Source organism: Mastigoproctus giganteus, chromosome 1 (assembly GCF_048544385.1).
Source record: "Mastigoproctus giganteus isolate SK-2022 chromosome 1, ASM4854438v1, whole genome shotgun sequence".
Taxonomy (NCBI): domain Eukaryota; kingdom Metazoa; phylum Arthropoda; class Arachnida; order Uropygi; family Thelyphonidae; genus Mastigoproctus; species Mastigoproctus giganteus.
This window is the reverse complement of record NC_143575.1, coordinates 253,393,169-253,537,347: the sequence shown is the minus strand read 5'-3', so window position 1 is coordinate 253,537,347 and position 144,179 is coordinate 253,393,169. Positions and strand designations below refer to the sequence as shown.

General features: G+C 38.5%; 7 protein-coding genes and 1 non-coding gene across 9 annotated transcripts; 3 read left to right on the top strand and 5 right to left on the bottom strand.

Moving 5' to 3' along the window:
* Positions 1–17,883: 17,883 nt before the first annotated feature.
* LOC150091787 (cuticle protein 10.9-like) lies at positions 17,884–18,911 on the bottom strand. The gene is made up of 3 exons (XM_090385711.1): positions 18,846–18,911; positions 18,396–18,512; positions 17,884–18,265 (listed from the first exon to the last, which is right to left on the bottom strand). Exons 1-3 carry the CDS (start codon positions 18,855–18,857, stop codon positions 17,933–17,935), a joined length of 462 nt encoding a protein of 153 aa, XP_090241837.1. The 5' UTR covers positions 18,858–18,911; the 3' UTR covers positions 17,884–17,932.
* Positions 18,912–45,623: 26,712 nt separating this feature from the next.
* Positions 45,624–68,162, top strand: LOC150091786 (uncharacterized). The gene is made up of 4 exons (XM_090369714.1): positions 45,624–45,637; positions 49,006–49,213; positions 56,538–56,726; positions 65,167–68,162. The coding sequence occupies exons 1-4, from the start codon at positions 45,624–45,626 to the stop codon at positions 68,155–68,157; spliced, it is 3,402 nt and encodes a 1,133-aa protein (XP_090225840.1). The 3' UTR covers positions 68,158–68,162.
* Positions 68,163–70,509: 2,347 nt separating this feature from the next.
* On the bottom strand, positions 70,510–88,703 carry LOC150091785 (uncharacterized). Its single transcript, XM_090369702.1, has 7 exons — positions 88,686–88,703; positions 88,339–88,590; positions 85,519–85,815; positions 82,920–82,929; positions 78,765–78,892; positions 76,590–77,192; positions 70,510–71,899 (listed from the first exon to the last, which is right to left on the bottom strand). The coding sequence occupies exons 1-7, from the start codon at positions 88,701–88,703 to the stop codon at positions 71,540–71,542; spliced, it is 1,668 nt and encodes a 555-aa protein (XP_090225828.1). The 3' UTR covers positions 70,510–71,539.
* Positions 88,704–96,963: 8,260 nt separating this feature from the next.
* Positions 96,964–107,939, top strand: LOC150091784 (uncharacterized). The gene is made up of 2 exons (XM_090385703.1): positions 96,964–97,146; positions 106,615–107,939. The coding sequence occupies exon 2, from the start codon at positions 106,658–106,660 to the stop codon at positions 107,795–107,797; it is 1,140 nt and encodes a 379-aa protein (XP_090241829.1). The 5' UTR covers positions 96,964–97,146; positions 106,615–106,657; the 3' UTR covers positions 107,798–107,939.
* A 1,790-nt stretch (positions 107,940–109,729) lies between these two features.
* Positions 109,730–109,800, bottom strand: TRNAG-GCC (transfer RNA glycine (anticodon GCC)). Its single transcript has one exon. It is a non-coding gene; the product is annotated as a tRNA-Gly (tRNA).
* Positions 109,801–110,461: 661 nt separating this feature from the next.
* On the bottom strand, positions 110,462–113,199 carry LOC150091782 (cuticle protein 16.8-like). The gene is made up of 3 exons (XM_090369689.1): positions 113,191–113,199; positions 112,930–113,097; positions 110,462–110,806 (listed from the first exon to the last, which is right to left on the bottom strand). Exons 1-3 carry the CDS (start codon positions 113,197–113,199, stop codon positions 110,462–110,464), a joined length of 522 nt encoding a protein of 173 aa, XP_090225815.1.
* Positions 113,200–126,765: 13,566 nt separating this feature from the next.
* On the top strand, positions 126,766–128,430 carry LOC150091781 (uncharacterized). Its single transcript, XM_090369675.1, has one exon. It carries the CDS (start codon positions 126,961–126,963, stop codon positions 128,428–128,430), a length of 1,470 nt encoding a protein of 489 aa, XP_090225801.1. The 5' UTR covers positions 126,766–126,960.
* Positions 128,431–128,642: 212 nt separating this feature from the next.
* LOC150091780 (proclotting enzyme-like) lies at positions 128,643–135,521 on the bottom strand. Of its 2 annotated transcripts, none has more exons than XM_090376906.1 (8): positions 135,388–135,521; positions 133,536–133,632; positions 132,856–133,440; positions 131,513–131,583; positions 131,021–131,109; positions 129,432–129,697; positions 129,114–129,253; positions 128,643–129,028 (listed from the first exon to the last, which is right to left on the bottom strand). In XM_090376906.1, exons 2-8 carry the CDS (start codon positions 133,618–133,620, stop codon positions 128,870–128,872), a joined length of 1,395 nt encoding a protein of 464 aa, XP_090233032.1. In that variant the 5' UTR covers positions 133,621–133,632; positions 135,388–135,521; the 3' UTR covers positions 128,643–128,869. The 2 variants fall into 2 exon arrangements, with proteins under 2 accessions (XP_090233032.1, XP_090233040.1); XM_090376914.1 differs by having other exon boundaries at positions 133,536–133,636; positions 135,391–135,519.
* Positions 135,522–144,179: the final 8,658 nt, after the last annotated feature.

Here is a 144,179-nt window from a genome sequence, read left to right as displayed (position 1 = left end):
TGTAGAAAAATAATTTTCCTGTTGTTTAGCTAAAAGTTAGATAGATAGATAGCGAGAAATATTAAAACTAGAAATATTTCTCGACATATTAAACGAGAAATATTTCAGATATTCCCTATTGGAAAATATTTTTATTATGAGTGTATACGAAACAGAATAATTTCTTCCCACGAAATCGAAACTGAATTTAAATAAAAAAATATTAAAACTCAAAAAATGAGTGGTATTAATAAATGATTTTTTATTTATATATATATTATAGTGTCGCCATCTATTGTCATAAATGTCAATCAATATAAAAAAATATGAAAAATATTTATATTTTTTGATGGAATTGTATGTTAGATATATATTTATATCGATGAAAAAAGATTTTAATCCTTTTTCATCATTCTATATGTATTTTTCCATGTCAAAATTAAAATTGTATGATACATTTACGTAATGCATAATCGATTACTTTTTTTTAATTTTTAATCGCTGAATTATAAATTATTGCCACTAGGTGGCTTTCCTAAACACGCATAAAAGCTTTCTTCTGCGCATATTTTCATAAAGATGAGTGTATGCTTTATCCGGTAGATGGAGGCACTTATAAGTATGCTATAAAATTATCTGCATCCACAGATAGAACGAGATATTTTTTTCTTTTCTTTTCCATTCTGCTGGAACATGAATTTTTAAATACCAAAAACAATAATAATTAAATAAACTGATTAGAATTTTATTTTATTTATTTTTTATCGAATTGAGAAATTCATGTTTTCTTTATCATCGATATTTTATGTTGAATATTCATTGACGACCCCTAAATGGGTGACCCCTTTAAAGTAAAGCTGTAATGTCGATAATTATTCTGGCTTAAATGAAGCGCCACACCCTTCACGCTCATTGATCTGATTCATTTTATAAATTAAGAAGTTTCCTCAAGAAATTTGTGCATATTGGGTTGTCACGTGTATTTTTAGTAGCTGAAGGAGGGTTGGTGCCCTAATTTTGCAGCTCCCTTAATCCCAGAGATCCTATTTCTCTAGATAATTGCTGTATTAAGACAGGTTAAGCCAGCTGACGAAAGTAAACTTAAATTTATATCTATTATCGAAGCTTAATGACAGGCAAAGAAATAGGCTGTTAGGCCTAACATATTAGGCCTAACTAATAGCTAAAAAAGAGACCTCGTAACGTCTTAACCATAAAATTTCAATTTTATACTTAAGTTACATAGACTTAATTTAGCTCTAATGATTGTAGAATGTCTGTTTGAATAATGAAACAAAAATAATGTATAAACATTTAATAAGCAACAAATCTAAATTTTAACAAATGGTCAGTCGGTTGGTCGTGGTATCAATATTTGGGATGAACAGGAGCTTGATGTTGGATGGGTTTCTTGACAGTGTAGGCATGTGCTGGTGGTTGTTCGGCAGCAATCAAGGTATCAGCTGGGTTGGCATTGTAAGTTCCAGGTTCGTTGGTTTTGATGTTGGCTCGAAATCCTTTGTCGTCAGCTTCGTATTGTACAAGTCGATAGATACCATCTGGACCATTGTATCCATAAGAACCTTTCACATGTCCAGCTTTGTCTCCTTGCTCTTCCCGTGAGAATTTCGCTCCATCATCCGTATTTCCACCATAGCCAAAGCTGTAGGGGTGAGGCGGGAATTCCTTGAAAGAAAGAAAACATGAAATTGATCCTTAGATGGCAATGAAAGTACAATTTATTGTCAGAGCTACTAGTTAGAAATTTCCAATTTCAAAAATTTGTTACTAGATTTAATGATGGAGGTATTTAACCAGATGCTATTTGGCATCGTTTTGCTCCGAAATTTTTGTATTTATTTTATTATTTAAACTAAGAGACGCCAAAGAGTCTCTAATTAAGAAAGTGATCTCAATCGATTCTTTCTTGCTACTGGAATACGCTTATTTTCTTTAATTTAATACCAGAAGTAGTGTTACCTGAATGGCATGTTTTGCTGACCCTCCAGAAACCAGAACGGGGTTGCTACTCCTGGGTGGCAGATATTGAGCAGGCCTAGGTTCATAGTGCACTTGGGCACTGGTGAGACTCACCATTAGAAGAAATCCTACGAACTGTAATTAACAAAGAAAACAGATTAAGTGTGTAATGAGACTGACATTATCGGAATAAATTTCTAATGAAAATAACCTTTCACCTCTAGAACAAGATTTCATTCTCACAGCCTGTAAATTATTTGTGGATTATCCTCCGTTTTGGGTCGATAATCAAACAAATGGGTCGATCTACAGTCTGCTAACGAATCCAACTATAACACTACACATTCTACATGTTATTTGTAAATAAAGTAAGTTACTGGGCTAAAAACATGACCGATGTTTTTCATTCTGTCCTAACTTGGTCCAGACCTGACAAGGAAGACATATGTAAACTTCTGGATTTTTGACCCCTATCTGACTGATGTCAGATTAGTGTTTTAGAATAGCTGGTTAGTTTTCCTTTTTGATGTTTTCCTGTCTGTAATCGGTTTTTCTTATTTCTTTTCAAGATGAAAATAATAATAATAATAAATAAATAAAATAAAAAAATATATATGGAGCCTTCGTCTGAGACCGATTAACTTGGCCATAGCTGAAAAATCTAATAAAAATTGTTTCGTACTCGTTGTATATTCCTGGAGTAGTGAGTTTGTCAGTTGTCAAACGTTCTACAGAGTTTGGGTTTAAATCCAATAGATGGCAGAAACAATTCTTAAAGACTCGTTCGATGGAGGATGTAGTTCATTTCTGGACGAGGGAGGCTGTTTTTCAGCCCACACACAGTCAAAATGCACTTTAAGAACAGTCACTCACTGGAAGACAGTATAAGTTGACCACGGTAGGATGGAAAGGACAGAAAAAGTATTTCTCTGCTCGATACCTCGGTCATGGGTAAATTAATCGCCTATTTTATTGTTATTAATGAAATATTTGGTCAGTTTGCTGTTTACTGGATGAAAACTCCACGCCTAATACACGCTACTCACTACATTATAAAGAAGGCCACAAAAATGACTCGCGCCATTGATGTGCTTCGAACTCATGCTTTTTCCACCTTGTATGAGAGAAGGTCATAATAACCACACTGATACCAGTAAGGTAATTGTTTGAGGAGTTTTACCCCAGGGGCTCACATCTGGTGAGTATGGGCTTGGCAACCCGAGGGTCCTAAGCTGGACATTATCATTCTTCTCTTTCTTGGTGATTCCTCGCTCTCTTTTAATCAAAAGCAAATTTTGAATTTGCTAAGGGTAATTTTTATAATTTAAAGCGTACATTTTTTATAATTTAGTTTAAATATGAAATATAATATTATTAACGAACGAATATTATAATATTATTAACTTAGGTATGAGTATAAGGTGTACACGAAATAAAAAAAAGACCAGAAACTAGCTCATCCAAACCACGAAGAGTATAAATATCTATCAGTTTAAATAAAGCAAAGCTAACGTTAATGGGAAGAAGTCTAGGGATGCAGCACTCACCTTGGAGAACATGGTTCCTTGCTGTGTCTACAGTGGCGACCAAATGATGCGAAGCAGCTGTCAATGCACTCATTATATACCACTCTCTGACCTGATTTTTTGATGGACAGCTCGGCTTCGCTAATTGTTACGTAATTTTTTTCTACCCGAACCGCTCTTTTGACATTGGCAATGGGTCCACGTGAAGGATGTTACACATTCCTGTTAATTGCCTTGGCGCCTCAAGCAGGCTGCCTACGGACAAGGTAGAGATTGTGTTTCCACATCACATGACACACCCGCTGCGTGCTGATGCGAAATCTTTAATTTCCCGATTGTACAAGTAGTTGGGAGGTTTTTACAGAACAGTATCAACTCTCTGATGTTAGAGACCATACAGGTTTTCTGCAGAAGGAAAACAGATTCAGTAAAATGGGTAGACTTGTGTGAAGAATTGATTTCAACTCAGGAAACTTTTAAAAAATGGAGTATCGATCAACTATGAGTAGTGTACTTTGATTATATTTAGATTTCGATGATCACAATTTAATTAATTTTTCAAGTGAAGGAATGAATCTTCTACAGGTATTTAGGCGACCATTTGTCTTATTTTTATGAGTTATATCTGATTAAGTTTACGTTTTTTGATTTGCTTTTCATGTAGTTGCAGGCCTGACCTTTGGCCATTCAAATTGTTTGGCCCAATAAGGCCCCCTTGCAAGGAAAGTTTTAGAAAATAAATCTTTTTATATAGACTGCATGGAAAACTGTCCCATAATCGTTTTGCCCATCTGTACTCCATGGGATCTATAGAGTAGTACGTTGCAACGGATTTTTAATAAAGGTCTTTATTTCAAATTTATTATTGAAGAATCTCCTTGGAGCCATAGGCTAGGAGTTTTAATGAGTATGTTATTGACGTAACAAGCCATATAAAAGTAAAAATAAAAATAAAATAAATGAGAAATTAAGGTAGAGAAGATAAGATAAAAAAAGATATAGAATGAAAGGGAAAGAACGCGAATGTTAACCTATATTATTAATTTAAATTATTTTTAAATATTATTGTAGATCAACGTTTCCTCCTGCAAAAAAATTCCATCTTCAATTTCTTTCTTCAGCGTGGGAATCGTTCTTAGATTCTTCTTTCTTTGAGATAACTCCAGAAATAAAAATCACATGGGTTTAAATCAGATGATTGGAGGCCACATCAACATCCAGAAACTCCAGAGCAACTCCTGCAGTATGAAGCCTTGCACCATCCATCAATGCCACTGACAGAAATTTGGCACCAAAGTGTTCCTAATGATACTGAAGCAGACGTCACTTGTGATGTTTCCATCCACAAACGTTGGTCCAAAAATGTCAAATGCAGAGAATGTGTACGTGTAGTGTATTGTGCATGAGTGGATCGTCAACAATAACAAGTTGATTCTCCAGAGCCCAAACTCTCGCATTTTACTTATACACATACCCTAAATAAATGAAACTGCGCTTCGTCAGAAAACTAAACTTTGTTTAGAATGTCAGGTTCTTACTTTAAAAGTGAACTGAATTCCGTGACAAATTGACATTGCTATTCTTATAAGGATATGCAGACAAATCACTTTTATATACCTTCCTTACTCTGCTGTAAGAATCCTCATCTGTTTTGAAAGTTTACGCAAACCTGAGCTCTGCAGCAGGGATTTTCCGAGCTTCATCAACCCTCAACTCTATGGCATTCTTAATAAAGGTCGGTCGGTCTGTATGAGTTTTCCTTTCATCTAAAACAATGCCTGCTGTCTCAGACTGATCTACTAACCCCAACACTGTTTGGTTCCTAGGTCCCTCATGCACGCCAGAGTGTTGCATAATGGACCAAGTGGTATTTCTTAACAATAAACACTTTTTGTTCAATGAGATATGCCGCCATTTTCTTCACGTCATCTGGAGTGTATTCCGTGTTGCCAATCAATACTCCAAACTACGTTGGTACGAAAAATTTGAAGCTTGTGAGACTGCAAAGGCATAATATGATGAATCAATCTTCACTAATATTCTTTGGCAAGTTAACAACACCACGAAATGTGTGTTATTTGCCAAAAGTCAAAGGTGAGGATTTGAATTGGAAGGCGAGGAATCCTTCATTGAGATTGGTGCCATAGGATGTTCTGCCAGTTCTAGTACCATCCTTTAACTCTTTTTTCTCCAAATTTTTTGGACAACTGCGCAATTAAAACTGAGCCTTTTGGCTACATCTGCTTGGGACTAAGTTCAAGCCTTCCAGTGGCTCTTTAGTGCAAGCCATAGGAATTAACTGTCTTCAGGCTAGTAACTCCTTTTCGACATTCTTAACATCTTGACAACCATGATGCATAGTCTTCTTCTATGATTTCGTTGTATGGATGGACTGGTAAGAGTCATTTTATATTCATATTCCTGCATCAACAAGGAAGACAGGTAGCATTTTTATCTTTCCAGATCTAGTCCTTGAACAATGCTCGAACAATCGTAAACTTTCAACCATGGTTAAAAATCATTGGATGCATATAGAATTTGTGATGTTTTATTATGCAGAAGGTAGTTGTTGCAGTTATATTTTCAATAACTGACTACGCAGAATAATTATAATTCACCAGCGTGATACGTTGGCTAATGCTGATTCCTTTGGTATTGTTGCGAATTGAACGGTTGTGGATCTCTATTCTGAAGAGCTTGTTCCACCTCATCGCAGAGATGGAATGAGAACTCGTAACTGCAGGGCACTGCAGTAGGCCGAATTCACTCTTATGTTTTTGGAACCAGTTCTGTACAATTCTGTCCATGTAAAATAGTATTAGTTTGTTAGAAGAACCCATTCGCAGTTGGATACCTGTCATCTATGAAGGGATGCGTTTAACTCCGACTACTGTCAAAGTCACTTAAATCTTTCATCTTGTCTCCTCTAGCGTTGAATTGTGTAAGTAAATGAAAGAAGTATGTCCTTTTTTATATATTTGGCAGTTTCCTTCAATTCTGACGAAGTCACCCACTCCAGAAAAACAGAAGCAGCTCCAGATCATGATGGAACCACACTGTGCTGGACTGCAGGCAGAGAAAAACAGCGAAGACTTCTTTACGTATGTAAACACTAGAAGGAAGGGGATGAATCAAATTGGTCCACTCGATATCGATGGTTTGACTTTTGATGACCCTGCTCAGATTGTTGACAAACTGAATGAGTATTTTGCATCTACATTCATACATGAGCAATTCTTTAGGGAAGGGGATGCTAGAAGTGTATCAAGTTCTAGCAGAGAGCTAAATTATTTTGTAATAATTGACAGGAAAGTGGAAGAGAACTTATTGAAGTTAAACATAAGAAAGGCACTTGGAGTGGATGGGATCTATCCAATTATATTAAGGGAGACAGCGAAGTAAGCTAACCCTTAGCCATAACAAATTGAAGTTTAACATTGATAAATGCAAAGTACTGCATATGAACAGCGGTAACCCCAGGGTAACGTACCAACTGTGTAGTATTACACTCAGGGTAGTGGAAAATAAGAAAGACCTGGGGGTAATTGTGTAGATATGAAGTTCTCTGTGCAATGCAGACAGGCTGCCAGGACAGCTCATGGGCTTTTGTCAACGATATACAGGAATTTTGCTAGCAGGGATAAAGGGGGTGCTCTTACCAAGAAAGGCTTCAGTTCCCCAAATTGCAGCGTCTGGAAACTTGGCACTTGCAAGATGATCTGTTTGAAGTGTTTAATGAGATCAACTAATTGAAGTGTTAAGGCTTTGAATGGATTGAGCAAGCCTAGTGCTGATGGCATTCTTCCTGTTGCTCAGACCACATGATGGAGCACAAATTAAAACTGAGGAAGGACCTTGGCAGAATAGATGTGCCCGGAAGTTTGCCTTTAGCCAACGGGTGGCTGATTGCTGGAACAAACTTCCATCTGTTGTTATGGAAGTTGATATATAAATAAATTCAAGGAAGAACTAGAGAAACTATTGGAAGAATGAATAGGTGAAATGAGGGGTGTTTGTCCTGTTTTTTTTTTTGGTTAACGCTGTATAAGCTTGCTTCTTATATCATTTGCACTGCTAATGCTAATATTAATGCTAAACAATGTGGCGCCATTTCTTCTTCAGTTGATCGTCTCATATAAATTCTACTCCAGGATAACAAAAATTCATCCTTAGTACTTTTTTTCCACAGTACGTTTTGTCATTTCTCAGTTGGCAATGTTGATGACTCTTAGCCCAAGCCAACCGTTTCTTTAGAGTTTCCGGTTTTAATGAGTTTTCGGACCCCTAGACGACCATGAAGTCTGTTTATGACGAAGTTTTACAATGGATGTAGATACGGGAATTTCTCTGTTCTTATTGAACTCAGCTCGGATTTCGCGTGCAATAAGTCATCGATTACTTTAGAAATCAGTGTTATGGTTTTATCTTTGCTTTCGTTGTTACACGCGATCGTCGTGATCGCGGTTTGTCCTTTAAACTTCCAGTCTCCTTAAATCGTCGATTGGTAGTCTTTACCGCTTTAAATCCAGAGTCCGTAGCCGAGTGGTCAGGACCAGGAGTGCAGTAGCACACGCTCTTTGAGTAGACTGGGGTCCAAGCCCTGAACTGCTAAATACGGGCGATCTGCCAACCCACACTGGACCAGCTGGCAGATTATGATCCATTTCCCTCAACATGAATCGTTGAGGAGGCTTCCATCCTGCAGTGGATTGATAATTGCTGCAGTTTGTCTTTTTCTTTTACTCCTTTAAATGAAACACCTACCTTAAAAGATCGACGTAGTCGAGTGGTCAGCCACGAGGGTATATAAGTACACGTGCCTTGAGTGACCTTAGAAAAATTAAGAAAAATACCCGTGAGTGCTAAATACGGTGCTGTTTGTTGTAATCTCTGTCTTGTAAACTCCTCTGACCATGTGATCGTGCCGGAGTATAAACAGAAAATTTAAATTTATTTTGATTTTGCATTTTTGCCAGTACTTTTCATGGAATAACTTTCTTTATACAGAGTTGTAATAGCACTTCTCTTTTGAGTTCCTTTTTTCTTGTCATGTTTATCACGAGCACACAAAACTTACACCAAACACTCTTTCTGAATGAAGGGTGTTCGATTTTATCTTTTTCTTTAATTTTGGTTCATTGAATATATTGTTGAGGGTAGCCAAATGAATTTTGATAAGTTGTTCATGTTGACTTGATCCTTAACAAGTTCTTTCTGCGCATGCTCATTCTTGTGCGCAGAAAGTGTTGCAATAAATAAAGTTATTATCAACACATTAGATAAATAAAATTTCTTAATATTTATAATTTTTAAAAAATAATAAAAAATAGGAGAGCTGTTAATCAATTCCATTGGGAGGATAGACAAATTTCTTCTAAGATTATGAGTTTCCTTTTAATTTTGATCTTGTATAATGTGATCACATTTACATTTTTTTAGAACCATTGCTTGTGATTGTATCTTATTCATTCAATCATTGAAATTGTTTCTTTTCATTTTTATCTATAAAAAAAATTGCATACTTATTGTTTTTTAATTAATCATACTCATCTGTAATTAACGATAAGTTGGTAATATTTATTAATAATAATAATGAAATTATTATTACCAATTAATAATAATAAATTCACTATTTCCATAAGTTGAAATTGCTATTTTCAGTCTTGGCACTGTTCCAGGAAAAAATTGAAAATGAACCATAAACTTGGCACAACGCCAACACTGAAAAATAAATGAAATTTACAGATTTCTGGCACTATGCCAAAACTGAAAACTTAAATGAAATTTATGGTTTTTTGGCACTACGCCAAGATATAAATAAAAAAGTTAATTTTCAGTATTTCCCATTTAAAATTTAATAAATTGAATTTTTAAATTATTATTGAATTGAATTATTATTGAAATGAATAATAAATTGAATTTTTTATTATATTATTGTATTGTTAAGAGTGAAATATTAGAAGCCATTTTCTATACTGTTAATTATTAAAATACTCTTAGACATTTAGCAGATTTACTGATTTTATTCTCTAAACATCACTCGACTAAAAATAATCTTTTTTTTTTTTTTCTTTTTTGTACAAATTGCTCATATTTACAACAGCTCGCTATATCACATGCAGATTAACGTTGGCGCAGTCTGGGATGCTTTCTCTTCTGATCGATGGGAACAAGGCACAGTATTAGTATCCGGGAGCTTTCTGGGGGACTCTGTATGCATTGGGTGGTGGTTCTTCGGCAACAATTAGAACGCTGGCGGGGTTGGCGTTTTTCGTACCCGGCTCGTTTGTTCTGATTGAGGCTCGGTAACCTTGGTCGTCTGCTTCGTACTGAACGTAGCGATATATTCCTTGGGGGTCGGTGTAACCATAGGAGCCTTTTTTGGCTCCGGATGTGTCTCCTGTCTCTTGTCTTGATACAGTTCCTCCATCTTCTAACTGGCCTTCATATAGGAACTCATAAGGGTAGGGTGCAGGCTGGAAAGAAATATTTTAGATCTAAGAAACAGTGACTGATAAACAAGCAAGTGATAACAGTTTATAGAAATACTAGAGGAGAGAAAGAGAGATTTAAATTATTGTTAAAAATTATTTCTATTTCAAAAGAGGCAAATAATGTTCAATGATATCAATTATCGATTCAGAAAATGTTTGCTACATTACATTTATAATTTTCGTCCCCTTTGGCTGGAGGAAAAAAGAAACACCCAAAATATACCAAGACTTTCCTTAAACTTAAATACTTATTGTAAAAAGCATTTAGTGTAAATAATAATTAAGATTAAGATACTCACCAATTCTGCCTCATATGGAGCCTGTCCAGCCACATACACAACCACAAGAAGAAAAATGGCGACCTGTAAAGGTTGTTAGCGTCAGAAACGAAGACATATTATCCAAAAAATATATTCCTAATTAAAATTAAAGGCTGGGATCATTGGAATTAATATATACTGTTTCATTTTTAAGCCCTGATGAATATCGCCAACTCAATAATCAGCTTAGGTAGATTTAATTTTTAATCTAAACAAAATGAGTTTTCTTGATAATTTAATAATAATATTATTGTTTTTCATCCATATATGGGGGGGATGATATCCATGGATTATACACGTTAAAACTATCACTGTAGTAGAAACATTTCAATAAACACTTACAAACTTCAGTTACCGTTTTATTTAGTCAACTACTGTATACAGCAATATACTAGGCAAGATTCAATACCAATAAATAAGAGTACAAGGTTTTTATCATAGGATATTACAATAAGACTTAGAAATTTCAAAAATTCGCGCTAAAGTAAAAAGTTCTAAAGTTTTAGGCTCACCAAACATTACACTCATTGCATTTCCTATTTTAACACTGACTTCGCAATACGAAGTCCCTTACTGAAGCTCTTTCCCCCCTTTGGCAACCTCTCTAGGTCTACTCACCTTAGACAACATGTTGATAGCAGGCAGATTGTCTCTCGAAGATGATCAGTGAAGATGAGGGGCAGACCTCTCTGTTTTTATAGTCAACTGTGACCTCTTTATTCGCTACACCCAAGGTGAGTTTACTTCCAGGGTCACAGGTTGACCCGGAGGTGGGGGGGGGGAGAACAAAGAATGTCAAGGAAAGTGGAACACGTGTTTTTTCAGTTTCACTGAAATTTCCGTTAGAAAGATTCCTGAGATACATGAATCTAGCTAATCTTGTGTTTAAATGTCTTTAACCAACAAGTTACACAAGCTAACTTGTTGATAATTATTATTAATAACAGTAAATAGGTTTGTTTTTAGTAATCGAATGCAAAAGAGTACAGATTCGAGTTCAAGCTGTGGATAATTTTCTCCTAACTCCATTATGACAACATTTTTTATTCTCTTTAAGATTTAATCTCTTTAAGATTCTCTTAAATATCTTTAAGATATTTAAGTAATGCAAATTAAACATAAATTTGATGCTTTTAGAGGAAGGTAGAAATCACAGTTTTGTTGAATTGAATAATAATGCTGATTTTAAATTTAGTATGCACGACAAGACTAGTTTAATCTTGTCGATAGAGGATATTGTTAAGCCTTCATGGAGCAGTGAAAATTATTATCACCAACCCGTTAGCAATCGGCCAATCCACCCCGCCTGGTGGCAATATGTATCGTAGTGAGAACCGGTAAATGTGATACTGCAAGTTCATAGCATGCGGTCCATATGAAGTGCTTGATCGACGTGGCAAGGGACTTGATTTGACGGACTTGGAAAAAGGGATGATTGTCGGGTACCGGTTCAAGAGTGATACTATTATGAAAACTACGAATCTTGTGGATGTTCGACGAGTGCTCGTTAAGATGTGCCAAGAGTTTTTTTTTTTATTTTTTTTATTATGTAAACCCCAAACACGAGAGGTATTAGAACCTATAGTACTTAGTACCGTGCTTGGGTTGGAGGTTGAGAAGACGAAAGAAGATATTTCTTGACATTGGACTTGAACTTCTGTAGATTGTAATTTTCAGGAAATACATATGAAGGAAGATTGTTCCAGAAAACGGCAGTTGAATGAATAAATGAGGAAGATGAAAAGTTGGTTCTGTAAGTTTAAAGTTGGACAGTAAATGGATGTTGGCTGGTGGTGGCACGTGTTCGAACTGTTTTGAAAGAGAGAGCGAGAATTATAGAAGCCAATTCAGAAGAACAGTGCCCATGGAAGTATCTGTAGAAAAGGCATGCAGCAGAAACACTACGTCTATGAGACAGAGAGAGGAGTCATTAATTAATTAACCTAACTGCCCTCTTCTGAATGGGATCTAGAAGCCTGAGAGGTTTTGGGGGCACCACCCCAGATGTGGGAACAATATTCCATGGTAGGGCGGATTTGCGATTTATACAGAGTGAGCAGCTGTTTGGAAGAAAAGTAACGCAGAGAGCGAAAGAGAGAATCAAGTTTTTTAGATGCAGAGGAAGCAATATTAGTAATGTGCTTGTGCCAAGAGAGATTAGAAGTCAGGGTAATCCCCAAAGAGATATATCATTTTGCCTAGAAATCGGAGTGTCACCAAAGATAAGCATAGGAGCAGAAGAATCCTTTTTGCGAGATATAAGACAAGACTGAGTTTTAGAAGGGTTGAAATCAACTAAGTTGTCTTTGCCCCACTGGACAATTACCTGGAGACCGCCATGTAAGGAATTCGTAGCGGATATTCGAGAAGTTGAAGCTGATTGGGCAAGGCAAGGTTTCTCAAACTGAAAAGTGTAATGCAATGTGCTATCACCAGCAAAAATTATTATTTTGCCAGTCAATGGAAGAAGGTGATTAATATACAAGAGGAAAAGAGTGGGGGAAAGAACTGAACCTTGGGGGGACACCAGCATTAGTGGAGAAGTTAGAAGATAGAGAGCCATCTACCATCACCCTCAGTGAGCGATCGGAGAGGAAACTGGATAACCAATTACTAAAAACAGTTGGCGAACCATAAGATGGAAGCTTGTTTAGAAGACCTTTATGCCAAACACGATCAAAAGCCTTTGAGATGTCAAGAGCAACTGTTTGTGTTTCACCGAACGTTTCCATTGAATTAGTCCATAAATGGGTAACATAAGCCAGAATATCACCAGTGGATCGACACTGACGGAATCCATACTGGCGATCGTTGATTAGACGAAAAGTTTCTAGATAGTTTAAGAGTTGGCAGTTAATTTATTTCTCCATTACTTTTAAAAGAGTAGAAGTAATTGAAAAGGGACGATAACTGAATGGGAGGGACTTGTCATCCTTTTTAGGAACTGGCTGGATATGAGCAAATTTCCAAGCCGAAGGAAAAACAGCTTTGGAATAAGAAAGTGAAAAAAGGCATCAAAGAACAGGAGTAAGTTCAGGAGGACAGGTTTTGAGAACAAGTAGAGAAAGAAATACAATCAGGACCTGGAGCTTTCTTAGCATCGAGATTCGTCAAAATCCTTCTGACATCCTTTTGACGGAAGCCCACAGGAGGCATTTAATGGAGCGTGTTGGGAATGGTGGGAGGTGATTTACCAAGATTATTAATACATGAGCTGGACGAAAAATGGGATGCTAGCAGGTCCGCTTTATCCTTGGCTGAAGTGAGAACAGAACCATCTGGTTTGGACAGAGGTGGGAGCAGAGATGGGCAAAAGTTGCGGTCAATAGCTTTCGTAAGACCAGAATGCTCGGCTACCATTAGGGAAAGAAGCAAGTTTTCTACTCTTAGCCTGTTCAAACTCTTAGTTTGGAGTGATTAATAACTGCTTTACAATTGTTGCAAGCTTTGGTGTAGGCAGAAAATGACACTGAAGAATTGGAAACAAGCCAATTACGATATGCAACGTTCTTCTCTTGAACAGCCTTAGCACATTTATTGAAAAACCAAGGCTTAGATAAAGGACGAGATTTTAAAGTGGAGTGTGGAATAAAGGATTCCATTCCTACAAGAATATTTTATTTATTATTTATTATTTTTTAGGGTTCCCCGTAATTAAATACATTAACCCGTATTTGTGTCTGTAAATTGCGTATGTTCTATGGTCGATTTGCCTGTTTTGCTGGACGAAAAAACCCCAGTTACTGGGGAGAAAAAAATTGCTATCTACGCCTGAAACCGACTAACTCAGCCACGGAGTGAAAAAAGCCCATTAAAGTTCCTCGCGTCATCGACGGGATTCGAACCCAGGCCTTTTCCACCCGGTGTGAGGGAGGACGGTGACGATACCACTGTGCTACCGCGTAGACTCCTACAAGAATAATTTCACTGACAAGATCTGAGCAAATGTTGCCATCACAAGTTTTGAAAGAGTAACCCGACTAAGGAAAAGAAGAAAAGAAATCTCGCAGGTCATCCCATTTTACATTCCTGTAATGCCAAACAATTAGCCATTAGATAAAGGCTCCATTGAAGAAGAGACAATCAACAAGTTGTGATCTGAGGTGCCTAAAGGACCATTCACTTCGACCGTGTACTTAGAAGGGTTATTTGTGAGAAAAGGATGAAGTGTGTTGGCTGTATGGTTGGGATCGTCCGGTATTCTTGTAGGTAAATGAACAATCTGTGCAAGGTCATTAGAAATTGCAAAAGCCTCAGCATCTCGACCAGCTGGGTCGGTGTGACTAGAAAACGGAAGCCAGCTGGAGTTGTGAACATTAAAATCACCAAGGAAAATTACCTTACTGTTAAGAAAGTTGGACTGGAGAAAGTCAAGTTGCAAAGAGAGGAAGTTAAAGAGCTCAAAGTGATTAGTGGAGTTGGGAGAACGGTGGAGACAACAGATGAATTTGACAGAATGAGGTAGAGAGATTTTAAGCCAGAGAAGATCGAAAAGAGGAGATTCCAAATTACCAAGTCTCTGATAGGGAATATCGGAACGGACATATGCACAAGTACCACCTTTGAGGCGAAAGGAATCATACAGCGAATAATTTGGGCATCTGAGATGAGCAGTAGTTGAATCAGCCGATAACTGAGATTCTGTCAGAAAAAGTACATGGGGTTTGGAAGACTGCAAGTGGAAATGGACATCATTCAGATTAAAATTGTGACCACGTATATTTGTGAAATGAACTAGGAAGCGTTTGGGAGGGTTAGATCTCTTCGCAGATAAGGTTGCGTTTGACAATTCATGGTGTATTCGATACACCATGTTGGCGGATAGTGGACAGAACAGCAGTTGTCGGGCCAATGGTGGACGCCAACGCCTCATGGATGGTCGCGGTGAATGAACATAGGCTGTTCCTCCTTGTGCGAGCCGATGGATGGAAACTGATAGAACGACTGACCACGGATCATGGGCAAACACTCTTCAATGCTAACACATTATCAAGCGAGACGTAGTTTTCAGCGACATAGACGGTCTCAGGCGAGGTAGTGCAGTTTTTTCTCCCGGAAACTCGTGTTTTTCGTTCAGCAAACAGAAAATGGACCTTAGAACATACGCAATATAAAGACAGTACACACGGAGCAATATGGCCTTAGTCGCTGATGTTCCTAAACCCAACAACAACAACAACAACAACAACAACATAGAAATTGGCTTCCAGCTGAAGTCGAATATTAAAAATGGAATATCGAAGATAAAGATGAAGGCTTCCAAATGCTCAGGTTGTATTAACGTTGCCAGAATTTTTTGTGAGCAGGTACATTCACAAATAAAAAGACACCAATTGCATAATGCTAAAAATCGCCACATTTTTGCCTCAGGGGATATACCTGCTGACCCTATCCTGTCTATGCCACTGCTAGGTTATGGTCTTATTGGAAACGTCTTCTCCTTGAGAGTAATTAAATTATTTCTAAACATTATATTATTATATTATATTATCATTATATTATTAATTATCTTTTCCATCTAATGTACCTTTTTATTATTTTTTTCTAGAACATTCGGGAGCTTTCTGCAACGTTCGAGAATATTTCGGAACGATCCAGAATATTTTACATGCGAAAGAACAGTCAGGATATTTCTGGAAGGTTCCAGAATTCTCGATTTTCGCATTTCAAAAAGTAAGAAAAGCCTATCAACTCTATTTTGGATGTAAGGTAGATGATTCAATGACCAGTGCCAAAGCCACCAGAACTTACTATGATTCAGGATCGGAAAAGAAGTTTACAGAAGATGCAGAAGTCAGAACGAGTACAGATCAAGATTTTTCAACTCTTGATACTGCAAAACTGCATCTAATCACTCAGACAGAATTGAACGATTTGGTTAGAGATTTGGACCTCTCCAAAATCGATGTTCAATTACTAGGATCGTGGCTTCAGCAGTGGAATCTTCTGGAAAAGGCGTCAAGGTCTCTTTTTATAGGAAGAGGCAATCTAACATAACGATCTATTACTCCATTGGGTAGTGCTTTGGTTTATTGTAACAATGTCCAGGAATTAACGAAAGAGTTACATCTGGACCATCCCCAAGCACTACTGGGTAAAAATAATTTGGCCAGACCGTTCTGAAACTCCACCAGACTAGAAAAATGTAGCACGTCCTCCTTTGATGGATAAGTCAAAAATCTATTTACCTCCATTGCACATCAAGCTAGGTTTGATGAAAATATTTGTGAAAGCGATGGACAAAAAGGAGAAGGATTTTCCTGTTTGAGGCAAGTGACTTGGAATCACTGAGGCCAAGATAAAAGAGGAAATTTTTGTGTGTTCTCAAATCAAACTGCTCTTCCAAGATGAGGAATTCGCTAAACAATTCCTGCCAGAACGTTTTAGGCAATGAGCAATCACAAAATTATAGTGAAGTTGGCAGACTACTGTTGGAATCTCGAACGGGAGACACCAATGGACGATTATAAAAGGCAAATAAAATGTTTTGTTATCAGATAAACATTTCTGTAAATAGAATAAGGTTAACAGACCCATTGTTCAATATTTACTAATTTATGTAACACTTTCTTAAAATATATGAAATATTGTTTACTGGAACCTTACTTTTTGACCTTAATCCCTTCTCCCTCAAAATTGGTAGGTTTTACAGCAATATGGTTGCCATATTTGAATTTAGAAACGTCAAATCTACAAGAATCACCCTGAATTTTAACAAGGAGCAAAAAAAATATATCCTTTTGTCCATCTACAGGATTCAATCCTGAAGACATGGTACATCATACCTCCTGCAACCGTTTTTTATAGAGTCTATAGTTTATGAAGTTCATTTCATTACAATTTCATTGCAGTTTATAATTAGAAATTTTAACCAAAAAAAAAAACTCCAAATTTCTATTAGCTCAATTTTAAGATATGGTCAGATTTTGATGAATCTAAGCTAGAGTACAAATTCTCTCTAGCTTAGGTCCTTTTTTTTTGTATTTTCATTTTAGAGTTTTGGAAATGTAGTTTAAAGGGACTCATTAATGGTCCCTGTTAAGTTGTATAATGCCAATGCAGGCCAAGGACACTTTTAATCGTCTTTGTTATAGAGCTAAAAATATCCCTCAAGTCCTTTATTAATTGATGAAAGTATTTTCAAGGTCCTCTTTGCTTTGTTAATAATATGATAGCTTTGTTGTACTTGGGAAGATATCTGTTGTGAAAGAGAGTAGATTTTACCCAAAGCCTATACTGATTTGCTATTGGTGGAGGAAGTCCACTTCTGAATTTGCAGGCGTGACCCCATATTTGGGCTCCCTGGACGTGATATGAATAAATATTTCTTTTGGCGTTGGAGTTCCCTATTACAGCATTTTCTTTCCTTTTTGCAGTGTCGTTGACAAATGTCTCTAACTATTTGTTCAATACTTCCTTACATCAATGAAATGAGACCCGCCTTACACCAATTATCCTCCCCTTTTTACCTCATACAAGGTGAAGACTGATCATTTTTCTATACATCACAAATATTTATTACACACCATTTGATCAATAAAATACAGAAAGACAGTCAAAAAAGAAATATAAGCTCTGTTATACACTTCATTATTTTACAGCCAACGATATTGGGGGCGTGGGGGACTAAACGTTAATATGATCCATAGTGTTTAGATGATTGTGAGCTGTACTGACCACTTAGCCTTCCAGTAGAAGCATAGGCACCTGCTGGAGGTTCTTGGGCAGAGATGACTACATCGGCAGGATTGGCATTGTATGTGCCTGGTTCATTGGTATTAACAGATGCTCTGAATCCAGCTGCATCGGCTTCGTATTGGACCTCACGGAACACCCCTAATGCGTCTCTGTATCCATAGGAACCTTTCTTATTACCGGACTGATCTCCTTGTTCTTGCTGGAAAAAGGTGGCACCATCGTCAGTGTTTCCCTGGTAATTGAAATTGTATGGTTGTGGGATGTCTTCCTAAAAGATAAAAATCAAAACATACATCAGAACGCGTGAATTTCAAGGTATTATGGGTAATAAAGTTGTTAATAATTGAACAGTTATAAGGATTTTAGATGAGCTTAAAAATTGGCCAGAGAATAATTACCGCGTAGGACTGTCTTGGAGCAACAGGCACAGCGGCTATACCCTGGGAAGGAGCATAAGGACCTTTGGGATAGTACTGCCCTCTGGCGCAGGCTGCCAACACAAAGACAATAAGAACCTGTGAAGAGATTATTTCAAAGAACTGAGAAATGAGAATTATTTCAAAGAACATAAACTGAAAATAAATTATTATTAATAGTTTTAAGAATAAAGGTAATACGTTGCATACATCAATCAAAACATCTTTTACCATTACCACGTTACACCAACTATCAAACCAAATTCAAAACCAAAATCAAACCAGGAATTTCAAAATCCCGCATGAGAAGTCAAGAAAGACTTCTTTCTTCACATCTAAGATGGTCAAAGGTTACTAGCGCTTACTGTGAAAACTTCAGAAAGTAAAGCAGAGGAAACTTGAATGGATTTCTTATCGATATTCGTGACTTACCTCATACAACATATCGACTGTTAGGCTAAGCGGTGGAAAGTTGAACTCTATCTTGCCTGTCTTCTCTGATGTGAAGATGAGCAGAGCGCTGGACATTTTATACCTCTGTTTGACCTGATTCTTCTCGATGCTCCAAAGAAGATACCGATTTTTCTGTCACGTGATTAAAAGTGCCTAAAGGGATAAGGTGGACACCGGAGCATCTCTCTAAAAGTGGAACATTGAGAGCAAAAGTTCTTTAGATGAACTCTGACCCTTAATGAAAGCACTCCCCCTCGCAATTGACAGACGGACCCACATTAGGTCCGGTTTGGAGCAAGTTTTTTTGGTCTCTCTATAAGGTGCTACATATTAAGGGTCAAAAAAGTTGTCAAGAAGGCGTATCTGAATGACTTCCAAGAAAATATTCTTCAAGGCGAGCAGTGCAGCACCCACTCTAGGAAGTACAAGCAGTTTGTCTCCAAGGTAGGGGTACGCTATTTGAAACACACCCACTGTTATTCACCCATAGTGGGTGCTGTTGAGAGTGGTGATCAAATTCTGTGAAATCCCTTTTATAAAATTTATTTTAGGATTATAAATTCAAGTTCTTTCGGTTACCTTCATGAAAATTCCGTGTATAGGAAGTAGACAAAGTATTAGAAACACTAATTCGGATAATTAAGTTCTTAAATTTGCATTGAGATAATTGGTATTTCTTTTCTTCAAAACATGCACGATGATAAGATTGGATAGTTTTTAATTTCTGATTGTTTATTTATTTTTTATTGTGAATTCTTTAGGTACAGTTGCAGGAAGTGGTTAAGGCGTAGGTGTAACATCAAGACGATGTATGATCACTTTTTTCTTTTAAATTCTGTTTCTGGGTGTGAAACAGGGAAGCACTGATATCTTTGTCGCACAACTGACCTCTAATGTCAATCGTGAAAAAGCCTCCCATCAGCACGTCTGCCATCTCCAGCTGTGTCACGTATACGCATGTGCTATTTTCCGTTGTTAGTGTGTCCTGATTTTTCTTTGTTCGCTGGCCACAGGTGGAAATGCTCGCAATACATCCCCCAGACGCTGACACTCCTGTCTGGGAATTTAATGGGGAATTCCGTTCCTTTTAGAACTCGGGAATAAAGCCAAAAGAAACTTGCTCCAACCTTCTTAGAATGAATTTTCAACGCAGGTCACTAAATATAGAAACACTAACTTTCCCACATGAGGGATGTAGGGTGGCCACCGCTGTGGTGAGGGAAAACAGGTGAGTTATTGCCATACCAAATCAGAATGTTGCAGCTTTGGTTTCATCCCGTATACATTGGATTGATCCCATATAGAAAATGTTTGTTCACTAAATCAACAATCAATTGGTACTTAGTGATCTAATGTGATATACAAAGAAGGAACTAGTGCAACCAACTTTTCATCCATTCAATTTTAATCCAGGTGGAAACTCTTTCCTTCTTTCCAGGATTGGAAACTCTCTCCTTCTCCCATAGTAATGTAATTTTAGGCAGCGAATCAATATTCCTCATTCTTCATCGAATATACTTTTCACAACAATAAAAATCTTTTGCAAAAAGTTTTTTAATTCTAAAATACACTGAAGAACAAAAACTAAGGAACAAAGAGAGAAATGCATTTTTGAAAAAAATCAAAATAGGATCAAATATCAGCCGTTTGTGAAACCAAACAAAATCCGAATTTCCGGGAGTAAAAATCTTGCTAACCTCACATGAGACTAATAAAGGTGTGAAAACAGCCAATATAAGTTTCTTTGAGGCATTGACCAGATTCGACCTAGACCTTTTTTCACAACATGTGGAAGGACAGCGTGCGCTATCTCTTACATGTAAATGGAGAAACCAGATATAAACACGGTGTCAAAGAAACTTCATAGCACTGCAACTTGCTCAAGAGTTTGCTGGATGTACAAGGAGGTTTTCTATCTATCCATATCTATAGAGGCCCTCGTGGGTAATACAGTAGAATCCCTGTTCTCCACACACCGGGTGGAAAAGACCTGAGTTTGAGTCCCGTCGAGTTCGTCGACGGGACTCAAACTCAGGTCTTTTCCACCCGTTTAGAGTTCGTCGCTCTCAGGTGAGGGTAGCATGGTTTTTCCTCCCGAAAACTCGGGTTTTTCGTTCTAAAGAGGCCTTCGTAAGAGATGTTTAATATGACAACCAACTGTGTGTTCCCTAAATCGCTATACACAAAACATCCCTTTTTTAATTGGTCTAAAGCATGTGATTGGACTTCGAGCTGAGGACTGAGCTGTTCTGACTGCCCATGAACTCGTTTGCATAATTGTATTATTGGATCGAAATTTGCCCAATCTTCATGATTATTACATTAATTTTTCTATGCAGTAATGCTAGAAGTATCGTAAATAAATTATATGAATTTGAGCTTTTGATCAGGTCAACTAATGCTGGTGTAGTTGGGATTATAGAGACATGGTGTCACTTAAAGATAGGAGATGTAGAATTTCCTTTCGGTGACTATTACATGTTCCGGAGAGATAGAGAAGAACAGAGTGGGTAGAGGAGTGATGCTTCTCATCAAAAACTTCTTGAAGGTGCCGAGAAAGTGTCAAGAGTTAGATCAAGTCAACGCGGACGTTGTCATTGCGGTGTAAAGTGACTTGCGGTAAAGGGAGAATGATAGTTGGACAGCTGTCTAATGAGAGTAGATCATTTCAAACATCACTGAAAGGGATCGATATGGCGGTCGAGGGGTTCTCGCCTGGGGAGGCGTTATCTTGGATGGACGTACACAACTCCAGATACTGGAAGGCTGTACTGTAACCGGTGCACACTACTGTACTGAGGTAATCCTTCCTCATGTGCGTCTGTTCCGAGGTGCCATTGGCCCCGAGTTCGTGTTTATGGACGATAACGCCACACCCCATCGCACTGCAGCTGTTGATATGCTTTTGGAAAGTGAGGACACTGTTAGTATGGATTGGCCTGCCCGTTCTACCGATCTAAATCCCATCGAACACATATGGGACGCTCTGGGAAGACGCCTAGCGGTACGTCCACACCCACCAGAAAATGTTCACCAGCTGAAGATGGCGCTGACAGAGGAATGGACGATGTTACCGCAAGAACTTATCAACAACATTGTTCTAAGTATGGACAGGCGGTGCAAAGCCTGCATCGGCATTAGGGGTGGCCATATCTCCTACCAAAGACCACCTCTTCCTTTTGTTCCATCTTTGGCAGTGATGCATCTGTACCATGGCAGCCAGTGCTATGTTGCCATTTTTGAATAAAGTTCCTCTGTACCGTTTTGTTTTTGTTTCCGTTGTTGGGTCGATGTTTCCTTCATCATTTCTGTACCTCACGAGGTTCCTTTGGTATGCTTTTCTCATATCCAGGCGACTCCTATGAGAAACTACAGGTGAAAACCTGACTGGTCTTTAAATTTTGCACACAAGTGTATTAGGTAGTCATTAAACAGTTGGAAGCAGGTAACAATTTTTGATATTATATATCCAGACTTTAGTAAAACATTTGTTACCGATACTCATGGAAGGATGCTATCTAAACTGTAAGAAGTTGGTTGTTGTTGCTATTGGGTTTTTTTAAGGTCGTTAGAGATTAAGGCAATATTGCTTCTTATATAATGTCTGTAAATTGCGTCGCGTGTCCTGTGGTCGATTTTCTGTTTGCTGGACGAAAAAAACCCGACTTTCTGGAGAAAAAACCATGCTACCAGAGCCTGAGACCGACTAACTCAGCCACGTTGTGAAAAAATGCCCGTAAAGATTCCTCTCACCATCGACGGGACTCGAACCCACGTCTTTTCCAATCCGGTGTCAGGGAGGACAGCCATTCTACAACTGTGCTACCCACTAGGGCAATAAGAAGTTGGAATTACTAGTGAGAGCCCACGTTGCATCGCAGGTTGGTTAAAAGAGAGGAGGCAGAGGGTTGTCGTAAATGGTCAGCCTTCTTGGTGAACCAGTGTAACAAGTGGGGGTACTTCAGGGTTCAGTTTTGTTTACTCCTATTTCTAACTTTCATTAAATGATACTGACGTGGGTGTCCAGGGGAAGCTGTCAAAGTCAGCAGATGATTTGAAGATGGGAAAAGTAGTTAACAGTTCGTTCCATGCTATGATGCTTTAAAAAGCCTTTGATCGGTTACATACATGGTCCGAAAACAGAACCTGGTAAAGACTCGCGTTCGAATCTCATTAATGACTGGAGGAATTTTTAGGGGCTTTTTTTAGTGCATGGCTGAGTTGTCGATCTCGGGCATGAATGGCAACCTTTTTTTCGTCCAGAAAAACATGCAAATCGACCTAGAACACAGGAAATATATGGACATAAAAATATGAGTTGGTTTTCTTGTGGCCTAAGATGACAGTTTTATATAAAGCTATCACAATATGCATATAAATATTTTCATGTGTTTGTATCAACAATAAATTTCCCATTTTAATATTTGAAAGCCTTTTTTGCCCCACGTAAACTGTTTCATTGATCACATCATCTTAGCGAGGGACCAATTAACATAGCATGAAAACAATCGAGTTTTTCAAGTACTTTCAAGAGCCACTGATTTCTAGAGAGAAGCCTGTTGATCAGAAGAATGCTGTCTGGAGAAAGAAGATTAAAACGCTACCAGCTCGACCTCATTCTGACAACTACAGGCAGCATTGCGTCTACTGCCCAAATGTATGTCGAAGACACCACTGCTACACTTTCCCCTGTTTATCGGACGGACATGAGCTGCAGGCTGACATCTGACGGGGGGGCGGGGGAGAATTTCATTCGAGAGATAACGTGACAAGAATGCGAGAAGGAAAATTTGTGGATAGATCTGGGTTCCCTGGGTTGTGCAGACCTAACATATCAAAGAGAAACATCAGCATCAGACACCAAAGCGTGGTAGTTGCAGCAGTTCAGGAACTTGAAAAGCAAATAGAATACAGGTTTGAATAGGAGTGTTATTAATTCCTTCAGAAATTTATTGACTTAGTGGAAAGGAGTGTGAAAAAACTCCTATAGCCGATGTTAGATGAATCTCACTTCACTTTCGGTGGATACATGAACAGCTGGACATTTCATCATGATGTTTTGTTAAAATAAATTTCACTAACAAATGTATCGTTGCGACCTTTTAAGAAGTAACAAAGAATATCTTGAAATATTCACCTGCTCTAAAATGGACAACGTCCTTCAATAACTTAAGAATTACACACTCTTAGAATTACAGACTACGGACGCCACAGATCAATTCAAAATTAACTTGATCAGTAATCAATGAATTCGATTAAATTTCTTATACACAACCTACATTTCAGATTGTAACTGACGCACTATACACCGAGTAGACACTTTATTGGGCCCATCTACCTTTCTCATGAAATTGCACACTCCATCAGTTCCTGCTGTTTACCACTGATAGGCGAACAAGAACAAGAAAGAACAAGTCAATGGAACCATTCTACCAGGTATCCATAATTCGGGCTGGTGGTGGGGGTGAATGTATGGGGAGTATTTTCGTGGTGTGTACTTGACCCCTTAATACCAGTTGAGCAATATTTCGACCCCTTAATACCAGTTGAGCAATATTTCGATGCCACAGTTATCTGGAAATTGTTTCCGACCAAGCACGTTCCTTGACTGCAGCGTATCCATCTGCGAATGGATTCTTCCAACAGGATAATGCGCCATGTCACAAGACCTTAAATGTATAGAACTAGTTCCACGAGTATGAAAGTGAATTTTGTCTACTGCAGTGGACTTTCTAGTCACCAGAACTTAATGTAATTAAGCACTTCTTGGACAAGGCGGAGTGGAGATTCACTTTCATCCATTTTGCAATAACTATGGGAAGCAACTGAGCCAATTTAGACGAGCATCTTTGTGGAATATTTTCGATATCTACTTGAGTCCTAACAAATCCAGGCTCTTCTTAGGGCTAAACTGGGATAGGTGTACCTAATGAAGTGGCCACTTAATGCATTTTTGAATTGTTAAGCTTCTGACTCTGTTGTGCAGGGGTGAGTGTCTCTTCTATCCAGCCCTAGTTTCAGCTATGTTGATTCATTATCTTTAATAAAAGTTAAATTACATAAATTCATTGTAGAAACTTGATACTTTTATTAATATTAATTACTATTTAAATTAACGTTCAGAACAGATGAAAACAGATTCATGTATTGTAATTTTTATCTTCTTCTTTCAATATTAATTGCATTTTCTGCGTTCTGTATGTTATTAAAAATAATAAATGTCAAATAAAATAATAAATAACCCAACTGAGTGTTAGCACACCTTTCTCTGCAGAATTAGGGAGCGGGAAGATTTCCAAAGGACCATTGAATTAATTTTATTCGACATTTCCCCAGAAGAGAAATTACCTATAATTTAATAATGTGAAATAGCTCTCAAGGCCAAAGATTTTTTTCCCGCTCCTTGAAAATCTTTATTTGCAACATATAAAAACACACACGGTACATTTTTATTGCGTTCAAGACAATAAATATTAGCTTAAATGACACGAAAACAGTAACACCATCTTGCATTATTCCTCAATTTAATCGAAGAACACCCAATTCTTTGAGTAGTTCTGCGAACAGACTTTATGGAGTGGACAGTAAGTTCGCTTTCCGTATATCTACATTCAACCTAGAAACGTGAAGGAAAAAAAATTACTCAAGACGTGCTCACCCTTAGGGGTGTGTGTGTGTGTGTTCCACTTTCGCTATGGACCTGGGGATATTCGATTTATCTTCTTCGCCCTCTATCTCGTGGCTCACCCCACAGGAAATAACTTCACGTTTACGATTAAGGAATGGGCCACCGTTCCTAGAAGTTTATAAAGCTAGCAACAAGTTCTTTCTTTCCGTGCTTTAAAAAGTCAACATCTGTTTCCTTTTGTTTCATTCCATCTTGGGTTTGCCGATATGAATCTTCTGAGCATCGATTAATAAAGTTAATCTCTGAATGAAGCGTCAGGTTAATTTATTTGAATCTGTTTAATAGGTTTCTCCATATTTCCTTCGCGATAGGATGTTTTCAATGTCCAATAAGTAAGACATTTAGTTAGGAATCTTCTATTATTAGATGACCCATGTGTCATTGGACGACCTCTTTCCTTGTGCTTAGGTGTATTATGTGTAGAGTCACTGCTTATAATTCAAATAGCATCTGGTTTTTATCTCGAAGAATGTTTCTTTCTCTGGATTGAGAATCAATAACTCAAATTCCAGATTATGTTAATTTATTTCTACATGTTATAAAGAAGACAGTGAGCATATCTGTCTGTTTGTTATTTTTTTCGTCCTCATAACAGCCATTGAAGCCAACCTTTTCATGGCCTCCTATTTCATTCAAAGGAAATATCAATAAATATTTGGGTCCAAGAATTCTGATCAAAGATAGTAAGGAGATTTTAACTCCAAAATAATTTTAAAATTATTCAAAGTCAAGATATTATACTTTTGTACAAAATTATATTACCACCTTTCTAATAAGTATATCAATATTGAATTACTTTGAAAATTAGGTTTTGTTTAGAACTTACGCCAAGGAAACTTAGGTCATCAGAGATCAGTATATCCTGTCTCTGAATTACACATGGAAAGATATGCTAATTTCTCCTTTTTGTTTGGGATTAAAAATCGAATTACCACAGTGGGAAAAGATCCATAAAAGTTTCCTCCATCCTGATGGGAAGTAATTCTCAATTTCACTTGACAATGGGGAACAAATATAATGGTTTCCACACTCAGCGGCACTGTCCACCGTACTTCCCTCGAGGGCATCAAGTCGTGTACTTCAACTAGTGGTATAATATTTTGGCTAATGATACTGTCCTTGATAGATTAATTTATTGGTGATAGGTGGTATATTGTCTGACCCAGCAGCCTATTTGACTTTGGACAGCACCATATTGGAATCAGTGAAGAGTAAAAACAAGGGACTCTCGTAGTAGCATAAGAGGTCCTAAGCGCTTGTAAGAAATGGATTGATTCGAATGCGCTCAAACGGGAGGAATTTTTAGAGGAGCTTTTAAGCTGTAATCAAGTTAGTTGGCTCAGGATACGGTAGCACTGTTTTTATCCCCAAAAAATTGGTTCTTCATTCCGAAAAGTAGGCAAAGCGACCACAAAAAAAATTACAGACATAATACAGTAACCCTTAATTTCTTTTTACAAAAAAGAAATATTTTATTTCGCCTGGTTGAAAGGTCTAGATTCGATACCATTGAACCTATTGAAGTCAAAACCAAATGTGCAATATTTGAACTCATCCAATCGACACATATTACCCACTCATTTATAAAATTCAATTACTTCATACTGAGTTAGTATTTAACAACAGTCTTTAATCACTTGATGATCCAATCTTTGATTACTTGAAGCAAAAAGAGAGTTTAGATGGTGTTCTCAGTTTGTCACCTGCGGGACTCTTCATTTCCTCTGCTTCCCCTCTACACAATCAAGGCTCAGGCACCAGATTACAGAATATTGTTGTAAGGAAGTAATGTAAATAGCACACTTCTTTTAAGTCTGTCCTCTTCTGGTCCACTTATTCTTCCTCGGACCTCGAACACATGCTTCTGATTAGATTAAAAACAAGTTCTTCCAAGAGCTTTAAGGGGACAAGTACAGTTTCCCTACCATTTCTTTTTCCCTTTCCCTATTATCCGAATCAGCGTAGCTAATTTATCTTTCGGTGATTCCAATATCATTTCCGGTGATTGGCAACTATTACAAGACTTCCGGTTAGATTGCTCCACATCTCGACCCGGTTAGAAATGATGCTACATCTGCTGTTTCCTGATTCCAGTACATATCTGTCTAGTACAAGAAGCCGGCTACCTCCAGGGTCGTCATGACTGAAGGTGGGAGAGGGGACAGCATATGGCGGGTGGAAGAATATTTTATTTTGCTGGAAGAGAGGAGAAGATAAGAGATAAAGAGGCCAACGGATCTGGATTTAACACTTTTAATCAATCATAGCTAAACTGGCAGCTATTTCAATTTGTAATGAAATGCATTGTAATTAGTACATGACAAGCTCTGACATCTGCTCGAACAGCCTACTGTGATGTTGTACCTTTAGGACTTTTTCATCAGCTACTTCATAGATAAAATTTAAACATTTTTATTTTTAAACTGCCCATTGCCTACTGCCTGACCAGCCTCTTCACTTTGGTCATTATCAGATAATTAACTCGACATACATTACTATATGTGGGTCAATTATCGCCACTCATTTATGGCCTCTGATCTTTGAACTATAATTTCTTATATGTCACGTAAGAAGCCATTGCTAGACCTTGTATGGAAGTGACATACATTATATTGTCAAAAGTATCCGGTCATTCCTGAAATTTGGAAAAATTAACCACACCCGTCATCCAGGTGTCAGGAGTAGGTATAAAAGCTACTGCTCACGCTAGAACATGAACGAAATCTCGTGGGTAGCACAGTTGGTATAATCGCCGTCCTCTCCAAACCGGGTGGAAAAGACCTGAGTTCGAGTCTTGTCGATGATGTGAGGAATTTTATGGGCCTTCTTCACAACGTAGCTGAGTTAGTCGGTCTCAGGAGAGGGTAAAATGGCATTTTCTCACGGAAACAAGTTTTTCGTTCAGCAATCAGGACGTCGACCACAGAACACACAATTTGCAGACACTATACAGGAGCAATATGGCCTTAGTTGGTGATGCTCCTAAAATCCTACAACAACAACATTTAGCTTAGAACTTCCAACTTGGCCCCATCACAGGATGCTATATTAGCAATTAATCTGTTAGTGCCATAGCGGAAAATTGCAACCATCTAGACCAACGGTGGCTGACGCAATCACCAATGGAAACGTCATGGTGCTACTACATCCAGTAAACGTAAATTGACAGTCCTTATCGAATATGACAATATTCGATAAGACGTCCGGTTACTTTTTGGCAGTATGAGGAATTTCGTATTTTTTGAACTACATAAACAACTTAAGAACTTCGTGTTGCTCCATATCTTTATTTATTTTTTATCCACAAAAAAGGTGGCGTAACTGAGACCAAAGAGGATATCAAGCAAGACAATGAAAGATGTGCAAACATATCCATGGAAGAATCAACACAGAAATTGCTACCATGTTGGAGCGTAGATTATCCATTGTTTATCCTGTAATTTGGACAAGCAATACCATGTTGTAAGGCTTTAGGAGCATTAGCGACTAAGACCATATTACTCTGTGTATATTGTCTGCAAATTGCATGTGTTCTGAGTTCATTTTTTGTTTGCTGAACGAAAAACACGAGTTTCTGCGAGAAAAAATCATACTGCCTGAGACCCACTAACACAGCCACGTTGTGAAAAAGATCCATAGAAATTCCTCTCGTCTTCAATGGGACTCGAACTCAAGTCTTTTACACCCGGTGTGGGGAGGACAGCGATTCTACCAACTGTGCTACTCAGGAGGGCTAAAAAAAATTCTTTAAGACGTTCGCATAGTCCTGGATATCAACGTGTGGTGATCTTTCACCAAGACAGCTAAATTTATATCTGTAGATGCAGTTAACGTTGTCATTTCTAAAAATAATGGGTGCTAATCCGTACTCCGTGCTTAACTGTCCTGTGTTATCGGTTAGTGACACAAAATTTCTCTTATGTTTGACACTTCTTCCAGATGTCAAGCAGGATAAAAATGAGTCTTGCGAACTCTTCTGTAAACGTGACACCTGTTGGTAAAATGAGGCCAACTCGAGGCCAGATAATTACCACAAAAAACACAGCTCTTCTGAGGAGTGCTGGCTGTTGGACGCTGTTTTGTTCGCAGAGCGGCTGACAGGAAAATGGAAAGGTTTCATATGATGGAGAAGATCAATCATGATCGTTACTTCCCTTTAACCTTCAGACAGGCGTGTTTGTCTGCACATGCGCTGTTAAGAGCTGAAAGTCTCATACAAACGACTTTGTTTTTCGATGTATTGACATGGGAGTTGAGTTCGGCACTTTAAATATTCCAGTTTTTGTTACAAGATGGAGCTAGGACACAATTCTTGTTACAAGATGGCGTTCGCACAGTTTACGAATTGAGTAAACCCTAATATGTCCTTAACTATTTCATTTTTCTTACTATCAGTTATAATATTGCGCTTATAACATAAATAGTAGACTTAAGTACACAGCCACCTTACTAATTTTAATACAAATATATGTATTAAAAATCCAATTTCAGCTGAACTATGAGGCGAGAATTAAAGAATCTGATATTTAGTAGTCGGGCATATATACAAAAGCCACTTTCTGTAAAAATTCGAAAGATTCGACTGGAGTGGTGCTGCCAACACTAAGGGTGGACGGTGGAACAGTGGAAAAAGATTATATGGGCTTGAGACTCTCTATTTGCACTGATGGTAGGGTGAAAGTGCCCGCTCATACCGTTAGAAGATCATGTTACCTTAAATGTATATCGTTCTTTCTTGTCAGTTCAACTTTACTTGCAATGTTTCATTTTTTACAGGGATTGCGATGGATTCTTTCAATAAGACAACGCAATTATCCACCTTGCAAAAATTGCATCTGAATGGTTTGAGGAACATCCCAAAGATTTCGAACATATACCCTGGCCGCCTAATTTTCCAGATCTGAATCCGATTGAGAATGTCTGGGATTGACTGGAAAGGGCAGTTCGACATCCCAAAGATTTCCAACATATAGCCCGGCCGCCTAATTTTCCAGATCTGAGTCCGATTGAGAATGTCTGGGATTGATTTGAAAGGGCAGTTCGCTACTTACGACAATACAGTAGGTGACAAATATCCTGTTGGAAGAATGGTCAAATCTGGAGCTATTCTCTTTCAGACACACAGTGGAATCCCTGCCACGACTTGTATTTCGGGGAACATTTGGCCCTACTGGATACTGAATAATGGTCTCTCATTTTTGTTTGGTCATTTAATGCATGTGAATGACAATATATCTGCTGCTTGGTTCTGATATGGGATATTCGATACCCACTACATTTATTTATTTTTGGATAGTTGGAAGCATGATTATTTAACTTGCATGTGTTCTGTCTGTTTGTCCCTTTTCTTAGAAGACAAAAACCGAATTTCCTGGAGAAAAATCTTGGGGATTTTTCTGGGACAAATTATCTCGACCACGGATTTAAAAAATGGGATTCGAGCCAAACCGATTTCCACGTGGTGTGGATGAATGATGATTATAACCACTTCGTTAGTTCTGACAAACAATCCTTCTCAAAATGCGTTCTACTCATGAGCTTTTCGAGGAGTATTTTTATGGCGCACATTATGAATGAAGCAAAGAAGAGAAAATTCCATTCAGTCACTTCCATATAATACCAACCATACTGCATGAAATTTAACTGTAAATAAAAAACTACGAATTCACCATTACACGAATAATTGCAATAAAAATAAATATACGTATGTAGCAACCAGTTCATACACTGCTTGACAAAATTAACAAAACAAAATGTTTTTCATCAATATTTTATTGAGGATAGTGTCACTGACTGCGAATAATTGACATAATAGGCAGTCTGGCATTCAAATCTCGACCATCCAATAGAAATCGATGTATCACCTTACAGAGCTGCACATTATGCAATTTATTCATGCCTATAAAAACACGGGTTGCGACCACATCATTCCAGTTTTTTGGCTTGCTCAATGGAACAGTCACATTTCTAGTACTCAGGATGGCAAATCATCGTCGTTTAGATGATTTTTTGAAATGGAGGGCCGTGGACAACTTGAAGCCGAGCAGTCGCAAGCAGAGGTGGTAGGGTAGCTTATGGAGAAATATCTTGAAATTGATGAAGCTAAAAACTGCCGTGGGCAGCACGATCATCACATTTAAATCCTATTAAACATGTGTGGGATGCCCTTGGGTGTCGTATTGCACGCCGATAGCCAACTCCTCGGTCACTTGATGAGCTAAGGTCTGCGCTGGTGGAATAATGGGATTTGTTGCGACTGAATCTTATAGACACCCTTATACTGTTGTTCACCGTTGACAGGCCCGTTTAGCCGTTGGAAGGGATCATACACTGTACTGATGTCATGTGACCATATTTTCGAGCATCTTGTATCAACTTCTGTAATGTGACCTTTTCGTAATTCTTAGACCTCTACAAATGTCCCTTATACCTGTCTTCTAGCTGCCATCTCAATTCATGATTCTATGGTACATCACCATACCAAATTTTGTCTCTGTAGCTGCACGAGTTACACCACATATTCTACATGTTCTGCTAATTTTGTCAGGCAGTGTAGTATAACGGGGTTGGCATTTTATAATATAATTTACCCAGCCTGCTTAGCTTTTTTCGCCATCACACATTTTAGTTTATTGAAATGCCTTATTATTTAACTTTTTAATTGTATATTCCTCGATTTATCTTTTCATAAAGAGGAATATTTCACTGTTCAGCTCGATATATGTACGTTAGCTCCACCAGATGGCAGCACCACAGGTATTACATAATAGTGAAAGGTTTATAATTTTTTTTAATTATTCAGACTAATTAATAAAATAAAACTTGAAATGGTTATATATAAATTCAAAGTTAAAGTATTTATTAATAAAAACAGCCATTTATTTTTTTTTTATCCCAAAACGACAGGCAACTTTTGAAATACTATTAATATGAAAATGTCGAAAACAACAGCTGATAGTTATTAGTTAGAAAACTAGATGGCAGCACCGGATATATGAAACAAAGTGGTAATAAATTTTGTATTTCTAAAAAGGAAAACTTCCACTGACAACAATCCAAACAGGTTTTTCAGTACGTGGCCAATAAATCAAATATACGAGCAACCCAACCTTTATCAAATGGGTGGTTTTTACTTCTGTACTGGCTTGAAACACTTAGGCTTTTGGGCTTAGGGCTATACTTGCCCCAAACTGCAATTTCTTATCAATCAATGAGTGGGATTTTGTCACTGGGACACCCGTAGTGGAAGGGTGTCGTTAATCACACTATAAACACGCACTACTAAACTACATCGGGATGCAAACGTCACACCAGGTGTGCAACAGCACCTGCACGTACCGGAAATAATATTTATCATCCTGACTGTCTGTGGTGATTGATATATGGTGTTAGAGGTATTGTGAAGCCTAAAATACGACAAAGAAAGGTAAGTACTCGCATCTAACGTCTTAAACGTGTAATCGAGGAATATGTATAATTTTGAAATTCCCGCAATAGTAGCGTGTCTAATTCCCTCTTAAAGTGTGTGGAGTATTTGAAATAAATACAGGATCTGCTCTCAACATCAAGTTGATAGCGCACATCATGATCACTTTGAGCATGCTCACTACATGTCCAATGAGAAGTTTCATTAAACCTGCAGGCAATCGAGGTTGTTAATTGTCCCATCGAAATCGAGCGATACTGTCTTTGAAGTAGTATTGGCTGAGCTTAAATTTGGCCAATCCTTCGGCACGTATTATTGAGTTGGTGAAGTAAACCAAACGTGTAATCGAGGAATTTGTATAATTTTGAAATTCCTGCAATAGTACTGCGTCTAATTCTCGCTTAAATGGTTTTCTTGACCTTGCACTTTGTAGCCTTTGTAATTTGTCAATGTCATCTGTAGAGGAAGGGAGTAAGACACTATGAGGTCTGTTGCTCACCCTTGCCGACTCTTTCATGCGTTGCAACACTTTACCAGTCCTCCCCCCCCCCCTAACTGAGCTGTTATTGGCTCATCAAGACTGTTTTTTGCAGAATAATAGACTGTTTCCTTTTGGAGCATGTAGCAAACAGGTTTTACCATTTCTTGATCTGTCAGTTATTTTGTATACGTTTGAAATTCAAATTTAAAATTTCCTTCAAATAATCTTAATATCATTGGGCATCATGCAATGGAGAATTTATTTGGTACTGATATGAAGCATCCAATAAGTCTATTTAAAATAAAATGATATTAAAATGCCCATGATTAATTCAAGATGTACTGGAGAACAGTTTATATTTTTTGTATGTAAATTTGGACAAGGACACACATCCCAAGCTATTCTGGATAAACAATGGTCAAATATCCATCCCCAGAACATGTCCTTCTTCAATCTTGTTTATACAATTATCAATCCCTTTGGAAAATTATCACTGATATCATTTCGCTTATGAGTAAGAATCAATTTCCCCCTTTTAAATTGATGGCCCACTGTGAGAAATCCTCAACCATGTACCACTGTTCTGGAATGAAAGTCCTTTTATCCAGTTTTGTTTTGATGGATGACAAATTTAGGTAACTTGCATATTACGGGATGCCTACAAAGAAGAAGGATTGTAATTAATGTTTATTCTTCAGAGTGGGCTAGGGTTGGAGGTGGAGGCCCTCGGGGATCTGTGCTTGTACCACTACTGTTTCTGATTTTCTTAAATGATATTGAAGAAGGGATAAGCTTCAGAGATGGCTAGTTAAGCGGTAGTTATGTTTAAACAGTGTAAAAGTTTTATATCTGGAAAAGAACAACTCCAAATTAACTTTCACACTTTGAGAGGTTCAGTTAAAATAGTAGAAGGAGAGAATTTTGAATAACAATCCAGGCAGAAATGAATTTATTTGTACAATGCAGACAAGCTGCAAGGAAGTTCCAACTTGACCAAAAAATGATTTATTGAAGAATTGCTTGTAGAGTATAATTCCATTATGTAAAGCAATTGTGAAAAAGCACTTGGAATTCTGAGTCCAGCTATGGAAGTCAAACACGAAAGAAAAACGTCCACGTTCTTGGAAAGGTCGAAAGATAGCAATATAGATAGAAAGACAGGCCAAGCAGTAGGTGAGATTGGAAAAAGGGCATCTATAAGAGTATGAGGGGAGGGGTTACAAAGCTTGCCAACTTCGAAGGAGATCTGCTTGGGATTTATAAGGCTATGACAGTGGAACAGTAAAACGAATGAAGAATAATTTTTAACGATGGGTGGTAAACTGTCATATTAGGGCTACCGAGAATTACCTCATCTACCCGTTTGTGTTATGTCTGTAAATGGCATGTTTTCCCTAGTCAGTTTGACTGTTTTGGGGGACTCAATAATTAAGAAAATTATTTTCTTAATTATAGAGTTCCCCTGGGAGGGAAACCTTGCCACCTTCGCCAAAGACCGAATAACTCGGCCACGGAGTTAAAAACCCCCAAATTATCATCCGCCCCCACAGTACTACGAAAGGGAAAAATTATAGATTGGACAAGGAAATTTTCCATTGCTCATCGTCGAGGACCAGAGAGGTAGCTTAATCTCAATCCCACTAACGATGTATGCGATGAGATGTTTAGAATAAACGCTTAGAGAGCCAAGGCATGGAAACGTTAGCACAGCACGCTGTGCTGCAAACTGCAAATTTGTGGGATGAAAAGCCTTCACCAGAGCTTTAAACCATCCATGATGTATGGATGAAATCGTAAACTATTACGAATAGTTTACGATTTCTAAGCAGTGAATCAAGAAAATCTAGTAAAAGAATCATAGACCATAAGATGAAAGCTTGAAGAGCAGAAGATTGACGTGGATAGAGTGAAATGCATGTGAAATATCAAGGCAAAGCGAATTAATTTGACTTCCTTTGTCCAAATTAGTTTGTAGGAAATGAGAGGACAAGGCCAGATTTGAAACAGTTGATTTCTGGGAAGAAAAGAGTACTGATGATTATTAATAAAATGGTGAAGGCAAAAATATGACAGGTTTTTCAATCGATTGAGAAACCTATCATATTTTTGCCTATTTGTTTTTACCAGTATTTTGTAATTGCGAGTGGAATCTTGTGTCTTGGCTGAAAGAATAAGATAATTTTAAATTATTCAAAGAATTTAAATAGGCAGTAAAGATTGGTGTAATTCTAAACTGCCATTTGTTTGTTTAAAAGCGACTTGTCGTTGTTGTCGTTGGCGTTAAGTCTAAATTGCTAATTTACTGAATTTTCATGGTCGGGGAAAAGCGAATAAGGAATCCTTGTCCGCTTTGTTCCCAGTATCTCACGAGATAGTGTCAGTGTCTTCTAAAGGAGTACTTGGGATGGCTAAAAAAATATTTTTTCTCATAGATTTCAGAGCCAAAGTTTTAATTGAAGATGCTCAGGAGGTTTCTATCGGTTTGGATTCGGTTTTCCAGAAAGGATATCAGCTGATGATGGAAAGAAGAACTGTTAATTTATTTAGCAGTTTTCTTTATCCACTTTGCCCAATAGGATGCAAGCGTGTATCTCTGTATGATCAAATAAGGTCCTGATGTGAATTAGATGGTGCTAATTGCATGATAGAGGCGTCTGTAGCCGAGTAGTCAGGAGTGGGAGTGCAGTAGCACGCGCTCTTTGAGTACAACGGGATTCAAGCCCCTGACTGCTAAATACGGTCGATCTGGCAACCAGCACTGGACCAGCGTGGCAGATTATGCTCCTTTTCCATCAACATGAATTGTTGAGGAGGCTTCCATCCTGCGGTGGATTGATAATGGCTGCTGCTTACCTTACCTTACTTTAATTTCATCATCGTGAATAATATCCTGCTAGAAGGCAGGCGTGTATGTGTGTGCAGGTGTGCATGTGTTCAAGACTAGATTACGTGTTTGCAGAAAGGAAAAAAAAATCCAGAATTACTTAGAAACAAAAACAAACATCTCCATTTGTGCTTGACTAACTCACCACAACGAAAAGGTGAGCAAAAATTCCTACCATCTGTGGCGAGATTCAAAATAGATAAAGTTTCTCTGAGATTTTGGAGAAGGCATGTCTTCAACAAAGTGAAGAAAACTCCTCGGTTTCCTTCCCAAGCTAGTCAGATAGATATCAACAGCCAGAGTAATATCTTCCGGGTGAGATTGGGGAAGCTGGTGAGTTATTATTCGAGCAATAAAACACACATCGCCCATAAAGCACGCCAAAGGGCAACCAAGTGGTATTTCTTTCAGGAAGACTAGATAGATGATGGCAATGGCTTCTCCCTGCTGGGACTTGTACAACGCTACAGAAGCAGTCTAGGAGCTTATAGAAATCCTTTTCATTTCATGCGATCGTATAGTCAGAGGGATCACTTGTACGATAGCGAGAGGTCACCGAATGACAACTTAGCTGTTCGCCAGGTGTCACTAGAGGCTGATACGTGGGTGACGTGCACAAACCTCTCCTTCCCATAAAGTTGTCATGCACTGTCGCATCTCTGTCTGCCGTGATGGCGATAAACATATTTATCACCTTAACGACCCGGCTGGATGCCACCAGGTGGATGCTCCTTCGCACTGCTAAAGTCAAGGACGTTTTAAAGGAAGGTCCCTCCCAGGAATGGGGTCACATGTCATTCCGTGTTCATTGTCAATAAGAGCTTCGTTCGCTGAGCGCACAGACTGGAGATTTGGGTCAGCCTGCAGGGAATTCGGTGCATTAGAGAGGAGAAGTGACTGCATGGGATAGAATAATATAATCTTCAGGCATCACCAGAGAAATATGACACAGATTTACAGCTTAAGTTTAATTTACTACAATTTATTTCACTTTTCGTAGTTCTAGGCTATTTCTCAGTTTCCTCAATGAAAGCGCAGCATGTACGTCACCATCCTAAATAATATTTGAATGAAGATTCAAAATTTTCCTTTGGCAATGTCAAATTTGACAACTTACTTAACCCATTTGAATACTTTTGTTCGATTACATTTCCTGGTAGTTGCTGGTGAATTTGTTGATTATTTCGTCTCAAACAAAATATGGTTTTGTTTGGGATATCTCCAAAAGCAATCTCGCTGTATGATTTCAATGTAGTGTGCGTAACGTGGGATCCCATTGAGGGCCCTGAGGCCAAATGCCAGGACATAAAATGACAAATTCAACACAACACTTAGATAAACAACAGACAACACTTCTCCTGGCATTATCATGGTACTGTTTGTCTTCGCAGTGTACATATGGCGCAGATGTGGACAACCACCGGAGGCGCCTTACCCCCTAATATGGTATTATCACAGATCCTTTTTATAAGATAAATACTGTATATTTCCCTTTGGGCCTCTTACTCGATCCAGTCATTGGAAAGACAGGTGATCTTTCCGATTTTCAGAAAGGTGCTATTGTTGGACCACGATTATCAGGAGCCATAGCTGAGAAAACAGAGGAAGTCACTAGTGAGTTCCTCTGTTTGCAAAGCAATCATCTCAAAAATATAAGAGCGGAAGACGAAAGGAATTCGCAGCTCTGAGAGGAAGAAATGTGGCAGAAAGTCGGTACTCTAAGAATGTGACCGCAGGAACTTAAAGCGAATTGTGTGAGAGAGAATAGAAGGTCCATTGCGCAGCACAAGAGTGAAAAATTCAATTTAGGCAAAGAAAGATCCATTTCCAAAAGAACCACGCAGCGGAATTGAAGAATCTGAGATTTGGCGATCTTTCTGTAAATAAACGAAAGATGCGACTGGAGTGGTATTGCCAACACCAAAACTGGACTGTGGAACGGTGGATAAAAGTGTCGATTTACACTTTTTTTGCACCAGGGTGAAAGGGTGGGTGAACCTTATGAAGCCATGAATCTAGAGTGTCTCGTGACGAAAATTCAAGCGGCTGAAGAGGTTATCAGTACATGGGATGTTTTGTTGGTACGAACTGGAGCAGCTCATACCGTTGGAAGATCGCGTTACCTCCAACGAATAACTTTCGGTCGTATCGGACCAATTTCGTGCTGCAGTGCTTCATTTTTACCCGAATTGAGATGGATTATTTCAAGACGACAACTCAATTATCTACGGTGCGAAAATTGTATCTGAATGGTTCGAGGAACATTTCCAAGATTTCCAACATATACCCTGGCCGCCTAATTCCTCAGATCTGAGTCCGATTGAGAATGCCCGGGATATGTTGGGAAGGGAAGTTGTCTACCTGCCACAATATAACAACTGACAAATATCCAGATGGAAGAATGTTCATATCCGGAGGTATACTCCTCAGGGACCTAGTGGAGTCCATGCTGTGGCATGAATGGGCTGTAATTTGAGCAAAAAATGGCCCTATTAGATACTAAATAAAGAATTATAATTTTTTGGCCAGAATGAGTGTAGTAGAAGCGAATGTCATCCTGCTCGACTTCTCCATTCTTGTTATGCTAGCGATCCTCTCTACCATTTGTTCATTATGCTCTAGTTCACTGGTTTTTTGCCAGAGGACTAGCACTAAGATCTAAGAATGGAGATAAGACGTTTTTCTCATAAATTAATATAAGAAAGAAAGCAGTAAATCATATTGGTCTCTTCCAGTTCCGAGATGATGAAATCCTAGACAATCAAGCCGAAAAAGCTATTGAGGCTGAAAGAGAGTAAGGCTCCTGTGGTAGATAGGGTGCATCCACTTATATAAAAGAAAGCAGAAAGAGAGTGCATCATACCATTCCAACTGAGATCGTTGTCAGACTCTGGTGTGATTCCTTTGGACTGGAGAAGTGCAAATATTTCATCGGTTCATAAGAGAGCGGTTAAGTTGGAAATGAGTAACTACAGACCGGTGAGGCTGATTTGTTTTCCGTAAAATATCAAACCAAATACACTGTTGGGTTTTCATTAGAAAAATCCCCTTGTGCAAGAATGGACTGGTCCCTGACACTGCTGAAGGCACAAATTCAGGAACGGTTGATATAAATTGTAATTCGCATATGTGGCGAATTACAATCATATATTCCTACGTTGTACATCCATTACAACGGAGGAATGGCAAGACCAATATCCATATGGACTAAGCACTGGACATCAGCTCGTATCGGCTATGGCAGTCGACGGCCATTACCGTTATTCATGCTCACTGCAAAATACAAAAAACTGCGACTTGACTAGGCACGTCAGCACCGATGCTGGACAACCAACATGCGGAAATCTGTCGACTCGTCCGATGAATCGCATTTCCAACCTCTACCATGTTGATGGATGTATCTGCATTTGGAGAAAGCAACAGGAGGCCATGGCAACTGGATGCGCTGTTGTTCGGCAAGCTGTGGGCGGTGTTGTTATAGTTTGGGGACTGTTTGCGTGACATGCCCTGGATCCTCTGATCACCGTTAATCAATGGCTGGATGGAAATGCCTATCGTCGCTAACCAAGTACATCCGGTGGATGGCATAACACGCGCATCAAGTGAATGGTTGTAGCATCGAATGTTCTTTTCCGGTATATCCAAAACATGCTAAATTCGGTTGAGGTCGGATCCTTTTGTGCAACCATAGGTAGCATTACCAGAGGATACCCTACACCTTATGGAACCCATACCAAGATGTGTATGACCTGTGTTACAGGCAAAAGGCAGCCCTACTAGGTATTAGCAAGGCGTTGTTGGTTATTTGGTTGTTGGTGCATCAACAAATTAGGCCATATCGCGCCGTATATCATAAGTCTGTAAATTGTGTTCTATGGTCGATTTTCTGCGTTAGACGAAAAACCCAAGTTTCCTGGAAAAAAAGCCATGCTACCCTCGCCTCAGACTGAATAACTTAGCCACGTTGTCAAAAGGCCCATAAAAATTCCTCGTGTCATTGATGGGACTCGAACTCAAATCTTGGGGAGAACGGCGATTCTACCAACTGTATTACTCACGAGGTTCTAAGTGTTGCTAATACAAAGACACAAAAAAAATAAAATAATTTGACCTTGGTTCAAGTTACGTTACTGCTAAATACGGAACATTTTTATTTTGTATCTTGTGAATAAGGCAGAGAATGAAATCTCATATGGCAGTCTTGATGCATAAACAGAAGATTTTACCCTTTTTTTTATTTAATTATAATTGCATAATATACATCAAAAATGGCATAAATATAAAAAAATATGAAAGGTCGAAATTACGATGCCTTTTAATATATTTTTAGTTCTGGAGGACTTCTGGAGAGGGTCCAAAAAAAGAGGATAATTACATTGGTAGAATCTTAGCCCTAATATTTTTTTTATGTAAACCCCCAACACGAGAGGTATTAGAACCTATAGTATTTAGTACCGTGATGAGTTGGAGGTTGAGCAGACGAAAGAATATATTTGTTGATATTGGACTTGAACTTCTGTAGACTGTAATTTTCAGGAAATACGTATGAAGGAAGGTTGTTCCAGAAAACGGCAGTTGAATGAATAAATGAGGAAGATGAAAAGTTGGTTCTGTGAGTTTGAAGTTGGACAGTAAATAGATGTTGGCTGGTGGTTGCACGTCTTTGGACCGTTTTGAAAGAGAGAGCGGGAATTATAGAAGCCAATTCAGAAGAACAGTGCCCATGGAAGTATCTGTAGAAGAGGCATGCAGCAGAAACAGTACGTCTATGAGACAGCGAGTGGAGAGACTCTGTTAGAGATGAATCATTAATTAACCTAACTGCCCTCTTCTGAATGGAATCAAGAAGCCTGAGAGAGGTTTTGGGGGCACCACACCAGATGTCGGAACAATATTCCATGGTAGGGCGGATTTGCGATTTATACAGAGTGAGCAGCTGTTTGGAAGAAAAGTAACGCCGAGAGCGAAAGAGAAAACCAAGTTTTTTAGATTCAGAGGAAACAATACTTGTAATGTGCTTGTGCCAAGAGAGATTAGAAGTAAGGGTAATCCCCAAAAGAGATATATCATTTTGCCTAAAAATCGGAGTGTCACTAAAGATAAGCATAGCAGCAGAAGAATAATTTTTGCGAGATGTAAGACAAGACTGAGTTTTAGAAGGGTTGAAATCAACTAAGTTTTCTTTGCCCCACTGGAGAATTACCTGAAGATCGGCATTTAAGGAATTGGTAGCAGATTTTCGAGAAGTTGAAGCTGATTAAGCAGGGCAAGGTTTCTCAAAATGGAAAGTGGAATGCAATGTGCTATCATCGGCAAAACTATGGATAGGATTTCCAGTCAATGGAAGAAGGTCATTAATATACAAGAGGAAAAGAGTGGGGGAAAGAACGGAACCTTGGGGGACATCGGCATTAGTGGAGATGTTAGAAGACAGAAAGCCATCTACCATCACCCTCAGTGAGCGATCAGAGAGAAAACTGGATAACCAATTACAAAAAACAGTTGGCAAACCATAAGATGGAAGCTTGTTTAGAAGACCTTTATGACAAACACGATCAAAAGCCTTTGAGATGTTAAGAGCAACTACTTGTGTTTCACCGAACCTTTCCATTGAATTAGTCCATAAATGGGTAACATAAGCCAGAATATCACCAGTGGATCGACACTGACGGAATCCATACTGGCGATCGTTGATCAGACGGAAGGTTTCTAGGTAGTTTAAAAGTTGGCGGTTAATTGATTTCTCCATTACTTTAGAAAGAGTAGAAGTAATTGCAATGGGACGATAATTGGATGGGAGGGATTTGTCACCGTTTTTAGGAACTGGCTGGATATGAGGATATTTCCAAGCAGAAGGAAAAACACCTTTGGAACAAGAAAATGAAAAAAGGCGACATAGAATAGGAGTAAGTTGGGGAGCACAGGTTTTGAGAACAAGTGGAGAAATACCATTGGGACCTGGAGCTTTCTTACCATCAAGATTCGTAAAAATCCTTCTGACATCCTTTTGACGGAAGACCACAGGAGGCATTGAATGGAGCGTGTTGGGAATGGTGGGAGGTGTTTTACCAAGATCATTAATACATGAGTTGGAAGAAAAATGGGATGCTAGCAGGTCAGCTTTATCCTTGGCTGAAGTGACAACAGAACCATCTGGTTTGGACAGAGGTGGGAGCAGAGATGGGCAAAAGTTGCGGCCAATAGCTTTGGCAAGAGACCAGAATGCTCGGCTACCATTAGGGCAAGAAGCAAGTTTTCTACTCTTAGCCTGTTCAAACTCTAGTTAGGACTGATTAATAACTGCTTTACAATTGTTGCGAGCTTTGGTGTAGGCAGAAAATGAAACTGAAGAATTAGAAACAAGCCAATTACGATATGCAACATTCTTCTCTTGGACAGCCTTAGCACATTTATTGGAAAACCAAGGTTTGGATAAAGGACGAGATTTTAAAGTTTAGTGTAGGATAAAGGATGCCATTCCTGCAAGAATAATTTCACTGGCACGTTCTGAGCAGACGTTGACATCAGACGTTTTGAAACAGTAATCCGACCGAGGAAAAGAAGAAAAGAAATCTAGCAGGTCATCCCATTTTGCATTCTTGTAATGCCAAACAACACGAGGTTTAGAACAGCCATGAGATAAAGGCTCCATTGGAAAAGAGATAATCACCAAGTTGTGATCTGAAGTGCCTAAAGGACCTCTCACTTTGACAGTGTACTTAGAAGGGTTGTTTGTAAGAAAAAGATCAAGCGTGTTGGCTCAATCGCTGGATCAATCGTGATCAAGCGATTAGGATTGTCCGGTATTCTTGTAGGTAAATGAACAATCTGTGCAAGGTCATTAGTAATTGCAAAAGCCTCAGCATCTAGACCAGCTGGATCCGTGTGACTAGAAAACGGAAGCCAGCTGGAGTTATGAACATTAAAATCACCAAGGAAAATTACCTCACTGTTAGGAAAGTTGGACTAGAGAAAGTCAAGTTGCAAAGAGAGGAAGTCAAAGAGCTCCAAGTGATTAGTGGGGTTGGGAGAAAGGTAGAGCCAACAGATGAATTTGACACAATGAGGTAGAGAGATTTTAAGCCAGAGAAGATCAAAGAGAGGAGATTCCAATTTGCCAAGTCTCTGACAGGGAATATCAGAACGGACATATGCACAAGTACACCCACCTTTGAGGCGAAAGGAATCATACAGCGAATAATTTGGGCATCTGAGATGAGCAGTAGATGAATCGACCGATAACTGAGATTCTGTCAGAAAAAGTACATGGGGTTTGGCAGACGGCAAGTGGAAATGGACATCGTTGAGATTAGAATTGAGACCACGTATATTTGTGAAATTAATTAGGAAGTGTTTGGGAGATTTAGATCTTTTCCCAGATAAGCTTACTCTATTAGTTTGACAATTCAAGGTGTATTCAATGGTAAGAAAAAGTGGTTGGGACATGCTGTATGAAGTAATAAAATTTTTGGATATGGCGTACACATGGTAAGAATATACCCAGATCCTTGACATAACGTGGCCTCGACAATGCTCCCCCACATACACACTACTCGGAGAGTAGAGGTAGCAAAATTATACACTAGCTGATCCGGAAGCCTCCTAGACAGTTACCAATAGGTTTTATCTGGTGTACTAACTAGCGGCCGACCTGCGAACACCGTTTTAGAGCTGTACCGTCGAAATGTAAGGAATATTGGATCTCGCCACGATGTTCATCATAAGCTCAAAAGTCATCAATCATACTGCATGATGGAATACCATGATGGAGTATAAGCAAAGTTTTGCAATACCACCACTTTGCTTATACTCCAATAAGCAAAGAAGTGTTATTGCACCGGTTAATGAGAGTCATCTACCATCTAGTACTGCCTGGTAACATTGAGGGGCGGCATTCCTTCATGTGGTGTGGGCGCCACACCTCGACCCCTGCTTACGTTTATTCACACCTGGGTGGTCACCCACCATGTACTTGTGCATGGAAGTTATACCCAGGTTTACTAACAGTCCCACCATCGTGAAGGTGCAAGCTGTCACAGACCGTCCGGACTTTGCCGAAATTGGGTCCACTTGACTTGAGTGTAACCCGAATATCAGTTCCATCAACGTTTTAGACTCCCAGGTAGCAAGTACAGCTTGTCTGGCCTATCTGAGAGAATGTCTGTGACAACGTTAAGGACCAATGTTAACCAATGTTAAGTCGTACCAATGTTAAAAGTTGTCCCTGTCAGGGACGTCTAAGATGTGGACCATAGAGTCTGGAGACTAGACCTAGACAACTTATTTAATGAAAAGTCATACCTCTAATAACAACAAACCTCTCAACTGATTCCTACCTAAGAGCCATAAACTGACGTGTCAGTCTCCTACCATAAGGAACCACATGCTCAACCGCGTAATTTGCCAACTTCCCAACTGATGCTACCAAATCCTCACAAATTTGACTGTGATCACACTGTTGTCCTATGATGCCCCACCAACTGAACCTTCTCCAATCAGACAATTCAATGTCTGCATTTTGTTTTCCGTGCAGGGCAGTACACAAAATAAAATCATCACTCCAACATGAGAAAACCCGGACTGCATTGGACGGATCAAGATTTTCTTTGAAGATTGGTTCTACTGTTGCCGACCATACATAGTTATAGCTGATAATAATAAGAAAAAAAACTGGAGTAATTGTGCAGTCAAACGTGACGTTCTCTGAGCAGTGCAGACAGGCTGCTGTAACAGTTCATGGGATTCTCTCAATGGTATGGAGGAATTTAACCAGCAAAGACAAGGTGATTGTCCAACCCGTTATATAAGGCAGTAGTTAGACTGCATCTTGAGTACAACTACTGCCTACAGATTTGGGGCCTCATTTTAGTTTCTAGATCGGTTGTTGAAAAGCGTGTGTGTGTGTGTTAAGCAGCAAGGAAACTAAGACAATGGGGCATCAGTATATTTCTGTTAATCGCGTGTATTTATGGGTCAATTTGCTCGTTGCTGGACGAAAAATCCAGGCATCCCTTATCTAAGATCGACTAACTTAGCCACGTTGTGAAGAAGGCCCATGAAAATTCGGCGCGTCATTGGTAGGATTCGAACACAGGCGTTTTCCACCCAGTGTGGAGGACAGTCACTGTACCCACTGGGTTAACCCGAGTGATGCGCAAAGAAGAACAAAGTAATCGGGGTACGAAAGGGTAGTTTTATCAAGAAAGACTCGGGTTCTGTAAATTGTGGCATCTGGAAACAAATCATCTGCTAGAACTCGCTGAAGCGTTTAAGACTAAATGGATTGTGTAAAGTAAGTGCTGATGGTAGCCTAAATCCTTACTCGTTTTCGGATAACACAGACAAGGGGACATAACAGATTGGGATGGTTATGGGATGCTGATGTAGTGTTTTTGGCATATCGGCCACCTAGATCATATTACGTCGTATATATTGTCTGTAAATTGCGTGTGGTCGATTTGTCTGTTTTCTGGATGGAAAACCATGCACGTAACTCAGCCACATTCTGAAAAAGAGCTCATAAAAATTTCTCGTGTTATTTATTGGATTCAAGCCCGGGTCTTTTCTAACTGGTATGGGGAGGAGGTTCTTATATGCAATGTGTTACTCGGGAAGGAAGGCTTGAAGGGGATGCAAAAAGTTTATTTCAGCTAGAGAGTAATTGATTGTTGGAACACAGTACTGGTGTTGTTGTGGTGGTCGCTAATTTGCATAAATTTAAAGGATTGGTAAATGAGGATGAGCAAATGAGGTGGAACTACCAATTTCAAAACATTCAGGATAATATTACTGAGGAATTTCGACCTAGAGTTTCATGGTTGTTTGTTCCCAAAAGCTATGGTTTTTCTCTCCTGAAACAGGCAAACAACCAGTACCTACATTACATTGGTTTGGATTTTAATGGGAACTTTGAGATATAAATGATTCTGGTGAAATTTAAAAGAAAGGGTTTCGCTACACAGCAAAATGTTTGAAAACTATTGCATAAATTATTACAGAGAAATGAACACGGCAGTGATGTCCTTGCGTTGCAACTGTGACCATTTTCAACCAACAGGGATGTTCCAAACAGCCAAATTATGCAGAGGGAAATGCTGTTGTGAATCGGTACCATACATTTTATTTGCAGTACTTTATATTTTATTTTCTTACTATTTGTTTCAGTGAGGCTGTTACCAAGGATGCACTTTTTTGTGTGACCTACTTCACTTTCCTCCTTTAGGGGAGATGAGTTCGTTTTTTTTTTTTTTTTTCCCCTCCCCTCTGGGTTTCTACGCTGGTCATGACATGCGAAAATTTTCCCGTCAAGGTCAAAAAGCCCATTTATTGCAGCCAGTACCCTCTTCTTTTCCCTGCATTCTTTAATATTTCATTCTGTCACTCCCCACCCAAGGCAGCCTAAATATTTTGTCCTATTTCTTTCTTCTCACAATTTTCAACTCAAAATTCAAATTCAAATAAGAAAGTGAAAGTTGGAGGCAATATTTTTAAATCAAATAATTTTCATCACCTATGTTAAAGAAAACAATTTGCTATTGTGGTTTTTTGCATTGCCTTTGGAAGTAATTAACCTGGCTGTGATATCGCCTAACCTGAGAGGCCTTGCAGGAAAATATTGCTTCTTTGTTGAAATATTGAAAAATAAAGAAATAATTCATAAAATGATTTCTTGGAGAACTGACTAGTGTACAAGAAATCTGGAAATATAATAAATTATCACAAACATCGCTTGGAATTTTAAAGTTACTTAGTGTGAGAGAATATTCAGCCAGGTGAAAAAAAAAAAAAAAAAAAAAACATAGTGCACATCTTCTCTTTCTAGAGGTTTAAAATTCCCTTGATAGACTGAGGACACTAACAGTGCCATTGTTATGAATAAAAAAGGGTCTTTGCCCTTTTTCGTTCATAACAATGGCACTGCTAGTCAGATAATCTAAACAAATTTACAGAGAGAAAAATCAGTAAACTGAGCCACGGAGTGAAAAGAAACCATAAAAGTCCTCACGTCATCGACGGGATTCGAACCAGGGCCTTTTCAACCCATGTGGGGAGAATGGTGACGATACCACTGCGCTACACGCGCAGACAAGGCTGTTCATAAGAAAAATAAAAGCGATCACTCAACACAGGACCAGCAAAATTATGGCACTCAAGGGGTTCTTGGCAAGAACCCCTTGCGTGCCATAAAAAGATTCGCCGGCCCTGCTCTAACAGATGGACAAATTTTGTATTTTTATTTTCTATTACGAACATTTTTCTGAAACTAAGTTGCAATCTACTGATAAAAGATCAAGCATTAATATTTGAAGCACATTTCATAAAGTCCAATACTTTTTTTTTCTAAATATTAAAGGCCAGAGCCTACCAGGTTAGGCGACATTACTAGTATCACAAAAAAAGGGCAATACTCCTCTCGGATTATAAGATTCCTGTGTGTTATGTAGGCGAAGAGTTCACATTGAAGAATCAAAAGAGAAATATTACTCGCCTCAAAGGACAAAAAATATGCACTTTGTATTCTGGTTGTTAAACTGGACACACCAAAGCAAAAAAACGGGGCCTCATATTTATTGTGTCATTCGTGCAATAAATCTTAGAAAATGGTTGAAAGCAACTCGCCCATCCATGCCTTAATATATGTATTCCAAGACATCACGTAGTTCACCAGGACTTGGTGAAATAAAAGGTGGTCACTAAGCTAATAAATAACAGTAGACACCACGATGATAAAAGAAAACCCTAATTTATGTGACGTCAGTGTCATTTCCAAAGACCATCTATTCCATTTCAAGCCTGTATGGTTTGTTGTTGTTGTAGGAGGTTTCAGGAACATCAGCGACTAAGGCCATATTGCTCCGTGTTTATTGTTTGTATATTGCGTGTGTTCTATGATCGATTTTCTGTTTGCTGGATGAAAAACCTGGGTTTCAGGGAGAAAAAACCACGCTACTCTCGACTGAGACCGGCTAATTAAGCCACATTGTGAAAAAGGCCCATAAAAATTGCTGACATCATCGACGGGACTCGAACTCAGATCTTTACACCGGTGTGGGGAGGACGGCGATCCTACCAACTGTGCTACCCACGAGAGCCATAAATGAGTAAAATGGTTACTTCATTTCTCAAGAAGTCAACTAAATCACTGGAGATTTTAGTTTATGTGTTATGCAAGATGAGCAAGGATCTAGTACTCAAAGATGGAATACACCAAAAAAAAAAAAAATATATATATATATATATATTCATTTGACTGCATTCTGTAGCCTCCAAACATCTTTGACATTGGAAATTTTTCTTATTTTACCAGTTTGCAAGGACTCATGGATTGCCTTCGTCGTGAACACTAATCACAGAAATGGTCAACTGTTTACTAATTGAAATTAAAATTAAAGCTCTGCTTACAAACAGAAATACAGTACACTACCATACCAAAAATATTGGGAAAGCATCGTTTGGAAAATCAAGAGTTTTAATAAACAAATGAATAAGGAGTAGGGCCTAGGGACCAGATTTTAAAAGAAATGAAAAACGTACCGAACCTGCAATGACATTGTTTTATGTTTATTTTGTAAGTCATTTATCTTAATTTACTTTTGTTGTTTTATTTTTGTTTACTCAAAATTTTTGTATACTAAACTTTGCATTTTATTATTGTCATAGATTACCTTTCGAATTTCACAACTTCATAATTGCAATTCTCTTTCCATGCCATCAATTGCCACAGAAGTATTATCCGTGTCCTGATCAGGTGCTTCAGTTCATTCTAAAGGAGTCTGAACATGGAGTACCCATTCTCATAGAAGTACCAGACTGTGGTACCAGAGAATTGTCCAAGATGTCAGTTTACGAATCGGCGTTGATGGTTTTGGTTTGGGTTCAAACCTTGAGAACCAGTCCCACACCATGATCCTGTCCCTTCTGGCTCATCTGAATACTGTATACCACTCCTTAAGACTTCTTTTCACTGTGATATGGTCGAAAATGCATGCTCGTGAAATTTCTTGCGGACTAGGGACACAGGTACAGATTGTCTTGTGGATGGACATGTAGTTTATTCAATTTATATCCGTGGTAGTTTATTCAATACGATACATCCCCATCTGCCACTCGTCTGGAGAGGTCTGGACTTGATTCCCATCGACGACTAGGGAATTTATAAAATCCTCTACAATCATGGCAGTAGTGGCCTACGATTTCTGGGGAAGGGAATAGGGTTTATTCCTTCAACGTCCGTTTTCTACAACAAGCTCATTTCATACGTGTTTTCCGAAAATTACAATCTACAGAAATACAAGTCTAATGTCATCAAGTATCTTCTTTAATCTTCTCAATCCTCATCCCACGCCATGGAACTAAGCTATATTCTACTACCTCTCTTTGGGGGTTTCATAACAAAAAAAAAAATTATACTTTCTGAGCTCTCCGAGGATGAATTAACAACTTTACAATGTTTCGGATCATCCGTGAAGTTTCCAAGAGATGAAAAATCATATACATTTAGAATAAATAGTTGAGGTCCTAAAGAAGAACCTTGTGGGTTCTTCTTTAGGACCGCAATTTCAATATATTTATGCTCTGGTTCACAAGTAAAAGGTCACCAATGGAAGGTTACATCTCGATTTCAACCAAAGATTACCTCTTACCTTCTTTCCATTCTCTTCAGCATCATTTTTATTTTTGTCTTTCTCACGTGTCACATCAAATCAATTTTGATATTCATTAATTCTTAAAACCTGCCTTTCACTATTAACACTACCTCCGACTTTCTTTTCTTTACCTGAGTCAAGGACAAAGGGGCCTGTCCTAGGCACCATTAGCATATCATAAACCCTCCTTAGCAAAATACCATCCATATACCGTATATTGTAGCTGAAGCATTAGATATTACGTTTGTTACCGTGCGCTCATAGGAGGAATTATTGGACAATATGGCGGATGTGCAGAAACGAGAAATGTTCTCGGTTAGCGCATAAAAGTCGTTGCTTTTCGCTCGTTTTTTTGTTATCAGGTTACTAAATATATTATTATATTTAGTAACTAATAAATTACTAAATATAATAATATATTTAGTATATAAATAAATTACTATTATTTGCTGATTATATTAGTCACAAAAGAAACATAAGTGTTAATCCTGGAAGAAATAAGTAAAATGCATTACGAAAGCGTTAACAGTCTATTACGATAGTTAAAGTTTATTAAATAATAGAAAATGAAACAAGTGTATCATTTAGACATCAATTACTTTTATATATTTTAATTGAGCTAGTAATTAATTGGTAATAAGATAATTAGTTAAATTAATTTAAGAAATAAAAATCTAACGCGCCTGAAATGTAACAGTAAATATAATATCTGGTTTTTTTCCCCTTTTTTGATTACTTTTTGTTTTCATGTTATAGAGAGAGAGAGAGAGAGAGAGAGAGAGAGAGAGAAACACGTGTTCCCATTTCCTGTGCTTTCATCAAGGCGCGTTCAATTGATGAGGTGGGTGGAAATGCAACAGAATGCTTACCGTGGAGGGTGAGAGATGGTTAGGTATCGGGGCCCCTAATGAATGGCCGCATGAGCTCACGGTTAGCGGAGGATTACTTTAATTCGATTTCGCCATTCGCCGACAGGTCAGGTTTGCTGTTGCTACGAGTACGTTGTGTAATTTAGTGCGCCCGGATGAAACGATGAGTGGTGTCTGTTGGTAGAATCCCTGTGGTTAGCACACATCAATTTTAGGGGCGAGCAACAGGGCCACACAAATCCCAATGTAAGGGACGGAGACTGGAGTTGTGACCTTATTCATTGGGTCGAAGTAACATCGTGTACACTTGTGCGCGGGTATTTTCATAAATATCTAACATTGATGTATAATGCTGCTAGTAATTAGACCAATAATAAAGCGAGATGTAAATCATGATGGTTTAGCTGATTTTATGATGTCATGATTTTTTTCGTTTAGTTTATTAAACATGAAATGAGGATTATTTCTCTGCCTTCATATAACATTCCTTCTCTGTCTTTCTCATTCTCTATCATTCACACACAAACATTCTCTCACATTTTATCATTCTTTCGTTCTCTTTACTGTTTCTGTCATTCTCTCTCTCTCTCTCTCTTATATCATCTCTCTTTATTTCATTTACTCTTCTATTCGTCTCAGCTCTTTCCTTTTTCTCTTTCTAATCTCTCGCTCGCTCTGTTTCTCTGCTGTCATCTCTCTCTATCCTTCGCCCTCTTTCTTTTCCTTCTCCTTTGTTATCTCTTCCTATTCCTCTTTAAAAAAGAATGTTCTGTTCTTAATTTGGCACGGACACATAAGTCGGAGAAATTTTAAGTAATAATTTTGAGAACGATGCACTTATTACCGTATTTAGCAGTCACGTGAGTTCGAACCACAGCCAACTAAAACGGTTGTCTTGTTCCACTCGCACCTTGATTAATCGGCTATGCCACATCACTCTCCCTTTCTCTTTTCGCTATTATTCCCTCTCTTCTCTATTATTCGCCCTCTCTCTCTGTTTATTCCTTAGAAATTACCTAAAACAACTGAAATTAGCTGTTATTTTTTAACTCACCATTTAAGAAATTAGTGCTACCTTTTTTTTTTTTCAATTTCTACAAATTTCAGCCTTTTCTAACATTGTAAGTTATTTAATTGATTATTTATTTAATTGGTCACATAGTTACCAAAATAAAATGAGGGGGCGCTGCAATCTTTCTTTATTATACACCAGACAGCAATCCAAGTTATAAATCCTTTTAGCCATGTTTCTTACAGTATGAAGCTATTGTTCATTTTTTCAATTTATTATTTAATATTATTATTATTACAGTAAACTAAATTTGATTTTCTATTCTTCTACTATTTCAGTAAGGCTGGTTTATTCTTATTATTTCTAAAAGCTAAATTTGGTAGAATTTTATACTTACTATTTTATTTATTCTAAAATTTTCTATTTAATACCCGGATCCCCTACTAAAGGAACGGGCAGTTACGCTCCCGGTAAATCCGAAGTATCTCTATAAAATTATTTTTCTTTGCTTTATGCTGCTAATCCTAATTTTTATGCCTCAAAATCTATTAGAGAAATTCGAAGGAAATTGAGGTACTATAGCTATCCTTACTCCTCTTCGCCTTAAATCGGCAAAAGCCTTTCCTTTTCACTATATAATTATTTTTCACTAGTAAATAAACCTATAAGAAAGTTATTAGTTGGTACTCACTTTCATTATTTTTAAATGGCTGCTATCTGTCAGACTAGCTGTTATTCTGTCAGTTTGCTGCTAAATTTAACATAAATTGCATCTATAATTTTAGAGTATTTGAATCTATAATTTCAACAATTTGAACCTAGACATACTGGAAAATCGCAAAGAGAAACAGATAGCCTTAGCCAAATTATTCATAGGATGTATTGAGTGGTGTTAGCCCTAGAAAACGTACCATTCAATGTATCCTTTTATCAGTAATTAACTTCGTTATTATTTTATATTATTCTCTCTTTACTTCTCTCACTATCTTTTCTCTTTACATCCCTCTCTCCCTTTCTGTCCTCTCATTTTCTCTTTATATTATTCTCCCTTCTCTCTATATCATGCTCTCTTCTCTCTCGTTCGTCTTTGTTTATTGAAGTTTTCTGCCAGAAAACTTCAATAAACTTTAAAAATTTCAACGCAACGCAATATGTAAAATCCATATATTGATTTTCTGATGATCTACCAATTAACCGTCTGTAATAATTGAGTGGTTTAAAAATTGAGGGATTCGTTGTTCATCTCTTTCCCCTCTGCCCTCCCTCCCCCTTCTTCAGCGCATAGCTGGCCAGGGCATGTATAAACTTGACCTTAAGGTGAGGGTTCCCACTAATTAACGCCCCCTCCGATAAACGTTTCAACTTATCTGGATTTCCCACAGAAGCAACTCCCACCAGGTACACTATCTCCATATCACAGACGCTGGTACGTTTCAGCTTTCGTGCAATCCGCATCCATCTTCCATAAAGCCCGAGGCACAATCGTAAAACATCGGTTGCATCTTCCTTTCTATGGATTCGCTCGTCCCACTTCACCTTCAGACGAAAGCGAAAAGTGGGACACCCTCCCGTATAAAACGCACGTCACACGACACGGGGGATTGTTACTTTCAGTGGCTCTTCTCGACATTTCTGATCAATTCTCATCCGCATCATGTTGAAGGTGAGTTCGACTTGTTTCAGGATTTTAATAGTTTTGATGGGGTCGGATTACGGAACTTTTTTAGGAGTAACGCCATTTACAGCGAATAGCATCGTAATGTTACTGGTTACTCACCTTCCACTTTTTTTTTTCATAGTTTTCCCCCCTTTTTCTTTCCATGCACAAATTCAAGTGAGAGGGACCAAGTTATTTAAATCAGTTGTGATTTTTATAAATCATATTATCATTTACTATTGTTTAACATTATATAATCAATATTTATTTACCACGAAAAAAAAAATTATCTTCATTATGTCCGTTCGTCCGTCCGCATGCAACAACTTGACTCTCAGTGGGTAGTGTTTCATTAACTTTTATGTTCAAATCTTTTAGAAAGATTTATTGTGCCATCCTAAAGTTCAATTAAAATTTGACCAACAAAAATCGTTTAAAACATATTCCGAGTTATCTATGTGCAAGCATATAACTGAAAGTAAGTTTCGTATGTTCAGGTATTACTCATTAAGGAAACGTTGGATTGACACCAGACTTTCTGGGGGTAGGTTCTCTCAGTCTATAAAAAGGTTTTAGTCAGAATTCTGATTCAACAGAGGTCGACACCAAACTGGGAGTTATTTCGGGAGAAAAAAATAAAAATAATTGCCGGATTTCTATTTGTCAGATTTTAATCAAGTTTGCAATGGCTAACAAATATTTTTAAATGGCCCAAACATAAAATTTCATGAAAATACGTGGGGGTTCGTTCCTCTGTTACATGCGGACGGACAGACACACAGATGTATATGATGAAGATAGGTGCAGATGCATATATATGCCTATTATCTTCACCATATTATTTTTATGTACTGATTTTTAAGTGCATAAACGCGCCAAAAAACTGACATCGGTACATAAAAATAACAAACTGCACAAAACAAGATATAAAGATGGCACCAAGAGATAAAAACTGACAACAGGGGGAGATAAAATAACAAGGTACCGCACAAAAAAACAAAGTCATGAGAATTTAGAGATAAAATGAATCCACTAGCTTCTAGAACTGTTTGCACCATATCCCTAGTTAGAGATTAAAAATGTAAAAAGCATATACATGTATTAAAATTATGGTTTTGAGGCACGTTAGTACGCATAATGCGTCTGTTGTCTTAACCGTGTCCGTCCGTCGGTCCACATGTAATAATTTCACTTATTAGGAACGGATTTTCGTTAAATATCATATTTGGACCTTTTAAAAAGATTGGTCAAGCCACTGAATTAACAGAAATCCGACATTGTTTCTTTGTCTGTCCGTCCGCATGTAATAACTCTACTCCGAGTGGATGGAGTTTCATGAAATTTTATTAAATTAAATTTGAATCTTTGCGATTTGTGCCTAGTATCATCGATTATAATGATAATGATTTTGAAGATTCAAAAATTGAGGACAAAATTTAGTGTGCGCAAAATAAAAATCAAATCTTTCCGATTAAAACTGATGATACCTAAAATTTATAAAGAAATATCAATAATATGGCGGAAATACATTTGGGTATAATTAACCGATGCATCATTTTACGTTGTAGCCTCAGAAAACAAAAATATCTGGGCCATGGTTCTGTAAAGTCATTATGAATGTCAACATAAAACTCCTAAACATGTTTTTAACCTGCGCTGTAAAACGTAGGGCGGGGATCATAAATAAGACAGATTTAAGTATCGAAGATTCGAAATTTCCAATAAGCATTTTACAACTAATTTTAAAATCTTTCCTCATTGGGCGTTTGTTTGTTAACAACTAGAGGATATTTTTCTGCTAAGAACAAAGGATATTTATACTTTGGTAAATGGCCTCATTGGGCAATCTTGTTCCAAGAACTTTTTTTTTAGTGGTCTTTTCATCAAACAAAAGCAATTTGGTGTCATGGCAATGACTTTTAACCATGAAAACCATCCCTACTCGCTTTGGTTCTCCAATGTCCCTAACTCGGTACCAGTTCTCTGGACTAGTTAACTCTATAATTATTAAGAGTTTTAATGGCATGTTCTTGAGGCTTATCCGGGGTTGAAGAGTGCCCTCAGGAGGAACAAGACTTCAAAAGAAATTGTCCGTGATTACCATTTAAAAATCTGAACATTAAAATTCAGACTTATAATTGTCCTTTTATTTGATTTTATAGAAAACGATCCTTTGGGACTTTATGTAAAACCTTTGGGAGTTTTTCAAATGGAGTGTCTTCGGACCTCAGAGGTCCGGAAGGGAGATTTCAAGTGATTTTTTTTTTTTTTTTTTTTTACAGCTGCCTTTCATCCTTACGTGTTTCAATTTCGAATTACTTAGATACTCCAAGGCAACAAATATTGTTTAGGCTGTTATAGGTGTTGCACAACACCAAAGGCTAATCGTGTTTGGAATAAATGTTATGCAATAAATAATTTATTTCAGTTATCTGATGGCTGGTTTAAAACAAGCATCACGCACTTTGTTTCATAATTATGGGAACGCTGACGTTTGTAAATTGGCAGTTATAATTATTTATTAGGTAGAAGCATTACTCCCCCCCACAGTGTTTACGTGGGTTATCTGTATGAACTTTGTAAACATTTCGGCCACGCCTAAAAGAATTGATGTTATTCCTACGTGTCGAATTCCTTACTGCTAGAAGATACTTCTGGACAACACTAATTTATAAAATTAATTGCAGACTAATTTATTAATTAAGCTGTTGTTAAGGTTTACAATTAGTAACAAGGAAACTAAGAACATGAGGCGTCGAAACGTAATGTATGTCAATTGCATACATTACATACCAACGCCATATCAATCCAGAAGTCCTCTTTACAATAGATATCCTGAATTCGTTTTAAACTGGTTGTCTCTACATCTTTTTTTTTGGTCTTTACATTTTTTCTTGATATGGGACATTCTTCTATTAAAAACTAAACGGACATGCGCGAAAGAGCAAACATAACAAGTGCGTGTTTATCTATGGAAGCGTGACTTTATAAATGGTTTTATTTTTCAGATTCTTGCATGCTGTTTTTTGGTTACAACTGTCACTGCTGGTGGTGTGAGCCAATCATCAATTGTGTACGTGAAACCAGAAAAGCCAGCCAGCTATTACCCACAACCACAGATTTCATCCCCCAAATACGATCAGCAACAGGCCTACGGCGCAGCAACTCCGCAGAAAGCAACAGTACAAGCTGCTCTGGTAAATATTTTTAAGATTTAAAAAGAAAAAAAAGAAATTAAAAGACACGCAACGCACTAAGGTAAAGTCAGCCATTACTACTTTAAGTCATGTTAGTATAAAGAAATACGTATGGCCATGCTCTTAACTTATGCGTATCCTTATTTTTTGGTTATAATAATTAGAGGTTAATAGAAATGGTCCTTAACTTGGAAGAAATATTGAGCTGGTGTTAAATTAACTGAGCAGACGACCTTTTTCATTCGTCTGCTTTTGCGCAAAATGCTTATTCATTTCAATCATATCAGTGATTGAAATGAGCATTTTGTATCATCATACGATTTTTCTGTATTTTTGTAAACTAGCATTTTGTATTATCAGAAGACATTTTTTGTATCCTAACTTGGCAGAAATATAAAGACCTGGTGTAAAATTAACTGAGCAGACGACTTTTCTCCTTCGTCTGCTTTTGCGTAAAATGCTAGTTCATTTCAATCACTGATGTGATGTGATTGAAATGAATTAGTATTTTGTATTATCAGACGACATTTTCTGGGTTTTTACATTTTTGTATACTAGTATTTGGTATTATCAGACGAAAATTTTAGTAAGTCATGGTACATGTATATTGAGTAACGATTAAGATATTGCTATATTTTATGAACATGTTAAAATATTAATATGGAATGTAATAGAACCGATGGCTGGACATATCAACTGCTTCTCCACATAATTGCCACATACATTTCGGCACCTGCCAATAAAATTTTCTCTACTCTTACAGTAAAAAGTTGTCTCGCTGCTGCCTAAGGCATGTTTACCCTGCCTTCTAAAGTACTCATCAAATTGAAAGCGATGGCCTCGATGTTTCTTCAACCTGAATGGGAAGAAGACCTGTACTGTACACTGGAAAGTCAAGAACCTTCCAATTCCAGATTTACAAGAGATTAGGTGTTTGGTGCGCCATATGAGACGGTGAATTGTTGTGGAGCAGTATAACAGCCATTGAAAGCAAGATGAACCAGAAACGATCGTAAAGCTTGTCTGACCTCTGCTAAATAGCGATATAAGTTTCGACAAAGGGATAAACATGCAGCTGTGTATCGCTTGCATTCTGGGTTTATATGTGTCTGTTGTGTGGGAAGAAAGTTTCTGAATAACTCCTGCGGAATTCCAGACCTCAATCCTAAGGCCGGTTAACCGAAAACAACGAAGATAACTAACTTCGCCCTTCATCAAGTTGTTCACAGAAATAAAGAAATATTCTACGGTTTCTTTATTGGGGGTTCGAGAACCCCTAGAGATCAGCATTCAATGGCTGACCATAGAAAGAAAGAAAGAACTAATTCAGATGCGATTCAACTTTTATCCATGGGCTGCACACTAAAGTGATCTAAGATTTACATATTTCATGCAACGTTCCCTCGTCTTTTCTAGATATTTTACAGATTTACTCTTCTGAAGGTAATCAATGAATATCATCTTCTCTTTGTCCCAAGAAACTGATGCCATTGCTTTGACAGCTGATGATTATTCCTTTTAAAAATTCTTGTGAAGAGATCCTTTATAATGCCATTCCATTATTGTTTGGTCCCTGGATAATAACAACGAATTCAAGTTTCGTTCATGGTCACCAACTGAATGGCTAACTTTTTTAAATTCTGGGAAAATTTCGTAAGAATGGTCTACGCACAATTCTCCCTCTGTAGGTCTTCATTGAAAGCTTCTTTTGGTAAACTTATTTCGCTGAAAATTTTTTCCATGCTCAATTATTTATGGTTAATATGATGAACTTGTTCACAGGATATGTCCAGTGTCCTCAAAGATAAACACAGGTACACATCTGAGGGCTCTACGGTCCCTTTTGATTAAGGGACCGTAGAGCCCTCATTGTATAATTCTCCATCGTCTCCTTATCCTTCTGGATTTGTTTCCCAGACAGCCCATTAAAAAGGGGTATTTCATAGTTGCACTGCTTGTCTCTCTTGTAAAATTATTAGTTTCGGAAGGTATGACGTTTTAATTAAAAACCCAATAATAATTAAGATGTTACTAAATGCATGAAACGAATTTAATATATCCATGTTTTTTATATGACTCAAAATCTTTTCAAATACCACTCGTAGATCATTACTTCAGTATTAAAGATATCTACACAAAAGTACAAACTTTTCATAGTCAGGAGGAACTAAAGAGACCATGAATACCACTGTTTCGTAGGTATTTGGTCTTTGGATACCACTGTATCCAATGGTCCTAATGACTTGCTTCTTGCCTAAGTTTCCTCAAAGTGGTGATGGATAGGTCACTAACTGAATAGCAGCCACATCTAATTAAAGTTGTAATTCTGTTTCTAATATTTTGGCAAACAGTGTAGTTCATAATTTACATTTCGAAAGCTTTTTTTTTTTTTTTTGAACCACTGAATTACATTAAATTACATTCAGTAACTTAATGTCTGTTAGAAAGTAATAAAAAATATTTCATTAAATTTAACTAGAGGCTATCGATTATGGCAGATTGTGGTACAGGTAACAATCTGGGTCAGATCAAACACGCAAGTGCAAAACCGATTGGAAGTAAAACACGTATCACTTCTCGAGAACACAGCAATAATAGCACTTGAAAAACAAGATAATAATTTAAGTAGTGCCTTAAGAAATTATTGTCTTAAGGCATTCAGTGTGAAGCTGACTTTTGCATTATTAAAAAAAAAAAAAAAAATCACGTTGAACGTCAGTAGGAGACTTTTACCCATGAATCCTTGCGAAAGAAAATGGCCATATTATCCTATTACATTATATTCTATCCATTATCCACATTATCCTATTGTATTATATTATTATTATTACTACAAACGATATTTATATGACCAGATATGACCACATTTTTAACTGACTGCATTTATGACAAAATATAAAGTACGTGCCATTTCTTGCTAATATTGATTTCCTTGCATTAGGATAATTTAAAAGTACGTACAGTATATGCTTTTATTTCAAGGCAAATATATGGTGCCGTTTATGCTAAACAATTATCTACTCAAAAAACAAGTAATATTTTAGATAAATAACCATTAAATATAATTTATTTTATTTTTAAACAAAAAATATTATTGGAACTATTTTTTTTAAATACATGGAGAATATCAAAACAATGCGCGCATCTACAATAAGCTATATTTATATGTACACCGAACAAATTTCAGTTGTAGTAATTATTAAATACTCATATACACATAAGTAAAACAGTAGAATATTTAGGAATAAACTAGAATAAAATAAATTTACCAAACATACAGGCTAACTTCTAACTTCGTAGTAACTTATGATGAAGTCACCAAGTAGAAACTCCATATTTGTAAATGCGCAACAGACGATTTTACTTTTAATATTAGACTTTTGGTTTTGACCGCTAGGGAAATTTTTTTAATATCAAGCAGGAAATAGCCCAAGTTTAGCCCATTATTTTTTAATAAAGCTTAAAAAATAAACTACACAAATGCATGCAGCAAGTCAAAATAAATAACAACCTAATAAATAATAATTTATTATTATTATTAGGTTATTATTTTATTAATAAATAATAGAATAATAACCTAATAATAATAATATTTTTGTGCTACCTGAACGTGGTTTTTCATGCTGCACAGAATTTTCTGATATTGCCTGAACATTTAGTTCTATAAGAGTGAGAGATTAATTTTGGATAAACAGATAATGCATAAATAATTGAATAAAACGTTATCTTGAGAAAATTAAACCCTAAAGGGATTTCACTGACTACAAATCCTATTTACAGGTAGGATACGTCTGCAGTAGGCTGCTTGGGCACAGGAATAACCCATAATATATTTTCTGTTTATATTTCCTTATTGGATTTATTTTTGCAGTAATTTTCCTGCGCAGGTGTATTTTAACTCTCATTGTCGCTTTCGATGAATATATTATTTGGTTACTTGTCTCATATTTTTTCCCAAATGTTCGTGGATAATAAGTCCAATGACCTCTAACTAATATAATGTCTGAAGGCAATGTAAATTTGTAACACTGCTCTATATTTAAACACTGTTCTGTTTTAGTAAAATATACATCGAATTACACTACGTTACCACAAATACCAGGATACTAACGAATAAGACAATTTTATTTAAATTTAGGATTATGTAAATTTTGTAAGGAACACTGCAATATTGCAGAGGTATGTTATTTACAATCAACTTGACATGCAAATAGAAGCGCAGCAAATTTAAATGCGAATACACGTGCCTTCTTAAACGTCTGAAAACCTTGGGACGGAACATTGTACATAAGCGCAACCCCATGCCAATGAACAAGGAACATATTTTTAGAAAAAGAGAAATATAGATGGTTGTGCTGTTCAGAATATAGGTCCCAAAGTTGTCTCTAATAATCAAAGGTCCTCAATGGGTAGCACAGTTGATAGAATCGCTGTGCTACCCACACTGGGCGGAAAAGACCTGAGTTCGAGTCCTGTCGATGACCTGAGGAATTTTTATGGGGCTTTTTCACAACGTGGCTGAATTAGTCGGTCTCAGGCCAGGATAGCATGGTTTTATTCCCAGAAACTCAGGTTTTTCGTCCAGCAAACAAAATCTACCACAGAACACACACACACACAGTAAACACAGAGCAATATGACCTTAGTTGCTGATGCTCCTAAAACGCTATAACAACAAAAACAACAATAATTGCCAGGGTGTTTCATTATACTCAGTTACTAAACTTTTTCAACCTATGTTTCAGATCCGCTGTCGGAATTTGCTTTCGGTAAGAATTAGGGGGGGGGGATCTGTTGTTGTTGTTATTTGGTTTTTAGGAGCATTAGCAACTAAGGCCATATTGCTCCGGGATATGCGGTGGTCATTCCCTGAATGACTTTTCCGCATCCTCCGTGTTTGGTGGTGACGGGCTCGAACCCCGGTCTAATCAAGAAGCGTGTGCTACGCACTGCTGCTCCTTCCCACCTGGCTACGGAGGCGCCGGGGGGGATCTACTTTACAGTTAGAAGAAACTGAAAAATTACTAATTTATAATAATAATGAAATTACTGTTACAGAGTCTCTAAGAAATTTTGAATATGAAATTACTGTATGTCGTAGAACAAGTGGGGAAAAAATCTGATATAATTATAAGGATGAATGAAGAAATTAATCCTTATTAAGTTGAAAAATTCTGAACTAACTCTTGAGGTTTACCCGGAAACTTTTAAGCGGTCTTGAGGTATTTTTAAGGGAACATTTCGGTTTGTATTTAACAAACCGAAATGTCCGCCCCCTGCACACATGAAAAAGCATAAACTAACTTACAGCGGACTAGTAAGTAATCAAATAAACTTGAATGAACCACAGTAGAGCTAAAGGAGATTAATGGTAGCAAACTAAATAGACTAAGGTAATGAAGTATCTTAGTGTGCTTAGAGCAAATTGTGCGATTACGCTTGTGAGGACGAGATTACAACTTAAAGTTCTCTAGGAACAGAGGGCATTCCGGTCATATTAATTTCAATGCGCGTACTACATATCAGTGCATTACAAACTGTGTAAACTTGAGGCTGCAACAACAACTGCACTTGGTACCACCCTCCCTATCTTCTATATATATAAGTTCTTCTGTACCACCCTCCCTATCTTCTGAGGAGGGGCAATTTCCTACCATAACATACGCTGTCAAGTTAGACACTCAGATTGGCTCCATGGCTACAGATAAAATGTATGTAGAGGAAAAATTTATGTATCTATATAGACTCAGTGATCTATTTAGAGTATAGTGCACAAACTATTCTGTGACCCCATCCTCATACGATGTTCCCCTCTATTGTATATATTTACACGTACGACTGTGTATTTACTTAGTCTTGTATATATGTTCTATGTGATATGCACGTGTTTTGTTCAATAAATGTTTTCATAGTACGTCCTCCAAAATCCTGAGGACTTTTATAAGATATAACCTTGTGGGACATGTTTTGTTCCACGGGTACAAGGTCAATATTTATGTATCTGTATAGATTTAGCTGTCTATTAAGAGTTTAGTGTATAAACTACACCGAGGCCAATTAATCTTATAATGCCCTTGTGAGATGATACTGAATCTTGTTAATATTTATGATAGTTGGCCCTTTTGCTGTCTGTTATATTGCATTGGTGTATGTACACATGATTTGGGTATGTGAACTGTAAATTTATATAGTCCTCGAATTTTGGGGGCTTTAGCATTGTCTAGACAAAATAGCTTATTGATTATAAGTTTGTTTACACTAATTAGTCAAATGTTCTTGCTTAGTTACGCTTTCCGGCCGGCTTTTCTCTGATCCTCGGCTCGAACTTTTTGCCTGGCCTTTGACAAAGCTCTGTATCTGCACAATGAAACGAGGCGGAGATGAACTACCGTTCCAGGTGCGGCTGAAACAATGCATACATACATACATACACATATGTATGAGGTTGTAGTGACTCGATTATAAAGGGTTTCACAATATTTCACTGCTCCTTCTGCTTACGAGACTGGTCGTGTAGCTTTTCAAATGAGTGCCAAGTTCTCTTTATCCTTTTTCGTAGGTTATACCTGTAGGGTTCTTTGGGCTGTTCGTAGAAAGCTGTTCTTTCAGTCGGGCAGCTGGACTTCGTTGTCCCTTTTCTTCTCCATACTGTCCTGAAGATCTTCTGAAGCTCTTTGAAGATTGTTACATCTTAAGCAGAAGGATAACCTGACCTGATAGAATTTAATTGTTGAGGGAGGAATAAACTCTAAGGTGGTGTTGAGAGTACAAAATTTTCAGTGACTTTAGGGAGAGAGACTTTACGAATTGATTGTGTTGTTATCAGAGAAGAAGGCTGTTCTTACCTTAGGTAAAACTAAGGCAAGAACAACCTACTAGTACGCTTAAAGTAATTTTAGTTAAATCCTACCTTTTGCTTCTTGTTGATGGCTATTGGTCCAAAGTATGTGTTAAAAATGCTGGTCTGTGGAACGAATGGAAAGTAAAAACTATCATATTAGGATTGCCAGAGAACGAACTCACCAGCCATGTGTACTATATCCATAAACTGACACACTTTTTCTTGTCGGTTTGCTTGTTTTGCTAGTCGAAACGTTCGAATTTCTAGAAGAAAAAAAAATGCTATATCTCCTGAGGCTGACTAGCTCAGCCACGGAGTGAAAAAGTCCAAAACGTTCCTCGCATCATTGATAGGATTCAAACACCAGCCTTTTATAATGAATGGTAGTTGATAGAACTGACATTCCTGATATGCCTCTTTTGGAACTGCTAATAGTTACTCTGTCGCATTCCGACTAATTTCCTCAGTCGTAATAAATCTGTGACCCTATTAATGGGGGTTTAATCTGATCTGATTTTGCAGATAATTAAATTTTCACTCCTGATCAGATCACGAACACTAGCGACTGAATCAAGACCCCCATTCAACTTTTAAAAAGTTGAATTGGGTTCTTGGTTCGTTGTTGTACGGTTTTAGGTTTACAGTTCGTTGTTGTACGGTTTTAGGTTTACAGTTCGTTGTTGTACGGTTTTAGGTGTGTCAATAACTAGGCCATATTGTGGCTTATATAATATATCTGTAGATTTCGTGATTGTTTCTGGTCGATTTTCTTTTTCTGAATGAAAACCCGAAGTATTCTGGAGAAAAACACCCATGGTACCCTCGCATGAGACCGACTAACTCAGCCACGTTGTGAAAAAGACCCATAAAAATTCCTTCCGTCATTCACGGGATTCAAACTCAGGTCTTTCCCATCCGGTGTGGGGAGGACAGTGATTATACTAGCTGTGCTACATATGAGTGCTCAAATGGCAACCAGAACAAGGATCACGTTAAATGGACAAGTGGCCCTCTTTAAAATTTGTAAAGTACCAAAAACGTTTTCAAACGACACTTGGCGTGTTCTCCAAAAGCTATTTTTAATGTTTATTCGTTTATTTAATTAATTAAATCTATTACAGTTGATACACCTGATTACAATATATCGTTTGAAACATTTTTAATCTCAGAAACACGGAATTATTAATAGTCAATGTTAAAAGGAAGCATGACAAAAACAATTCCAAGTAAGATTTAAAATCTATACTTAAAATTACAACTACAATTACAATTAAATAACAGTGAACATCCTTGAGGAACTCCTGTTAGGGATGCGAAATCTGTTGAATAATGTCCGGCGAACTTAACCTGGCAAATTCTCCAAGTCTGTTATGCCATTTGGTGAGTTCTGTTGCACTTTTCCCTAATTCTTCAAATTAGGAGGGGAAGTACCACACTACTCCCATCACGTGGTCATAGACATATCATTAAGACATTTCCTTAACTTGAAATGTCTTACTCATTCCTCCATGTGGAGGAACTGTAAGCTTAATTATAATATCTTAACCTATTTTATAGCCTTTATTCATTCATTCTGATCTAACTAATGTTTCTTTCTAGGTGGAAGAGGAAAGTTTCCCTGCTCAGCCGTACGAATTCAATTACGAAGTACAGACTGATGACAATGCAAGATTCTATCAGAAAGAAGAAGGTGACGATTCTGGTGGAAAGAAGGGATCTTATGGTTACCAAGACGCTTTAGGTCTTTATCGTCAAGTGGATTACATTGCAGATGGCGAAGGATTTCGTGCTTGGATAAAGACTAATGAACCAGGTACTTCTGACGCCGATCCAGCTGATGTCGAAATTACTCATGAGGCATCAGGAGTTGCTTCCTCCATATCTTCTACTGGTGCTCAAAGTCAAATTTCATCTGCAAAAAGTTATGAGCATGGTAGTTCGGATGCTCACCAGAGACAAGGACAGGCTAGTAAATCTTACAGTTCCAGTCAAACTAAAAGCGGATCACTTAGTTCTGGTTTTTTGTCTAAATCATCAGATCAGAGTCAGGCAGACAACTGGTCCCATGGCACTTCCTCTTCTTCTGCTACTGGCCAACTTTCCAGTACTAGTCATACTGACAGCGGGTCTTTTTTAGTTCCCTCTCAGAAACAACATCTTACTAATACAGAGGGCACTAAAACACATTTTTTAATTTTTCCTTCTAAAGGGGTGGCACACAGTTCTGGCCAGACCGGAACAGTGCATAAAACAGGGCAAGGCTCCAGTCATTCCCAAGTTGATATAGGATCTCATGGTATTGCCTCAGGACTTCAGGGTTTTGAAGTACCCATCAAGAAGTACGAGCATAGAGATACCCAAAGTAGCGTCCATTTAGATAGTGGTATCTCTAAGACTTTTGGCAGTCATAGTTTTCCTGCTCAGCCCCTTCCTTTCAATCCAAGCCAAATAACCGTTGTTCACAGTTTGGTCCCTTCAAAGGGTTATGAACACAAAGATACACATAGTAGTTTCCTGGCTGATACAGGTGCTAAAGAATATAAGCAGAAGGACACGCATAGCAGTATTCATGTTGATTCGGGCGCTGCAAAAACCGGAGGATTTCAGAGCTTTGTGCAATCTCAAGGAGCCAGTCATACTCCTAGCCACACTGGCGGATCGGGACTGGCAGTTGACCATAGCTTTGACCAACGCGGATCAAGCCATAGCGATGGAGTCTCCGGATTTGATGTTGCCAAGGATGCTCACAGCTTTGTACACGCTGCTGGAGCTGCTGCACTTGATGTGACTAAGGGTGCTCATGCGTTTGGCCAATCTCATGGATCAATCCATAGCGGTGGAATCTCTGGACTTGATGTGAATAAAGGTGCACATAGCTTTGGACAATCTCATGGATCAACTCACAGTGTTGGAACTACTGGTCTTGATTTTGTCAAGGATGCTCATAGCTTTGGGCAATCTCATGGATCAGCTCACAGTGTTGGAACCACTGGTCTCGATATTGCCAAGGATGTTCATAGCTTTGGCCAATCTCATGGATCAACTCACAGTGTTGGAACTACTGGTCTTGATTTTGTCAAGGATGCTCATAGTTTTGGCCAATCTCATGGGTCAGCTCACAGTGCTGGAACCACTGGTCTTGATATTGCCAAGGATGCTCATAGTTTTGTGCATTCTCAGGGATCGGGCCATAGCACCGGAACCTCTGGACTTGATGTGACTAAGAGTACTCATAGCTTTGGTCAATCTCACGGATCAAGCCATAGCGCTGAAGTCTCTGCACTTGATGCAACTAAAGACGCACATAGCTTTGGCCAATCACATGGATCAACTCACAGTGTTGGAACCGCTGGTCTTGATGTTGCCAAGGATGCTCATAGCTTTGTCCACTCTCAGGGGTCAGGCCATAGCGCTGGAACTTTTGGTCTTGATGTGTCTAAAGGTACTCATGATTTTATCCAAACTCCAGGATCGACCCATCATCCTAGCCACACAACTGGAACAGTGGGAGTTGTCGCTGCTAAGGATTTTCATAGCTCTGCACATTCTCAGGGATCAAGTCATAATGTAAAGTCTCAAATAGAATCTCAGGTGCCTAGTTTTAAACCTAGCCATCACGGTTCTACTGCCTCTACTAAGGGAACTCATAGTGTAGTCATCCTTTCTCAAGGACCTAGCCACGTTGTTGGAGCAGCTGCTCTTGCTGCCACAAAGGATACAGCTGATAGTTTCGTACAGTCTGGAGGTCAAATTCATAGTGGTGGAACATCTGGCCTTTCTGCCATTAAGAACACTCATAGTTTTGTTCAGTCACATGGAGCCAGTCAGAAACCTAATCAGCTTGACACTAGATCCCATGCCCAAGTTGAATCTGTTAAAGGAACCCATAGCTTTTCTGTACATTCCCAAGGTCCCAGTCATACTCCTAGCAATATCGGCAATGTCCATACTCTTGCTGTTCCTTTTAAAGAAACGCATAGCTTTTTTGTTCATTCTCACACTGGCACTAAATCTAATGAGGGCAAGGCACAAAGTACCCAAAGGTTCGTTCAGTCACAAGGACAAACCAATAAACCTAGCCACATTGCTACTGCAGTCCATGGTTTTGTCACTCCTTCTAAGAGCTGGAGCGCTCAGAGTGACGTCCATTCTGCTAAAGTCGGTGTTTCAAATCCTTTAGTATCTTTAGCTGTTCCATCAAGTGGACCAGTCCATAATCCAGCTGTAATAACCACATCTATAGTTCATGGTGTTCCACAACAGACGTTTTCCACTTTCGGTTCCAACAGTCAACTTTCTGGGGCACTTCAAGGTCACTCCTCTTCGTCTTCTTCCTCAAAAAGTGGACATTATGAAGTGTCACAAGGAGCCGCTCACTCTGACTTTTCCAAAGCTTACGGCATTGGATCACAATACGCAAGTAGCTTTCTAACCTCCGACCTACAAAGCTATGGCAATCCTTCCGTAAGTCAAAAGTACACATTTCCTGCTCCATCTGGGGGAATAAAATCGTATATTTCCTTCCCACAAGCTGGTGATGAGCAATTGAGTAAAAGTATATATGATCGGCATGCTAAACATATATTTTAATAAAACTTCATGAACCATTGTTTACTAAGTTGTGTGTGCGAGCACATTTTATTTATGTTAAGGAAGACAGAACAGACTTGTGTCCTAGTGGAACTCATTAGGGATGGTTTGGGACCTCGTAATTGTCCTGTACTTTGTTTAAATGAATAAAGAAATGTCGAAAGTAATTTCCAGTATTTTCGTGTTTTATTTTCTTCTTCCTTGATTATTTGATGTTCAAATAGCATGCTGAATGCATTATGATGCACTAGTAACCTTTGCGTATCTTAAGCAGAAACTAGTCAGGACTCATTTCATTATAGAATATTTTTAAATATGGAGCTATCTATTTGTAAAATAATGTAGGATAACAAATGCATATGATCAAAGAAGAGTTAGCTTAATGAAATATAGCTGATTTTTCTAAAAATTATTTTGTTTGCAGGGTCCAGAACATTTTTAAAAATTCAGGAAAGGAGTTCTTGAGTAGAATGTTAAGAAAAGTGAATAACCTGTCACTTTAATTGGTGATATTTCTGAGAAGAATTAATAGAAATATTCAGAATTATAACTTTAAAAACCCTTGAAATTTATTTTGGTCAGATACACACGGAATAAAAATTGCATACTCTTAATGTTACCAAGAAAGCCATTCACTACAAGGCGAAAGGACTGCCAGGAATTTCGCTGGGCATCAGTCATTTTTTCTTTCAGTCCTCGTGAAGCAATATTTGCTTAGTTTGTGGATTAATAAATATGTTACCTTTTCATTTTGCTTAAAAATATTACTTAAAAATAACACTTCATATCAAAGCCATACTTAGCTACTTGGAAGGGACTGTTTACTGCATTGTATGCTCCAGGTTGCAAACCAATTGTGGTAGATCATTCTGTTCTCTTGTCATGATCTACTTCCCTGCTGTCCCAGAAATAGAGAAAACAAGGGAATTGGTGAAACCATCTTACAAATCCAGAAGGCACTACAGCATCTCGAAGCCTCATAGATATCACATTTATACTGGGCGTATATGACCTTTTCTGATTCACACTTTTCGCATTTTCTCTTCTTTAATATGAACAGAGTGCAAAACAGAAAATAATAGGTGTATATTCCAATTATCAGTTTTTAAACTTTTACTTAAGTTGTCTAAGCAAAGACGCCACTCTTCAGGTTCGTGAAATACCTCTGATAAAACCAATAGTAAAAACTGATAATTGGAATATACACCTATTATTTTCTGTCATGAAGTCATGTATCTGAGATCCAGTAAATATCACTCTTTTAAACAAGTTTTCAGAAACTCTACACTGGATTTGGTTAGGTTAAGACCTGCTTGATCATCCACAGGTGTTCCAAAATGGGCTTCATACGTGCACTACAAAATTTGGTGCCACCAAATATACTATCCACAAACATAGCAGATTGAGTGTGGAGATAACTTGTTATAGCATGTTGGGGATAATTTATTATACAAATACTACATACTCTGTATGACAGTATTGGTACTCATGTCGCAAGTTCACAAAAGTCCCAATTTCCGCCAAAATATTGACTATAAATTAGTGGCACCGTTGGATTCAGCACACAAAATACATATAAAAAGAAGCATAAACTGTTTTTGATAAATAGTGTAATTCATTTTTTATCTTGGATTAGTATTCGTGATTTATTTATAAATACTCAGGTTTTTTTTTTTTATTAAGAGAAATTATTTAGCAATTTGTTTAAAAAACTCTTCAAATAAGTCAGTTAAAGAAACAAAAATACTTTTATTTTTCTTATTTAAGACAGATTTATTTTTTTTATTTCTTCACTTTTAAGTATAATTTATCCTAAACAGATCATTCCTGTATGCATTTCTTAACTTAATTAATGGTTAGCACATGCTTCAAGCAAGGCACTACAAAGAACTGCATTAAATACACTGCATGGTTTATCCAGAAACCACAGAGAGCTATGGAAAAAGAAAAGAAAAGAAAAGGTACTTCCTTGATAGCATTCTTAGATTTGGGACATTTAATACTAACCTTCATTCTGGAGCTTGCGGTAACAGGTGGGGCTAGTTATGCAATGACGCTTCGACATTACAAAGGAGTCTATTTAAAAAAAAAATAGTTATTTTTTTTTAAAGGTTGATGGTAAAGCTTAAAAGCAAACCTTTGTATGTTGGTTTTATTTATGTATACATGATTTATCTTTTAAACACAACACGAATAAATAACAACATACTTTCTTCGAGTATATATAAAAATACAACATTTATTCCCAGAATAAATATTCTGTTATATACGTTAAATAATATATATTTATATATTATTTAAAATATATATTTATATATTTTATATGGTGCACAAAATATTTATTTCAGAATAGTGTATTTAGAAAGTAATTCCATATTTTGGATATAAATCAACCAGTAACTGGCCACCAGAGGGATTAAAACGCGTGCTCACTTTACGTGCTGTTACTATGGAAACCTTTGTAGCCTGGATAATTTACATTGCTTTTTTAAGGTCATTTAAATGATGTCAAAAAATTAACGAAAATAGAACCAATATTACTTAAAAAAATATCTTTCCTTAAACTAAACACTTAGTAATGGGGAGCGGTTAGCAAATAACAGAGAAAAAATAAAACATTAAAAACTAAACGACTATTAACCATAATTTTCATTGGATAGTAACGAGTTTTCTCTTCAAGTGCACATGAAAATTGGCGCGACCTCTGTTGTCTGATTTACTCTGTTTCCTGACGCGTATCACTATTACTGGAACACCGGCCCGTAAGTTACGAGTGGGAGCACGTGCACTTGGGCGAGACTGCTCCTGACATTTTAGTGTTATAATGTCATAATCAGATCGTGGAATTACTTTCCAAATCGGTGCTATGGTCAAGAATGTAAAGCAATACGGGGAAGGGCACCGGTTGTTGTGACAGCCACAGCAATAATGTGAGCCAATATAAGGGAAGGGCAGTGGTTGTTGTAACAGCTTCAGTTAAAGAGGTCGAGGGATAAAATTGCAGGTCACAGTTTTTCTTATTATTGTTCACTTAAATACATGTAATTATTCAGCTGGCTGCCTGAAAAAGGGGAAAAATAAAAGCGAGGAAAAAGCAAGGGAAAATATGCAAGAAAGCTGAATGTGCAATGAATTAACTGCAGACTACATTGCACATTAGGAGGAATGAAAAACTGAGAAATACATTAGGGTGGTAGTGGGGCATTTAGCTATGTACATCCTATGTGCGGAAGCGACACAGCAGCTATTTTGCCGTCATTGGCAAGCGTCTTAATGGCGAGGATGATGACAATGATGCGGCAAGTGTTACCATAGCAACCCCGGAATGACAGGAAAGTCAAGTGACATTATGAAAATGGACTCACTGTCTCAAGAATGATCTTTAGTAACGCCCAAAGGGTACTTTTGAGACTTGTGACGATGTGGGAGCATAACCGAGACCTCCGATCTGTCCTAACCCTGCCGAACCATAAGCCGGAGAATCATATTTACCGAAGGAGGCCTCGGACAAGAAATGAACGTTAGCGGGACTCTGGTTGCCAGTTCCGGGTTCGTTAGTCTTAACAGTGGCTCGGAAACCACCTCCATCCGCTACGTAATCGACTTGTCTGTATAATCCCTGAGCATCCTTGTATCCGTAAGAGCCTGCTTTGTGTCCGGATTCATCTCCCTTTTCATGACGCCACTGGTTGCCTCCATAGTCTTTACTATCGTATCCAAAGCTATAGGGGAAAGGCTTTCCCTAAAAATAAACAAAAGTTCATATTGTTATTATTTGTTGAATATTGAGAGGAGCATGTGTATGTATGTGTGTTAAGCGGAAACGCAACTAAGGCTATGAGGGATCACTATATTGTGTTTGTAAATTGCGTGTATTCTGTGGTAAATGTTTGCTTGCTGGATGAAAAACAGAAATTTACAGTGGGGAAACTATTAGTAACCATGAGTATTAATATGGGCTTTTTACAAAAGGTGGCCAAGTTATGGAGTCTCAGGTGTGGGTTATATGTCTTTTACCTACAGCAAACTGGAGTTTTTCGTCCAGCCAACAGACAACACACAAATTACAGAGACATTATACTGTCGGTTCATAGCCTTGGTTTTGATCCTTAACACACAATTATTCAAGATACTTTTGGGCATGTAGAAAAACATATATAGCAAAGATTGACTAATCCAACTTAAATTCTTAATGCACAAAATATTTATAAAGTTAGAAATAAACAGAACGAATCACGTTTATCTCAAAAATTATATAAGTAGCACAAAAATAAACTTCTGGAATTCATAATTCTGACCGTAATTCTATAGGTTAATAACTACTACGTGAGGTAGGCGCATAAACACAACTGTTAAGAGGTAAAAATGAACAAAAAACATAAAATACCTGAATTAATCATAGCATTTTCAATAAACTCATACCTATGGGAGTTAAAGGTGTCCTAGAATCGAATCGGTTGTATGGTGACAATACATACCTGCAATTACTCCCAGACACGCGTATACATTTCAATGATTCCCCCCCACCTCTATATAACCATTAGGTACAGCCGCATACGGCTGACCTATATGTCACTTGCCGGAGACTAGTAAACAAAATTATCATTTCCGGAAACTAGAGAATGTAATGCAGTCTGGATTGACTTGTTTTCGTGACCAAAAAGCTCCACCCTTGTGCTATTAGAAAGACGTAGCCTTCAATTTCTACAGGAAATCAGATTTGAGAAAGCATTTACAGGCGTACTATTGTTAAAGTGAATTTGTTTCATTATTTTCAAAGATGTCCTTCACCGCCAGGAGGCGTCTAGGTTATGCATTTTTATTTATTTTGCTTTTTAAAGTCGAGTAATTCGTAACTTTCTATCTTAAAGAAGTTCTGAGGTTGTTCTGATAGGCGCAGAAATAAAGAATAAGCTTGTATTTTAAATTTATTCGTTTATTTATTTTTTGAAGAGATAAAATTATCCACTTTTTTTTTAAATAAAGGAATATGAAGTGAGTCAGTAATTTAAATTTCGAGGGGAGGCGTTGAATTCACCTCCGTTTTGTAAGGAACTTTATTATACTAGTGCATATAAGTATACAGTAATTATCCGAATTGCAGCTAACCTAGTTTCTATGCGAAGTCTCAGTGTCGAATGTACATCTAATCTTATCATTACTCACAATTAAGACAATTTTCAAATCATTAAATGCTCTCACGCTTCAATTTTATATATACAAGCGAAGATGCATCTTAAGGTTACGACTCGACAAAATGGTGTTTTCTTATTTCTACATTCAGACAACGACTCGTTTTATGCTATCCACCCGGAAGCACATGCAACACTTACATTAAGATGTATCTCTCTCAAGCCTGAGTTTCCTTTAGACTAATTTTAACAATCCCTTCGTAGCAGATTTAGCCATATGGAGGCCCTAAATAAAAGCTTTCGTGGGTAGCATAGTTGGTAGAATCATTGTCCTCCCCCCACTGGATGGGAAAGACCTCAGTTCAAGTCGCGTCGATGAAGTGAGGAATTTTTATGGGCTTTTTTTACAGCATGGCCGAGTTAGTCGGTCTCAGATGAGTGTAGCCTAGTTTACACTGAACAATATGGCCTTAGTCGCCGATGCTCCTGAAACCCTACAACAACAACAACCTAAACAAAAATACACTTTGTGGCCCATACGGTATGAAAACATAATTATATTCTATTTAGTATCTTCCAGAAAAAATTGATACGTTCAACATTTAGTGTACCTTCTATTTTTATATAACTGCTTTGAACAGATATAAGTTTATAAAAAAATTCCACTATCTCTATTACTCCAACCATTTACCTATTAGTTTCAAGTAGGCTTACTACATATTTCTTTTCAAGTTTTCTTTGTCTTAAAACGCACGTAATCTACAAATTCTACAACAGTAGGTGGGAGTTTATTCTAAGATTCGATTACTTTCGCCCATCTGTTATTGTAGGTGCATCAGCGAGTTAGGCCACATTGAGCAGTATACATTATATTTTGTAAATTGCGTGTGTTCTGTGGTCGATTTGTCTTCGATTTAATGAAAAACAGAATATCCGGGAGGAAAAACCACGCAACCCTCTCCTGAAATCGATTAACAAAACAACTTTGTGAAAAAGACCCATAAAAATTTCGTCAAATGACAAAATTATTTTTGGTGGAACCAAAATTCTAAGACACAAAAGGATTACTGATACCCAGATGCAAGACCAGCATTTTACAATGTTACACTTCAGCTCATTCAAATAATTTACCTAATTCTTGTAGAAGTTGCATACCGTGATCATTGCCAATAACCACATCTCCTACTTATGTATCATCATTAAACTTGGAATACCTGCATTACTGTCATTAATAAGCATTCAAAAAGTAACTGGTACAGTATCATTCGCCCCTCACCCATCCCTTAATCCATAATGCACTGGTGCGCAAAACTTAAGGACCAACACTATTTCTAAAGGTTACAACCACAAAATCTTTACTTAAGGTACTCTTTACTGATCAGAGTAGATTCAGTCTCAGCAGCGACTGAACGTCAGTTAATCTGCCGAGAGTTGGCACACGGTGTCACCCCGCAAACATCACTGAAAGGGATTGATATGGCGGTCGAGGTGTTCTCGTCTGGGGAGGCGTTATCTTAGATGGACGTACACAACTCCAGATACTGGAAGGCGGTACTGTAACCGGTGCACGCTACTGTACTGAGGTAACCCTTCCCCTGTGCGTCTGTTCCGAGGCGCCATTGACCCCGAGTTCGTGTTTATGGATGATAACGCCACACCCCATCGCACTGCTGCTGCTGCTGATATGCTTTTGGAAAGTGAGGACATTGTTCGTATGGATTGGCCTGCCCGTTCCATCGATCTAATTCCCATCGAACACATATGGGACGCTCTGGGGAGGCGCCTAGCGACACGTCCACACCCACCAGAAAATGTTCACGTGCTGTAGATGGCGCTGACAGAGGAACGGACGATGTTACCGCAAGAACTTATCAACAACATTGTTCTAAGTATGGACAGGCGGTGCAAAGCCTGCATCGACATTAGGGGGTGGCCATATCTCCTACTGATTCATTTTTGACTTTGATGTATCTATATCATAGCAGCCAGTGCTATGTTGCCATTTTTGAATAAAGTCCCTCTGTACTGTTTTGTTTTTGTTTCCGTTGTTGTGTCGGTGTTGTTTCCTTCATCATTTCTGCACCTCACGAGGTTCCTTTTGTACGTTTTTCCCATATCCAGGCAACTCCTATGAGAAGTTACAGTGAAAACCTGACTGGTCCTTAAATTTTGCATACCAATGTAGTAATCTATCCCTTATGGTTTTATGAATTGGAGCAGCGTGCCTAATAACTCACGGCTCCAATTTATAAAGCAATCCCTCATGTGGAACTGTATTAAATTCTTTACTGAAACCTATTGCAATTCTTTTGTGACAACTTTAAAATAGCCAATTATATCAGCCAGACATTATTTTCGCCTTAAAAAAAAACAAAAAAAAAAACATATCTTGATTCCCTTGTAATATTCACATCCAGATGATCATTATGTATTACTTCCTTAACATTACTGTTTCCTTCTGCATACATGGATTGGTTCTGTCAGCTCCTGGTGCCTTATTTATTTTGAAGTGTAAAACTTCAGCTCCCAGTCAACCATTTTACAGTCACTGGTATTCAATCTTAAAAACTTCCTCTCAAATGAATGTGGATGCAAATTATTTATTCATCTAAATAGCAGCCAATTAAAGATCATCGATGCTTTCACTACGGATGTAAAGTGGATCAATATGGTTGATTCCTTACCTTTTGCTACTAATATAAGCAAAGAATTCTTGGCAACTGTTTTTCACGCCTCATAATCTGATTTAGAATGCTTGACCGACCTTGAGTGCCCTCGTAGGTAGCCCAGTCGCTGTGATCACCGTCCTCCCCACACCGGTTGGAAAAGACCTTGGTTGGTTGGTTCCAATGGGTTTTTTTGGCACAAGGGCAACTAAGACCAAATTGTGCGTGAAAAGATCACGTTGATGACATTAGGAATTTTTATGGGCCTTTTTTACAACGTGGCTGAGTTAGTCGGTCTCAGGCTAGGACAGCAAGGTTTTTCCCTCCCGGAAACTCCGGTTTTTTTTGTTCAGCACAGCAATTTACAGATAATATACACGGAGCAATATGGCCTTAGTCGCTGATTCTCCTAAAATCCTGCTACAGCAACATTTGATCCCTGAGTTACTTTATTACAGACTAATTCATGTTTATTGTAGGATTCAGGGTCAACTGATCATTTATAATCATTCTATATATTAAAATCCATTTTCCCATTAAGTTTTTATATTATCTGAAATAAAATTTCAAAAAAAATGTAACAAATATATCGGATTCAAATATGAAGAACAGATACTATAATCTAATTCCTTACGTAGTCTTGGCCATAGCTTGGTCCAGAGAGTGCGGTGAGATAAGTTTTTTCCGGATAGAGTGGTCTTGAAGAAAGATAGTTTGATTGGGTATATGAAGGCTTTGGAACAGGCTGAGATGGTCCGGAATAGGCTGATCTTAGAGGAGCACGGGGTACTCCAATATATGCTGGTTGAAGAGGGACACGTGGAAATCCACCATATATTGATCCAAGAGGAACACGGGAAGGTCCAGAATAGCTTGATCCAAGAGGAACACGGGAAGGTCCAGAATAAGTTGATCTTAATGGAACAGTAGAAGGTCCAGAATACTCTGGTCCAGGGACAGCAGAAGACCTTGAATATGTTGATCTCAGAGGTCGAGATGATGTTCCAGAATACTTTGATATAGAAGGAAACTTTGATCTAGAGTAACCAGCATTGGTAAACAAACTTGGAATGTCATTCGATTGAGCATCTTCATATAGAGAATTGTAAGAATTTATAGGACCTTGTCCCTGTCCAGAAGAACTTGCTGGTAGTCTTGCAACTGGCTTCGATCCATAGCCATAATGGAAGGGAGGCACACTAGCTGTACACGCTACAATCAAACACAGACTAATTACCTGTAAGAAAAGAAATGGCATATTTCAGTAATCTTAAGAAAATTCTTAGAAATTCTTAGAACATTCTATACTGTGAACGTTCTTCTACTTTTAAAAAAGCAGTTTCCTCTTTTAAAAAAAAAGCCACCTAACCGAGTGAACTAATTGTAAAAATAAGTTTCCATTCGTCTTTGCTATTTAAAATTCTGATACACGTGTTTCCTTGTTCTATGTTGTTTCTATAGCAACATTAACTGAACTTTAAAATGGAATGGGATTTATGTTTTACTACTCATGCGCGATTTGCAACTGCGCATGAGTAAATGTCGTTTCGGTCTTTTGGGAAGCACACCCACTTTTGTTTTAAATTGGAGCGTGCCACCATGTGGTCTATTTTTGCATTGTTTTCTAGAACAACTTCCTAGCGAATCATTTGAAGAATAATGCAAATTTGAAGTATTTAAGGGCTGCGAAAGTTGATACAAAAATAAAAAAGAAGGTATTTATATAACTGTGGTTGTCGTGCGACAGAAATTTAGGTCTAAGGAACTGCACGGTACATTTAATGAATAAATAATTAATTCACTTCCATTCATTCCAAATATCTTCTGCTTCGTGAATGATTGGGAGATTTTTAAAAACTAAAAATTGAATTATTGAGATTTTTATTCTATCAAAATATAGTCGTTGAGCATTTATTTCAATTCATTTCAAATGTCGTCTGCTTTTAATCATTCATTTCAAATGTTGTCGGCTTTTAACAATTAATTTCAAATGTCGTCTGCTTTTAATCATTCATTTCAAATGTTGTCTGCTTTTAATCGTTCATTTCAAATCATCTACCTTAATTATTAATTTCAGATATCGTCTGCTTTAATCATTCATTTAAAGTGTTGTCTGCTTTTAATCGTTCATTTTAAATCATCTACCTTAGCCTAAAAATATTTCTTGACAAAATGTCAATGAATATGAAAAATGTTTAGGCATGGGTAATGCACTTCCATCATTTCTACTACCCAGGTAGTATGCATGCGTCGTTTAATTATATCTCATACTGTGAATACCTTCACAACGAGTTGCCGAGGTATTGCATTGCTTTGAATAAGCAACGCTTCACCAGTGGAGAAGACTAATGTTACTTATTCAAAGCAGTGCAATACCCCGACAACTCATTGTGAAGGTTGTAGAAATGATGGAAGTTCTCTCTGTTCTCTCCATGCATAAACAACTTTTTTCATTTTCAACCTTAGTAATTAATTTCAAATGTCGTCTGCCTTAATCATTCATTTAAAATTTCGTCTGCTTTAATCATTAATTTCAAATGTCGTCTGCTTAAATCATTCATTTCAAATTTCGTCTGCTTAAAACATTCCTTTCAAATTTCGTCTGCTTAAGGTGAAATTTGTAAAAATTCCATTCGAGCGCTAAATATTCTATTCAAAATACTTATTTTAAATTATATTTTCTTTATTTTAATTAAAATAGTTTAAAAATTATTAAAATTGCTCTAATAGTTCGTATTTTCTCATTTTAAATCATTATTAGACTTCGCGTCTGTATATTATTAAATTTATGTCGTAATTTATGGCTTACCTTGACAAGCATACTCGTTGGTGGAGTGAAGGAAATGTTACAGTTGGACAGGTGGCTTAGCCCTTTATAGCCACAGCGCTGTCCCAGTTCTGAAGGGGTGGTTGCTTTCAAAATTAGAGCACCTGTCGCTGGTCAGAAAGTGAAAGTTGTGCCCCAAGGACTGGGCTGGGCTGGGCTGTACCAGGATGTCGAAGTAAATGAGAGACTCTTCCAAGACGATATGTGCCCACTTATTCTTCTCATCCACGTGAGAGTGCGCCGTTTAAGGGATAAAAAGCGTCGATAAATTTTCTCGGAAGTTACGGGACGGTGTGAAACGCGCCGATGGTGATCTCAGCGCATTTCACAAGCGCAATTTGATACGGACACGACCCGAGTTCCATGTGAAGTAATTTGCTGGTGTCGTAACGAATTAAGTGAGGGAAAGTGGATCATGTCTCGCTTATTACAGAAGTGATTTGGCGTACACAAGTAGCTCCACACCAGCATCGTTTTCTCTCTGTCACTTTTTCATTCTCTCTTTATCTGGCTATCTTTGCCCCTCGTTCTCTTTCTTTCTTGCTTTTCCCCCTCTCATCTCTTGCTTTCTTATTATGTTTAGTTTCTTTTCCTCTTCCCATAGTGTCTTTCTTTCGATCCCTTTATTTTCATTCTTTTCATGTTATTTCTCTCTGTTCTCTCCATTTTATTTTGTTTCTCTGTTTGTTTTTTCCTTTTTCTCTCTTACTTAACAGAGAGCAGGACACACTCGCCATTCATATCATACAGAGCTATCTCTCTACGATAGATCTAGAACACATCATATTGGCTGGTAATTTCAACTGTACCCTTGACCCCCAAATGGACAGAACATGATTTGTTGAACACCCTATAACACTAATCAAAAATCTTCAAGCCATGGTAGACAACAATGACTTGGTCGACACAAGTTGAGTTGGTCCACCATTTAGTTGGTCCCTTCTCTTGACGCATTAATATAACATCTCATGTGGAGCCTACGGAGGAAGTTGCAGAGCAGAATTCTGATCGAATTTCACCAAATGTTTCCTTCATCTCAACACAGAACTGAACAGTGTGGGTCACCTCTTCACCATCACTAAAGAGTCCAACTTGTTCAACTAAAGACCAACTAAAGTCCAAATTGTTCAATTAAAGTAAAACTAAAGACCAACTAAAGTCCAAATTGTTCAATTAAAGTCAAACTAAAGACCAACTAAAGTCCAAATTGCGTTCAATTAAAGTCAAACTAAAGACAAACTTAAGTCCAAATTGTTCAATTAAAGTCAAACTAAAGACCAACTAAAGTCCAAATTGTGTTCAATTAAAATCAAACTAAAGTCCAAATTGTTCAATTAAAGGCAAACTAAAGACCAACTAAAGTCCAAATTGTTCAATTAAAATCAAACCAAAGACAAACTAAAGTCCAAATTGTGTTCAATTAAAGTCAAACTAAAGACCAACTAAAGTCCAAATTGTTCAATTAAAGTCAAACTAAAGACCAACTAAAGTCCAAATTGTGTTCAATTAAAGTCAAACTAAAGTCCAAATTGTTCAATTAAAGACAAACTAAAGACCAACTAAAGTCCAAATTGTGTTCAATTAAAGTCAAACTAAAGACCAACTAAAGTTCAAATTGTTCAATTAAAGTCAAACTAAAGACCAACTAAAGTCCAAATTGTTCAACTTGTTTACTGATAAAATGCCAAGAAAACTGTTCATGTTTAATAATAATAAAAAAATAAACATCTCTCTCTCTCTCTCTCTCTCTCTTGTTGTTATTCTTCTTTCCGTCTTTGTTCTTTGATCATCTCTTTCTTTACGAGTCTTTCTTCTTTATAATCTCTCTCTCTCTCGCTCTATCTCCCCCTCCAGCTTTCTTTATATTTCAACGTCTGTATTCGATTGCTTTGTCTGCAGTTGTTCCATGACATGACCTCCTATTCGATTTAATATCAGTGTACATAAGATTGATTTCGATACCGCGCTGATAAAAACATATTAAGAAACATCTAGTTAAGTGTAGGCCAGAAGGGTGTCTTGCATGAGTAATGCATAAGATTAGTCAACGTTTCAATCACCTACTTTTTAACTAAAGCTTAACCGCGTTGTTCAAAACAGAAATTGTTGTGCATTAGAAGAACATGTTTAGACTTCTACTGCGCAGAAAAAGAACGCATACACGTAATAGAAGAAACCCATTCGAGTATAGCTCATTAAAATCCAAACCAAAATATTGATCATGACCGTGACATTACGCCATTTTTATTATCCACTTGAGTTTTAGTAAACATCCGAAGACGGATGTAGTCCTGGTAGAATACCATTGTTACCTACAAGGGCAAAATTAGTTTCGAAGGCCATAAGTTCTACAGACTTCTATAAACACAGATTGTAATCGCGTAGGTACACAGTAAGGAGGTGGTGTGTCTTGGAAAAGGAACTCATTTGTCGTGAGAAAGTAGAACAAATGGGTGGGTTTAATAGGTGCGGCTTTTGGTTTATGAGTACAGCACGAGTATCCTTTAGGACCTTGCCATTGTGTTTACAAGATTACATCATTGCCTTACGTATAGGACATCCGGAAATTAATAATATTCTTCTGGAAAGTTCTCTTGGTTCATTCAGACTCCGGCCTCGTTGAGTAGTACATGAGGGAAAACGGCTTTCACAGGGGGATGGAAAAGGATGTTGACCCATCGAACTTCTTCTCCTACAAGGTCTAAAGAAATGTAAAAACAACTTTGGTTTACCCCATGCTGGGAGAGTTTGATGATCAGTGGTGAGCCTAGTTTCAGAAAAATTTCATGTCCTGATTCCCTATCAGTCAACAAAAATTTCATGCAGATTCAGCAACAAGATGAACCCCTGATGGCGTGGCCCAGTTTCTCAGCAGTTGCCTGTATTGTTAAATCAGCACATCGGAAAGCAAATGTGGTAAAGAAACGTATTTTCCCAGTATGACAGTACCATTGGGAGGCGCTCGCTGACATAATGGAATAGGTATTTATAACCAATCCCTACACATAATCAGTACCATTGATTGCCATCTCTAAACAGTTTACGTTCCCATATTAAAGTCTCCAAGAGTGAATAAAGATTCTTTTGTTGTTGACAGACATTAGAAATGAGGACAAGAAAGAATTTTGTAGCTCTTCTAGCAATGGTCGAATTATATTTATAGGTATATAAATTGTCGTTCAGTGTTAGGAATTTCCAACGTTTCTCTCCTGGAGGCAACTCAGACCATGAGACATCGATGCATGGGGTTTTTAAATGGTAGAAGGCTCATTGTCGGATGAAAAATCAGCAAAGAAAGAATGAGGATTTTGTGCCATTCTGTAATTTAAAACGTGCCTAATATTTTATTAACTAACTTTTGCTAAATAACAAATATGGACTTTTGTAGTTTTTTAAACATTGAGTATTCTATTATTTTTATTTTTCACTACGAACTGGTTAATTACTAGATCTGGTTCCTTTAAATGCCCTATTTTAAGGAACCCACGTGTTCGCTGATTTCTCGATAATAATTCTTTATATTTTACTTAGCCTTGTACCAGTTCTTCGACTTCCTTCTTGTTTAGAACTATAAATTGTTGACTAAAAATCATAGTGTCACCAACTACCTCCAAGGGCTGCAAAATTACTTTACACCAGGTGTAGCCAATCCCAGGCCCACCACAGGCCACGTCCTATCAACAAGATCTTTCATTACAGTAGGAAAAATAATTAAAAATGAGGAGGGGGATGGAGTCTTCTGTGAATTACTGGATAAAGGACATAATGACCTTTAGGTCACATGACCATCAGCGTTACCATAGGCTATCATTAAAGTTCTAATGGTCTATTGTTGATATTAAGTATTTATTAATTAATAACTGAGTTTTTATTGCGATTCAAACCAATAATTACTCCATTCTTGTTTTAATATAATTCACTAATAAACTTTATATAAAATATTACTAGATTAGGATAATCTTCGAATTTAAAATTGCCTGAAATAATTCAGAAAATTCAGGAGATTTTTCGGTATTTTTTCTAACAATTCAGGAGACTTTAAATGAGGCTGAGAAATTTACAATTAAATATCTACCACCGTATTTATTTCATTCACAAGTGTTGCTACCTATTGGTAAAAATGCTTAAATAATTCACCTTCAAAAAGCTATAAAAAATACATTTTTAAGCCGATATTGAGAACAATAACAAGCTATTGTTATATCAGAATCCTTTGCTGTCCTATTTCCATCAATGCCACTTTCATAATCATGATTTCAATAAACATGACAACATGGGGGGGGCGATTTAATGAGGAAATTAAAGAATATGTGTCACTCTGGTATTAGCATTAGCATTAGCATTAGCATTAGCAGAGGCATATGATGCAAGAAAGCAAGCTTATTCAGCATCAGCCAAAAAAAACAAAAAAAAAAAAAAAAAAAAAACCCACTCCCATTTCACCCCTCCGTTCGTTCGAAATACCTGTCCAGTTGAGCTTTAAATTTGTTTAGGCTATCAACTTCAGCAATCAGTGATGGAAGTCGGTTCCACCAACCAACCACCCGCTGGCCAAAGGCAAATTTCCGCACATCTATCCGACATCCGTCCTTCCTCAATTTGAATTTATGCCCTCTGAGGTGATTATTCTGAGAAAGATGAAGAATCCCATTGGCATTGAGCATGCTCAAACCATTCAAAGCCTTATACACCTCTATCAGATCACCTCGCCGGTGCCTAGTCTCCAGACTCTGTAATTTGCAAAACTTAAGCCTTTCTTCGTAAGAGCACCCCTTTGTTCCATTCACTAATCTTGTTGCCCTTCTCTGTACCCGTTCCAGCAGCTCTACATCCTTCTTGAAATGAGGCCTCCAGACCTGTATACAGTACTCAAGATGTGGCCTTACCATTGCCTTATACAAGGGAATAATCACCTCCTTATCCCTGCTAGAAAAATTCCTGTATATCATTGACAAGACACCATGAGCTACTCTTGCAGCTCGTCTGCACTGCTCAGAGAATTTCATATCTGCCTGCACAATTACCCCCAGGTCCTTTTCATTCTCCACCACTGTCAGTGTAGTACCGCAGAGTTCATACGTTGCTCTGGGGTTACTGTTTCCCATATGCAGCACTTTACATTTGTCGATGTTAAACCTCATTTGCCACCTCTCAGCCCATCTGTTCAACCTGTCCAGATCCTGTTGCAGCAGCATAGCGTCAGTATTGTCCTTAACGACCCTGCCAACCTTTGTATCATCTGCAAACTTGGACATTAAACTTGATATCCCATCATCAATATCATTCATAAACACCGAAAACAACAACGGACCCAACACTGAACCTTGAGGAACTCCACTAATAACATTAGTCCACGTTGAGCAGTGTCCATTGATTACCACTCTCTGTCTTCTGCCACTCAACCATCCCCTTATCCATAGCAGCAATTTGCCTCCAATGCCACACTGCTCCAATTTGTGCAGCAGTCTTCCATGTGCAACAGTATCAAAAGCCTTTCTAAGATCCAAATATATAATATCAAAGTTATTCCCTGCATCCAGTTCTTTTGTGACTACATCATAGTATCCAATCAAATTGGTCAGGCAAGACCTGCCCTTAACAAAACCATGCTGCGTCTGAGCTATAACTGAATTCTTGTCTAGATGATCCTGCAGTGCTTCTTTAACCAGTGCCTCCATTAATTTACCTGGAACAGAAGTTAAACTAACAGGTCTATAATTACTTGTGTCAGCCTTTGAACCTCCTTTGTGAATTGGGGTCACATTTGCACATCTCCAGTCCATAGGTACCTCCCCTGAGTCCAAGGAAGCTCTCATAATTATGGCTAAGGGTTTGCTTACTTCCTTTGCTGCCTCCTTTAATATAACTGGATAGATCCCATCCACCCCAGGTGCCTTTTTTATGTTTATCCTCAACAATCTCTCCTCCACTTTCCTCTCAGTTATTACAAAATCATCCAGCTCACTGCCAATGTTTACTTTACCTACATCATTCTCCTTCCTGAATAACTCCTCATGCGTGAATGTAGATGCAAAATACTCGTTTAGATTGTTAGCCACCTGAGCAGGATCCTCAACTGTTGAACCATCAATATCCAGTGGACCAATCTGATTCATCCCTTTCCTTTTCGAGTTCAAGTATGTAAAGAACTCTTTTCTGTTTTTCTTTGCATCCTTTGCCAAGGATTTTTCATAGTCTGCCTTTGCCTGCCTAATCTCCTTTGTGACTTGGTTACAGACCAACTTATATCTATCATAGGCTTCCATGTCACCCATTAATTTGTATGTATCCCATGCATTTTTCTTCTCTGCCACATGTCTCATTAGTTCATCTGACAACCATTTAGGCCTAAACCTTGAACAATATTTCTTAGTTGGTATGTAAAGCCTGGTAGCCTCCAAGATTAGTTCCTTGAATGCTTCCCATTTTGAGTTTGCTGTTGGTAACATCATCAGTTGGTCCCACTGTATAGAATTTAAATACTGTCTCAGACCATCATAGTCGCCTTTACGAAAAATTATTGTAATTTTAAGTCAATGTTTAGAATAAACAACTTCAATCTTTTTTCTCTGCGTTTAATTGCTAATAAATTATAAAACAGACTTTACAGAGCTTTGATTTCTTCTAGAGAAGACATAAAATGTTTGGAGTGAAAGAAAAATTAAATTTTTCAATAGGAATAGTTATTTACAGTTTTTCATCATGAAATTGAATTGTCTCAGTGTTTTGGATATACAGGAGATGGCTTATAAGGTAACTGCCTTGGGGCTTCGTATTTCACTGGGGAATTTTCTGCAAGTAGTTGGACATCAGCGGGATTCTGGTTGGCTACTCCAGGTTCGTTGGTTTTCACCACTGCTCTGAAGCCATCGGCATCCGCAACGTAATCCACTTTGCGGTAGAGTCCGTAAGCATCCCTATAACCATAAGATCCCTTCTTGGCTCCGTTATGATCACCTTCTTCTTGACGAAATTGGGTGTTTCCATATTCGTCTTGGATGTCCTGAGCGAAACTGTATGGTTGAGGCTTCTCCTGGAATAATTGAAGAAAAATTTAGGTTTTGCATATGTTCAAAAATCAATGCATTTGTTAAAAACAAAGGTGAGTTTAAACAGGAGCTAGAATTTCACCTAGATGATGCTATTGTCACCACAAAGCACACTGGGTTAACCACAATATTTGCATGTTCTAATATCGGGAAAATCAGGATGTATATATATACAGTACAAGTATTGTAGAGAAGAGATGTATAAACATTATATAATTTCAGAAAAGGATGGTATATCATGCGATAATTTCCAGTGACTCCCAGACTCCTCATCTCAGAACCGTCTCGGCTAGAACAATGGCTACGACAGCAGTTCATTGATAATGTATGGAGAAACCTCTAGTTTTTATTTTTAGGATGGGGAAGCTTTGTTTTTCAGTCTTGGGAGGCTGCATTTTTTCTTCTTCCAGACATTTAAGCTTTTCATCTCGCATGTGTTGGATTGTTTAAAATGTGGCAGAGGCATTTAAGGCTATGAAGCATTCGTATATCGCTTCTATATACAGCGTGCATTCTATGGTCCGCTTGCCTATTTTGTTGGAAGATAAACCGAGTTTCTCGGTGGGAAACTTGCCTCAACTTGACAAACTGAGTCACGGTCTCAACAACGATCCATAAAAGTTCTTTTTCGTCCACGCGAGAAACATCTCTCAACTTCAGCTAGTTTTAACATCATTCAGTGGTCTTCCTACTGTGTAGATTTCTAGATGGTAGAATATCGTTACTCATGGACAAGTATTCTACAAGACTCAGCCCTACGATGAAAATAAAGGAAAGTCCAGTTTTCAGTGTTACTTTCAGGGGTAGACAAAGTAATGGCAAACCTGGTATGAAGATAGTAGTTTTAGTAATGTCTGTGTTACGTATTTATGAACATGCAGTGATGATAAAAAGGTACATGAAGAAAGTGACCAACCTGTCTGAATTCCAACAAAAGATAGCTCAACCAATGCGGATATAATAGGACTAACTGAGATATTCTGCCATCCAGAGAGGACATGAAGATTTCATTATGGTGAGTATAGCGTGTTCAGGAGGGTATGGGTAGAATGGGAGCCAAGTGTGATTGCTTAATTTCGGTCTACTTCAAGCTGCCTCGCCCTCGTGGTGGCACAGCGGCTATAATCACAATCCTTCCATATTGGGTCCAAAAAAAGTTCATATTTTTTGTGTAAAGTTTTCCTCGCCACTAACGGGACGAAACCTTCCCATGCAGTTTACAAAGGATCTGGGTTCTAATCCCATCAATGTCACGAAGAACTTTTATGGACTTTTTTTATACTGTGGTTGACAGTCTCAAGCGTGGTAGCAAGGTTTTTTCTCTCCAGAATTTGGTGTTATTAGTCCAGCAAAACTGGTGAAAGAATTTGTTCTCTTGGGTAATCGTAATATGAAATATTTATTTATTTATTCTTTATTTTTCGCAACGTAGCTAAATTATTCGGTCTAGGGTGAGGGTTGCACAGTTTTTTAACAGCAAACAGACCAAAGAAGAGATGCAATTCCAGGACAATATACTGAACTCTCATAGCCTTAACTGCTTTGGCCCTTAAACACATATACAAAACCTGCCTCTTATGAATTTGAAATCGTGGACTGACAATACGAAATGAGGAAACAGATTTTCGAACCTTCTCGATGATTGTTATTTATTCCAATATGGCAGATAAAGTAAAAATAACTCCAATATCATCGACTTAATTCTCACCAAGGATCTGCACCCAAAATTTGAGAGTGCAGGAACCAATAGGTAGTGATCACAATGTCATGAAAACAGCGGCATTCAAAGCGATTTCTGTAGCCTGGAGAAAAGGGGAGGACTTTAATTTCGAAAGGGGGAATTCCCTTGACATTGAAAGAACTGAGATAATCCTTGGAAAATTGAAAGGACTGAGATATTTCTTGGACTCTGTTAACTGGTAGGCAAATTGCTGACCACGAGTTCATTATGAGAAGTATTCAAGGTATTTATTCTGGAAGCTACCATTAGATTTGTTCCAGTGCAGAAGTTTTTTCACGAAATGAAGATGCCCAAGTGGATGACCACAAAGGTTAAGAGTTTAATTTAGCTGAAGAAAATGCATGGGAGAGTGTTAAGCTATGGTGAAATATTGATTTATATGAGTATTACTAGCATTTATGTAAGAAAACCAATTGTGGATTAAGAGAGACAAAAGCTACTAACAGAATCGCTAGCAAAGAGAGCTAAAGATAAAGAGTTCTCTTCGTACGTGAATACAAAGAGAATGAATCAGATAGGGGGGTCCTTAACGTAAAGATGTGGCGCCATCTAGGACCGATATCGTGGACTGAAATGGCGAGATATTATAGAAAATTAAAATCTAAAATTATTATTTGTTGTTCTTTGAATGGGACGATTATAACAAGAGACCATAATAACATTGGTGGTTTCATAATAATATTTAATAAATATATTATTAGATATAATTTCCAAAAGATGAAATAATTTAATCTTTAGAAAAATCTAGACAGAAAAGTAGACTTACATATTCACCGACTGGGTAAGGGACCACGTGTAGTTTTGGGGCAACTTGTCCTCTCTCTGGATATTCTGGTCGAGGAAGTCTGTTGTTAGTAGACAAAACAGGAACCTGAACACTTGAATCTTTATAGGGAGGTGGTTTAGGGGCAACAGATCTTACTTTAACTGCTCTGGTCCCTGACGCCAAGGGTTTCTTGACTTCTTCCCGATATGTGGGAAGAGAATGGGCAGCGACAGCCAAACAGAGGATAATTACCTAAAATATAATTAAATTTAAATAATTATACTTATTACAAACGCTTGATCCTGAAAAAAAAGTTGTTTTCGTACAAAATCATTCTTATAACCTACCTGCGAAAGCATGGTCATACTTCAGAGGGGGACTGATAATGGAAAACGCGTCCAAACATTACGAGGGTCACTTTTATAGGCAAGCAGATGCCCTATTTTGGGTACACTCTTTGTATCAGTCAGTATGTTGCAAAAGTGAATGGCAGCGGGCAAAGGGCGTTTTCGAAGGTAGCTGCGACCACTTTCTCCAATGTTACACCCGTAAAGGTCAGTATGCCACCTGAAAGTAAGGCAACTGAGGATTCCCGCCCTTCCCTGAAGACATCAGAAGTAAAGTGGACTGTTAGAGGGAGGAAAGACGGAAAGAAATGGATGAAAAATGTTCTCTATGAATTTAGGTAAATGATGTCGTTGAATGGGATTGGTACCAGAAGAAATGGGGAAGTATGGTAGGAGATTTCAATATAGAAACTGTTTTGGTGTTTAGAAATACGAAATAGTTATGATGGTTTTTAAATAGATTTTGCTCCCAACCCATTTGAAGAAGATGAATAACAGGTTTCTATAAACAAAACGCGAGGGATGGATGTGTAGTTAATAATTGCTCATAAGACTATTGAACAGTAATGATTGTATGCAATAATTTTTAAATATTGATTTAAAATAAATGAAAATATTAATAATTTCAATACGATCCTACGAATGTATCAAACTTTTTTAAATAAATAAAATTAGTGAATAATAATTGAAAATACAGTATGTAAGTCATTTTAGGTGTTATGGCCATCTTTTGATTTCAAAACAGCTTGCATTGTACGTGGAACAGATTCGGATAAATCTTGAACTGTCTTAAGAGGAATATTGGACCATTCTTCATGTAGGACCGTTTCAAGTTCTATGAGGGAGGAAGGTGGAGAATTAGAGTAGCATTATTATTGTATTTAAGTATTAGTTTAGTGTAGTGTTCTCAATTATATTGAATTTAAACGGAATTCATGGCCCGTATTAAAGCAGCAACGCAACGGGCTCAAAGTAGTAGGAGTGCTGTGGCTTGGGTATGAACTGTAGGGGAAAAGTTTTCTAGGAATCATGGCCTGCAGAAATATGTTTTTTGTGCAATGTTTGCGGATTTCTGAAACAGAACATGATATAACCAGGGGGGGGGATGTCTTTGTATGTGCACGGTGCAGAGAGTGTGGAGAAATGAGATACTAACTCAGCTTTGTGATGGGCCCTTATGGAATTTGAGGAGTAGGGTGGATGCCTTTGAAGGTATTAAAATGGAGGACCCATCAAGCTCTCAGCTGCCCAACTCAATACCAGAGCTCCCACTTGTGCATCAAGCAATACCCAGGGCAGAATGTGCTGGTGCCACAGGAGGTATCTATTGTTACTGAGTCTATTGTCAGGAAAATTCTGCCCAGACACAATAGAAGGGAGTACATGATGAGAGCCTTTTTAATCAATTTGGCTCTGGAGATTGTGCAAGACTTGCGGAGTAGAATTTTCCTCTGTGCTTGTTAACAGGAGAGACTGCTTCTACAGGGATGGAATGCACTTAAATATAAACGGTTCTTAATACAGAAAGGACAGAGAGGACAGGAGGTTTTAAGAGGACCATAAAAATCGAAGGCGGTGTATCCAGTTAACATGGGTGGCCAGTGCAACGTTCAGTTAGATTGTTGTGACATAAGCAATTGGAAAACAAAAATCAGAGTAGGAGCGTTTACAGGCCTAATTGACTCTGATGAGTACAACGAACAACTGTACAGAGAAACAGAGCAGGCCAATAACCCATAATGGGGAATTTTAACCTTCCAGATATTGACTGGAACTTGTAGAATGGTTACTCACACAATAACAAGACTATTTTTGGGGAGTTATTGGATGACTGTTTCTACAGCGTCATGTTTGAGAGGCAACAAGGGAGAGGGTAATACTCTCGATCTCATTATCAGCGGTGATTATCCATGCATTAAGAATCTGCATCTAGGTGGCAATGATCAGTGTGTTGATGTGGAATTTACTTAAAGATGTAACTACCATCAAGTGTAAAGGAAAGGGTTTTTCTTTAATAAAGATGACTACAGTGGTCAATACGGGACCAACTGATCGTGTTACCATACGCAAATTCTAATAGTAGGAAGTGTTCAAGGAATTAATCACAGAAGCTACTAGGCTTTCAATACCAACTAAGAAATATCATTCAAGGTTTAGACCTAAATGGATGTCAGATGAAATAATGAGGCTCGTTGCAGAGATGAAAAATGCATGGGATGCATATAAATTATCAGAAGCCTGTGGTAGATATAAACTAATCAGAAATCAAGTCACAAAGAACGTTAGGCGAGCTAAGTCAGGTTGTGAGAAACCTTTGGCAAAGGATACAAGGAAAAATAGTAAAGATTTCTTTTCTTAGGTAAATGCTAGAAGTAAGGGGAATCACACATGTCCACTTGATATCGATGGTCCTACTCATGTTCTTGACAAACCGAACGAGTATTTTGCATCTACATGTGGAAGTTTTTATGGGAACGGTTGCCAGAAGTTCATTTCACTCTACCAGGGAACTAAATTATTTTGTAATAACTAAGACGTCAATGGAAGGGAAATTGCTGCAGTTAAATTCAAGAAAGGCAACTGGGGTGTGAGGGCTGTCCAATTATATTAAGGAAGGCAACAAAGAAGTTAAGCAGACCCTTAGTCATAATTATGAGAGCATTCTTGGATTCAGGGCAAGTCCAAGTGAACTGAAAATGTGCGAATATATCCCCAATTCACAAAGGGGAACAAAGAGTGGTAATGGTAATTACAAACATGTTAGCTTAATATCTGTTCCAGAGAAAATAATGGAGGCACTGGTAAAAGAAGTAATGCACGACCAACTGGACAAAACTGCAGTTGTACTTCAGACATAGTATGGGGTTGTTAAGGGGTGATTGTGTCTGACCAATTTGATTGGATACTATGGTGAGGTTACAAAGGAACTGGATGCAAAAAATAATTTTGATGTCATGTACTTGAATTTCAGGAAAGCTTTTGATGCTGTTGCATATAACGGCCTACTGTACAAATTGAAGAATTGTGGCATTAGGGGCAAGTTGCTGCTAAGGATAAAGGGACGGTTAAGTGGGAGAAGACAGAGTTGTTATCAATTGACACTGCTCTTCGTAGGCTAATGTTGTCAGTGGAGTCTCGCAGGGTTCGGTGCTGGCCCATTGTTATTTCCTTTATTAATTATATTGATGAAAGTATATCAGGCTTAATGTCCAAGTTTTCCGATGATACAAAGGTTGGCAAGGTGGTTAATGACAGTAATAACGATACGCTACTGCAACATGATCAAGAAAAATTAGGCAGTTGGACTGAGAAATGTAATTGAGGTTTAACTTTGGTGGTAATCCCAGTGCTAATCTCAGATTTGTAGAAATGAAAAGGACCTGGGGGAGATAATTGTTCAGTGAGATATGAGGTGCTCTGAGAGTGCACACAGGCGGCCAAGACGGTTCATGTGGTTTTGTTAATGATATACAGTAATTTTGCTAGAGGAATAAGGAGGTTAAAATTCTAATGTACAGCAATGGTCAGACCGCTTCTTGAGTACTGCATACAGGTCTGGAGACCTTATTTTAGGAAGAATGTAGTGCTGCTGTAGCGGGTACAGGAATAGATTGATTGAGCGGATATGGGAATAGATGATACCCATAGTGTCCCAATCATCTATTCCGACACCGTGGAAAGCCTGGCAGGCAGCATGGTTGCAGATCCCTACAAACGTCTTTAGGCATCTAGTAGAGTCAAGAGTCAATATCTAGGTGAACAGCTGCTGTTATTCGTGCGAACGGTGGTCGAACACGGTATTAGGTAGATGGTCACAATTTAATGATCATGAGTGTAAATTAGATGATATCGGTATATTTGTATCAACACGTTAGAGAAAATAATAGGGGTAAGAATATTCTAGTTCTGAACATAACCGACGAACTAAATGATACTATAGGCGTCACAGTCCAAGAACCATTAATAGAATTCCTGGACACTTCTTAAAGCTTCTTAGTTCGAAGATGAAAAAAAAAAAAAAAAAAAAAAAGGTTACAGTAGTTAAAGGTCAAGGTTTGGTGTTTAATCATAAGAACGGGAGACTATGATAGTTTAAGATGGTATCTGTCCTTTATCAACTGGGCTGATAGCACAGAGGGGGCTCGTAAAATAGATTTATGGATGACTTTTAAAGCAATAATCGCAGAAACCATGAACGCATATATACCATTTAGGAAAATTTAACAGGAGAAAGATGCCGAGTTGGATGAATACTGAGTTGGATAGGTGAGACCGAAGGTCTAGGGACACTAAAAGATCAGCTGGATCACCTACGTGAGGAGGACATAACATTGCACTCATTTTTGGCCTTTTAAGATTTCTGTATTCATCACAGTGTATCAAAGTGCAGTTGACTGACGTTCATATGTCGCCCTACATAAAATACTATACATGTTTACATGTTTATTTGAGAGGAAGTCAAACTGATTTTTTTTTTTTAATTATTTTACATTTTGCTTTTTATTTTCTTCTTATTATTTTAATTTTTGTCTGGTGCGGTAAAAGACTGTATTCTTTGAGAGGGCCCACGTATTCTACGATGCTGACTCAGAAATCAACGAACGACCTGTGTTTCTTGGTTAAAAAAGGTCTCTGTAGCCGAGTGGTCAGGAGCAGGAGTGCATAGCACACGCTGTTTGAGTAGACCGAGGTTCAAGACCCTCACTGCTAAATACGGTCGATCTGCCAAACCGCACTGGACCAGCGTGGCAGATTATGATCAATTTCCCTCAACATGAATTGTTGAGGAGGCTCACATCCTGCAGTGGATCAGTTAGGTTACATTAACTTGGATATGTGTGCTAGGAACCAGGGCGACTAAGGCTATGAGACGTTAGTAACAAGTTCTGTTTCTGAACACCAAAAGAAAACGGGAAACGTGGAAAATTTTTTTACACTACTTAAAGTGCAGATGACGATGAATGAAAGTCGTGAAAATGCATGCAAAGGAATTTTATGTTAAGCGACCTAGAACATCTGAAATTCAAGGATGCATAAGTTGTTCGAAGTCCGCTCATTTTCTTACTGAGTGGATGACTATCAACTCATACTGATTCACACTCTTAGGATTTTCTTTGTGGCAACTAAGGAGATGGATGAGGCATCAATATATTATATTTGCAGTTGCCTGTATTCTTCGCTAGGCTTGCTGTTTTCTGGGCAAAAAACCTGAGTTTCTGGGAGAAAAAAATCATTCTACCCTCTTCTGAAACCGAATGATTCAGCCACGTTGATAAAAAAAATATCATAAAAATTCTTCACTTTATATTAACAGGTGTTAGGTCTTTTCCACCCATTGTGGCTATTCGGTGATTATAATACTACCCTCAGGGTCAGTGCTACCTAGTGTATTGTTACTAGTGCTGGCTGTCTTCCAGCACGGTAGTTATATAGAACTTTTATACCTTGTGAAAAACGGGTGAGTTGGAATTCCGTCTCGATTGGAGGAGCTTTTTTTGGATGTTTTTTCACATCGTGGCTAGTTTATTGGCCTCAGTAAGAGTTCTGGGTTTTCTTCCAAAGACACAGGCATTTCATACAACAAAACAGGAAATCTTCCACAGAGTACTCGCCATTTGCTGACAGAATATATACTTATTCCTAGCAGCCTTAGTTGTTTTGTTGGATGGAAAGCCTGAGTTTCCAGAGAACACCAAACCACAATAAAATGAACTAACGCAATCCACCTGTAACGTGTAGATAATCACATCGCAAATAATAGGGTACAGTATAATAAAATTTTAGAAATATTTTTTAATTGTATCATTATATTATATTGGTTATTTCATTACCACCCTTGTAATTTTTGCATTGCAAATCTGCTTACTTTTATTATTATTATTTTTTACCCTGAGTAATACTTTTGAACACTGTTGGTGCTGTTGAAAGAATAAGCGCTGGTGTTCATTGTATACGAGGTCGTGTGTCGTCCACAAGCATTTCAGAGATGTTAATATAACAGGCATTTTGAATTTGTGCTCCCCTCCTTGAGAAATATTACTGCATACGCCCGTCGATGACCTGGTTACTTGATATATGAAGCAATTTTCAAAGTGAATGCACATGTAAATAGCTACAATCGTTACTACATTCAAAGACTCAATGTAACGTTTACACTGGAGATGAATGCTCCTGAAAGTGAGTTGACTGGAACTGTCCGTCATCAGTGGGTCGGCCTTTCTTCTTTTTGATTACACACTTACGAAGGAAAGTTCTGATTTATTTATTTTTTTATAACATAATTGTAGATGAATAGGTTGTTCCAAGGGCACTTTGTATGAGCTCGCCCTCGTTGGTAGCATAGTTGATAGAATCGCTGTCCTCACACCGGGTGTGAGGACCTGATTTCGAGTCCCGTCGATGGTGTGGGTAATTTTTGCTGTGTTAGTCGGTCTCAGAGGAGAGTAGCATGGTTTTTTATCCCAGAAACTCGTCCAGCAAACAGAAAATTGACCGCAGAACACACGCAATTTACAGACAATATACAGGGTGTTTCAGTTAAACGTTTCAGAACTTCTAAGAGGGGTAGGGTACATCCAGACAACTCGAAATCATATAGCAATGTGGGGTCGGAAATGCTTTCCTGAAGCGGTGTTGTACACAGAAGCACCATAAAGAAAAGAGACCGTAAGTGAGAAATCGTTTTAATAATACATGAAAAGAAGCAAAAGGTACATGGATTAAAGTAAGTGTTCGAAGTTTCTTCAACCTCGTATTGCTTTCGCACAGTGGTACCTTGGAAAATGTGCTACAAATCCCCTTTTTCCTGCTGAAGTGTTGTTTTCCGATGAGGCATCCTTCACAAGGGAAGGAATTTTCAACATGCATAACGACCATATCTGGGCGGTCGAGAACCCGCATGCAATACGACGTCGTGCAGCACAGATTCGATTTTCGGTCAATGTATGGGCCGGTATTATGGGAGATCACCTCATCGGACCTTACCTGTTACCGTGTCGTCTAACCGGACCTATCTACTTGATCTTTCTGCAGCAAGTATTGCCACAACTTTTGAGAGATGAACAGATTTCTGCATCGACGCAACAGACAATGTGGTTCCAACATGATGGAGCCCCTCCCCATTATAGCGGAGATGTTCGTAACTACCTGGATGTCACATTTGGTCAACAGTGGATCGGACGTGGTGGTTCCGTGCGTTGGCCTGCTCGGTCACCCGACCTATCATGTCTTGATTTTTATTTCTGGGGTCATATGAAATCGCTAGTTTATGACACCCCTGTTGACAATGCTGAGGAGCTGGTTGCAAGAATCGCAGTAGCTGCCGAAGAAATTCGAAATTCGCCTGGAGTATTCCAGAATGTTCGGATGTCCATGCGTCGGAGATGTGAGGCGTGCATTGTAGCCCGGAAGAAACTTCGAACACTTACTTTAATCCATGTACCTTTTGCTTCTTTTCATGTATTATTAAAACGATTTCTCACTTACGGTCTCTTTTCTTTATGGTGCTTCTGTGTACAACACCGCTTCAGGAAAGCATTTCCGACCACACATTGCTATATGATTTCGAGTTGTCAGGATGTACCCTACCTAGAAGTACTTAGAAGTTCTGAAACGTTTAACTGAAACACCCTGTACTGAGCAATATGGCTAGTCCCTGATGCTCCTAAAACCCTAATACAACAACTTGTATGAACTTCATTTCCCCTTCACCCCCTCCCCCGTTGATCAATTAAAGACGTGGAACATGAAAACAAATGGAGAAGCTAACTAAAGTGAAGATATTTATTATTGCGATATTTCAGTTATTACATATGTGATTACTTAATTAAAACACGCTACTAAATCATTATTTCAGTTAATTATATGCTTGCATCCTTTGATTAATGAAAAAAAAAACAATTTTAATTAATAAAAGCGTATTTCATTTTAAACTATTTCCTCTTTTCATAATTTAAATAATTTTAAATTACTAAAATGTAACTGGACGATACAACAGCGAAAATTAACTAGCATTATCAACAAAAATAGAAATTATAAACGAGTATAATTATTGATGTCAATTATAGAAAACTTCCATAATAATATATTATTAACAAATGGGCTATTAATGCGCTTTTTTTTTTTTTTATAAATTATTAAATATTTCTTGTAAATATCTGCGCAAAAAAGTGTTGTCAATTAAAAACTTTAGGTAGCGCAACATACAACTCGCGAGCTGCATTCTTCTGCTGTTTGATGTCACGTGCCAGAAGGTTCAGTAACTGCAACTTTCATTTAGAATAATGTCGGCTACTGTAGTCGTTGCTGTTTATTAAATATGAAATCTAGAATTTTGTATTTATTTATCAGTAATTTGCTTTTTATGCGCGTGTTAAATGGCCGACAAGTAGCAGCTCGTAAAAATGTTCTGATTGTGTATTTTTAGTTACCAGTTCGAAAACAACGACCCTTTTTATATCAGGTATGGCTGATTTATAGACATCAAGAATTTAAGCCTTTAAAAAAAAAATGCTTTATCTAGTTTCTTTTTCACACTTGTATTTAATATTATAAGGATTTTACTATGAATATTTTCAATTCCGTGTAAGTTTATACTACCTGTAAATAATTTTGTACAGAAAAATATTACAAACAGCTGTGAGTTGTATTACTCAGTGCATTGAACTCTTCCAGGAGGGGAGGGGAAGGTATGTTGATTTGTTTAAATTACACACATCCAATAAGAAAAGCACCATTTTATTTACATTTATAGTTTTATATTTATTATTTTATACATTTATCAGTTTTTCAGCAACTGCAGTTGAGCTACTTCCTATATTAATGAAGTTCACTTCTGTTGGATAAAGTTAAAATTCATCCCCTCCCCCTCACTGCACAAATCCTTTATTCAACGTTAGGAGGTAAGGTATTTGCTCGAATAAAATTTGCTCACAAATAATGTTATAGTTACTGGAGTGTCTTGAAGGATCGAATGGAAAATTACTTGGGTCTTTTAATGAGCATATGGTGAAAGAGGTTGTCGAACGCCGGCTAGAAGAAAAGGCTTTATTTCTGGATTTGCTATTGGAGCTAGAGGTCTATAAATTGGGTTATAATATGCTAGAGTTTGAAGTCCTGGTTGAGTTGCTGGAATACGGCTTCTGAGAACTGCACGGTCTATCGGGGCAAAAGGGACAGGTGGAAGGATTGGGTAGCTTATGGGAGCCTGGCCGATAAGAGTTGCTGGGTTGTAAGCACTACTTCCGGGTAAGTTAGGATGAATTCCTGGACCACTTGGGACATAAAGAAGTTGACGATAGGGTCCATACGGATCCACAGGTGCCGCTGGTATGCCATTCAACCTTGAACCTTCCCTGGTTTGGCGAGAAGGAAATACATTTCTTTGGTCATTCCTAATGGTGGTTAGTGGGTTATGAGGTGCTGGGTTTGCCTAGAAAGAAAACCAAATAATGATATCGTTTACGAGTATTATAACATAATCTGCTTGGAAGCGTCACGAGGGAGTTAATGTACTTACGTATGGAGGCTCCCTGAATGGATTTATTGCAGCTCCATTTGTGGTAGGGTTTCGTCCTAAATTGGGCAATTCACGTATTATTCCTGGCGAACTTGCAGGGAATGAATGCATTACAGCTGAATTTGTTGCCTGGTTGCTTCCTATATTTGGAAATTCGCGTATTACTCCTGGTGAACCTGCAGGGAATTGATGTATTACAGCTGAATTTGTTGCCTGGTTGCTTCCCACATTTGGAAATTCACGTATTATTCCCGGGGAACCTGCAATAGATGCACGTTGTTGCCTCTTGACCTCAGATTCCGTGGGACTGTTGCGGAGAGAGAGAACCACTGTCGTGGTCGCTAGATAGAAGACTAGAATCTGTAGAGGAATAAAAGAAAATGTTATTTTAGCAAAAAAAAGAGAGCAGAAGAAGAATTTCTGGATCTTTCAATAATTGATAGAGTACCATGGATCTTTGTGACAATGAGCAGGCTTATACCTCCCGCTTCTTCACACTAATTGGCTGTTCTCCCAGGTCCTTTAATCACCGCGAAGCTAGGAATGCCATCACTCATTGTCGCAAAGATCCATGGGTAAGAACCTTGTACTGAAACTAACCTAATACAGATAAATATTCACAATCGCTTCATCTGTTTTGTTGTCAACAGACGAAGTGATTGTGTTTATTCGTTTACCGAGGCTACGCATAATAATAGTTTTGCATATTTTAGGTAACATAACCGAAAATTAAATGAATTTTAACAATGGCTAAATTAATTTAATCAGTAACTCTGTACAACTGAAATGTGTATTAATATTTTGTTAATGCAGTTTTGGAGACCCCTCTATGACTAATGGACTTCTGTCCAAGGTAGTTTGCAAAGTGAGGGCCCCGAAACTGCATTAATAAAATATTATGACATGAACGAGGATACCTTAAGGATCTATTTAATAGCAACGTGTGTAATATCCTAATTGACCAAACACACGATTTACTCTTGAGTATCCTTGGTGTAAGGCTTCCGTAGCCGAGTGGTCAGGAGCGGGAGTGCAGTAGCACACGCTTTTTGAGTATACCGGGGTTCAAGCCCATGACTGCTAAATGCGGTCGATCTGGTAACCCGCACTGGACCGGCGTGGTAGATTATGATCCATTTCCCTCGACCTGAATCTTTGAGGAGGCTTTCATCCTGCAGTGGATTGATAATCAGCAGTTTACTTTTTCTTTTCTTTTTTAATCTTTTGTGTAATTTAGTGGTCGCTGATGAATCGAATTTGGCCCCGTGGGTAGCACAGTTGGTAGAACACCCGTCTTCCCCACACCTGGTGGAAAAGACCAGAGTTCGAATCCCGTCGATCAAGTGAGGAATTTCTATGGCCTTTTTTACAACGTGGCCCAGTTAGTTGGTCTCAGACAAAGGTAGCATGACTTTTTCTCCGGGGAACCTGGTTTTTTTGTCCAGCAAACAGCAAATCGACCACAGAACACATGCAATTTACAGAGAATGCACGCAAAGCAATATGGCCTTCGTTGCTGATGCTCCTAAAATCCTAATACAAGGAAAAAGAACTGAATTTGATGGTTTTTCGTTGAGAAAAGTACTTACCCTCTAGAAGACACTGGCAAACTTTGATTTTAACCAGAAAAAAAAAAAAAAAGGGGAAAAAAAAGGAAAAAAAAACCGCCCTTTAGAATAAATCTCAAAGTACAAGGAAAGTAGTTGATATACTTCTCGTGCAAGATGGATTAGCGTACACAGACCCTACCTGAGAGATCATGGCTCCGGTCAGATGGGATGTTGACACTGGAAAACTTGGATAAAGTACCGAGAGAAGACATTTCTTATATACGCTTCCTCGGCAGCCTACTTAAGACGTTTTCCTCCAATGTCTGATTCACTCGGATTCTGTGAGGGCGCCCCTAGGGAAGGACTGGCATCGTTGCTGCTTTCTTTTGACACGTACGTGGTGGATGAATAATGGATCTTCCTCTGCAGCGAAAAGGCGGAAGGAGAAGTTGGAGAATCTGTCTGTCATGGCGTGGCTGCGAATATAAAATTGCAGTCGATGACTGTTAATCGCAGTCATAACTAACATCGTTTGTGTCGGTAATGCGGTCAGTCAGGGAGTGTAAAAGAAACGCTCTGCACACGTTCCAGTTGACGTGATATCAATGCAAATATGTTGCAATTGTAAGACGTTCTGCTCCTTAAATTAAAAAACGAATTTTTTTAATTGTAACGTACTCAGCTCAGACTGACATGGTTATGGAGTGAAAAAATCAGCCCATGAAAATGTCCTCGCGTTAAACAGGATTGAAACCTGAACCTTTTCCACCCATTATGAGAAGGAGGATGGTAATTATAACTACTGTGCTACCCGGAAGACCTGAGAAATGGAAAGAACAACATCCATGAGATCGTTTTATTTATATGGTATATTAAAAATATTTGGATCCATCAACAAAAATATTGATGGATGGAACCCCAAATAGCTAACAATTTCATTAATTGGTCGAAATATCCAGATTGGGTGAAAACCAGAGCCTGATGTGGTTGCGAAAGCTGCTGTCCAGTGATTGCAATTTTTGTAATTAATCGTATTAATGAATGAATTTGAGATTTTGTCAAGTCAACCATGCTGAAACATGAATGCTCATTAAAAGAGGAACATTAATCAGCCCACCTCGGATTCTACTTGCCTTAGTGATAGTAATAGCAAATCTCTAACACTGCCCGCTGAATCCGTGCAATTATAGCCAAGCATAGTTGTGAATAATCAGAATAAGGAAAATTAAGTTGGTGAAAGTTAAAGAAATCCAAGTTCTGAGCGATTTGTCGAGTTGGGACAGCGATTGAGGTAGTAGTGAATTTGATAGAATGCGATAAATTGATCTTAAGCCAAGATCAAAAGGTGGAAATTAAAGCTAGAGTATCCTATGAAGAATATCAGATGAGACATATGGACAGATAATACCACCTTTTGAAGCGACGTAGAATGAATAATTTTAGCAGTTGAGATGAGTGGTGATTGGGGCAACTGATAATTGAAATTCTCTGTGAAAAAGTAAATAGAGCCTTTTATACAGTAGTTGTAAAGTAGACATCATTTAGATTAGAATGAAGACCACTTTGTGAAATGACGAAATTTCGGGAATTTTAGTCAGACCCATCCTCCTGCCTATAGCTACTCGAACTCCCTCTATTTACTAGCTGCCAGAGTAGAGGCAGCGAGATTATACCTAGCTGATCAGGATGCTTCCTAGAGCGTTGTCAGTAAATTCAGTTCAATGGATATCTGGCAGCTGGCGTACGAAAACGATGAATTAAATCGCACCATGATGTCCATCAGGACCTCACTGATGGTAGAAGAGAAGGGAGTTGCCAGAAATTTGCTTTGGAGTCTATACATGGGTTTCATCACCTCAAGTTTGCAATAAGAAAAATTTATTGTACCAGATGAATTATTACCACCTAGTTTAGCCTGGTGAGTCAGACTATCATTCCGCTCTCTGATGTGTATGTCCCATCAACTTTTGTTTGATAAATTTAAAGCCCAGCATAGGAGTTTTCGGACTTTGCTTCATCATCATCATTGCTTCGGATATCATTTTTGATGTAGTCTCTATAATTCAATACATGTTTTCTAGCTGCCCTCCAGATTTCAATTCCAGGTTTGTAATCGTTTTCTTAAAAGTTCTGAAAAAAAAGAAAGGTGGGCGGTTGCTATCACCACATCATCAAACTAAATTTCCTTCCAGACAAGTCTGATTTTTCGTTTCGAGAATAGGTATAAAACAGCAGAGGGGTAGATACGTCTACTATGATGGATGGAATGCATCTTGGTGAAACGAGACACTCAGTTTTATGGCTTATTTGAACTTGATTTAATCTCTTAATTTGGCTATTAAGTTAGCATAGTAATTTTCGTTTATTGTTTGTCCCTGTGGAAGATAATCTACCATTATTATCCCTTTTGAAATCCAGAAGACAGACGCCATGACTTTCCTTCCCGATGGACTGATTTGTCGTTCTTTGGAGGTGGTCATTCAGCATGCGTCCATTGTTTTAATTGCATTTTTGAACTCTGGTTAATAGTGATGAAGCCATGTTTCATCCATGGTTATAAATACAATGTCCGAAAAAATACGAACCTTTGTATTAAGACAGGAACAGACAGAATAAATGCAAATAGGTGCAAAGAAAACTGTTATGTTGAATTAAGACCTGTTTCCTCTTTGAGTATTAACACTTCACAGGCTGTTCGACTTCTGTAATCTAAAGCCAGGTTGGGGTAAACGCGTGATCTATCAGACTTTGAAAAGGGTTTTATCGTGGGTGCACGTTTCCTAGCAGCCCCGATTCAGGAAACAAACTAATTTCTCAAAAGCATCCATCTCAAAGGTTTTAAATCACTGGAAAGAAAGCGAGCGGTTCTTCCGCATCTCAAAGGCGTAAATGTGGGAGAAAAAAACAGTACTTCAAGAGCGAAGTTGTCCTGCTCTAAGGAGGACAGTCCGAAAAATAGGACATCCAGTGTGCAGAAAATAACATCCGAATTAAACCAAACCCAGAACTGTCATATTTGAACCTTGCGCAGGAAATTAAAGAAACTGGGTATTAGCACTCGCCTGCCTATTCGAAGCCCCCCCCCCCGCCCTTTTTTCAGAGATAAACAGAAAAATCCGTTTGCAGATGTATTGAGAACATCGTGATTGGACAGTGGAATAATGAAGAAAGTTATGTGGTCAGCGAATCACAATGTACTTTCTTTTGCACTGATAGTGCAGGGTGTGTGGCGAGAACCTCAAGAAGCGATGGAACCAGCTGCCTTGTTAAGACAACCAAAACAGCTGGAGGTGGTAACATGCTATGGGAAACGTTTTGTTGACGCAGAATGAGTCCGTTGATACCGGTGGAAGGTTCGAATGTCATCCAGGGAGTATCTGAATTTTGTATCAGATTTACTGCACCCTGCAGTGTTATACTTTTATCCCGAAGGTGATGACCACATTATGGAGGACAATGCAACAGCGTATCATGCCAGAATCGTGCAAGAATGGTTCGGAGAACGTGACACGGATTTCCACCATCTTTCCTGGCCCTCACATTCATCTCATCTCATCTCAATCCTATTGAGAATGTTTGGGATATGCTGGAAGTCCTCTTCCTTCAACCTTGTGGCAGCTACGTGATATTTTACTGGAAGAGTGGTTACAATTAGACCGAAACGCGCTCATGCTTGCTGTTATTCGGAACAAAGGCGACCCATTTCGACACAGTAAAGGTTCTTATTTTTTTTGGCCAGTGTGTGTATATCTATTGCCAGAAAATTTTAGGATCTGTTTGATAATGTGCAAAAAAGTTACTCTGAAATTTAGGATCGATGTTTCTGATTGGGTATTAAAAGGTGGGTAACCTTTTGTCATTATTAATTTATTTAACTGAATGTTTCGCAACTGATCAATTGAGATGTCTTGAGCCTCTTACGATTTCCCTAACAGTTTATCATCAATCAGCCATCACCATGCCATGAACTTTATTGATGTTTTCGTTTTGATGGACGGCGCTGTTCAACTTCATTTCTGGTTCTGCCACGTTTAAATTCAGCCGATCAATTTTTGAGAGTTAACACATGTTTCTGCAGATTCTCCTAATCTATTTACAATGTCTTCGTGAATATCTTTGCTCGATAACCCATTTTTGTAAATATATTTTAATGATCGATGTTCACTTTTCTCCAATTATTCAGGCTCGAACTTCAATGATCAAATGTATCATAGTTATCGGGTTGTTTTCATGGACATCACTGAGTCATCTCATCCCCATTGAATGCATCCTTTCGGACCAAGTTTTGCCCTACATGATAACCGTGTATCCAGATGGCACTGGACTCTTTCAACAAGACAACGCCTCGTGTCACAAGGCTCCCTTCATTGTCGTCAGGAGTGGTTCGCGGCTCACGTCCAAGCTTTTCGTGGCCGCTAAATTCACCCGATACCAATCCCACTTGTGGGGTGTGGTGGAACGCGGCATTCGCCAGTTCAGGCCAGTGCCTCGCTCTGTTGCTAAACTCTGCGAAATCGTTCTGTCCAGCTGGTTCAGGATACTCGAGAACGCCTTCCGTGGTCTTGTGGAGTCGATACCACGCCGTGTGTAAGCCGTTATCACTGTGAAAAGCAGCCCAAAACGCTCGTAGTCGGTGGCCATAATGTTTTGGCTCATGAGTGTACATCTTCCTCTGAGAGGATTGTAACATCAAATTGGCTTCGTATGTCTGTCTCTCTAGCGAATTCCTGTGGGCTTATCTGGCTATCCTGGATTACAAACAAAATGTTTATGGCGCTAGATATTTAATACTCTACATTTCTGCGTATCCCACTTAAATTTTACTTGGGTTTCATTATTTTCTTAGAACAATGTTAAATTTTATTCTCTCTTTCTCTCTCTCTCTCTCTCTCTCTCTCTCTCTTTATTTTTAATTCTTTTCCCTTAATTATTTTATTTCTTTTTCTTTAATAATAATTATTTTAAAATTTTATCTAATTAAATTTATTATTTTTTTTAATTTTCTTTTTGAAACTTAAATATTATTTTGTCCATTTAAATATTTTTATTCTAAAATTGTTAGTTATGCTAGTCTCTTTGGGGAAAGGGTTTTTTTTTTTTTTTTTTTTTGTATGCGACTCACTTCGGGGTTAGGACTCGCTGGTCTCCAGTTTATTAGACACGTGATTTTCACCGGCTTGTACCCAGATTTGGGCTTCCTGGGTACGGGAACTGCTGGCATCCACTGCTATTACACTTTCTCCAGTAGATGCGGGATTCTTTGTGATCTTCACCATTGTAGGTAATTATAGGAGACTGCTGCACCCATACGACTTGCACTTCTTCCTTTGGGTGCTAGTAATATTATATTTAGTTTAGTACGTGTATAGTTGGGCCCGCCTCCTCGTGGTATGGACGGGTACTCCCTGGTGATCGCTGCTTTTTTTGGTAGCTAACTGGCCAGAAACAACACACACACACAATGATGTTTAGCTATAGTGCCTCGTTTGTGATTACTTAAGCTTATTATTACGTGTTTAATCTCATAATAGACAGGACTCGATATGACCCGTCACAATTTAAATTCCAAAGAAGTCTTACTCTAATAGTGTTGATTCAAGGTGAACGTTTTTAATGAGAGCTAATGAAATTCGAATAACTTCGAGTAAAAGGGTGTTGGAGACATGAAATTTATGCGCAACAATCTTTATTCTCTTATGTTGCTGTGGAAAAGGGATAAAAAAAAAAAAAAAAGCCCAATGATGCAGTGGCGAGTAATTGCGCACTCCAGCCTTCGCAGGGTGTGGGAAATTTCATGTACTGCATAAAGATTTTCCTTAGACATTATACATGAGGATTCTGAGAGTTTACATATCCACTTATGCGTTATGAGAAAGTCCAGTCTAGCATCTAAGGACCTTCAACTACCATTTCTAATAACTATCCCCACTGATGGCTTCGTTTTCCACAATCTTGGAAAAATTACTGTATGACATTCCCTTTTGTGCAATCCTTTATAGCGACTTTGTAGTGACAAGACACGAGTATTGATCTGTGCAAACTTTTAAGCGACATTGTTTCTAGGTGATGTTACACCGTGAACACCCGCTCCTTCATGCACATCTTAGTTTTACAGGCTGTCGACAGATGGCAACACCTTGAACAGAATGAATGTTACTTGTAGAAATCATGTCTCCAGCACTCTTTTACTTGAAGTTATTCACATTTTCAATGGTTCTCATTTAAAACAATTGCCCTGTATTTAAGAAGCTAACTGCGTTTCGCTAAGTAGTTATTAATGACTCTCACTATCCTTTCATTTTGAATTTACTGAGATCTGACACACAGTTTCATGACATTTTAGAAAAGTCAACCATCTCTGCCCACTTTTCTAAAGATGTTGATTAATTTTATCAATGGAAACTTGTATCAGGTTTACGGCTGCTTTAAATTCATAACTGAGTTCAACCCCTTCCTGATTCCGTATACTTCATTCCAACGCGTATTACGACACAGCACGTGGTTCGGAATGGTAACGTGACTTATCCTGAGGCAGACTCTGAATTCATAACTTATCTACGCGGCCATCAAGATATTCGTTTTTCAACTTGAGGTGCAGCAGTAATTCACTACACTCGTCATACTGATGGAGAACACTGCATAAACAAGGAATCCAAGTAAAAAAAGTTTATCATTTAATCTGTAGAAGGAAATAACTGGACTCGGGTTGGCAGCAAAAGGGAAGGGCCAGTTAAACTTATATCAATTTGTATTTTAATGTGTATACAGCGCCATATCATGAAAAAAGTATTTGACACTATGCACAAATTATAATACTTAAAGATTCACAAGATTTATTAATGTCTATTACTTCTTCTTTCAGCAATTTACCGAAAGAAGAGCTGACTGGTGATTAAGGTGTCATTATGCAAGCGAGGAGGACTCGAGCACGTTCCCCACGGGATCGCCCTGCACTTCCGCTTCCTCCTCCACGTCCTCGCTCTTCTGACAAGCTGAACGTTAGCCGCGATCCTCTTGTTCTACCTCCAAACCCATTCCAGGAATTCCTGCGGCACAATCCTTTAAACAGGAGGCCCAGAAATCCAACTGGATTCAGTCTTCTCCACGATATCAGTATTCCATCAAACTATCGACCTGCTCATGGTTCTACCAGATTTGTCAGCGTGCCACCCATTCGGTCTCCTATCCGCTCCTTGCTGAAACAGGAATCGGGAGATTCTGCTTCCTTAATTGCCGATTCTGGGAAACCGACAGATGAATCATCGCAACCACTTCATGGGCCAAAGTGGGTTGATCTCCCTTCAGACCTCAAAGACTGTGCAGCCAGCTTCACTCAAGCCAGTTATGAAAATAACTTGAAAACGTACAAATTTTCACCAAGTAATTGTCAGAATGTTGACATAGGAGTTCAGACTTCTTCATGCGAGTCTTTTGAAGGAGTTGACGAAGCTACAAATACTTCATTCCGTAGCCGCCAAAATAAGAAGACGTCCCACGGATTAATAAAGATACGCAACTACAGACGATTAAGAAATGCGCACGTGAAAAAAATTCGCAGTAGGAGGAAGGGTAGGAGCAGATCGCTTGTGTCCATCCACACACAGACCGAAGGAGATAACTGGAGCAGTACATTCACTGTCACAGCCGAAGGAGAGTCCTCACACAGTCCCGAAGTATTTTTCTTTGAAGATGCAGTTGAAATATTGCCGGATAATTCCACCTACCTTGATCTAAAAGATGGAAAAGAAGGTATTCCTCTGCTTTCAAATTTTACGTCGAATTACAAAAAACTGAACAATGGAGCCTCTTATGGTGGAGTAGATGAGATGGACAACTATTGTAATACCGATAGTATCGAAGATCTTTTTCCACCTGATGACGATGCTCAGAATGGGGATGAAATTTTTCAGGAGTTTGATTCTAAAGTGGGTCTGCTTTCAACCAGTGATCTTACCCTTAGAACTAAGAGAAATCCCTTAATTAGATTTCTGACATATTATATAAGAAGAATGTGGGTACTCATCAAACATCTTAATTGCTTCTAGTCATCGATCCAGTAAATGTGTGATTTTGTTCGCAGGTGGGCCAGATTGAGGTATCCGGATTCAAACCTTTTAATTAGACTATATTAAGTTACTAGGTAGTCAATAAAGTTCTTGGGGCCGAGAGGCTCATTTTGGAACCTCAGTTGCCCCTGACCTTAATTCTTCACCAGAGAGTTTGATAATTTTATGTCTTAACAGTTTAAGTATTTCAAATTTTGATTTATTTATTTTTTTTAAATGAAACTTGGGTAATAGTTGAACGTCATACGCTGGTGTTTATACGTGGCGCCATCTATGGCCATCTTTCATAAGTTGAAAACCCTGACGTGCTATTAGTTTATAATTCTATTCAATAAAGATGTCGTGACAAATCTATTTTGGAAAGAATAAACGAATTTATTTCAATAATTATATAGAATACATTTTCCGAAAAGTAGCGTCTTAATTTATAATTTAGAAAATAAAATCATGGCGCTGCTAGCAACCAACAAGAAGACAGAGGTGGAGAATAAAGTCTAATTAATTTTGAAACTTCCCCAAGCAGCCAGTGAGGCTTGTGGCATAGAAAACGCGCCCGAGACCTTTAAGAACGGATCCGAAAATGGGAAACTTCCTTTTGTAGCTGAAACCGCCATTTTGGCCAGAGAGGATAAAAGGCAGATGATTCATGGTAGGATAAGAGGACATCTGACATTCGTTCAGCATGGTTACATCTCTTTTCGTGAGCTGTAAATCGGGTGTTTCAACAGTCCCAGGAATAACTAACTGATTCCCTTTGTCTTTCCCCAAAAGGTTTCTTGTTTCTTCCTTACTTGCATTATCGTATTTAATCTTAGAATATCTCGCACATTTGCTTCCAAGAAATGAGAGTTCAGGACTTAGTTCAGTGCTTTCTTCTGAACTATCTTCTGAGCTTATATTCTGCGAATCATCGTTCATGTGGGGCGTTCTTGTGTTGGTTAGACCAGGACTTGAATAAGCACTGCTGTTTGCGGTGTTGTTGATGGACAACTCTTGGCTCAATCCCGATGCGTTAGACTCATCTCTGGTGTCTTCTTCTTCATCCAACGTTCCAGGGATGTTCTGAATGGACATTAATGCGGACATATTGTAATCTTCAATCTTGTTGCGGAATGTAGCGAAGAAAGGTTCTGGCCAATACCAAGATTGAGGAAAACGCTGATAGTTTTGCTTACCCAACATGTGTGGCGCGAATAGCCAAGGCATAAACACTGGAATTTGATCAGTCGGATTCTTTTCATCTTCACCCATATTGAATAAACCGACTTCTCGATATAGGAATACTTTTAAGCAAATGATGAGAAAATAAAGTACAAGAGCTCGCAATATTAGAAACAATAATGGTAAACAATAGCGCAGCTTTTTTTTTTTCTGTTTTAAAAAATAAATGCAGGCAACACAGTGATGTTGAACAATGTTTTTCTCGCCTTCATGATGAGTTTTATTGTTGTGTTACTCGGAATCTAAGATTAGTGTGTTTAAAAGGCCAAAAAAAAAAATAAATAATAAATAAATAAATAATTACATCAATGTGTCCTATATATATTGATGTACGATTCACGCAGTTTGTGCACAATATAGTGAAGTTTCATGGCCTGAGTGCCCTTGGGGTTAATCCTGACAGGCTTTAGGCTGATTTCAACATTTCCTCAGGCTTTGGCATTCTTCAAAATGTTTTCCGGAGGATCCAGAAGTATACGCGATTTGACTGGCTGTTTCAAGCCCACTCGAGTATTAAATACGGCAATGTTCTTGTATATTTCTGTTTTGTGAACTCCTCTGACCTGCAGTCGTCTGGAATATAAATAGAATTTATTTTTGTGATCATTGTGCTCAGGAATTTTTATGGGCTTTTTTCACAACGTAGTTTATATGATATTTGGGATAAAAAAAAAAAAAAAGATAAAAAGTTGCATCGGCCGGGAATCGAACCCGGGCCGCCCGCGTGGCAGGCGAGCATTCTACCACTGAACCACCGATGCTTCTGGTTGTATCCGCTTTTCTTATTTTTTATTTAAATCAAGACAATTGCAATACGTTACAGAAGAATAGTGATTGGTATCTTTCTTAAGTCCGCCATTTTGAAATTTGTTTTTCAGACAAACTATGTTATATTTATGCCGATTTTTTTGAAACCCGTTTAATACTCAAGAAGATGTGGTTTTAAAGGAGACCATTAACCCCCAGGGGCTCATATCTGGTGAGTATGGGCTTGGCACACCCAGGGTCCTCAGCTGGATATCATCATTCTTCTATTTCTGACTCTTGTTTTCTCTCTCAGGGTAATTCAGAAAATTTTTTTTTTTTTTTTTTTTTCATTTAGTCATTAATTTGAACCAATGGAAGACGGATTCCTCTGCCTCTTCCATCACCAAGGTCCATAAACTGAATTTGTGGACTAATTTTAGTGCCTGATATTATAAGAATGATTTATTTAATCCATTAACACGCTAAAGTTATCAAGGATACTTTCATAACGGAAGTTTCCATTACTTCAGAAATAAAAGAAAAAATATTTTCACACTCTTTATTGAGAATCTCTCAATTAGAACTTAGAATTACATAAATAAGATTAGGATACATAGAACGGTGGTTGGTTTCCATCTTTGCTTTATAAAAATCTAATTGTAGCCAGAAATCAGTCTAATGGATAGGGAACAGAGTTTTAGGAATGTGTCCTTCAGAGATCAACACCTTCTTGGGATATGCAGGTGCGTAAGAAGTAATGTATTTTTCTGGAGTCTTTTCTGAAATTACTTGAACATCAGCTGGACTTTGGTTTGATGTACCGTGTTCATTGGTTTTTACAACTGCCCGAAAACCGTTGACATCTGCTACGTAGTCCACCTGGCGATAAAGTCCATGGACATCTCGATAGCCGTACGATCCTTTCTTTGATCCGGACTCATCTCCAAGTTCTTGATGCCACTGAATGGTACCGCTTTCATCTTTCGTGTTATAACCAAACCCGTATGGCTCAGATTTCGACTGAAAAGTTAAATATAAAAGATATATCCTGGTTACATTGAGATGATACCTCAAAATTATTATTATTATTGTATATAGAGATGGTACTTTAGTACCATCTCAATGTACTAACATTGACAAATAACGGGTAGTAGACCAGCAATTGATTATATCATTATATCACCATTAATAGAAATATAAAACCGGAAAATACCAACTCTCTTCAGCTTGATAATGGATAAATTAATGAAGGAAGGAAATAAAGTTTGATGTTTTTGGGTTTTAGGAGCATTAGCGATTAAGGTCATATTGCTCAGTGCATATTGTCTGTAAATTGGTTGTGTTCTGTGGTCGGTTTTCTGTTTGCTGGACAAAAAACCCGAGTTTCAGGGAGGAAAAAACCACGCTACCTTCGCCTGAGACCGACTAACTCAGCTACGTTGCGAAAAAGGCCTATAAAAATTCCTCTCGTCATCGACGATACTCGAACCCAGGTCTTTTCCTTTCGTTGTGGGGAGGATGGCCATTCTACCAACTGTGCTATCTATCAGGGCAGTAAATAATGGAATTTGAATAAAAATGAATATACTAATGGTAGAAAATGAAAATCTGCAAAGAATGCTACATTCGTCATAATTTAATTAAAAAAAAAAGCAAAAGAGCATAGGGAAAATGAAGAATCGAACAATAGCAAAAGTCCAAGGTCCAACCTTGGTTTTCCATCTAATATTTTCTAGTTAGTACATGACCTGTTACTGCTGCTGGTCATTTAAAAGTTGGTTTTAAAATGGATCGTTCAATACGCAGTTCAAACAACGGGTCGAGTCCTTGACTGATGAAAATTTTAGTTTTTAAATGTTATTTTGACTTGTGGTGAATTCTAGATTCACCGCTAAGATCTGGAAAACGAGACAAGCCACGGAATTTTGCCATGAAACATGTCCAAAAAAATTAAAAGGCTGGGCATCATCCGAGAAAACGATGTTAACTGCGTCTTGGGACTGTGCGAGTGTTATCCAACAAACTTCTGGTAATTCAGTCCAGTTCATTGAGGCATTGGACAAGCTCAAGAGCTAAACAAGTAAGGTCCAGCATTGAAAATAAATTCACAACTGAGATTTAAAGTTATTCCGAACCATTCCTATATATTTTCGGGGATGTAATCAAATGAAAAACTTTATCTGGATCTAAAGCGGATATTGGGATTTTAAATCCTCGCCCCCCCTCATCCAAATTACACTGAGCAAGATCTGTTGATACTCCCAAATATGAAATATAATTTTAACCCATCTTTAAAAAGAGCATTTTTGTAGCAGATAAGGACACGGAAATTCTAAAATTCCTCACGAGTTTGATACCAGTTTGTGGTCGAGAATGCAATTGATAAAAATGACGTGGTTAAAATTTAGAACAGGATGCTCACTCCGGTCTATTCGGTTAATCTGATGAACTATGTTTTTTTTTTTTTTCTTTTTAATAGACTAATATTGGTCTAGTGAAAAAAGGTTAGTCCTAACCTTTTTTCACTAGCCAAATATTAGTATATTAAAAAAAAAAAAACACAGTTTGACCGAATAGACTAGAGTGCGCACCCTGTTCTAAACGCACCCTGTTCTAAATTTTAACCACTTCATTTTTATCAATTGGATTCTCGACCGCAAACTGTTATCTTGCTATCGAACTCGTGAGGATATTTTAGAATTTCTGTATCCTTATCTGCTCCAAAAATACTCTTTTAAAAGATGTCTTTAAATTATATTCCCCATTTTGGAGTATCAGCAGATCTTGCTCAGTGCAATTTGGGTGGGGGCATTGATTTAAAATCCCAATATCCGCCTTAGATCGAAATAAAAAGTTTTTCATTTAAAAACATACACTCCCAACTAAATCTTTAACTTATGATTCTGAATAACTTATCATTCTAACCCTGTTCTGAAGTTTAACCAATGAAATTAGTTACGTTTATTACTAAGATAAGAATCTACTCTGAAATTTAGAATTCAGTAACTTCAAAGAATGTCTAGTAGCGCCATCTATGGATATTTCTAGAAATTATATCCAAAAATTTGTTTTATATTGCAATTATTTTCCACGAGGAAGAACTTTAAAAAAAATCAAATCTGGGAATGGTTAATAATACTTACGTAAGTGACTGGAACGTAGTGAAGAAACTTGGATGCAGGAGGTACAGATTTCCTAAAAGCGGGGTCCACAACAACTGCATACTCGGGGGGCGCATATTTGACATCCGAATAGGGTACATAGGATGATGGAAGGCACACAGCCACAGAAAACAATACTGATATCAATTCCTACAAGAGGGAAAAAAATTCATTTTAAAATACTCTTCTTAATAATAAAGAATAATAAAAAGCAACGAATGTCTGAAAATATTGATTACTTACCCAGCGCATTATGGCGAAGTGCAAGTAGTTCTTGTGGATACAAGGTAAAATTCGCCCGATGAAAGATGCTGACACTGTTCACAAAATTTTTCAATAGCCTTATATACCTTGGTGTGGCCTAATTCCCTGAAAGAGGGGTCTGAAGTGTTTAGTACCTTGGTCAAAGAATGACATGCGCATATATCACTTATTTCGGCAAGTGGGAGGAAGTTTTGGGGTGTCCAGGACGAAAATGTATTTGACCCCTCCTTCCCTTAAGGCAAAAGTTCGGGGTTTTTTGTCTGACGGCAGAAATGTTGACATAAAGGGAACGGATGGAGTGGAAAAGGAATTGCAGAATTATCCCAGTTGTTTGCGTGAAATACACTCACTGGCCAGAAAAATTAGACACCTTTTGCAGTTGGTGTGAGCAGATAAATGTACGGTATGCAAATGTTTCTTGTGGTATGATTGCAAGTTTCGTGGTAGAAGATAAATACCGTATGCATTCTTATTCGATCCCGTCATGGGGAAGATGTATCTGTGACTGAAGCAGATGGAGGTGGTATCATGGTACATTCTTTTGGTATGTACTGGGACCGCTCATACCATTAGAAGGTTTTGTTACCTCCAGTGACTATTATTCAGTCATATTGGACCAAAATACAATATGACATTATCCACCGTGCAAAAATTGTGTCTGAATGGTTAGAGGAATATTCCCAATATCTCGATCATCTATTCTGGCCACCTAACTCTCCAGATATGAATCCAACTGAGAATGTCTGGGATATGTTGGAAAGGGCAGTTCGGCTTCGCACTTCTCCTCCGGCCACAATGCAGCAGCTAGCAAATGTCCTGATTGAATAATGGTCAATGTGGAGAAGGACTCCCTCAGACTCCTAGCGGGACCCATACCACGACGTTTACGGGCTGTAATTCGGGCAAAAGGTGACCCTACTAGATATTAAATAACGGGTTCTAATTTATTTTGACCAGTGAGTGTACATTCTTTGCACAGAAAGAGATATTATGACTAAAATGTATGACGGTTTTAGTAATTTTCTGTGATGTGAGCTTTAAGTTAATTTAAGATTTGTTTTGGAATATGGAGTCTGAACAAAGTCCATCTTAACCGATATTCCAATTCTTCACAGAATTGAGATGATATTCTCAATATCATCTTCTGTTATTAGTAGAAGACGCGTATTAATAAAATTCCATTGTTTTCAATCCAAGTTTTTCTATTCCAGTTTTCTATGTTTATGGAACTACAGATAAGAATAGATCCTTTCAAACTGGACTGTTAATTAACAGACTTTGGAGCTGACTGCTTACTTGGTGTATAAAATAAAATAAAACATTTTTCTGAATATTCTGTTAAGTAGAACAGAAGAAATCTATAGGCAGATACAGTATTCAGATAGATGAGGAAATGATGACGCTGGATTAATTTAATTATGGCAAGACCTACATACTTCTGCTCGAGGTCAGACATTGACAGAAGGTCACACGAGTGATGGGACAACGAGAATACGACTGACTCCATTAGTTTCCACTCCACTTAACACCGCTTGCTCCCTCCTGCTGTATTTTACCTTCCCAATGTTTTCCGAACACCTTTCTATACAACCATGCCGAAGAACAAAGCCTTGGAGCGACCCACCTTCTCTTACGGCTGTAGGTCATCCGGAATGCGTTCCTTAGAAAGACCATTGTCACGTTTATGGTGCCGGGGTGCTCCGCTTACGTCCCGTGAAGGTCGGCGAGCCGGCTTATGTTGGAACCCTACGGAGTGACATGTCCCTATAATTCGTTGAACTTCGGACTAGACAGAACCTGGAACGCAGAGATAAAAAGGTAGTTACATAACCACCCTGAAGGTCGGGTGGTGTAAGTTACAATATATTCGCGAGAATGCAGATTGTTACTGTCATACACTTTAAACTAGCCGAGCCCGGTTCTGGTGTCTCAATTTTAAAAAGCAGTATAAGTGTTGTTAATGGTATCAATTTTCTTTAACATCACTGGTGTCAAACATACTTTTGGAAATATAGTATATTAATGAAACATTAGACGATTGATCATAATTGTACAAATGGAACTTGAGGATCATTGCTTGAGTTCTGAAGTACATCTCTTCGTGATGACAGTGTATCCAGACAACTTCAGCATCTATCGAGAAAACAACGTGCCATGCCACAATACCCAGCGGGTTGCTAACTAGTTTCAGAAACATGACAATGAATTCTCCATCTTCGCGTGGCTGTCCACTCACCGATTTCAACCTAACTGAGCATGTTCGGGATCTACTAAAAAAAGACATGCGATGCTACTATCATCCACCTGACAATATGCAGGCATTACTGGACACGTGTAACGCATGGATAGCACTACCACAGGAAATCCTCTGCAACAGTGTTGAATCCACTACAAGACGTGTAAGGACTGTATTACGGGCAAAAGTTGACTCCACGAGGTGTTGCTAATGCAATGCCAGCTCAGTGTATATCTAGACTTTACTAAAGATTTTCATAGTGTCCGCCCTCCTGGGTTGCCCAGTAGATATAATCACCTCGTCCCCACACTTCGGGAAAAGAGTTGAGTTGCAATCACGTCCATGATGCCCTTCCATAACTATCTTAAGACTTTTGTTATGATTCAATCTGCCTTTCTAGCAGATTCTTCTAGAGACGGTATAAAAGGTTTAGGTTGTCATGTTGGGTACCTAAACACCTAAGGGAAGATCTAATTGAGGGTTTTCTTATGACAACCGGATTATTATGAAAATTTTGACTTCATGTACTTGGACCATACGAAATGTTTGGCCAAAAGATTCACAAGCGAAGTTGCAGTACCAATTGGAGCATGTTGGGATTACGGGCACAGAGGAATGGTATAACAGGAGGCAGTGGTTTGTTATAAATGGGCCATAGTTTAAGTTGAGTTCGGAAGGTGTGAAACTAATCTTGTTTCTGGTTTTCTTCAGTGGTTTCAACTAGGGAACAGACGGTATGGTGTTGAAAATTGAAGATATTATGAAACTCGGATGGTTTTACGATCCAAGCGTTAACTACAATAGGAAATTTTACGCCTAATTTCCTTTAATGACAAAGCCAATAAGGCTATGAGGCATTAGTATATTGGCTGTAATTTACGTTGCATGTTTTCTATGGAATTTGCCTGTTTTGTTGGAAAAAAAACTGGTGTCCGGATTAGGAAAATTATATAACTCTCGGTGGAAACCAGGCTTGGTATTGAAACAACGTTCATAAAATTTCCCACTTATTGGAGGACTGGACGTAACTAATGTGCTGTCCGCGAGGGCGTTGCTATGTTTTGATTCTGGAAAATGGGAAGTAATAACCCTGAATAACTGATACTTTGGGGAGGGTTTCGGGTTGCGTTGTAGAAGTCGGGACTTTAATGAAAAAAACGTAAAGATTTTCTCCTTGTTTTAGCAAATGCGCATGCTTTTAGATGGACCAAAGCGAAGCTACTTAAAATTGATCAAAGAATATACGCAGCAGTTACAGACACAATATATTGACGCCTCATAGTCTTAGTTTCTTTGGCGCTTAGTCTAAAACCTGGGTACAAGTGACCTGTCTGGTAGAGCCTAGCAGAGAAACGAATGCTTAATTTTAACTGGTTTAAACAATTAACAAGATGGTAGGAGTTTTTAAATATGGACATTTTTAATATACTTAGACACCGACAGATGGAGCCACCCGAGAAATGTTTCTGGTGTATTTAGCTTTTTTTTTTCTTTTTTTTTTAAGGAAACCTTTAGCCATGATTATGAGAGCATCCTTGGATTTAGAGGAGGTCCCCATGGACTGGAAATGTGCAAATGTATCACCAATTCACAAAGGGTGACACGAGTAATTACAGATCTGTTAGTTTAAGTTTTGTTCCTGGGAAAATAATGGAGTCACTGGTTAAAGATGCATTGCAGGATCATCTAGGTTGGCAGCGTGGTTAATGACAGTAATGGCAGTATGCTATTGCAGCAGGATCAATAAAAGTTAGGCAGATGAGCTGAGAAGTGGCAACTGAAGTTTAACATTGACAAATGAAAAGTTCTGCATATGGGCAGCAGTAACCCAGAGTAACGTACCAACTGTGTGGTACTGCGATCAGGATAGTAGAGAATGAAAGAGACTTCGGGATAATTGTGCAGTCGGATAGGTTCTCAGAGCAGTGCAGACAGGCTGTCAGAGCAGCTCGTGGGGTCTTGTCAATGACATACAGAAACTTTGCTAGCAGGATATGGAAGTGATTATCTCCTTGTATAAGGCAATGGTCAAGCCATACCTTGAGTACTGCATACATGTGTGAAGGCCTCATTTTAGCAAGGATGCAGAGCTGCTGGAACGCGTACAGAGAAGGGCAACGAGATTGTTGAGGGGGACAAAGGAATGCGCTTACCGAGAAAGGTTTAAATTCTGCAAATTGCAGCGTCTGGAGACTAGCTACCTGCGAGGTGATCTGATTGAGGTGTTTAACGCTTTGCTTGGTTTGAACATCTTCAGCGACTTCCTCTTCCTCAGGTTACGCACTTGAGGGGCATACATTCAAATTGAGTAAGGTGGTTGCAGAATAGATATGCGGAAATTTGTCTTTAGCCAGCGCGTGGTTGATTTTTGGAACAAACTTCTATCGGTAGTTGTGGGAGTTGATAGCTTAAATAAATTAAAGGCAGGATTAGATAAACTTTTGGAGGGAATGGATAGGTGATATGGGAAGTGTTTTTTTTTTTTCTTTGGTTGATGCTGTATAAGCTTGCTTTCTTGCATCATTATTATCATCATCATATTATTTTTATTATCAGTTTATTCAACAAACACCCTTGTATAGAAGTAATCTAGGAGGATGGCTTTTACATCCAGCATAACTTGTTAGATAGCAATATATACAGTTACACAGAATAAAATATCAGAAAATACATAAATAAATAACGAGGAATAACTACAATCATTCTGTTGAACGGAATATCCTCAGTTTTATAAGAGTCTTTTGAAGTCACTATAAAGCGTTCATTACAGGTTTTTATGAGTTCATGGGCGCTTGAAGTCTTTTTCTATGAAAACTCTTCTTTCTTGAAATGCATTCTTCATTGTGTATGTAGTTTAGTGTACAGATCCACTGCAATGAGCTCCCTGTAGGTTCTGTCCTGACAGTACTTGTTCTAGTCGATTTTGAAGTCTCTGAAGAGCTCCAGAGTATTGGCAGGAAACAGTCGCCTTAATCCCTCCGTGTGATGGAGACAATGAGGGTAGTGGAGCCGGGCTCCAGGGCGGGGACTGACCATGAGATATTCAATTTGAGGGACATCTAAACTTCCAGTCAGAAATTGTGATAGAGTACAGATGCTATGTAGGGTAACCATCTGAATCGTCTGTGCGGTAGCACAGTGGTATCGTCACCGTCATACCCACACCTGATGGAAAAGGCCCAGGTTCGATTCCCTTCGATGATGCGAGGAACTTTAATGGGCTTTTTTTCGTCCAGAAAAAAGGCAGATCGACCAGAGAACACACGCAATTTATACACTCAAATACTGGTAGATGTATTAAATTACGGGTGACCTTAATATAATAATTTGAATTTTTTTTTTCCTTTTTGACCATCTGAATCCACAGAAGTTGGGCTTCCTGGCAATCCTATTCAACCACCGGAACGCCCAGTATTCCAGGCTGAGAAATTTCCTAATATAAGTATTTGGGGCAGAGGACCAAATTGTTGAGGCATATAGGGTTCCAAGAACAATACATCTTTGGATATATTGGGTTACTAGTTGCTAGTTTCGAATCCCAGTTATATCCTGTCTTAGAACCTATATGGCAGCAAGAGTTTTTGATCTGGTGTTCTGAAAGTGCCTTTGGAAGGCGAGGCCCTCATCCCACGTCACTCCTAGATCGGTGTATGAGCTGACTTTCTTAACCTATGCTCCATTTAATTTATTTGTCAGTTGTGCTGATGTCATAGTTTAGCACAAGAGCTTTTCGTTAGAGACAACAAAATATTTTATATCACCTGCATAAGAAATAAAATTACGATTCTGCACTAGAAAGGATTCCAGGGTGGCAGCGAACAACAAAGCTGATAAAACACCTCCCTGAGGGATGCCCCAAGTGAGGGTGTATTCTGCACGGAATTCTTGATGTTCTACAATTAGGTGGAATTCTGGAAGAGCGAATCAAAATACTTAAAAAACCATGTTTGTCCTAAAAACTTAAACATTAAATGCGAGACGTAAAAGGCTTACCCTCTCATTTTTATAGTAAAGTTTAATACTGTTCGCTTGTATGTAATGAATTATTTTTAACTGATAAAGAAGTGCGTCTACTGTATTCGTGCTACCACTCTATTTTCCACCAGTTAACCGCTTTGTTTCCCAATACCATTTCGATAAATTCGCTCAAGGACACAGAAGAAAAACAGACAGAGGAGCGCGTTTACTTTTTTTTTATACTCCAATTTTTGTCACCCTGGTAATTTCGATGTGATTGCTGCAGAAAGTGTCCTTCAGAGGAAGTGCAGCAACTTTCCCATCATCTTCAGAGTAGGGTGGTACCACTCGAGGAAACACTAATTAAACTCCCGGCGTGGCCTACATGAAGGGGGAAACTCACTAGTAAAACCTAAAATATGTTGTAACTCCGTATTTTAATACTGCAGAATGCACAAGAAAGAGAAATATACTTGATACATCAACAAGAGAAAGTAAATGACCCTCCCTTAAGGGAGCATCTATTAGCAAAGAAACTGAACTCAATTTGGAAGCTCGGGGCAATTGAGAAAAACCTGGGAATTGAAAAAAACACAGCATTTTATGGAAGCAGCTGTAGAAATTGGGGTTTGCTAATTAGAGTAATCGGATTCATCATTTTCTTCACGTAGCCTATCCACCAGTCTTATTTATTCGCTTTATTCGAATCCTCTCAAGACAGAATTCGAATTTTGTTCGTCCGTTTTATTCAAATTTTGTTTTGACAGAATTTGAATAAAGTGGATGAACCTTTATGGGTTTTTTTCTGGCATTATGGCAGAGTTTATCTCAATCAAGAGTTTTATAGTTTTCATCCCATAGAAGTTAACTCAGATAGAATGCACCCAATTACACTGAGTGGCCTCAGTTCCGAATAACTCGACCTAATCTATCTATCCTCTATTAGTACTTCACTGAAAGAGAGGGTAAGAATTCATTCTTATCCTCTCTTTCATTGACCAAGATAGCTATTAGGAACCGAATGCCGTTTAAATTCAACATACAGTTCATGAAGTTGGATCTACTTGATTGACCAATCAACACACCGAGGTGAATTAAATTTCGGAAGAGGGTTCCATAGTTTTTAGCTTCCCAGAAAAATTTGTACGATCAATTTCTCCTCTCCTCTTGAACCAATTCACTTATAATCACATCAGACAATAAAATTTAGAATGAAGGTCCAAGAAAACTTCCCATATATATATAATAAAAAACAGACTTATTTTGATATTAATTAGTTCTATTGAAGGAGCAAACTGGTATAAAATATTTTATACACATATTTTAAGCAATTAGGATATAAAAGATCGTTATAAAACTATCTAGAAATTCAGCTGTGGGCTAACCCTTACAAATTTTGAACAGTATCACAGTATATCCGAAATATCCTCTTTGGAATGGGGGTCATAATCACCGTTCTCCCAAACAGGGCTGAGAAAGGTCTGAGTTCGAATCTGTCAATGACGTGAGAAATTTTTATAGGTCTTTTTCACAACATGGCTGAGTTAGTCGGTCTCCGATGAGGGCAGCCTAGATTTTTTCTCTCTCGGAAACTCGTGTTTTTTCGTCCAGCAAACAGCAAATCGACCATAGTTTTCTTAAGTTGCTGATGCACCTAAAACCCTTCGACAACCAACCACCCCACTATAGCCCATTGTTTTCTTTAGAGATGGGGCGAGATCAGTCTTGAACTTCATTCTCAATGTGTTCTGATCTTGAGAGAAAAAGAAACACGCTCTGATTTGTTTACTATCAAAGAAAGGAACCAATATCGTGATGGTGTTCGGGAAGCATCACAATTAATAACGATCTCAAAACCATCGAAGGAAGTACTTTAACTGCTTAATGGTATTGGGACAAGACCTTAGAACCATAAGCGCTAATGATGAGGACTAAATCTCATTGAGAATATCAGTATCTCTATCAATTATCAGTGAAAATATTTTTATTGCAAACTTCATGGTTGTAACGTAACTTTTGGACATCAATGCATTTGTTTGTTAATATTCATATATGCCTTAGCATGGGAGGGAGTTCTTGTAGGGTTTTAGGCGCACCAACAATTTTCCGGACGAAAAACCCGAGTTTCTGGGCCATGTTACCCTCACAATAGGCCAAGTAACTCAGCCACGCTGTGAAAAATACCCATAAAAATTCCTCACATCATCGAAGGGATTCGAACTTGTCTTTTCCACCTGGTGTGGGGGAGGACGTCAATTATACCAACTGTGCCATTCGCAAGGATGATTATGGGAACTCATTAGCTCTACTCGGTTCTCTCCTTAGCTCAAATGTTTAAATACAGGCTTCATTCGAAAAAAAAAAGGGGTGCACCACTGGTTTCGAAAAATGCAGATTGTCTGTCATTCGTTGGTTGGTTGGTTGTTGTAGAGTTTTGGGAACATTAGTAACTTAGGTCATACTGCGTTGAATATAATGTTTGTAAATTCTACGGTCGATTTGCTGTTTGCTGGACGAAAAACCCGAATTTCCGAGAGAAAACGATGCTGCCCTCGCCTGAGGCCAACGAACTCAGCCACATTGTGAACAAGACCCATAAAAAATTCAAATTGAATTCTGGAATTCAATTTTGAATTCCAGAATTCAAAATAGCGCAGAAAAGCTGTTTTGAATTTTACTACGAACAGGATTTTAGACCAAGGTTAAGAATTTTCGCATTATGGCCGAGTTAGTCAGTCTCGTTAGAATATCGAATGGTTTTCTCTCCCCGAAATTGTAGTTTTATATCTCTTCCAAAGCAAGCAAACCGAACAGAGAAAAGACTCATATACATCACTTTTTGTAGTGGTATTTGGATGCCTTAAAAGGCATCCAATCCAAATCTGCTCCTTGAAGAATATCGCTACGAACTCTGCACAGGTGTTGAATAGACCAACCCTAAAAATCATGCTAATTTCTTATGAGATCTGAGGCGCTCTTTTTTCCTAAATACGATCCATCAGCAAACCTCTACAAAATTTTTCTTCTTTCATTTTTATGCATATAATTTGCAGATTCTTCATTTCTAAATCCTCTTTGACTTTTTATGAATCTGCGAGATGTTTCTTTCTTCCGAAGTGGGAGTTTATTAGCTGGAGGAAACTCCTGATCTCCACAAAATTTTGTTACAGATTTTCAATTTCTTTAATTACATTTTTGGACATTTTTCCTTTCTAGCTATTTTAAGCGACTCATTGCCGAAACCTATTCCTCCGGGTGTGACATTTATCTTGCATCACTCACTCCGTATCCCTTGGAGAAACCCACACAAAGGAATCCACGATACCTGCAGGGGAATAAGGGGACTCGCTAATGGCCCCAGTTTCTTCACAGACTGAACCATTTTACGTGTACTGGCTGGACACTCGATTACATCACATTGCTCTGTCGTTTCCAGCTGTCAAAACTAGGCCAACCTTTGGTATAAAACAGTGTGATCGAGTCAGAGATGGAAAAGAATCATCAAGGTTCACTGTCTGTTCAGAGATCTCTCTTTCGCTTTCTTTCCATCGACCATGCTGTCCCAAGTAAGTATTGCCTTTCTGTTGATATATTGTAGCTGTTGTTCTATCCAGTACTATCTTAAATATTTGATAAAAATTCTGGGTCTAGAAAATTAAATCAAAAAAATTAAAGGTCTTAATTTCAGTAAATCATACCTAAATTTAATAAATACACTACAAATTTAAAAACTAGTTAACTTAGATAGTTTTCTTTCTTTTTTTAGATTGTATTATGCTGTTTGGCCATCAACTTCGTGGCTTCTACGCATGTTCCTGCTCCTCTCGTGAAGATTGCAGAGCCAGTGCCACTATATGCAGCTCCCAAAACTTATATTGCAACCAAAGCGGACCTTGCCCATGTGGTTTATGTAAGTAATCTTTATCTGCATTTAAAAACCACTTCAATTAAACCATTCATTCCTTGTAAGTTTAAAAACAAAGAGAAAGTTGCTGTCTTCAAGCTGATTATTTCGATTTACTGAATCCTGGAAGTTAATATTTGAATTTTGTTAATTGTTCTACGTGCATAATAGTAATGATTTAGAACCTCGTGAAAAAAATAGATAAATATAAAGTATATTAAAATACGAATATTTTTAATTTTTAGAAAATCATTCATACATGGTATTAATACCATAGTTCTGAAAAATGTTTCAGATTCTTTAATGTACATAAACCTCATATTATTGTCAACGATATCTGCTAATTAAACTAATTATCCAATTAATTTTAATTTCAGAAGCCACACCCTTATTCTTTCGGTCATGACTCCAAAGACGAATTCGGAACAGCCCAATGGCACAAGGAAACAGGAGATGAACAAGGATCAAAGACTGGAACCTACGGCTACAAGGATGCCCACGGTCTCTACAGACAGGTGGACTACATTGCAGACGACCTCGGTTACAGAGCCACCGTGAAAACCAACGAACCAGGCACCCTCAGCCAGAAGTACGCCGATCTTGAGATCGTGGCCGAAGAGTCCCCTATCAAATACGAGCCCTCTTACATCCCTGCATATAAAGCTGACTTTGCTCACCCACCCAAGGTCGTAGTTGCCACTCCCTCACATATCGCTTATGCCCCACTAGCTGCCCGACCTATTGTGGATTATTCTCCCAAGGTGCCAGTGGCTGTTCCTCATATCTCATACACTCCTGTTGTACACAAACCACTTCCTCCTTACTCTTCCCCGAAAGTTTTAGTATCCCCCGCTTATTCACCCAAGGTTGTAGTATCCCCCGCTTATTCACCAAAAGTTGTAGTAGCTCCTGCTGCCCATATATCCTACGGTCCCCTTCCTGCCTTCTCCCCTAAGGCTTTTGTAAAACCTGTTCCATATGTAGCTAAATCTATTGATTCTACCCCTGGAAAATATATAGCTTAGAAGTGGTTAAAATATGATTTTTTAATGCGGAAACAGCTTTATTTTATTCATCTCTCTCTCTCTCTCTCTCTCTCTCTCTCTCTCTCTCTCTCTCTCTCTGGCTTCTTTATGTGAGCTTTAAAAGTTAAAGAAACGCTGTACTCACGTGATAAACTATTGAATTTTCTGGTTATGTTTCAAAACTTTCCACGCAGTTACTAAATTTTAAATCGACGTTTCAAGTCCATTACTTCAGCTGTTCTTCGGGTCAAAGGGGAAGGTGAGGCTGAACATTTTTAAGGTAATTTACATCGCTCAGCACACACAAATCGAATATAAACGAACTATGAGTTATATCATGTGGGGATAGAGCTCCCTTAACTTTTTAAGCTTCCAATAAATATCCCTTAGCAATCATATTTCTCTTCCCTGTTCACCCGACCAAAACGAACCCCAACATGCGCTTTTTACTTAGCTTTCCATTATATAAAACATCAGTTGCTTGTCAGCTTTTTCACAGGGATGAAAGACTTTTTCCCTTACAGATTCTTGAATTTTTGAGATTTCCTTAAAACGTAGAGCACGTATTGATGTCCACTTTTCCTTTAAGGGAACTCGAAAAGGGCCCTTCCAGCTTCGGAGAACTGTCTACTGGTTTCTGTAAATATCTTATATTGCCAGAGAATAAAATATATCTTTTATCATATCTTCTGTTTGGTCTCTATTTATTACAAATGTTTTTCAATAAGTCACTGTAATTCAACATGTTGTGTCAGCCCAGAATGGTGCTGCGTTTTGAGTATAATGAAAAAGAAGTATTAGGAAAATTAACTTAAAATTCTGATATTCTTAACGGATTTCTCGTTTAATTTTAAAAACACTTATAGGAAGTTGACTCCATTGACGTATTTTTACCTTATCCAGATGAATGAAGATAAAATTTTAATACTAAATTTACCAATCACAGGAAACCTAACTTAATCACAACACTGCTTCAATTTAGTTTCTTTTTCAGTTGCACTTTTGTTTTTCACATTGGCCAGATTAGTTATTACAGGGCAAGGACAAAAATCGATTTCTCATTCCAGTGACTTGGATTTTTCATATCATGCAGGAAAACTGACTGTAGAAAACAGAGTATAATAGATAAAATCGCTGACCTTACCACACCAGGTGGAAAAGATCCAAGTTCGAATTCTCTAAATGATGCGAGCAATTTTTATGATTGTTTTTTACAACGTAGTCAGTCTCAGGAGAGGGTTGGTGGATTTTCATCCAGAAACTCGGGCTTTTCTTCCAGTAAACAGCAAACCTGAAGAATAAAGGCAGTTACGGATACAGTATACTGGAGCCTCATAGCCTTGGTTGCTTTGGCGCTCAACACACAGCTCTCTTGGGTAGCACAGTTGATAGAATCCCCGTCCTCCCCACACCAGATGGCAAAGACCTGAGTTCGAGTCTCGTCAATGATGTGAGGAATTTTCAAGGGCCTTTTTAACATGATTGAGTTAGTCGGGTTCAGAAGAGGGTAGCATGGCTTTTTCTCCCGGAAACTCGGGTTTCTCGTCCAGCAAACAGAAAATCGACCTATAAATCTTGGCAGAGTCAAAAAAAGTGACATATCTTCTTGAAGAATGTCCCCCTCAACCAGCCCGATATTGTTCGGGCTGGATGCTCTCCTACCATGTTACAGACATACTCAATAGGAGAGAAATCAGGAGATCTCTCAGGCCAGTGACATTGCAGAGAAACTGTCCAACAGCAGCAATTTTCGGGATGGACTGTCCATCCTCGTGGAGTCCCTGTTCATATTTTGCAACTGATAATAGCGTAATCTTACTCTGACCTTCCAATAGCTGAGCTTTTGATTCTATCCTCTTCCCATTCTATCTCTCTCATTTTTTCACATTAATACCCTACTGGAAAAGAAATCGGTCCCCTGGTGGTTGATGTAATAACTATCTCGTGTGTCCTTTCATTAAGCTGAGTGTGTCATCAAGTATTTGACTTTGCGTGTTCCAAAATGTCCAATGACTGTTTGAGAAAATGGACAAATACATTTTGTTTGCTAAAGAAACATGGCCTTCGATGATATTTATCGAACATCCATTTAAGAAATGAAAAAGGGTTCTTAAGATAGATCAATCCTTAGAGTACTTGAAAAGGTCTTCTTCCAAGTACAATAGACTTATGGATATTTATGACGTGGTTGGAACGAATGAACTGTTTCTTAGTGAACTGTTTTATCGGATCTGCAAGCGCAAAATAATTAACAGTTCCAAAGAGAGAAAAATCATGGAATTTTCCTTAGTACATATCTCCTAGCAACCAACTTTTCTTTCAGATGGCTGCCATTGGCAACCACTTGCCCCTATTCATAAATACAGACCTTGTATTGCTAAATATAGTTTATGTTTTCTTTGATTACAATGCAGTGGATTTTAGCACTTCATTCACAGTTGCTTTGATCTGTCTGTCTGTCTGGCGTATCGATTATCTACTAACTTACTCTCTTTATCGATTACAGAGAGCAAACCATTTCTTATGTTCGCCAAATGCGAGGAAAAGCTGGTGTAGCGTGTCAGGAAGTTTTTGTAGATGAGCGTGTGTGTGAGCGAACGCTACTCACTCACCGATGAAGTCACGTGATGGACACATCGCAGGAGTTTCGTGCCAGAACTATATCAGTAGAAAAAAGGAGACCATGGCGCCTAGGGCATCGTTTTAGAAATGTATCTTCTCGTGATACCCTCTATGCACAGATGTTGCGGGTGTTTTCGCTACAGTCTCAGTTTCGGATGGCAAAAATGCGGGGCACCGAGGTGAGGGCCTACTCACATGATTGGAACTGCTTGTATATACTGAAGCCGGTGTTGATGTCTTTGACAGTTGTAGGTGTTAACGTTCCCGTGACCTCAACTACAACTCCCAAATCTGGATGTCTCAAGTCTGGTAGTGGACTGTGGAGCCTGATTGTGATGTTTTGTCGGATTCTCTATCTCGGAACCAGTCTCACTAACGTGGCTGTTGGGACCTTCTCCTTCGATCAAATCTCTATCATCTTAGCTACCATCAGCGCCTGCCTGGCTGCCTCACTTCTCACTTTAAACACTTTGGACTTGAAGAAGATTTTGGGTCGTCTAGATGGAACACTACGCCATCTTCCTTCTAGTCGGTATGGTCTTCGTAGCAGTGGACGACTGATCATAGGGTTGACGGTGACGGGTTGGTTATATATCCTCCTACGTTGGGTTGCCATGTTGTTCGTAGTGGATAACCTTCCCCCAGAGCAGCAGTTTCAAGCAATGTTCTACACCAGTCCTCCTCCACACTTAGCAAACGTATCTGCCTATTTCTTTGTGGCCACGGTATGGACCTTGGAGATCCTCTTTGTCCACGGGACTCTAGTATTCACCCCTATACTCTTCATGTCATTTTGCATGCTTCTATCGGAAGCATACGTGGTGCACAACCGGATTATCTCTGACATTTCTTCCACCGACGCTTCTGGATGTGAATTTAATAAGATACGGACAGTTCATGAGAAATTGTGTTCGCTTGTGTCACAAGTGGATTCTATCTTCAACAAGATCATCTTCTTCTGGTATTTATTTCTTCTTGTGAGTGTTTGTCTGGATATTACTCAACTGTTTACAGATGATACCTTGCTCAAGAACAAAGCCAAAGACGATGTTTTGTTCTATAGCCTTAAGGTCACCTATTCGGCCGTGTCCTTTTTGGGCACGTGCGCTACAGCTGCCAGAGTATCTCAGGAAGCTCATGCAGCCTTATCTACAGTACACGCCCTGTCTTTGAAGAGCCACCGGATGGATATGAACTCCAAAATGGAACTTCAATTTTTTCTAAGTCGACTCACCGCTCCGACAATTGGATTGAGTGGATGGAATTTCTTCATCATAAACAAAGGTTTCATTCTTAACGTTACTGCAGCGTTGACCACTTACGTGGTTGTAATCATTCAAATGAATCCCAAGGCCATGAGGGTCATTCACCACTTGGTGGCGCAGACAGTCAATCAGACGAATGCCAATAACAATAACAATAACAATCAACAAAGCAGCAACGCCACCACAAACGCTACTCAGACTGGAGAGTGACACCACATAGGTGTGTGATATAATTTAATGGTGCACCCATCCAGCAATCAATGACTACACTAGGATTTAAGAAAGGTAGAAACCATGGAAACTAGTCACATGACTTTCCAAATAGAGTTATGCGGTAAGTTCTAAGCAATCTATAAGTCAACTTCTTTCTGTCTATCTGTATATTAGTAAAGAGCTCCAACTTGTAAGAAATAAACGAATGATCAATGTTCCTGGAAAAGATCGTGTAGTGTGTTTATTTCTAAAAGCTGATGTCTACAAATTTTGTTTTAAATGTCTCTATGGACTGGACCTCAACGCTTCTCATAAAAAAAAATCTTGCAAAGCACTTCTCTTGGTATCAACCGCTGTGGCAACGGTTGGTATTAAGAGATGCCAACCACTGTACATCCAGCAAGGACATCGATGCAATTTGAAGAGTACATCTTCATCACACCATATTCGCCTTAATCCAGTTGAAGTACGTGGAAACTCTGGTGTATATTCCTGGGTATCCTGGTTCGGCACAATTTAATCCCCAAGATACGATACCAATCACCGACCAACGTCCATCCAAGTCTTCGTTCATCAAAGGACCACCCGAGTCACCCTACAACAAGATAAATTTTGGCTTAAATAACACCAAATGGATTTCAACTGGAAATAAAAGTTGTTCAAATATATCCGGTTCTTACCTGACACGAATCTCCTCTCCCATTTCTGTATCCAGCACAGAGGAACTCATTGCTGATGGTCCGAGTGAAAGTTCTATCACAGTCTGTGTTGTTCCATACAGGAACAGTGATTTCGCGAAGGACTTCGCTGGTGGAACCCCCTGAAATGGAAAAGGACATCACTGAAATATCAAAGAATAGGTTCTCAAAGAATCTTGGAACTCTGTAACCATGGTAACGTCATTAATGTGACTCTTTAATATCGGTTAAGATTTTCGCAGAATCTGGGGGTGGGATTTTAAAATAATGGTCTTTTTACGATAATTTCAGTGAGCTTACCAAAAGATAACATTCCCCAGCCAGTCACTGTGGCCATTTCACCAAAGTAGTCTGCATTGGGCAGTGGAAGACAGATGGGCACTATATTGCTGGAGAAGTAAGCAGTTCTGGACAGCTTCAGCACAGCGATGTCATTACGGTTGGTGTTTCTCTCATACTGAGAATGAGGACGAATGTCATCTAGGTCGAAATCCTGGATTCTTCCATCGGTGTCGTTGCTGAAATCGTATTCTCCAAGACGGACAGAAATATCAGCTGGTGAAAGTCTGCAATGGAATCACATCAACTGAATAAAGAGAAAAGAAACCTGCCAGGGCTATAAAGAACATATTTTTGGGGGTAAAATACAATAGAGAGTATTGTCTCAATATAGCCAGATCAGTTTTATAAACTTTAGTGGTAAATGACGCTTGTATGCAGTCCATTTGAGCAGCCACCAATGTTCATCCGAGTTTTCTTCATTGTTCTCCATCCCATGATTATCTTTTTCTTCCTCAGCATACTAATGTGATCATGGGAACCCAGTTTCAAATCAATTAGGATTTCAAGGTCTCTGCGTTTCTTGACGACTGGGACTATCCGTGTGTTGCTGGCTGAATTGTGGCTAGTGTGGACTCATTTATCTCAGGTGATTGTAATATTCTCCAGTCTCTACCTTTCATTCTCCTTAGGCCATCTTCCTAATAACCACAAAGAAAACCAACATCCATAACCGAACAATATCGAGTATTGAGAAATGAATCTTGGCTGCCTTGGTATATCAGCCCTAAACGAAATTTGATTTTGACCTTGCAATTTTTAACGAACATGTTGGATAAATTTTACAGTTACAACTGCCTCGAAAATGATAACAATCTTATCAAGAACCAATGCTTGGACAAGCAACCTAACACCTCCATCTTCAAACACAAACGGTATGGACGCGAAGTATGGAAGATAACAAATAATCCCTGAAGATCGAATAACCTCAAAATCGAGAGCGATGTTCAATAGAGATTAGTTGAGGGCAATCAAGCGCAATCTTCAAGTCACAATCAAGAAGGTTAGCTCCCCTGCGCCATCCCAAATATACAACTACCAGACAGCATTAATCCGATGGATTGGTTGGAATATATTATGAGATTCAGGGAGAGAAAGTCCCAAAATTTTCAAGGAGGAATGTCACTACATTATATGATTTAAGGAGAAAACCATACTCTCCCGATATTGGCTGGATGCTGAATATTCCAACAAGACTACTTTCCATCGCCCTCGTGGATAACACAGTTGGTAAAGTCTCCATTCTCTCCACAGCGGTTGGAAAAGACCTGAGTCCGAATCTCGTCGATGATGGGAGGAATTTTTATGGGCCTTTTTCATAATGTGGCTGATTAGTCAGTCTTAGGACAGGGCAGCTTGTTTTTTTCTCCCGGAAACTAGGGTTTTTTCTTTAGCAAACAGAAAATCGGCCACATAACACAAGGAGTTTCGAGGGATGGTTACAAATTACTACAACCTTTCCAGTCAGCTCTGATGAAGTTATTTACAAGCTATTGTTTCTTAAAACAAGATTCATATTAGAATAGTAGGTGAATGAAAGAAATATTTACCGAAGAACACAATGTGCTGCAGTTAGGACATGAAATTCGCTGATGAGAACCCCTCCACAGAACTGTCCGGTTTCTCTAAGCAAGGCAGCCTATGGAGAGAAAGAAAAATTATTTTTTTTTCTTTAAATACTATTTAACTGTGCGATCCTTCATAGCAATGGCCAAGATCCTTCGAAGCTATGGCCAAAAGAGGGCGTATTCCCACTTTCAGTAGGGGCAAATGGGTTAGGAGGACCACATCTTTACCTTCCTCGTTCGATAATTGTTTCTTGGTACTCAGGAAGTCTATATTTCATTAATTGCATTGCCACTCACCTTGACCCAACAGTAACCCCAAACAGGCTCATTTTCTTAGTCCTTTGAAGGCCATTCTATAAATTCAGTATTAAACCAGTTTCAGTTTTCTTTTTCTCTTTACTAATATGGCGTAATCGAGTCTTAGTTATGATCCCATTAAATGATTAATAGATTTTAAGAAATGGAGAGACTCACCATCCACGTCCAGTCCCCTTGATTTGATACAGTTCCTCCAACAATACGTGTTTTGTAGATTCTGCCACATCCTGAAAAATAAAATATTTTAAATATCCACAATACGCTTTTGAGTAAGAATCCTAAGAATACAATTGAGTAAGAATCCTAAGAATAAAATGAGTTGGCATCCATCAAAGAGAGAACATTTGACAGTACAGGGGGTGTTAAAAAAGGTGCGGATATTGTGGGGGGGGGGGGGAGGTTTTCGTTGCATTTTCCTTGGTCCTCTGTTCCAATCGTTAATTTGAAGTTAGACAGTAAAAGGATGCTGGCTGGTTGCAACACGTGTTCGGTTTGGAAGAAAAGCGGGAATTATAGAAGCCAATTCAGAAGAATAGTGCCCATCTATAAAAAAAGCATGCAGCAGAAACATTTATGAGACAGAGGGTGGAGAGACTTTCTTAGAGATGGATCATTAATTAACGTAACTGCCCTCCTTTGAATGGAGTCCAGAAATCGAGAGAGTTTTTGGGAACATCGCCCCAGATGTGGGAACAATGTTCCATGGTAAGGCGGATTTGACAGAGCCAACGGCTGTTTGGAAGAAAAGTAATGCCGATTTTAGATACAGAGGAAGCAATATTAGTAATGTGCTTATTCCAAGAGAGTTTAGAAGTCAGAGTAATCCCCGATAGAGATATATGATCTTGGCTACAAATCGGAGGGACTGAGTTTTAAAAGGATTGAAATCAAATAAGTTATCTTTGCCCTACTGGAAAATTACTTGAAGATCAACATTTAAGGAATTTGTAGTGCATATTCGAGAAGTGGAAGCTGTTTGTGATTCTGAAACTGGAAGGTGGAATTTTGGGTCAATGGAAGAAGGCCAATTAATGCACAAGTGGGAATTAGTGGAGAAGTTAAAAGACAGAGAGCCATTTACCATTACTCGCGAGCTGTCAGACAGAAAACTGAATACCAAAAAAAAAAAAAAACAATCGGCAATCCATAAGATGGATCCTTGTTTAGGAGACATTTTATGCTAAATGCGATATTGGAATCTGCGCAGTAGACATATTAAGAGCAAGTCCTTCAGGTTCACCAAAGTTTACCATTGAATTTTCCCAGAGATGAGTAACATATTGCGTATCATCAGTGGATCGACAGTAAAGGAATTCATATTAGCGATCACTAATCAGATGGAAGGTTTCGAAATCGTTAAAGTTAGCAGTTGATGAATTTCTCCATTAATTTGGAAAGAGTAAAGGTAAGGGATTTGTTATTCTCTGTACGGTACATAAAAATAAAACCTATTTCTTAGTCATTGTTTTTCATTTACTGAATTTTTAAAGTTCTCTTACTCTCATCAAGATCTCCGGTTGCAGTTGGAAGCGCAGATGTTCTTGGATCAATCAGAGGTGGCTGAGAGGGTGCTGGTGTGGACATCGAAGGGACGTAACTATCGGGACAGCAGACTCCAATATATCTGTTGTTGATAACACACATGTAGCTGCGGAAGGTCCTATAATTGTTCATGAACCCTTGGAGCATGCAGTTCTGGACAAAACTGCAATGTCCTGATCTGTTCCGAAAGGAAAGGCAACTCCCAAATCTATCTGAAGGATCTACAGAAATAAGCAATGATCTTCTTCCAGATGGTAGTTCAAGTTCATCCGCACCGCGATTGATATATTCAGAGAGAATCCTTTCGGCAGTTTGTTCACTACCATCCCACTCGATCTCCCAGTCTGGTTCGTACTCAGGAGGCCTCCTGGTAGGATCTATTGCTTCTTCTGCAGGTTTATTACCTTCCTTCTTAGCTTGACCCGGAGAAACTCTACCACCTTCTTCACCTTGTTTCTTAGCTTGACCAGGAGGAACTCGACCACCTTCTTCACCTTGTTTCTTTGCCTGTCCTGGTGGTAGGTTACCGCTATTCTTCCTCCCTAAATAAAAGTACAACGACTTTAATTTATCTTCTTAAAAAGATTATCTTTGATTAGTAAATGTTTATTAAATATATAAATAGTTCAGAATTTACCTTGTCGTTTAATCCTAAGGATTCCTTCCGCATATATTACCACAAAAAGAAAAAAGTATAAGACAAACGAAACCCTAAGAATCATGTTTGATTGTAACTGTAAAGAAAACAAATGTAAGATTATTGAATTAAATTTTTAAAACATTGAATAAATATTTAATTTTTCAAATTATTAACTTCATTTCATTAAAGGAATTATTGGAACTGCACTGATAAAGATAAAAGTCAAAGTTTTGGAATTGGCCGAGTTATTCGGTCTCAGGTGAGGGTGGAATGATTTTTTTCTTCCGGAAACTCAGGTTTTTTGTCCAGCAAACAGAAAACCGACCTCAGAACACACACACCATAATTTACAAGGAGTAATATGGCCTTAGTCGCTGATGCTCCTAAAACCCTACAACAACAACCATCCTATCAAATGGAATGAAACCGCTGATGAATGATTCCTAGGTTGATTAAGACGTATTTCATCCACTAGAAAGAAGAAAGCCAATTTTATAATTTCGAAAACAAGGTGGAGGTCCTACGAGGTCGGTGTACCCTGAAGAATCTGCAAATTAAACCATAAGTGACATCATTAATGGATGTCAAACAGAAGTTGCCAAGGATAGAGAACGGGTCATTAAAAGGGCAGAAGATCTCCTCATTAATCTCTGAATCCGTATAATAGACTACATTACATCACCCTCTTGAAGTTTAATGTTTCCTTAATAAGTCCCTTAATATAAACTCAATAACTTGATGATTTATTAACTTCCTTAATAAACGACATAATTTACTCTGTGTAGGCACTATTACATCATTCTGTAAAAATTGCGATATTACATCATCATTATGTAATATTAGAGTGGTATTGCGTCATCTTGTTTATCAAATCATCCACCTGCTGCTATTTGTTTTCATTCTATTCAGCAGCGATAGACACGCACTCAGTTAACCCCAAAGAAGAAGATTGTAATAATTGCCTTCCAGAGGGATGGTTTTTCTAGTCGATATATCTGCAAAGGTTGGTTGTTTCCAGTCCACTGTGCCAAGGTTACATAAAAGGGAATGTAAGACCAAGATGTCAAAAGAAAATCTGAAACTGGACTGAAACTGCAACACTAGACAGATGTTTGAAGTATCAGTGCCCCTTTTATTGTCATGCAAGTTCCAAAGATCTAAGATTCATCTGGAAGGAACATATTGAGGTTAATGGAAGTGATAGAATTGTTCGAAGACGACTTGTCGCGAGTAGTTTGAAAGCATATCGACCTTGTAAGGATTATTGGCAAAATCCATTAGTTAAAAACAACACTGTTCGACAATGAAGCGGGACAAAATTATGGTGGTGTACAATAGAATAACAATGAAATGAGTAGAAAGCCACAAATTTCGAATAGGTATGAGGGACAGTTATAGAGGTTGTATAAGAATTACCAAAATGGTCACATTACAGAAGTCGATACAAGATGCTCGAAAAGTTGGTCCGTCTTGCTGTTAGAGCCAGATAGTGGTCTGTTCTGGTTGACGCAGCCATCGGGCGACCTTGGCCAGATCTTCTCCTAATGGTTCCTGTCTCCTAAAATTGCTTCCACCGAAAAGACATTAGTGACATATTTCTCCTGACACAATTTATAACCCATATGACTTAAGTTGCTGGAGCGCCTAAAACCCAACAACATCGACAATCATATGGACTGCAGTGTGTTTCGATGATTATTGCCATCCTCCCTGTGGAGAGGATGGAAATTTAAATTAATTTTAAATTTAGGATTTAGAAGCAAGGCACGAACAGAGAGTGGGACATGTACATACTCATAAGATAGACTAGATAAAGGTTTCTTACAAAATATTCCCTATCAATGCCTACCTGTTTTAGGGTAATCCTACTGTAATGCTGGACTACGAAGAGAGATCGTTTGATTCCAAATGCATATCCAGTTAAAGATAACTTCAAATTAAGAACTTAAGTCTTTTAATAAGCAGATTTCCTCTTAAAATGTATTCGTACGTTGTGGAACTCCTTTGACTGCGTAATGTTCCAAGAACTTGTTTTGATGCGTTGATCAATGTCGCGACAAAATCCCCTCGCGTTTCATATACAGTAAAAACCTGTTTTCTTGTTATGGGTTAGACAAAGAGACGAAGGTCAGAGACGATCTCGTAAGTCAAGGAAATGTATGACGGCTGATTCTCTTTTACCTGACCTCAAGTTCCCTTGACCTGACAACACAACCTCCGAGACAGGTAGATATGTTTAGTAACCAGAAAAGTGATCACCTGGAATGCCTTCTCCAGTGCCCGTCTACACCAGGAGGAGGCGGGGCACAACTAAGCCTGAATGGTTAATAATAATAAAAATCCCCAACCACTGGTGTTGTGAAAGACCAATGGTGGCGTGAAAGACCTAAAAAATAAATAAATAAAACAAAAGAGAGAGACCAGCAAAAAATAAATCCATTGGTGGAGAGCGAGACCAGAGGATGGCAATCCCGTGCCCAGGAGCACCATCCTGAGTACCAGCAAAATCCTGTCTCTAGCACAAGGCTGAAGGGGGGAAAAGGAAGGGAACTGTAGGGAAAGGGGTAAAAGAGAATAGTTCGTTGGATAACGTCGGTGTCTGCATGAACATCATCTGTGAACTAGAGGTGGTGAAGTCCCCTGAATAGGCCAATCCATGAGAAGGGATCCGGTTGTAGTTGGATCAAACCATCAACAGTGGCCAGTCAGTGGTTGTCTAAATGCAAGCAGTTGTTTTTGGCGAAGGAAAGCTTTGGTAGCAAAGTCCTGAAGAAGTATAAAGGACTTTGCTACCAAAGTCCTTTCTGCTTCTTGGAACTTAGCAGAGTTTCTTCCAGACCACGAACAAGCGAAGGAAAAAGGCGTGTCACAGGTGGCCATAAATCCGCATACTGGTGGCAATGGAAAAGGACATGTTCTTAATTTTCAGTAAACCGGATCAAAAACTACCACCAACTTGACTTTTCAACCTTATGATCAGTGGCAGTTGACTGTAAAACCCAAAATCTCAATAGAAATCCAGTGTATTATTCAAATTTGATATCACGGAAAATAAGCAATAAAAATAAAGGGGCAAAGAACCGTTAAGGACCTTCAGGGCTGGGGTTGATACAGTTCTGCAGGCCCAAAGTATTGCCTCAAGCATAGACCGCTGAATGGAAGATAGCTTATTTTGCACCCTGACCTTACGAGCGTGCCAAAACCAGGCGCCAGCGCCATAGGTACAAATGGGAGGGGAGGAGAACACACTCAGAGAGAGAGAGAGAGAGAGAATTATGCTTTTGATCTGCCTTTCCACGATCTGCCTGCGTCCATCCTACCAAATTTCTTTGTTTATCTTCTTACCACTTGCCAATCGTCTGTTCATTATCCCTGCCTCCGAAGAGTACTACACAAATTAAAAATCAGGAGATTCCTTCATCATCTCAGCTTAATTCTCTTAGCCAGAACTGTGATCCATCCCCTCTTAACTTCATGTGGCAGAGTTTTTCTCAAAGACGACAGTCTTTTGTTGGCCAGCTAAGACACATTCGAGCTAAAAAACGTGTAAAGCTTCTAAAAAAAATATCCTTACAGTGTACCAACATGCCCTTTAACTAACAGGACAGTTCTTAAATTCTCCCTAATGGAATTCGGAACAAAAAATCCCCAAGAATGAGAATTCCAGGATTCTAGAAGTTTTCTATGGTTTTTACTTAGGATCGGAAGTCGTGGATAGATTTATCCACGAATTCCAATCTCCTAGATACTCTCTTTAAGGTTCAACAGGTCCTGAATAAATTCCAGTTATATGTTGTTGTTTTCTTGAAATAAAATCGGCGCTTGCCATTGTATCAGTTCCAGCTGTTGTCTTTATTATTTTGAAAATATAAATACTTTAAAGTAAATGGTGGATTCTACAATGAATGATCAGCAGGACGAGTAATCCACTCACCATTTCCGGATCCATCTTACAGACAAAGAGAAATGTGATGTCCTGGAAGTACATTATTATTATCAAGAATATGTGCATCCTTGCAGAACTTCTCTCTGGGCGAATCCACCCTCCCTCTGAACACTGCATTATTTCGAACAGTAGAATTAAAGAAAATGACCAACCGAAAAGGCACCATCCTTGAGGAGGATGACTTCTCAAGTCTAAAGAACATGTTTCCAGGAAATAATCTATGATATTTCAACAGTCTTGGAATAAATCCAGTCAAATACGTACTCAAATGACAGGATCTACGATTGCAAATACAACTGCAAAACAACAAAACTAATTTGGATTGTTGACTCCACAAGAGAATAACAACTTATGTTATAAACTTTGAGGTTTCTATTATTAGGGCGAAAATACCCTTCCCTCGCCAGAGACTTAATTATTTCTACCATGGGGTGATAAACGTCTATAGAAGTTCCTTCGTCCCAATGAGAAGTATTCCTTGACTTCAGCTGGCTGCTGGAACTGGATTCCAGGTTTCCAACGATGCTATCCAATGCGCAAATCACAAAGGATACAAAAACTTCAAATGATCTAAGGGAGAAGGGTGATGGGAAGACATCGCAATCGGAAAATTTCGAGGCTACCATTATCACTTTTGGAACAGAAATTAAGGGATTTCAATTATGCTTAATGTACCTTCCCCAGAGCATACCGAAGAAAACAGAGCTGAGCTTTTTACATGGCTTGCCTGAAACCTGAAAGCGAATACAGATACAATCTTCATGGGGGAACTCAATATGCAAGCGCTAAATAACCAGCAGCAACTGGATACTGTTTTTATAGATGTGGCAGCCGCATTCGACAACATATCCATCCCAGCTCTAATAGTTATTCTGAAGGAGTACTTCCTCATTACGGGAAATGTCCTCCACTTTTTAACGAACACTCTTCTGCGCAGAGAAATCACAGTAACAGACAGGAATGTGTGCGCGACGTACCAAGTCGATAAAGGAGTCCCACAAGGTGGAGTATTGTCCACCACACTCTTTGCCATAGCCCTCGAACCCTTCTTAGCTGAAAACAGGACGTAATTCATCACATATTCAGACGATATGAAAATTTTATAAAAATATTAATATAGGTGAACGACATCCCACTCCAAAAGGTTCAGTCACACGTTGATCTTGGACTCAAGTGGGACGAAGGACTCAACTTCCTTCCGAACTGTTCTTACATCCGTAGGAAAACACACGCGGCGCTCTGGACAACCCCAATTCAATGATTTAGCGTATTAATAGATGCGTTATCCTAATTCCTCTATACGAGTCACAAATCTGGTCTTCAGCTCCTGAAAGAACTATCGAGGCTTTTCTAGGAATAGAATCTTGAGATGGCTGAACAGAATTACAGCTAAGCCTTTCAGCTTGAGCTTTTCATTATTGTCAACAGATGGCAGCATTTGCTAGCTTGATTCTAATGGAATGACACTACAGAGGATTGTATAAAGACTTATCGTCGCAAACTAAACAATTGTTTTGCATCTCTGACCTTGGGTTATAGTGAACTAGGATTCCTCTTTGTAGCGTGTGTTTAGGGCCAGATGGCACCAGGGGTTCCCTCCATCTCAGCGTTGCTTTCATTGTGGGTGAGCCAAGAAGCCAAGATGCTAATATGAAGATGCTTCATATTAGTCTGCAGAGTCTAAAAGATGGTGCTCTTGATTTTTTTGACAGATATATAGTCTTCGTGATGTAGGTCATCATATAGAGGACATTCGTGCATGAGGTGCATCCAAGTCTCTGTTTCCTCACAGGTACACCCTGAGTCGTCTTCTAGGCCAAAGGACACTAACTTGGCCCTGATCGCACCATGTCCTGTGTAGGTCTTGTTGATGGTCGGGCTGAATTTCCTTGTAATTTCTCCCTTGGTAGACTGATTCCAGAGTTCTTGCCATACTTGCTGCACATGGGCAAGAAGTCTGTTTTTCTCAGCCTTGAGGTTGTTTCTGACATCTGTTTCAAATCCTAGGCATGTCTTAGTGAATCCTTTGGAAAGATGATAGAGCAACCCTATCCTAATAACCTCGAGGTCAGGGGGAGGGCCCCACCATCACCATGAGCGCGTGAGTGCTTACTGTACTGCAGCACGACATATTGAGAGGAGAACTGTACGCTGGATCGAATCAAGAATTCTTTTGTTTACAGCTGAGGTTGCTTTGCTGTACCAAGCTCCAGCTACGTAAGTAATAACAGGAATGTGGATGGTCTTGGAGAGAGTTCGCTTTTTTAGGCCCCAGTCCAGACGGGAGACCCCCTTGCGAGCAGGGCTGTATAACTCCTGATTTCCCTTCTAATGTTCTTGAGGTGGTGTTGGAAAGAGAGAGATTTTTGTCTACAGTTATTCCCGGGTACTTCAGTTGTTCTGATAATTTTATTGTTGCGTTTCCAATTTTTATTTGTGGTGGTCTGGATATGCAGAGCGTGCCTTTGAGCAGTAGCGAGTTTGTCTTTATCGGTGAGATGGTTAAGAAGTGAACCTTGGCCTAGTCTTGAAGAATCTGCATGGCTGTACCTGCCAGGATCTCAAGCTGTATTCTGGAATCCGTGGCAACCGTCAGGACGAGGTCGTCCGCGAAGGCCTGTAAACGGACCTTCCCCAGGTCCTGGGAGAGGAAGTTGTCCATCACAAGATTAGAAACCAGTGGCTCCACCACTTGGCCTTGGAGACAGCCGCGGAAGATTTGCTTTGTTAATTTCTGATAGGGCGCAGCAACCGTGATTTTTCAGTTTGATAAATAACTCTTCATGATTTGGAAAAGGTTCTTTGAATCACCTGCCTGCCTGAGCCTGCGGAGGACGCTCGGCCACCAGAGGGTGTTTAACGCCCCGAAAGATCAATAGCGATAATCAGGAAACACATTTTTTCTGTGAGATCCGGCCTCTTAGATCATTGCTTCTAGGGAATCCACAGTGCATCGCTCCGGCCTAAATCCGAACTGGTTCGCTGATGGCAGGTTAGTTGCTCCTTAATAGTGCTGGATTCTGCCATGGATCAGTTGTTCTAGGAGTTTACTGCAAACTGCAAGGCGATGTAGGAGTCCGGAAATTGTGGGGATTTGGTCGAATTTTTAATGATCAACACGACGTTTGCTTCTTTCCAATCATCTAGGAAGGTTCCCATATGAAGACATGAGTTCTAAAGTTGCTGCAGCAGGTCAGGGGCAGAGTCCACCACTTGTTTGACGATCTGGGGGTCCATTAAGTCAGGTCCCGGGCATTTCTTGCTCTTTATACGAGACGCTGCCCCCCCTTAACTCCTCGAGTCAAGTCCACCTTTGTTTCCTGGACTTTGTAATTTTCGTTGTTTAGAGGATATCTGATGCTGTTCCGGTGTTTCTGGGTCGACGTGAGGATGGAAAGTCACACTAAGTATGTTTGAGATCGATTCCTCCCACGAAGTAGTCATTGTTCCTTGCTGGGTTCGGGTGGCAGTGATCACCTGTCCCCTGGGGTAACTCTGTACACTACCCCCATGGGTCCTCATTTCCTGTGGTTGCGACTAGTTGCTCCCAGGATTTTCGTTTGACCTTCTTTATTTGTTCGTATAGGCATTTGTATTTGCCTGAGTGCCTCGACCTCAATCTCCGACTAGAATCTCCTCACCCTTTGATACGCCTTTCTCCTTGCGTGGATTTCTTTTCTCATTTCCCGCAAGTCTCTGTTCCACCATGGAACCACTTCCAGAGATTGGTATTGACTCTTAGCTTTGCAGTATATAGGACATTTGTCATCCCTTATGGAAAGGGCCGCATCCATCTTGAAACACTTGTAGTTTGCACATGTGGGATCCTTATCTTTGTTCGGGTAAGTTTTGTACTCATTGCCTTTTTCGGAATAGTGGCCACATGTCTGCACAGCCTGGTACAAGTGTGAAAGGTATGGCCACAGCTACAGCACTTTGGCACAGCCACGCGCTCACGAAAGCGATGGCTGCCCCAGTTTATGTAGCTCCTTGTCTGGTTTTGCATAACCCTCCACAAAGCAGGACTAAGTTGAACTACCCAGAGGGCCCCATCATTTTGGCGCTTCTGCTCTTAACCCTAACGTTTCTCTTTTTGCATTTGCCATGATTTTGTTGGCTTCCTCTTTTGCCTCCATCTCTATGATTATCCCTTTGCTTCTCGTCTTCCTGACTGCTTTGATCTTTGTTGTTTTAAGGTCCGCTTTGAGTTCCGTCATTACTTCGGACATAATCTCTTCACTCGTATGCTTTCCCTCCCCCACTGGTCTTAGGATGACCAAGTTGGGTGTGGACAGGAGTGTTTTTCTTTTGGGTTCAGAGGTTTTGCTTGTTTCTGCTGTTTGCGTGTGGGGGGATTCCTCAGTGCTTGTGCATAAGATGGGGCGCGCTGTGGCATTTATTTGCCACCATCTGTATGGAGTTCCTCCAGGGTTGCCACTACCAACTGATGCTGGGTTTGCGTTTCCATCAAGATGATTTCCAGATTGTTCCACTGAAGCACTATTTCCGCAAGGAGTGATGAAGAGATCCGGTTGATATTCTCTCTTTTTATATTTTCTAGGGTCGTGCTCAGAATCAAGTTTCTGCTCTGGGACGGTTCCGTCTGGGAGCGTCGGGTAAAAATTGGGAGTGCTTTCTGATGATCTAGACTGGTCATCGGTTCCTCCTGTCTGATGTTGCGTTTCCTTTGCGACATTGGCGCTTCGGGTTTCCCGGTGACTTTGGTACTGTTATTTTTTTAAATTTTCCTTTTGACGGTCCGTTTTGAGTCTTCCGTTCTCTCAGTGGAATTTTGTTTTACTTCCTGATTTCATAAGATGTCCTCAGCTTGGCTAATTGCACCAGTTGGAATGCCATTTTAATCCATTTTGCTGGTGATACGGATTCCCGGAATCGTCCGGATTAGCGAGATGTGAGTTGTAGCAGTATATATTGTTGTCCCGAGGAGCTGCAAGGTGGCACTAGAGCTTAACAGTTTTTGAGCAAAGTTTAGACTGACCCCCACAGGTCACGTGAAGGGGAGAAAATGCCAGAGTGGAAAATGGCCCTAGAAGACCAATTGAGTGTAGTGGGAGTGAATATATGGGAATTTTTGGGGTAGGATAGTCAGTTGACAGTTCTGCAGGGTCTGAAGGAGAACAATAACATTTAAATCGGACAAGCGCAGGCGCAATGAAACAGTGTAAAAACAGATGGTCGCCGCAGGCAACTATTGCCGAGGTCAATATAGTGCGACCAAGGCGGTAGCAAGAAATAAAGATAGTATGACCGTTCAATTAACTTTAAATGTATTTCAGCCCGTTGTTTTCCAGCATTGACCTTGATGTCAACTCACCTAGAAAAGATGAGTTGACATGAAGCCATCAGTAGTCATATCATGCCAACCGGTGTCTTTCAGTAAGGACCTTTTTTTTTTTTTTTTGGTTACACTCATTGCATTTGTTAATTAGCTAATTGAGAGTAAATCCTTTGTGAAAGATGTTGGGACCAGCTAAACTCAAACCTCAACACGCTGTTGGGCGTGATTGAGTCGCTTAAGAAACGAGTAGATGCCCTGAAGAAAATTCATTCTGGGGTTTATATATGTGAGAGACTAATGATGTACAACTTAAACGAACTGCTGCTTATAAAGTCAAGTTCAAAAAGTGTCAGGAGACACTTTTTCAACAAAACCACAAAGTTAATCCACAAAGCCTTGCATGATGAAGACTTTGTGGATTAACTCTAGGCTAGCGGAAAGCTGCAAGTTGGTGAAGTGGACGAACGATCAACCCAGGTCAATAGCATGGGAAAAAGTTACGGTTGCACTCCAAGAGTCACTTTTTTCCCCATGCCATTGAACTAACGTGATTGCACAAAAGCATTTCACATCCTTTTTGTGCAACTGATTACATTCACCCTGAACGTGAGCTTTAATTGAAGTAAAATCCACCATAAATCTAGGACCATGTGTATTAGAGCTATATACAGTAATGCTAGGAGTTCTCTATTCAAATTAAATGATTCTGAGCTTAAGATCAAATCATGTTATAAAGCGTCGTATTTAATATGCTGTAAAGTGCATGTGTTCTGTGGTCAGGTTGCTGTTTGCTGACGAAAAACCGGAGTCTCCAGGTGAACAACCCTGCAACCTTCGACTAACTTAGCTACATTATGCAAAAGGCTCATAAGAATTTTTCACATCATCCACTGGATTCATCTCAGGTCATCCATTGAGGGGAAGACGCTGATTCTGCCAATTGTCCTACTGCAAGGAGTTGTGAGACACGGTACTGGCCGAAGATATGGGATGAAAAATTCGATGAAAATTGGTGTTGGGGAGAGAAATGGATGCGGAAGAGGGATGCCTCTCATCAAAACGTACAAAAATAAAAATAAAAAACTTCGATTGTAGGAAGATGATCGAATATATGGTTCAGTATGCGATTCTGGACCACTTCGACAAGAGTGGTATCTCGTACTGCTAGCAATGGTTCGTTAAGTGCCTGACCACTCTAATAGATCAATACGAGGTAGTAATTAAACAGTTGGATGTTGATAATAATTTTGGCATTGTATACGTAGATTTTAGTAAAGCTTTTGATAGGTCCCTCATGGAAGGCTGCTATATAAATTGGAAATAACTGGTGTCACTCGGGATCGGTCTAACAAGTGAGGTCTCTGGGCTAGGCGTTGGGTGCCTTCTGATTTTAAGT

Excerpts from the sequence above, each read along its gene's own strand:
- LOC150091787 (XM_090385711.1), bottom strand. Across the intron at positions 18,266-18,395 it reads CTCCAAGACAGTCCTACGCG|GAAGACATCCCACAACCATA; the intron begins GTAATTATTCTC and ends TTTATCTTTTAG.
- LOC150091786 (XM_090369714.1), top strand. Across the intron at positions 49,214-56,537 it reads AATCGGCGTTGATGGTTTTG|ATTCTTGCATGCTGTTTTTT; the intron begins GTTTGGGTTCAA and ends TTTATTTTTCAG. Across the intron at positions 56,727-65,166 it reads CAACAGTACAAGCTGCTCTG|GTGGAAGAGGAAAGTTTCCC; the intron begins GTAAATATTTTT and ends GTTTCTTTCTAG.
- LOC150091785 (XM_090369702.1), bottom strand. Across the intron at positions 85,816-88,338 it reads CTTACCCAGTCGGTGAATAT|GAGAAGCCTCAACCATACAG; the intron begins GTAAGTCTACTT and ends CAATTATTCCAG. Across the intron at positions 77,193-78,764 it reads CAACGAGTATGCTTGTCAAG|GTAATTAGTCTGTGTTTGAT; the intron begins GTAAGCCATAAA and ends CTTTTCTTACAG.
- LOC150091784 (XM_090385703.1), top strand. The coding sequence starts at position 106,658 with ATGCAAGCGAGGAGGACTCGAGCACGTTCCCCACGGGATCGCCCTGCA.
- LOC150091782 (XM_090369689.1), bottom strand. Across the intron at positions 110,807-112,929 it reads ACTACGTTCCAGTCACTTAC|TCGAAATCTGAGCCATACGG; the intron begins GTAAGTATTATT and ends TTAACTTTTCAG.
- LOC150091781 (XM_090369675.1), top strand. The coding sequence starts at position 126,961 with ATGGACACATCGCAGGAGTTTCGTGCCAGAACTATATCAGTAGAAAAA.
- LOC150091780 (XM_090376906.1), bottom strand. The coding sequence starts at position 133,620 with ATGATTCTTAGGGTTTCGTTTGTCTTATACTTTTTTCTTTTTGTGGTA. Across the intron at positions 133,441-133,535 it reads CCTTAGGATTAAACGACAAG|GGAGGAAGAATAGCGGTAAC; the intron begins GTAAATTCTGAA and ends ACTTTTATTTAG. Across the intron at positions 129,698-131,020 it reads GCAGCACATTGTGTTCTTCG|ACTTTCACCAGCTGATATTT; the intron begins GTAAATATTTCT and ends ATTCCATTGCAG.